Here is a 144,179-nt window from a genome sequence, read left to right as displayed (position 1 = left end):
GAGCATTGTTTTTGAAACCTTTACTGGAAAGGTATTAAACAAGTCTACAAAAACTGTGAGAGGCATGCACAAAGAAATTTTTACTATCCTAGTGGCAATATTGGGCCTCAGAGCTTTCTGTACTTCTGTAAAAAGCTTCGCCCTATATGCCTCTGTAACACTAGAATGTGGGTGAGGCCAATCCACCGAATTCCATGCCGGAAGGTCTTGTTTTATTAATATACCATGTGTGTTAGCTTTGTCCAGCAACTGATAAAAATGATCAGTAAAAAATATACCCGATTGAGCTAGCTCTGTTGCACATCGACCTTGGTATTGTTGTTCTCCTATCGATCCATGCAGAACATCTATAAATCCCAGAATACAATCGATGTTTTGCCATGTCTCATACGATGAAGGATATAAATCTGAAATAAAACAACACAAGAATGTCAATAAGTTAAGAGAGAAAGCTTCATCTTAAAAATCCATACACCTCATGAAGGAAAAAACCACAATAGAAAAATATACAATTAGGCCTGTGTTGCGGAAGATTTTTCGGATAGTCTCGCAAGACAAGTCCTTTATGCATGTACACGTGCTGAATCAAAACTTCTTTCACGGATATCTTCCCTTTGGTGATTTTAAAATCTCGTACTCTTCCCTTCCACGATGCCAAGAAAATGTTTTTTGTCTGGGGTCTTTTTCTTTTGCTAGGTTGCATGAGCACCCATGCTCCTTTCGAAACACTAAACCTTTCCCAAGTTCCTTCTGTTTTGACTGTACTTGAATTCTCTACCGACGAAATAGAAGAAGTAGGTCGACGGGGTAAGGATGTTTGGTATAATTCTGCCTTCGTAGCATTATCATCCACAGAGCGTCTTGCACAAGAACGGCCGTGGTTTTGGTTCACCATGGAGATTTTCTGAATCTGTAAGAATAGCAAAGTAATGTAACTAAGATAACAATTTGAAGTTTCAAGAAAGAGAAAGTGGGAAAACAGACAGTTGACGAGAAACATCTTACTCTACGCCAAACAGGATCAAAGGAGCAGTTTTGGAAAAGGAAGGCAGTTGCACAATGAGGCAATGGTGTAGAATGGTAGACCTTTTGCACGAAAGGCGGCACAATATTTGAAAATTCAAAGGAAGGTGGAAGCGGGAAGGATCTTGTCAGATAAAATGTCAGTTTAGATTCTATCTTCTTGTCCAAAGATCTTCTACGAATAAAAAACCAATCTCCTCATTAATGTAGCACGCTTGTACTTACATAAAGTATTGTTTCTTTTTTCTATTTTCTCTTATTTTCGTGAATTTTCAACGTTACGTTGGCCTTCTATTGATTGGTTGAGAGCTTATTTTTCCAAACCGTAAAAGGCCCCAAAATGAGCTCCCTTTTTTCCTAATGCCCCTCAGCAAAGTGTCTTTCCCATCCCTTGCAAATTTTAGCATCCAAGCGGGCCTTTTGTCGATTCTTTTGGATCTCTATTTGATGTAGTGCAAGGCGTCGGGTTTCATCTAACTTCTCAAGTTGTACCCAACCTGGCCTCTACATGTTCATCTTCTATCATCCTCTATTCTTGTGCCAATATCAAGGCCAAAATCTCTATCTCTAGGGGTAAAACTGCCTCAGTACCATACACCAACTCAAAAGGAGTGTGACATGTAGACATTTTATGAGTGATGTTGTAAGCCCACACAGCTTCAGTGACCTTCTAATCCCACTGGCTCGTGTTCCCTGTGGCCATTTTTCCCATGGATGCTAGATAATAGATGCTAGAAGTGTGATGATCAATACCCATGCGATCCATGAGCAACTCCACTGCTTCATTTAAGAATGGACTCCCATGGTCAGATACTATTTCCATGGGTGGCCCAAACCTTCTGCAGATATGTTCAAATATGAAATTTGAAACTACCTTACCATTTGCAGTGGGGAGGGCGATAGCTTCACTTAGTGACATACTGAGTGGCTACTAGAAGATACTTCTTTTTGTAGGCAGTCATGGGCAGGGGCCCAACAAAATCTATTCTCCACTTTTGAAACGGATGGATGGACATCACTGGGTGATGTTGCCCACGACGCAAATCCTTCCTACCAAAGAATTGGCATGGTTCACAAGTTTTGCAATACATAGTGACATCCTTGAACAAGGTCGGCCAGTAGTACCCAGCATGTAAAATCTTCTTAGTTGTATAGTCACCGGCATAATGGCCTCCACAAAATCCATCATGATAATGCTTCAATACGTTAGGTACATCTGCATCAATGGCCCATCTTAGTACCCCATTGAGGCCTTGACGGTATAACACCCCATCAAAGAGAGTGTAGCGCCTACTATCTCTATGGATTTTCTTTCTCTCATAGCTAGTACTTTCCAGAGGAAAGGAGAAAGCAGTCAGAAACCTGTAGATACCACCATACCATGGATCCCCAACTTCTATGGCCACTACAAGGGTTACATCGAGGCACTCCTCTAAATCAATCAAAGCATTCTTCAAGTTGGAACAACCCCCTTTTACAATTTTGAAAGAAAATTCATATTCTTGTAAAACTGCCAACCATTTGGCCAATCGGCCCATGGGATTTGGTGATTGAAGAACTTGCTTTGCAAGACCATTGCTACAAATTATAATGAAGGACTTTCTAGCAACATAATGCTTAAATTTCTCAATGCAGAACACCAAAGACAAAGCATGCTTGTTAGCCTCAGAGTAGTGTTGTTCAGTTTCGAGCAATTGTCGAGAAGCAAATTGAACGGGAGACATGAACCGATCCTCCCCTTGCTAGAGAAGAATACCCGCTAGGGTATGCTTACCAAACCGAGGATTGATATAGAAAGTCTTTGACCAATCAGGATTGCATAGAATGGGTTCTAAAGCCAGAGCACTCTTGATTTGTACAAACCCATGATCACAATCCTCATCCCAAGAGAAATCAACTCCATCTTTTAATAGCATAGTCATGGGTCACATCAAAGCAGCATATTGATCAATGAAGCAGTGATAGTATCCTGCTAGATTGACAAATGAGTGTACCTGACGTTTGGTTGTTGGTGGGGAGAGCTTGAGGATAGCTTCTACCTTCTTGGGGTCAGGCTTGATGCCCTCGGATGAGACAATATGTCCCAATAACCTCCCTTGAGTGGCTCCAATGGTGCATTTATCAGGGTTGAGGCTACCATTTGCATCATTGACCCTTTGGAAGGCCAACCTAAGCTTCATGATGTGCTCCTTACGTGCCGAGAATATACAAAAATCATCTAAAAACACCTCCAAGAAAACCCCCAAATATGGAGCAAACGCCATCTGCATAAATCTTTGAAAGGTAGCAGGAGCATTGGTGATGCCAAATGGCATTACTTTGAATGCAAACGTCCCCCAGGGTGTGGCAAAATGTCATTTTAAGCACATCCTCCTCAGCAATTCTGATTTGATAAAACCCAGAGTAACCATCACATAAAGTATACATCTCATGACCACTTACCTTCTCAAGAATGAGGTCTTGAAAGGGAAGAGGATGATGGTCCCTCTTGGTGGCCGCATTGAGTTTCTTATAGTCGATGTAGACCCGCCACTTGTTGGTTTTCTTTGGGGTGACTACCACTGGTGAAACCCATTCAGTATTGTGAACCGGAACAATAAACCCAGCTTCTATAAGTTTTTGCAACTTTGAATGCAAAGAATCAGTCTATAGGGGCCCTAATCTTTGATACTGGCTTCGCATTAGGCTTTAGCTCTATCTTGTGCTCTATGGCAGTCACATGGTGAAGGTGGCAGTAGCTAGTTGCGAAGAGGTCAGGGAAATCTTTGAACATTTCTAGGAACTCGTCTTTCTCACTTGGCGTGAGGTCTGGGGAAAGCATAGATTCAAGCTGTTGAGGACTAGCTGTTACCTTTTCTACAGGTGGCGGGGTCGGAGACACCCCCATCATGTAAACTTTCTCCTCTGAGAGCTCCTCTCCACTGTCTAATTCTTCCATTGATTCAGACATCGAGGATGAGAGAGTATCACTGTCTTGCTTCTCTTCTTCTTCTAGTTCAGCGGCACCTGGTTGCACTGGGATCTTCTCCTTAGCACCAAAAGATATGTGTCTTGTCTTCCAATAGCTGACTGCATCACTGTTTCTCAACCATGGTCTCCCAAGTATGGCTGGGTAACTCCTACCTATATCTTCAATGTCCACTACATAGAAATTGACGATGGTGGTTAACCCATTGACAGTGATGGGCAAATCCTCAATGACTCCTACGGTGGCGAGTCGTCGACCATCTGCTACCTTGATTCGAGTGGAGGAATGCCTTGTGCATTTCAAATTCAATTTCTTCATGATACAGGGCACCATGATATTACATGTAGCTCCCCCATCGACACGCACACTTTTGACACAGCAATTATTTATGATGACATCTACTATATGTGGGTGTCGATCAATTTCTTCAGAGATAGAAGAAACCTCTCATACCTTTCGTTTTTCTTGCTCTTCCTTGCTGAGAGCCCTTGTTGTAGCTCACGTCTCACCTTAGGGCTTAATGCTATTATTTGAGGAAGCGCACGATGCTCAAAGACCGATGAGCAAGGTCCTGAATGACTAAATAGTCCTCTTGCCCTGAGCCGATGGGAAAATCCGAGGGCGACCACTTACTCCTGCGAGATCTTTTAGTCTTCTCTGTTGGTGGGCCTGCCATCTCATCATCTGAGGGCTCTGAGAAGGACACCTTCCTGGGGCGGCCCGAGCCATGGTTTGGAGAGGGGTCCAAGGTGGTACAACTTCTTTTCCCAAGGTCAAGGATCTCCATGTTAGAATCCTCGGTGCTTGATTCACTTAGAAGATTCACCCTTGGAATATTGGGACATTCCGTGCAATAATGACCCTTTTGGTGGCACTCGTAGCACAAACATTGGCACGTTCTCTTGGAGGGTGATTGGCTTGATTTTTGATGCCCACCATCTCAAGCCGAAGATCACATTCAGGGCCTTGGCTAGGTCATTGACTCCGGGTTCTTTAGCAGGAGCGGCCGGGGAAGTAGGAAGGAGGGGGGCTCGTGGGCTAGGTTGGGGAAATCTTCCAGGCGGAGGTTGAGGATATACTCCTTGTTGAGGGTAAGCATCTAAGGGAGGACCATACATTTGAGGTGGAGGCGGTGGATACATCCCTGATGGGGGGTGGGGGTATGCCCCTAAGTTGGACCCTCTAGGTTGTTGTTGCAAGAATTGAGGGGGTTGCAGAGGGACAATCGTCTTCTTCGAAGAGGGGTCATACTGAACTTTATCAAACTTTTGAGCAATCTCATGTGCTAGCACCATAGTTTCTAGATTCTCCCATTTAATCTTGAGGCAGAATTCATCACTTGCTCCTGCTACAAGGTAGCCCAGCACATGCTGAGTCATTCCAACTCAAAATCTGGCATTGTCCTCCTGCATGGCAATTAAATGGTCCAAGAGCATGGCCGCTCGATCCACATATCGATGCGTCGTTTCACCTTTTGACCACTTCAAGTTTGCCACGTGTAGGTACACATTCTCCGGCTCCTCTTCTTTGCCGAAATACTCAATCATCATTGTTGTCAACCTTGGCCAGCATTGGCGAACGTCTTCGGCCTACTTCTCATACCACACTTGAGCCAAACCCTCTAGAAATGTGGGAAGAACCAATAGCCATCTATCTTTAGTAAGAAAGTTGAGAGAAACACAACGGCGCTTGAAGGCCACAAGATACTCATTTGGATTTTCTTCAACCCATCCACAGAACACGGGAATGTCAGCCATGCTTGGAAAATGGAAAAGAGAGAGACGAAATGAGGCTTATGTATTAGCAAACAATGGAAAGAGGTAGCTTGAATTGAAAATCAGGTGAAGATACATCCACAAAGCACACATAGGCAAGGTAGGGTATGACTGGTGTGTTGTGAAATACTACACGGGAAGAATCTTTAGCATAGAATAGCTCATAGACAATCTTAAAAGGACCAACCCTCATGATATTGCATCCATATTTACAAGCGAGGGTTAGAGACGCGGCGTTGCATGAGGTTGTTCATCAAGGCAAACAAGAATGCCATGACAAATGTCAAGAGTTGGAGAGCTTGCACATCACCCCTACTTAATACTTAAAGGTTTAAAACACAAAGCCATAGCTTATAGGCTAAACACTTTCTTTTTCCATGTCCTTCTCTATGGCACTCCACTTTAAGCTATCTTTCCATGTTTCAAGGGCAATTTTTTATAAGCCTCTTCTCAATCTAGGGCTAATGTTTACAAAGCTCAACAAGTTGTGTTCTTGGATGCTTGCCAAACTAATCAACAAAGTTTTATCAATTTACACTTGGCTTTTTTTTAGTAATAAGCCAACAATGTGTCCAATATCCTATAATGTTACTAGAAATGTGGTATGGATGTGCATGACTTCAAGTGTCCTAACAAACAGCTGTCTCCAATGGAAGAGCTCAAAAAATGGCATGAGCTAATTTGGCACAATGATTTGAATTTGGCTATTTTCATTACCTTGCAACAAGGAAGAGGTGAGCAAGAGGTTCTATGGCACAATTTAGAAGTCTAAACCATCACTTATTTTTTAATCTATCTATGCATGTATAAAAGAAAAGTTGTGAGATCTAGTTTACCATCATGGCACATGCTATTTTAGTATGGATGATGCATAGGTTAGCTAGTTGGAAAGATTAACGCCAGCTTGGAAATATCTTTCTCGATGCATCATCTTTTCAAGAGGGTTGCACATCATCCATTCTCACCTTCCGTACTCGTTTTAGAAGATTCATACACTTATGCTACTTACAAATGCTAAATATGTTAGATATCAATGCTCCACTCTCGTGTAACTACGCAAGAACCTGCTAACTCTACTTGTAAGCCCCCCATATGAGGAGAAGGCATCTGAGTAGCTCGGTTATCCGAGAGGTCCTCGTTTGGACACCAGATGGGGGCCATGTGTGGCCTAATGGCTGGACGGCTTCAGATAGAGTTGGCACACTGCCAACTAGGCTACATGCAAGTGCGGGAAGGCATGCCATGACTGACCGCACTGAGGGTAGACGGAGCATTTCCTGGGGTAGCCCACTCTTGAGTTGCAGGTCCCGTTTGGAGCCCTAGATGATCTCGGATGGCTCTATTCTGCACCACGATTCTAACATGTAGTCGGTGGCCCCGACCTCCAGTCGGCCATTTTGGGCCGACTGGTTTAGTCTCCCAATTGGGTCTAGCCGACTACAACTGGTGACTATATAAGAGCAAGCCCGTGAAGCCCATTATCATCACTGGCTATAGCAACGCTAATTCCTTAGCATCCAGCCTCCGTCCTCTACTGTTTCCAGCATGCCATCGAAGCTTCTCACATAGGAGCGCACAGCTAGGAGGTAGCGCCATCTATTGTATCAATTTTACAGTAATCAAATTTTTTATTCTCCATACTATCTGCTTTTCTCTCTCGCCTATGAGATCTTGTTATCTGTTGAGCACAAACGTTGTTTTGTTTTCTTACATGGTATCAGAGCTTGGGCTCTAGCAAGAAGATTTGGTAGTGTGTTTCTGTTTGCGAACAAATTGTGAGAGATGGCCCAGCCCGCAAGACTGCGAATCCCACCATTCAGCGAAAGCGGAAAGTTGGATGGCACTAACTATCCACTCTGGAAGTTCAAGATGAAGACTATCCTAATCGCATACGAGCTCTGGTATACTGCTATTGGGGTGGACATGAAGTGGTTGCGAGGCCGAATCCAGCCAATGCAGGGCAACAGATAGTACCAACTACGGATGAGATTCTTGCATGGATAAGAAGAAATGCAGATGCGCTCTGTTCTATTGTCTATAGTGTAAGTGATTCTGTCATGGCATTAATTCAACATGTCACCACAACGGAGGAGGCATGGACGGTCTTGAAAAATCACTATGAGACCACGAATTAGACACGGATTCAGAATCTGGAGACAACTTGCGAACAAGAAACTGTCTAAGTTTGAAATGGTAGAGAAGTTCATCACTAGGGTGATGAATCTACGCAATCAGATGACTACGATTGGCATCACCATCACCAACGAGAATCTAGCATGAAGGTGCATATGGATTCTCCCACCAAAGTACGACGATCTTGTTACAGTGCTAAATACACAGAATAGAAATCTGCCCCTCAACTTTGAGGATTTTAGCACAATGCTTCTAGAGGAGGACATGCGTCAAAAGACGAGGACCGGAGAAGATTCGTCTTTCTCGTCTAGATCAAAGAAAGGTAAGGGTAAGGACTCTGGTAACCCATCTTCTTCTGATGATAAAAAGAGAAAGAAGAAGATCAAGTGCTTCTATTGCAACAAGGCAGGGCACAAGCAGAATGAGTGCCAGAAGAAGATTGCAGATGAGAAGGACGAAGTAAAGAAAGAGTCCAACAACAACACGTAGGCAATACCAGTAGAGCTGTTCGTAGCAATTGAGGAGATTTGCACGGAGGCAGTTCATGTACCTGCGGATGAACCTTGGATTATTGATAGTGGTGCATCGCGCCACATGACCAGTCAGAAGGATTGGTATACCTCTCTACATCTGGTAGGGAATGACATCCTGGTAGCAGTCAGCAATCATGCAAAATGTCCAGCAAAAGGAAAAGGTACGATTGCTCTCAAGTCAGATGGAGTTGTAAAATAGTTGTCCGATGTTCTTTATGTGCCAGATATCAAGGGGAACTTGTTGTCCATTTTTGCGATCACGGATCGGGACCTCAAAGTTCACTTCGATAAGAAGGGCGCACAGATTTTGGATCTTCAAGGGAAGGCCATTGGTAAAGGTACACGGCACAACAACGTCTATGAACTCTCAGCTTTCAGTGCTCGAGCCGATGTGAGCAACACTAAGCTGTGGAATGAGAGGTTTGGTCATCTGAACCTTAGTTCTTTAAAGGAGATGCATAAAAGTGGAATGATTGCAGACCTACCAAAAATTATAGATATGCCCGATGTATGTGAAGCTTGCATGATGGGCAAGCAACATCGGCAGCCCTTTCCTAAAGAGGCCAGCAGGGCAAAGGCTCCTCTAGAGCTCGTTCACATGGACCTCTGCAGAAAGATGGAGACGGAAGCTTTGGGTGGTTCCTACTACTTCATGATGCTGATCGACGACTACAGTAGAACGATATGGATATACTTCCTGAAGACTAAAGATGAGGCTTTTAGTAAGTTCAAAGAATGGCATGTAATGGTCGAGAAAGAAACGGGGAGGAAGGTGAAGAAGTTGAGATCAGACAGAGGTGGTGAGTTCACATCAAGTGAATTCAAAAGTTACTGCAAAAGTCATGGGATCAAGAGGCAGAAACCCCCGCCACATACATCACAGCAAAATGGAGTAGCAGAGCACAAGATGCGCATCATCTGCGAAATGGGCAAGAGTATGATGAAAGGGAAAGATTTGCCAAAGACTTTCTGGGCTGAAGCCTGTAACACGGCAGTTTACATTCTGAATCGTAGCTACACAAAGGCTGTGAATGGGATGACTCCACTGCAGGCCCTTTTTGGTGAGAAACCTTCAACTGCACATTTCAGAGTTTTTGGGTGTGATTGTTTTGTGCATGTCCCTAATGCTAATAGGACCAAATGAGAACTAAAGAGCCGGAAGTGTATTTTCTTGGGCTACAGTGAAGAGGTGAAGGGTTACCATCTCTATAATCCTGTTACCAAGAAGGTACTAGTAAGTCGCGATATGGTCTTCTCAGAACAGCCACATCAATTGGAGGAGGATGCTTCCTTCCCAGACAACCAGGACCAGGATATCCATCGAGTACAACCACCAATAGCAGACCAAACTCCCCCAATGGTGCTTGGGAGGATTCAAGATAAAGAAGAGGAAGAAGAGCTGCAAAACCACAATGGCAATAGCCATTCCCGAAGTGGGTAAAGCAGCTTTCAGATGGCAGAGAACCTCTAGCCATTGAGGAGGAATCATCCAAACACCACCGGTCCAAGAGATTAGAGGAGCAAAGAAGGGCGCAAGAACACTTGGTCAACTATGCTTTGATGACAAAGGTGATCTGTGCTGAAGAACCCAAGTGTCTTGAAGAAGCACAGGGTGATGATAGTTGGATGGAGGCTATGCAGTCAGAGTATGGCTTCATAATGAAGAACAACACTTGGGACCTTGTGGATCGACCACCAAAACGCAAGGTATCGGCACCAAGTGGGTGTACAAGACCAAGTACAAGTCCGGCGGCACGTTGGATAAGTACAAGGCTCAGCTCGTGGCAAAAGGATTCGCATAGGTACATGGTTTTGATTATCAAGATACTTTTGCTCCCATAGCTTGACTAACCACAATTCGCAGTGTTTTGGCTTTAGCAGCACAGGAAAGTTGGCCCATGTTTCAGATGGATGTAAAATCTGCCTTTCTGAATGGAGATCTCAAGGAGGAGGTATACATGGAACAACCACCAGGTTTTGTGATCCCCAGTTCAAAAGGTAAAATCTGTAAACTGAAGAAGGCACTTTACGGGCTGAAATAGGCCCCACGAGCATGGTACCAGTGGATTGATTCCTACTTTCTACAAAACGGGTTCAGGAGGAGCCCATCTGATGCAAATTTGTATATCTACAGAGAAGGAGGCAGGTGTATGATCGTGGTTCTTTATGTGGACAACCTTTTCATAATAAGGAACCATGAAGAGAAGATCTTGCAAACAAAGCAGTTGCTAGAAGGAGAGTTTGAAATGACAGACCTCGGATTGATGCATTTCTGTTTGGGGATTGAAGTTTGGCAAGAGCCAAAACAGATCTTCAATTCTCAAAGCTGAAGTATGCTGGAGAGATACTGAAGGCATTTGGCATGGCTGAGTACAAGATAGTTGGCACCCCTATGGAGGTTGACGTGAAGCTCTCAAACGAGGATTCATCACCAGTGGGTGACGAAGAGAAGTACAGAAGGCTTGTGGGCAGTTTGATTTACTTGTGTAACACATGGCCGGACATCAGTTTTGTGACTGGTGTACTAAGCAGGTTTTCCAATAAGCCCTGGGAGAACCATTGGAGGGGAGGGATGTGGGTGTTGAAATACATCAAAGGCACACTTTTATGGCATCACCTATACCAAGGGCAACACCTTGATTGGATTCTGTGACTCGGATTGGGCAGGAGACGTAGACAGCAAGAGATCAGTGACAGGTTACTGTTTCTCACTGGGATCTAGAGCTGTGTCATGGGTCAGCAAGAAGCAACCCACAGTTGCTCTTTCTTCTACCGAGACTGAGTACAAATCGACATGTTTTGCTTCTTGTGAGGCAATGTGGTTGAGGAGGATTTTAGGGGACATGGGTGCAATGCAAAACAAGCCTACGCAATTATCAGGTGACAATCAGAGTTGCATGGCAATTGCAAAGAACCCTGTGTTCCACGCTCGCACAAAACACATTGAGATTCAATATCACTTTGTACGCGAGCTCATCATCGATGGAGAGGTTGACTTGGTGTACTGTCCAACTACAAAGAATGCTGCAAACATCTTTACGAAGGCTCTTGGAAGAGAGTTGTTGGCAAAAGAGTCTACAGCCTCAGCAATGAGACCCCCGCCAAACATCACAGCCGTCTCCTATATGCAAAAATATCAGACTTGCATACAATCTATCTACAAGCTCAATGATACGAGTGCAATCGCATCCAACATGTATGCAAGATAGCAAGAAATCCCAGCCTCAATAATGAGACCCCCGCCAAACCTCTTCCCAAAAAGAATCGATGGCAAAGTCCGCAACCTTAGCAACGAGATCCCGTCTGAAATTCACAGCCGTCTATCCCTCCTTAAGAGGAGATAAGCTTCTTGACTACAGACCACAAATTGTATGGTGCAAAAGCATTACAATAGGAACGACTCACATGCCACAAGCTCAATAGCCACTGGATTATGCACATGGAATCCCAACTCTAAAATCAAAATAAGCCATAACCCGAGGACGGGTAATAAAATGGATCCGAGAGTATGTTGACTTTGTGCCAACATCGACTTAGGTAGAACAAAATGTGTGTGTAGAGTAGCGGCAAAGCTCCGCTTGTACTTGCATAAGGCTAGAAATTAATCCCTCTTAGAAATCCAATTTGCATGTTCTACATGCAAGTTCTACATAGAACTCCTACATGCAAGTTCTACATACCACTTGTACATGCCAGTTCTACATGCAAGTTCTACATATGACTTCTACATGCAACTTCTATATGCGAGTTCTACATGTAGAAAGAGAATGTGTTACAACTTCTACATGTAGAAAGAGAATGTGTTACAACTTCTATATGCGAGTTCTACATGTAGAAAGAGAATGTGTTACAATGTCTACATACGAATTCTACATGTAGAGAGAGAATGAATTACAATTCCTACATGCAAAGAGAGAAGCTCTCCAACTTGTATAAATACCCCATAATGGAATGAAGCCCACACTCTTTGGGGCATTGTGTTGAGTTCTACTTTGGTATTCCAAGCAATTGTCTCAAGTGTCCATGCTTCCTTGCACTCCACGTCCAAAAGCATATCCTAACCTTGCAACTCCTCCTCCCCTCTCCTCTAACCTTGCAACCCATCCTCTCCCTCTCCTCCTCCCTCCTCCTCCTCCCTCCTCCTCCTCCCTTCTGCTCCTCCCTCTTCCTCCTCCTCCTTCCTCCTCCTCTCTCCTCCTCCCTTCTCCTCCTCCTCCTTCCTCCTCCTCCTCCTCCTCCTCCTCCTTCCTTCTCTCACTTCTTTCCCCCATGCTCTTACACCTTCTTCCTCCCCCACTCCTATGCTCCACCTAAACCCTTTGTTCCTCAACCCTTAAACTCCATGATCTACGAGGGAGATGAGTTCTCCACCATGTACTCTACCCTGAACCTTGGATCCTCCTTCTAACCCTGGAACCTCTCTAAACCTTGGAACCTCCTTCTAAACCTTGGAACTCCTAACCCTAGAACCTCCTTCTAAACCCTTAAACTCCTTCTAACCCTAGAACCTCCTTCTAAACCTTGGAACTCCTTATAAACCCTAGAACCTCCTTCTAAACCCTGGAACCTCCTTCTAACCTTGGAACCTCCTTCTAATCCTTAAACTCCTCCTAAACCCTGCAACCCCCAATGAAGGTGAAAGCCTTCATTACCTCAATCATGATGATACACGTTCCTTTTACACATGCATGCACTTTGTTTGCTTACCACACTTAAGCCTATGTCTCTCACTGGAACATGACTCGAGGTCCTAAGCTACACATATACTACAACCAACAACCCCGATATATTTGTAGGTGATAGAAAGCCTTGAAAGCATACATAGAATACCCAGCTCTTCCTATGAAAGCCATAGGAAAGAGCCAACACCTAGACTGAAAATCCTGACACATTTGTGAGGCCTATGTTTACTAGCTTTTCACATCCATTGAATGTCTTCTATCAATCTAGGCCCCTCACTGGCTCACCTTTATTGTGTAGCACAACGGCTATGTTGGATCACGCATTTGGTACACAATGTTGACTAAGGGAAAAGAGCTACTCCCCTCTTCAGCTTGCCCTTCACTTGTTGGGTCATGTATTTGGTACACAATATTGACTAAGAGAAAAGAGCTACTCCCCACTTTCCCTTCCCCTTCATTTGTTGGCTCTTTGGTTGGTTCTTCACTTCACTCACTTGGGGCATTCCTTTTGGGCCTTAGTTGAATCCCTTGTTGATGCCAACTTCAACAAAGGTATCCATAGCTCATGGATAATAAATCAATATATTATGGCAATGGTAAACTATATATATAATGGAGGCAGTAAGCTATATATACTGTGGCAGTAGTAAGCTATGAAAGTATACTAGCAATAGTAATATGATAAATCAATATACATGGTAGCAATAAGCTATGACATGGAAACTTTGGGAAAACTAGGCACGTGTCTTTGTAAATTCCAATCTAGTAGAGGATTCTCTTGAAAACCAACTTGAGGATCCACTTGATATTGTATGTGAACGACCTCTTTTTCGAGTTATAGGACTTGGAATTGTAGCTCGTGAAGTACTCACCTTTTGCATTTGATGTTGGGATTTATTTTTTAGGGGCTCTATGTGAACCACTTTAGATTGCCCTACTTCTTCTTCTATTGCCTCAACTTCAAGTATACTCAAGGGCTACACTTGTTCTGTTATCCCATCAACTTCATGAGTTACACCATCTAAGTGAGTAATACCATGAACGAGAGATGCATGTGCATGTCCTATCTTATCTGATGCATGTCGTGTCTCAGCCAATTCAATTCCTATTTGAGATGCATGTGCATGTCCTGTATCATCTAATCCATGTCGTGTCTTAGCCAAATCAATTCCTGTCTCAGATGTAGATCCCTTGTAAGCATCCATGTGTACAAGACCCTCATCCAACACTACAATGCGTTTTGTCTCATCCACTCCAATTCCTCTCTCATTTGTATTACCATGAACCAGGTCTACATGGCATGTCTCATCACTTCCTTTCTCATGAGTGGATTCTTGCACCTTATGTCCCTCCAATGAAGTTGAGAACCTTGTTCAATGACACCCTGAAAGTATTCAAGGATTATCTTTGAGTGCATTTTTCTTGCTTCCTCAATGGGAAATTCCTCCCACACATGTTGGAGGATCTCCAATGCAGGAACCAATTCAGGAAATCTAGGTGCTTTTGGCGGCGGCATCACAAAGTGCATTGCATCTTTCTTTGAAAGAAGAAACAATCTCTTGCTCATTCTTGACTTTGTGCAAATCATCATTGTATTGCTATCTTTTTCAATTTTTATTCCTAGTAAGGTGCCCCCTTGAATCAAATTGCTCTTTGAGAAAGATACATCTGATGCCCGCTCATCTTTCTCCAACTCTCTCTTTGTCATCACTAGAATGAGATTTCTTTTGCTCAATACCAAGAACCATGCTTTCTTTGTTGTGTCAACAATGGTCCAGTTTGTGAAGTCCTTTAGGGCATACTTTCTTCCATTATATTTCAGTGTCATACCATGTGAAGAGAGTGGAAGAGAAGTAAGGAGTCTCACTTGCAGCTTTCTCACATACACAATGGGGGAATACTTACAAAGGTAAAGGCTGAAAATAGTTTTCCTCTTCTTAGTTGTGAAAGCCAAAAGAACTCTCTCTAAGTACAAAAGGAATAGGTGAACCCTATATGTGGGTCTCAAACCAAACTCAGCTAACCTGGGTGGCATACTAACTGAGCCACTAACTAGAGTACATAAAGATAGCTGTCATCCAGCTATTATTCATGGGCGGTGTACCAACCGCATCTGCAGCTAACAAGTCGGTGACATAAATGCACAACAGTCACCTTGGCATATCACGAGTGGAGCTCAATATCTCAATACTCCCCCTCGAGCTCGATCCCAATTCTTGCACACCACAAGCAGGTCTCTTTAGGAACTTGCGTAGCTTCTCTGCACCCAATGCCTTCGTGAATATGTCAGCTACTTGATCCTCTGTGCTGACATAAACTAGATCAATAAAACCTACTAGAACCTTCTCCCACACATAGTGATAATGCACCTTAATGTCCTTTGTTCTAGCATGATAGACTGGGTTATTTACTCATGTATTTGCTAGCTCTATACTACTCATGTTGTCATAATAAATGACAACTGGCCCATCTGTAGACTGATGCATATCATAAAGTAGCTTACGCAACCAAGCTACCTCACATGCAGCCATTGCTGCACCCCGGTACTCAGCCTCTATGCTCAACAAGGAAATTGTAGGCTGTTTCTTACTACTCCAAGTGACTGCAACACTCCCAAAAGAGAACACATATCCACTAGTAGATTAGCTATAAAAAATACTACCAGCCCAATCAGTATTAGTGTATAAATGCAACTGTATTTGAACCCCAATCTCATACAATAGTCCATACTGCAATGTGGACTTCACATACCTCACTATGCGTCTAGCTGCATCCAAGTGCGGTTTCCTTGGAGCCTGCATAAACTGACTTATTAACCCAATAGCATAGCTCAAATCTGGCCTAGTAATAGTCATATAAATCAAACTTCCTACTATGCGTCTGTACATAGTAGGGTCTTCCAGAAGCTCACCTGCATCTGCGCTCAACTTCACATTCTGCTCCAAAGGAACTAAAATAGGCTTACAGCCTATCATCCCATATTTGGACAACATGTCCAATCCATACTGCCTCTGCAAGAGCCATATCCCACTTGTGGATCTAATCACCTCAATGCCCAAGAAGTAACGCAGCTCTCCCAAATCCTTCATCTCAAAGTTCTACTTCAATAGCATTTTCACATGAAGGATATCTTCATCACTATCACCTGTGATGATCAAATCATCAACATAAATGACAAATTCTATCACTCCCAATATCTCTGTGCACAAGCATACGATGCAATTTCTGCAGCAACTTTTCATTGACCTGTGGAACAATGGTCGCACAACAAAAATAAGGCACTTTTCTGAGTGCCTACGGAAAACTTTTGCCACCAAAACGGGCCCCGTAGCATATATTGCCTTCTTGCCACACCGCGAAGGTCGTCCCAATCTGAGACAGTGCACTCTTGCACTTTCTAGCTATGCTACCTACAGAGATTTGCTCCCAAACTCGAAAAAGGAAAGCAACATTGATCCTCTTACCAAGACACTACGAACTTGGTTTGCTTTCTTGAGCTCCTTACCATGAACCGAGCTCTGATACCATGTGAAGAGAGTGGAAGAGAAGTAAGGAGTCTCACCTACAGCTTTCTCACATACACAATGGGGGAATACACACAAAGGTGGAGGCTGAAAATAGTTTTCCTGTTCTTAGTTGTGAAAGCCAAAAAAACTCTCTCTAAGTACAAAAGGAATAGGTGAACCCTATATGTGGGTCTCAAACCAAACTCAGCTAACCTAGGTGGCATACTAGCTTAGCCACTAACTAGAGTACATAAAGTTAGTTGTCATCCAGCTATTATTCATGGACGGTGTACCAACCACATCTACAGCTAATAAACCGGTGACGTAAATGCACAACGGTCACCCTGGCATATCATGAGTGGAGCTCGATATCTCAACATACCATTGACAAATGCTGTAGCCTCAAGATCCATCCTATATTAAAGCACAATAAAAATTTTAGGTACAAAAACTATAATACTTTTACATGAAAACTACAATTACTTTGATAAATCAAAAGTACAATGAGTCCCATTGATACACCTCAAGTTTTCATTTTCCCAATCATATGAGAGAGAGAGAGAGAGAGAGAGAGAGAGAGAGAGAGAGAGGGAGAGAGGAGATGAGAGAGATAGACGAGAGATGAAAATTTAGAGAGGGAGGGAGCAAGAGAAAGTACGAGAGAGAGAGGGATAGAGAGAGTAAGAATGAAAGAGATAGAAAATCTTACCAATGAGGACGAGAAAGGAGTGGGCGACGATCAAGGAGAGATAAAGGAGAGATGTTTTGATGGAGGGATGTGGGAGCTATAATCAATGAGGGATATTAGAGGAGAGATAGTGAAGGAGAATGTAAACGTGTGGAAACTTGCAAACAAAACTATCTACCTTGGTGTGTGATTTAGTCAAAACTTAAACAAACAAACCTATAAACCTTGGTGTTTGAAAAGAGAAACGTGTGGAAACTTGAATTTCAAATTTCTCACCTTTTTTTAAACTATGAACCCTTGTGTTTGAAAAGTGTGAAAAGATAAACATGTGCGAAAAGGCAAACTTGTGGAAACTTGAATTTTAACATTTTCTTTTTTTTTAAATTTAAAATGAGTTTCACTTTCATTTTCAATTTACTAGTTTAATTTCTCAATTAAAATTTTTGGAATATGGTAGAAAAAAATGCATTTTGTGTTGGAATATAGAAAGTATAATTTTAAATTTATCACATTTTTAAAAATTTTAGAAGTTTAACTTACATTCGTATATTATTAGTTTAATTTATTTCTTTTTAGGGAGAATTAATATATTCTTCTACGTAAATATTGAATGTTTTATTTTAAGTATTATTTTCTTAATTTTATGTTTAAATTTTTATCTTTTTTCTTAAACTTTAAGTTAAATTAAATTTATTTGTATTTCAAATTTTGTGATTCAAACTAATAAGAATTTACTTTGTCAAAATTTAAACTTCTTATGAATGTGAATTTTAAATTCTTATTAGTTTTAAGTTAAATTAATTTGAATTAAAAAAGGGTTTGGGGGTTTGGGTTTAAGGTTTGGGGATTGGGGGTTTAGGGTTTAGGGTTTGGGAGTTAGGGCTTAGGGTTTGGGGTTAGGGGTTAGGGGTTTACGATTTAGGGTTTGGGTTTGGGGTTAGTGTTTAGGACGTTAGTATTTAGGTATTAGAGTATTAGGGTTTAGGGTTTAGGTTTTGGGGTTCAGGGTTTAGGGATTAGGGTTTAGGGTTTAGGGTTTGGGGGTTTGGGTTTGGGAGTTTGAGGGTTTAGGTTTAGGGTTTAGGGTTTAGGAATTTGGGTTTAGGGTTTAGGGTTTGGGGGTTTGGGTTTAGGGTTTGGAGGTTTGGGTTTAGGGTTTAGGGTTTAAAGGTTAGGTTTTAGGGTTTGGGTTTAAGGTTTGGGGGTTATGGTTTAGGGTTTGGGGGTTTGGGTTTAGGGTTTAGGGATGGGGGTTAAGTTTTAGGATTTGAGGGTTTGGGTTTGGGGTTTAGGGGTTAGGGGTTACGGTTTAAGGTTTAGGGTTTGGAGTCAATTTAAATTTTAAGTTTTTATGATTTTTCATAGAGTCAAATTTAAATTTATTAAGATTTTAGCTTCTTATTAATGTGAATGTTAAATTCTTATGAGCTGTAAGTAAATTAGTTTTTGTAAATACAAATTTTATCTTTTTTAAACTCGCAACCTGCGTATATTAAAAAGAACAATGGAAAATAGATTATTTCTTGCTTTAAACTTGCAACCTAAGCATATTAAAAAGAACAATGGAAAATAAATTATTTCTTGCTTTTCTTCGCTTCGACGATTGGTGTAGTCTACATTAGCATACATTAGTTTGTCCATAGAGGAGAGAACTCCAAAAAAACCAATCAAAGCCATGCTCAAAATTTCTTGACTAGTTCCTAATTGGAGTCAGTCCATTCGTTCACATTCGGTTTCACACTCACAATAACCCTACCATTTAAGCAACGATCAAGGTTTTAAAACTTTCAAGATAATTGGAAGTTGTATTAGTGGAGAGGATAGATTACAGTTGAATCGGTTATGGGACTAGACAGAGTAGATTATATTTGTACCAGTTGTGGGAGTTGACAGAGCATATTGCACTTATATTAGACAGACTTCAGATTTGTATTCGATTGTACTTTATTTCATTTTACACTATCCACGAGCTCATTGTAAATCCTTATCTTTTTTCACATTTATGCATGTATCTAAGCCTTGTAAAGCCTTTTAGGCTATTCCCAAGGCCCTCTTAATCCTAAGGGCTTAAGGCCCTTACATTGGGCCTGGCTGCTACGAGCGACAGCGCCCACAGCGACGCTTGCGACGACACTCGCAACGTTCGCCTGTGGTGGCGTGCCAATAGCGACGCTCGCCTACCCCCACCAACACCTCCCAGCCCCCACCAACTCAACCCTGTGCTCGTCCACCCCTGCCACCTTCTCCCTGCGCCACACACCCCTGCCACCTGCTCCACCCTCCCCTCCCCACCACCCTCCCCTCCCCTCTACCCACCCCCCGTCGTCACTCGAAACCCCCCCCCCCCCCCCCCCCCCGGGCCGCCGCACGATAAAATCCCCTCCTCCCCCTCACAAACTTCCATCAAAACCCCCCCCCCCCCGAAAATTTTTTTTTTTAATCTAACCTAACCTAACCATAGCACTAACTATAGTTAGGTTAGTATTAACCTAGGTTAGGTTAGTTATAACATAGGTTAGTTAGATTAACTTTAGGTTAGTTACTTGCAATTAGGTTAGTTTAAGTGTTAGTTAGTTACACTAACTAGACCATTAGGTTAGTTGATTGTACTAGGTTAGCTCAACTAATTGTGGTTAGTTAGCTACAATCAGTCTAACCATAACTAGGTTAGGTAAGACTAACTGTTAGGCATCTAACTAGACAATTAGGTTAGTTAAACAAATTAGGCCAGTTAGGTCAACTAAACTAGGTCAGTTACTACCCCTCAATTAGACTTAAAGCCCATTCACACCAAACCTTAAGACTAAGGCCCACCCCCAAGCCAATTTTACCCCTACTTCAACACATTGTATCGCGCCCATTTCGGACCCAAACTGGGCCCCGTTTGAACCAATATTTTACACACAGAAACCATGCTACGGGTCATTTTTCCAGCCCATTGCACACCATTTTGGCAACCCTAGCACTCACTCATTTGTGCCCCCGTGTGAGCCTTGTTTCACACAAATTTGCTCGTATCTTCACGTCGTGACCTCCAATTGACGATCCATCTGCACCGACACATTTCCCTACACACATAGGACAATATTAGGCACATTATTAACATGACGGTCCCTACACAAACTAACACCACTCTAACACTCCCAATAAAACTACATCCATACCCGCACTTGCGGCGGAAGAGACCCCCTTTGCAAATCTCACCCAATCTGCATGCAGCTACATTCCGGCCAATGCCTCTAACTCGAACGCTCACTAAATCTACATACAACTCTGCTACAACCACTGCCCCCAACAATCCTCTACCTCGAATCCCCCCCTGAGATTCAATCACTCCCTTTAACTCCTCCACACCACAACAGGTAGGGGAGATCCAATGTGATTCCTCCAACATTTTGATGCCACATGCCAAGCAGGTGGAGATCAATCCCATGAAACCAAGGTGGCTTGGTTTCCTATGGCCTTAACTGATGAAGCGGTTGAATGGTACCTAGACCTTCTAGTGGAAGAGCGCGCCACATGGGACCTACTTCAAAGAGAATTTAAACGATGCTTTCAAATGGAGAGGCTACAAGATGATCCCACTCTCCAACTAAGCAAGATCAATCAAGGCCATCGAGAAGATGTACGCACGTACCTAGGTAAGATGAAAAGATTAATCGCCAAATGTGACCCATACGCCAATGCAAAGTACCTCACAGCCTGGTTCATTGTAGGACTAAGAAAGAAAATCCGAAAGGAAATGAAAAAGATTAGCAGCTATAAAACGTTCTGTGCTGCTCATGAGACAGCCATTGACATCGAGGTTGGCATGACCGACTCAGACCAGACACTAGCAGTGATGAAGATCTAGTACACAAGATAAGCACTCGAAAAAGTGCAAATCAAAGTCCACTGTCGAAACATCAAATGAAGATCGCCTAGAGGCCATGACCATGAAGCTAAAAGAAGACATGATGCAGGCCATGGAACAAAAACTTCACTTGTCACAACTGCTAACTCAGACATATCCACGGTGTGAAAATGTCTGGTGTCCACATTGCATGGCCAATCATACAACAAATGAGTACCCCATCCTAAGAGCCAGGATCATTGCACAAGCAAATCCACCACCAAGGTTGTGGTGCCATATCTGGGTCATCGACGGCCATGATGAAAACAGTTGCATCTTCAACATGCGCAACAACCCGCCTCGACCTCAATAATACCTAGCGACACCCATGCCAATGTACAGGCAACCGGCACTTGCACAAGCGCCCCCAGCTCTGCGGCTAAATCCTGTTTCCATTTGGACACAAGTCCCACAACTACTCAGGAATCCGAATCCACAACCATATCCAAGAGCACCAAATCTAGCTCCTCAGGCAGTTCCAATACATCAATTACAAGCCAAGGAAGTAGACTCATCATTTGAGTATGAAACGGAGTACCTAGTGTATTATGTAGAAGGTGCAGAGGGTCTAATATCAGTTTATGCAAATCAAGTACGTCCCAACACATATCGAGCAACAATCAAGTGCTACAGTTGTGGCAAAAGAACCAATCGATCCTCCACTCACACATGAAGAACCAATCGATCTAGAGGTGCCATTTTTTATGGCTGACCTCGAGTGGGATAATGAACCTGAAGAAGGTACCCATACCAGTGATGACTCAAATTTTCCTTGGGACCTTGAAACAAAGGCTGAGAATGTTGAAATTAAAGATCAAATCTTTGATAATGACTTAGCCATTCTGCATGCCCTAATGGTAGTTGAGCTCCCAAAAGTTGGACCTCCAAAGTTGAATAACAATAGAAGATCCCGCAAGAAAGTTAGAGGAAATCATAGAAAAGCCAAGGCTGAACACTTCAATGAATTCGAACGAGTCCAAACAAGGATTGTCAAATTGTACCTTGAAAATCCCACTCCCTCAAAATCAGAATCACTGCCTCTTGAATGGTGCCCTGAGGGACTTGAAGGAGTATGCACAGCAAATGAACCCTTACTTGGAAACACCCTATCAGTGGAAAAGTTACCCCACAGTTCCCAACGTAAGAAGTTCAGAAATACAAGCCACATGTGCAGATGAAGCTCAATCAAGAGACTCCAGAAAAAGAAAGTCAAGAAGAGCCTAACAAATTGGTAAATACAACTATGCCACCCAGTGCACATGGCACATGTCAGGCTAGTTCAACACCATCAGAGGCCAATCTTTGAGAAGTACCGGAATACTTCAAGAATTACACAAGTGGCAGTGCGCCAATAGCAATGCCAAGACCACTAAGAGAATCTAAAGTTCAAGAAACTGATAGCATTGGAGAAACTCCAATCTATGAGGGAACAGCAAAAACACGCACAATAAACCTCGCCCTTAAAGGGGAGGAAGAAAAACTGGTTCCAAACTCAAAGCACTCCTAATGGAATACCGTGACTACCTAGCATGGTCATACAAAGAGATGAAAGGAATTTCACCAGACGTGGCAGTACACATGATACCTATAAGGGAAGGTGCTCACCCTAAGGTATGTGCACCTTATTGTACAAATCCCAAGTATGGCACCATGGCTTATGATGAGCTAGAAAAACTCCTAGATGTCGAATTCATCTACGAGATAGAGCACACTCATTGGGTTTCACCCATCGTCATTGTGCCTAAATGCAACAAGAAGCTTAGAATATGCATAAACTTAAAGAATGTGAATGCCGCCACAATTAGGGATCACTATCCCCTACCCTTAATAGAAATAGTGTTGGAAAAGGTGGTAGGCTTCAAAATATATAGCTTCTTGGATGGCTTCAGTGGCTATAACCAAGTGCAAATTGCTCCTAAAGACCAATCAAAAACAGCATTTGCTACAGAATGGGGTATTTTTGCATATAGAGTCATGCCATTCAGCCTTTGTAATGCCTCGGCCACATTCCAACGTCAGTACTAATCAAATACAGGGAGTAAGGCATCTCCCTAAATCCAACAAAACGCCAGTTCATGGTCACCCACGGAGTTGTTTTGGGACACATCGTCTCTCAACATGGGATTGCAAATGACATGGACAAAATCAAAATCATCATGGAATTGCCTCCTCCTATAAATTCCAAAGGTGTACAAGTCTTTATGGGACATGCTGACTATTATAGAAGATTTATATTGCGGTATGCCATGATAGCTAGACCACTTTACAAATTATAAGTGGAATTCTTATGGACCAAAGAGTGCGACCAAGCCTTTAAGCTTTAAAAGTGGTGCCTAATCATAGCACCCATCCTTATATCTCCCAATTGGGATATTGATTTTCATGTTCATACTGATGGATCCAAGTATGCAATTGGGAGTGTGCTTTGTCAACCTGGTGAACATCAGAAAGACTACCCATTCTACTTCGCTAGTCGAGAACTCAATGATGCAGAAATCAACTATACCACCACAGAAAGAGAGGCCCTAGCAATGGTGTATAGTGTAAAGAAATTTCAGGATGACCACCCCCTGAAATGAAAGCAGTAGATGCCAGAAAACTAATTCTAAAGGCTGCACCCTATCAACTCATTGCAAGACAGCTATACAAGATGGGCAAGGACTAGATATTAAGAAGATGTGTAATGCCTCACAAGATCATGCCAATCCTAAGTAAAGTCCATGAAGGCATTGCAGGAGGACACTTCCAAGGGAAAGCCACAACAAGAAAAGTTCTCCTCGCAGGCTACTGGTGGCCAACACTGTGGGCAGATGCCTATGAATATGTAAAAGGCTGTGATGTATGCCAACAGACTACTAAACCACAACACAAAGACTTCAATCCCCTAACAACAGTTGTTGCACAAAAACCATTTGAAAAATGGGGGATTGACTATGTGGGTCCCATCCATCCAGCAGCAAAAGGAACACAGGCACGCTACATCATTGTGGCCATTGATTACTTTACAAAATGGGCTGAAGCGAAAGCTAGTCAGAAAGGCAGATGCCAAAAGCATAGAAAGATCCTTATACAAAAATGTGATCACCCGATTCGGATGCCCCATTGAAATTGTGTCTGATAGAGGCACACATTTTGTCAATGAGGTCATTCAAGAACTCTTGTCTGGCTTCATGGTAATCCATAGAAAAAGCATACCCTACTACCCCCAAGGGAATGGACAGGCCGAATCCACCAACAAAATAATATGCATTATCCTCACTAAGGTAGTAGAACCACAACATTCTGATTGGGCAAAGAAACTGACTGCAGCCTTATGGGCATACAGAACCACACTCAAGGTCAGTACAGGAACACACCTTTTCAATTGGTGTACGGCCTTGAAGCTGTGGTCCCACTAGAATTTGTAATACCAAGCCTACGCATAGTAGTACAGGAACGTATGGGAGACCATGAATCCTTGAAAGAAAGACTCTATCAATTGGAGAAGCATATAGAGAAAAGACTAGTCACCTACCATGCCATGACAACAGAAAAACGCAAAAGAAAGGCATGGTTTGACAAAATCTTAAAGCTAAAGACATCAAGGAAGGTGACTTGGTGCTGTTATACAATGCCAAAGTACACAAGGGGAAACTGAAGTATCTAGATCAAGGACCCTACCGAGTACGAAAGATGAATCCCATCGGAGTTGTGCTGCTAGAAACATTGGATGGAGTCGAATTCAATACAACAATAAACGAGAGCCGACTGAAGCGCTACTACATCAACACGCAAGCCATCCCCGAGACAAAAATGAAGATTTGGAAAACCAAGTCTTCCTTAGTTAGGATTAGATTGTATCACGAGCACTCACTTGCATGAGTTGATTGTTGTAATCTTTGATCCTAAGTTCGTAAGCATGACTGGTTTCACTGCTGTTGTAGAAAACTCTGGTTGATTTGGTTTCTCAGTGTGAGAATCCTGGAAGTGTCTTGGACTCATAGAGAGCTGCGAACATATCCCATGCTTCTTTCGATGCCTTAACGGTGTTGAGCTGTCCTAGCATGACATCTTGCACATTCTACTTGATCAGATGATATGCATACTTATCTTTCTTGTCCCATTCTGCCTATGCTTGGGCAATGGCAGGATCTGCTACTACAAGTGGGGAAACTATTGGTGTAGCTGGAGATCCCGCTGTAGATCCCGTTGCTGATGCTGTGACAATAGGTGGAATAGAGCTACTATTGGGTGGATCATCCAATGGTCTAGGTGTAGATCCATCGACATACTCGCATTTGTCCTGAAGTACAAGAATGGTCTCCATTCGGTATTTCCATGTGCCGTAATTGGAGTTATCTAACTTAGCAGATGCCTCTAGATTGAGGTTGCTAGATGTAGACATGGTGCAAGAAATGTACTCAAACTATCTGTGAAATCGTTGTCTGAATCAACTACAAAACACTAACTGTGGCAAGTGAAATCTGAACTGTCGGTGAAGATAGAACTGCAATATATATAATTCAATCTGAATTACAAGGCTTGTGGCAAATGATGCCAAGAATAGACAAGAGGCTTTACAAGGCTGAAATAAAGTGCACAATGCCGTGAAATAGCCAAATAGGCTTTACAATGATGGCATATGTGTGTGAAATCAAATCATGTGCTATCTGCCCACTGATCAATCAGTAATGCCTCTGACCACTCTGAAGTCTACTCACTGGATTGATGAACGTCAGGTTTTAGGTAATGTGATGATGTGAAACTGTATGTGAGCATAGGGAGTAGGAACAAGTTGGGAATTTTGGGCATTGCTTAGATTGGCAACTTGGAGAAATTCAAATCGTCTCCTCTATGGCAATCTAGTCTGATCTGATCTAGATCTAGACCAACCATTGATCGAAGAAAAGAACATCAAATAATTTCTTTTTCTTTGGTTCTTTTTATGTGCTGGGTCAGATGCGTCCATGTAGAGGCTGATGTGCATATAAGAAGTGGATTTATCATCGACGAGGCTCAAAAGTGACTGATACTTGCACCAAAATGTGCATGTGATGTGATGAGCATGTAGAGCACAAAAAATCGAGCGATTTTCCTTTTTGGAGCACCCTCAAATTCTTCCTGGATCAAGAAATACAACTTGATCTAGGTGGAGGGGAAAAAAGAGTGCAAAGTGATGATGTGGCAGTCAGGGGGTCACATGCAGTGACTGTGCCTGTGAAGGGGTGTGCCTCTGAGGCACTATGTGAAGATATAGCAGGCAGGTGCACATGCAGTGTGCGTGGCAGGGGTACAGTGTGCCTATAGGAGATAGCTGAGGAGGCAGTTGACTGACCTAACCCAGGTCTAGGTTGATCCAACCATGGAATAGTTAACTAACCCATGGTCAAGTTCACTAACCTAGGGTCAGGTTGACTAACCTAGGGTCATGTTCACTAGGGTCTCAGTTGATGACATGGAAATGATAGGTGGCAGGTGACGTTGCAGATGAGGATGACATGGCAGGCAGCGACCACATGGATGATGATGTGGCAGATAGGATTGCTAAGGGGCTGACATATGTCGCCTTCAGGATGTGGCATCCAGAGCCTACATGGCACATATGCGGCCACTGCTGATGTGGTAGGCCTATCCAAGCTTATCCAATCTGCCACGTGGCAAATGCTAAGCCAAGCTTCTGGTGTGTGGTGACCCTAGGATAAGGTTCCAAGGGTTAAGGATATGCCACATGTCGACGACGAGCTAGCCATCGAAATCTTCTTAGATTCCACAGAATCTCTAGAAAGATTGTATTGTTACGAATTCCGTGAGGCGAGAAAATCCCGTCGATTTTGTCAAAGGAGTCCACCGCTAGAGCTTTGGCGTTGAAGGAGTCTTTTGGTGAGTCGTGGCAGAGGTCGTTGCTCTGGAAGGCGCAGTTGGCAGTGGAGCAACCGACGAGGAACACCACTACGCTAATGGGCTAGAGACGATATGTAGGCTGTTGTAGTTTTGTTCGTCGGCCGTTGGAGGGAGCCCGCCGTTATGGGCTTTGGCAGATGGAGTTGCCCATTACGGGCGACTGGAGAAGTGTTTGCAGACATTGCATATAGCCCCATTGATGGCATTGGGTAGAGAAGGGCTCGCCCGTGGTGGAGTCTCTCGTGGCTCACATTTGCTCATGCACATAGGGCTAAACGATGCGTGTCGCTCATCTATGAGGAGCCGTGATGGAGGAAGGCATAGATGCTTTTGTTGCGTGACTTGTCGACTGTCAATAGCGCACTATTGGGCATTGCAGAGCCGCAAAGGTGAAGGCTTTGAAGCCTTGGGCGGTTACAAAACCAGTCCGTCACAAAAGCTGGCTGTTGGAGCGTTTGCAAGAGAAGGAGATCAGCCGAGCACTCTAGTCATGGCTGTAGATCCCGCACTGTAGACTAGGAGCTGTGTGTTAGTCATCGCTCGTGGAGGCAGCTGTTGGCCGTTGCATGAGTTGCCTTTGCTTGTTCTGGTCACACCTTGGTTGCTAGCTATCTTGCTAAGCCTTAGTCGATGTGTAGAAGCTTAGGCTAGAATAGTCTCTCACAAAATAAGATGTCTCTGAAAGGTTCTCTTGCAAGACACTGAAATCACATGAAGAATAATCTCTCTTTTTCACACAATCTCTCAACAGAAGAGATGTCTCTCAGTTCTCTCTCTCTCTCTCGATGAACTCACACTCAAAGAACGCTCTCTTTCAATGGAAATCTCTCAATCTCTCATGTACGGAAATCTCTCTCACAGAAGAGAAGAAATGAACTCTCTCACAAGAACACTCGAGAAGCTCTCAATCTCTCAATCACTCTATCTCTCTCACAAGGATGGTGCCTCAGGCGGAAGGAAGAACCATGCTCTGATACCATGACAAAATATGAAGAGGGGAGAGGAGAAGAGTGGAGATGAGGAGAGAGGGCATAGCTAGGGAGCAAACCACAAATGACTAACTGTACACTAGATTTAGTTGAATATCTAGAATATATACAAACCCATTTAGGGTTAGGGTTAGGGCATGTAACCCTTTCCTTTATAGCACTCTATATGTGTTAGTGCTATGCACATGTAATCACATGATGTTGAGCATGCTCTCTTAACAAAGAGATGTTGGAATAAAGGATGGTGTGGCTCCATTTATCTCAAAGAACATTAATTTCAAGTTCCAAGGGAGGAGTATAGAGAGAACTTATCAGTACCTAAGTAAGCTAGAAATTCTTAAAGAGATCTATGAAAATCCTTGAACCTTTATCCTAGGTTGTTCAAGTTCAAGACTGCCTATATTGCTTGAAAGATAGAATGAAAATGTAGCTATGGTAAACATGCTTGATGATATGCATACAACCACATTTAAGAGCGGTCGCATGGCTAAGATGATTATTTTAGAACAAGATGCAAAAATGGAGGAGATTCGAGGGGCTGAGGACCTTCAGATTCACTAGCGAGATGCTCTATTATGTTACAAATTGCTTTCCTATGTGTTTCTATTTCTGTAAGACTTGAGAATGCACCTGATAATATCCTATCAAAACCCCCAACAATGGGATATTTTGGTTTTGCAAGAATGAAAAGATGAAAGGGCAAATTGTTGAGCGAAATTTCATCCAACTATTTGATTCGACGTCAACGCACAGTGTTATTCATTTCAAACTAGTAAAAAGACTCAAGTTAGAAAACAACCTATCTAACTATGCCTATATAGTTCGGATGACAAATGAGAGTCCAACTGGGGTGTGGGAACAAAGGGTTACACGGTTGGAGTTACACATCCAAGACTTAAGAAGCTAGATTTTGAAACTATGAGACTTGCTCATGCAGATATGGTGCTCCAAGGAAATCCCATTGTTGATTAGTAAAACCGTACCTACGGATTGGATAGTGCATTGCATATTTTTCAAGGCAAGAAGGTCCTTTGATCTTGACTGTGGATGTTTGAAAGATTCCATGTGAGTCATTAGGAAATTTCAGACTCAAAAAGGGCCTCACATTAGGCCCTTAAGAATGGTCTGATACTTGTTTAGGCTCTAAACCAATGAGGAGCCTCAAGCATTTAAAAAATGGCTCTAATCCTTGTTTAGGCTCTAGAGCAATGGGGAGGCTCAAGCTTTAAAGAATGGAGGATTCTTTCCTCCTACTAATTGGTGGAAAGAAATAACATCTTGGATGGTTGGATCATATATGACCGAGTGGTTGGCAACCCATGCCATCTTCCTAATCATTGCCATTAGATCATATGGTGAATATCTAGTAGCCCTTGGATAGAATTTTGATCCAATGACTATCACAGTGCGACAAACTGTCCATGGTGGTAGATGCACAGGGCAGGGTGTTAAAGACCGAGGTCGTAATTCAAGCATGGCATCTAGTCCAGATTTAGATCCAACAATCTAGAAGCGTGCCCTTGATGGATTTAGATCGAAGCTCTAGAAGACGCAATGTCGCGAGTTGTTGGATCAGAGTGTATGATCTAAGGGTGGCCACATGTACCTCCATCTCTTGTGAACTATTGGATCAAGAATTGATCCAATGGTCTAGAAAAGGAGGTGCGAGCCACGCATTAGGAAAAAAGAAAACCCATTTTGGGGCCTTTTAGCGTGGAAGGAAAATAGCCATCCACCAATCAAAGGAGAGCCAACGTAACGTTGAAAAAATACAAAAAAGGAAGAAAAAAGAAATATTGTCAAGTTTGCATTCAATGAGGATACTTGAGCTACTTTATTATATCTAACGCACGGTGCAAAATTCAGTACTTCTGACATAATCGGCGGGTCCGGAGCAGGTCAAAACTTCCTGAACGACTTTTGAAACACTGAAAACAAACACCCGAACGTTCGAAAAAGGCCGAAAAGGCCCCGCAAAAAAAGTATACTAAAGAAAGCGATTTGACAAGGTTGCTAGGGGCTTTCTTTAGTACACTTTTTTTGCGGGGCCTTTTTGGCCTTTTTCGGACCTCCAGATGTCCGTTTTCAGTGTTTCCAATGTCATTTCGAGGATTTTGTCCCGCTCCGGACGTGCTGGTGACGTCAAAAGTACCGAATTCTACACCATGCGTCAGTGGAGTTATGTCGTATTTTAGTGTTTTAGAGGGAAAAAAAATGAAGAAATTGAGAATTTCTCGCAAGGCCCCAAAATGAGCTCCCTTTTTTCCTAATGATATCATAATCGAGATTTACAATGGAGAAATTGAGTCAAATGTGAACCATTAGATGGAATCTACAACATCAAAATCCTTTACCTTGGAAATTAAGAAATTAATTTTTCTTATGAGGCATTTTTTAGTCCAAAACTTTCCTAATGTTTTGTGTCTTTGTTGCGCATTTGAAGTCATGCTTACACAAACAGATCATTTGGCTACCCAAAATTGGGAGATGGACTTGTTAGCCAATCAAATTCTAGATCAGCTCTCTTATTGATGAATTACCATTTGGCTTACATCTAGAAAGAAATGTTTTCACATAAGATGGAATCACCGAAAGTGAGGAAAGATTCAACCCCATTTCTCACGTTTTGCTTTACCAATGATATTAAAGAAACAACTTTGGTTGTGTATCAGTTATCGAGGGTTGAGCAACGTTACTATTAAGCACAGATATCCAATGGCAATAATTGTTGATACGTTAGATGCATTGCATGTTGCTATAAGTCTTAGTAAGAATGTCCATGCTCAAAATGTGCACAAAACTACTTTTAGCAAGAGATTCCGTCACTATGAGTTTTTGGTAATGCCATTTGGGCTTACCAATGCTCTAGCTATATCCGTCATGTCAATGAATGATTTACTCCACCCATATATCGAGAAGTTCTTAGTCCGTTTTATTGACAATATATTGGTTTACAACAAAAGTATTGCTGAGCATAGGGAACATTTGAAAAAATTGCTCAATAACTTGAGACAAGCTAACCGCAACATGAATAAGAAGAAAATTGTGCTATGCATGGTTAAGTTAGAATAACTAGGTTCATGATAAGTGGATTCAAGGAAGGTGCAATTGTAGAATGGCCGACGCCTAAGAATGTGACAATTTTACAATCCTCCTTATGAGTAGTGGGGATCATCCTAAAACAGATGGTCAGACAAAAGAGTCAACCAAGCTTTTGAAGCTATTTTGAGAGCACATGTGACAAAGTTCTTGAAACAAGTGGTTGCCATTGTTAGAATTTTCCTCTAATGATAGAAAGCATTCATCCATAAGGATGAGTCCTTTTAAGTTGAATTATGGACTTAGGCTAGCTAATCCAACTACAATTAGTGTTCCACCTAGTGCAACAAATTATATAATCTTCATACGAAATATGTTGGAACTTGCTATGTCGAACATCCGACAAGCCGTGGACAAGGCTAAGGCTCATGCAAGAGAATTTCAAGGGGAGGTTTCTCAAGATTACCTCACATTCCAAGTCCTTAGCTAGACAATGCGTTAAGCTATTGCCCTAATATTGTGGACCGTGGTTGAATTTAAAGAGAATAGACAAGGTTGCCTAACTCATTAATTGATGCAATCATTCTGTTACAACCAGAGAAAAATGTTGCACTGACGCCAACAAGAATCCTAGATTGGGGGAGAGCTGACTCTTCAAAACTAGACTATCTACAATGATGATTTCTTGTCATAGAGTTCCTGTATCTAAAGCTACCTTGGAACTTGTGTACCAGAGAGAAAAAGCATTTCCAAATTTTATCATGGGGACACTAATGCCTAAAGAGGGAAGGAATGTTACATTTCAATGAGAATGTAATAGGAGCTTGGATGAGTTAATGACATTTGTAATGTAAATAAATGTAAATACGTGTATTATGTCTATTGAAAAAGTTATGATCACGGATTTGTTTGTACACGTCTTTCACGATGGCTTCCGAGACAACTAGAAGGTTCAATGGACTTGTGTGAGAATTTGTTCGGTTTAATTTGTTAGTCATGTACGTAAGGGCATGTGCCAAGGAGCCAAGATGTGGCTAATAATTAATGGGAATACCCAAGAAGAGTGAAGGTTAATGCAAGTGGTTTAACATGTTTAGCATTGAAACTTCTAAGGGTTCGTATTCGTGGGGCAATCTAGTACCACACTGGACGACAACAAATAGTATGACTATGTACCCAAGTAGGTTATGCTTTTAATCATGGTGAGCAAATTGTTAATGGCTAGGTGGAAACTATCTCAATCACCTATGAACTTGAACAAGATACCATGGGTCTCATTGACAACATTAATGTCATATCTAACACACTCAATGGGATCTTAAAAGACCAATAGAAAAGCAAACAGCCTTTTTCACAAAAATACCAAGTGATTGTGAATCAATAATAATTGATTGTGTCCTATATGCTACCTTTGCACATTTAAAAAACCATACCTTATATACACAATAATACCACACTCACAAGAAGTTATTGTGCAACATGCAATTTGGCTCCATTAACATGAAAAACAAATGTAACCCCCTCACAAACACCATGCACAACATACATATTAAATTAATTTGACAGAAAAATACATCCATGAAATCAACACTCTCGTAATAGAGGTAACATCTTGCAAAACAATGTTCACTTTTTGTATTAAATTCCCTTAAATAAAAAGACAAATTGTATCATGAAATACCATGTGAGTATATTAACAACAAATACTGTAACCCTACAACAAATACCAAGCTCAAAATGCACTAAAATCCCTGTGCTACTTCACAACCTTCAAGAAACAACTGGAAGCATCCAGCCACCCTCAGCTAGCATCACCAAGTCTAAGCAAATTCATGAGACATCTTGACGTTCCGTCTTTCTTTGAAAAAAAAAAGCTACTGTCATATGTAAATATCTAAAAAGGGGAAGAAGGAAAGCCACCAATATCTTGACTGGAGAAAAGTGAACACAGAAAAGCGAGAGAGAAGGAAAGCATTCAAAGGTTTGCATAAAAAGGGAAAATGGAATGAGTCGCCGGAGAGCTGGCAAAATCGGGGACACATTTAGTTTCAAAGAAAAGTCGGGACTAAGGCTCATCAATGGAAACAGGCCACGGCAGGCCAAGGAAAGGAGAACACCATTTACAGAGAGCATAAAGCTGGAAAACGAACAAGCAATAAAGGACAAACTACAAAATGTTTTCAAAGGAACTAGGGTTTGTAAGGATATGTTGGGAAAAAGGGAGGCAGCATGCCCAGAAACAGAGAGAAGAGGGCTTGTTATGAGGAAAATGTAATGATGAGAGAACAAAAAGAGAGCTCGCAGTAGGCAAGTATGAACGAGGGGGAGGGGAAGAAAGAAATAAGGGGAATAAGAGGAAAGAAGGAAGAGAGAGGGAGGGTGGGGAGGCGGAGGAGCATACTGATACATGTTTCCTCCAGCTGGGAAACTCACCCTCTTAAATCATTCGCCTCTCTCAGAAGAAACTATTGTCTTCATGTACAGAGCACCACAGTAGTGAATCACTGAAATTAATTGCTTGCAATATCCAACTGCATTCAAGTTGTACTAAGACCCATGGTAGCCTTCTCATGGACAAAATAATGTCAGGGCATTTTGCCTTGCAGTATTGTAAATATGCCATGCATTTTCCCTCCAGATTAAGTTCCGACAAATAGAACTAGATAAGCAATAAAGAACTTTATTCCGTATAAATGACTGAATGCATTGTCTTCACATTAAAGCATATCGAGTGAAACCCCCAAGGCCTTCTGAAGATGGGGGATCACACCTCGGGGCCTAGCCCATACAACAATGCCGGAAAATTTGGACGGCCTCTCTTACCCTCTTCCTATACAAGGTTGTGCCTCTATACAAGATATATACTTTACAATTCCAAAAAGTTCCTACATCTATGTTACAAACACATCGACAGCATTGGTAGTGCTGAAGGTGAGTGAGGTTTCCAGGTGACCCCTTGCATATTTTTGTAAGAACTGCCCATCATGGTGTGAAAAAATAACCATGATTCTTTCCTTTCTGGCAGTAAAGCGTCCTGTGTATAATGGAAGATACACTGGCTACATAATAATTTAAGAACTAAATAGGTTGCGGGCATTTGCAAGTGTCCATTCCGCCGTGCTGGTTCTTTGAAGATGTCCATTTGACAAATCTTCATTGGAAATGGATGATGAATTTATAGAGCTAGGGGATCCATGGGAATGAAGTTCCTCTTGTAACCAATCTACCACCCGCTTCCAGTCCGTCCGCCTTCCATGCAACTGTACTCGTATTGCAGGGCAAGCATCAACCAGCTTGACCACGAACTTGAGCAGGGAGTACCGTTTTTGATTACTCATTACCTGCACCCACATAATTATTAAGCTGAGAGGTATATGGTCCCAAGGAAAACTTATTGCCCACATACAAAACGATGTCCGCCACTTACCCTAGTAACAATGAAGGCCATCACACCAGACCGAAAATTTTCATATCCAAGAAGTAATATTTCTTGCCTCAGCTGCAGTGTACAGCACCAAGTTAAATAGATACAAAATTCCTCAAGAAAAAAGGGAAACAAACCGTACATTTTGAAATATGTTAGGGCTTCTTTTGTGTGAACAGAACTGCAATGTAATCAACCTACCGTTTGCAAAGAATCTTCTAGAAGTAGAATTCGAAGCATCAGTGCTAGCAAGGGTTTAACTTCACTATTTGCCCTATGCAGGGCATCCAGCAGATCTTGAAGCACCCACTGCAGATCAAACAAGCACAAAGCTAAAGATCAGATCGTCTATCCCGAAACCTATGAGAGTGCATGTACAATAGCAACCAGTCATTAAATAAATAGAACTGTTCCAAAGCAACTTGCTCCTCCGGAAAAGCAGGCAAACCAGACCATCACGTTCTGAATAACTTTCTGTGAGGTTTTGTGAGTGTCTATCAGACAAAAGCAATTTGAACGAACAAAAAAAAGAACTTATCTACATACAGCCAACTAACATTCCAACCATCTCAAATGTTCAAAGCCTCTAAGCATGCGCTATCAATCCACAGTGAAGATCCAACAACTACAAGATAACAGAACCCATAAGGGTTGAGCTAGCAAGCTTTTACCTCCCAACCATAAATCAATACCTTGAACCACCACAGACCTGAGGTCTAAACCGCTAGTCTGCTTGATAGTCACCCATATCCCAATCCACTTAACTCCTACTCCCTAGCTATCAGGTCCTACATGCTTCGAAACTTCCTGTCCTGAATAATGGGCCAGTTGCTTGTATTTAAAATCCAACTCTAATTATAAGAATTACACCCTAAATAGCCCGCTTTTCCATAACGGCCTTGCCTTACCTGGAATCGCCCTTCCCAAACCTCACACCCTAAATAGCCCGCTTTTCCATAACGGCCTTGCCTTACCTGGAATCGCCCTTCCCAAACCTCATACATGCTAGCTTCACTTTCAACCTTTGGTTATTCCAACCCTCACCCTAACTTTAAAAAAATACAAATAAGATGTCCACACAATGAGCATGTGGATGGTACCTATAAGCCTGACTCCTCCCTTTCGCGTCCACCTCTAGTTATAAGAAATATGCCCTGCCTACTCTGCTTTTCCATAAATGCCTTACATTACCTAGAATAGCCTTTCGACCAGCACTAAACCCCATCCATGCCCTCAGCCTTTGGTTATCCCAACCCGTCGATTAGACTATGCCCTAACCCACGGTCCATACCAACACTAAATTAGTCTTGTCTCAACCATAGCCATTGCCCATTGCCCTCTCTCAATAGTATCTTGCATACCTAAGTTTTTCCACCTTACATCTCGTAAGTTAGGGTTTACAATCAAACATGAGATTTAATCATTCAATCTTTATTAAGGTTCTCTAACCATACTTCTCCACATGTACTGTGTTCTCAACAGATACCTGATTCCCAAAATAGCATCTATAAAATAATCAAATCCTTCAATTACCCTATTGGATTACGAGAAGTATTAAGTCTGGACCCTACTGTGCAGAAATTGAAATGATTTACCAATTTGTTACTCTACTAACTCGCTCACCTGAGAGTTCAGCCACACTAGTTCTTTACAGGATCAACTATGATCACCAAACTCTTTTGAATATTCTATGCATTTCATCACTCAATTAGATGACCATTTCTGACACATACTTACCTTTGAACAATTCCGCCGCACTTGCCATATTTACGTGTTATAAGAATATCGTCTTCTCCTCAAGACGAACAACCCATCTTGGTACTTCAGGTTACAACATGGAAAAATGACCCAGTATGTCATAGACAACTATAATGTCCAAAACATGTGCTAATAAACCCCAGGGATGACATCAGCTAAGCTTTCAACTACCCCTACCGTTTGTACCAGAAAGTTATTAATCTGGGGGAGTGGCATTTTGCTCCAATGGCTTTGCCAATGAAGCGAGATAATGGTTGAGGTGCTTGTACAATCTCCAACTGCTCAAAGCTCCTTTAAAGGGGAGACCAAAACGAGAAGACCCAGCTAGGAAAGCCCATACAATGCCATGGTGGTGGCTAGGCATCCTTGGTGGCTGAGACTCGCCGAGGAGGCCAAGAGAAAAAAACTGATCCGCAAAATCTGAAACAATTCTACGAGCGACACACCTGAGGAAACCCATTATTCCTTTGACAAATGAAGTAGCAGAATAAATGGCTAAACATGAGCTATTTACTTGTACATAGTATTTATGATGCTATCAGAATTCAACCATTCTAAAAGTTTCATTGAATTCTATTGAGCATGGACACATAAAAAATGGAACACTACTGATCGCTTTAAAATCAAAGGACTTACCATGGTAAATGCTTCATTCTGCCAGCAGCAAAACTCTAATAATTTTACAACCTCTTCATTCTCCGGACAAGTTTCTACCTGAAAGATCATATCACTAGGGCATTGTCAGTATCCAAAAGAATATCTACAGCAAGCATGCAGTCGTAGTCAAATATTTTGAAAAGCCCTAAGTGCGATATTATGTCACAACATATTCCAAATCCAAAACAAAAAAAACCACAAAAAGAGGGAAAACAAGCCAGATCGAAAAGATGCAGATCTTCTTACCAAGACAGTACTGTACATACGCTGTTTAAAGACAGCATCCACTGCTTCTCTCGAGATGGAAAAAAGTGGAGGTGGGAGTTGAAGAGGGTTCGATGCAGGTATCTTTCTAGCACTATCTACATAGTCTTCACCTTCAGATGACATATTCCCCAAATCTACCTCAGGTGTATCTGCAAATCAATTGCAAAACAAAGCATATTGGCTTATATATCTAGATGAATCCAGGAACATGCCCGAACTCATCCTCTAAAAACTCAAGATAGTGCAGTTTCAATCTCAAGATAGTCATAAGGTTGAAGACCATAAACTCCATCACACATAGCAAGGACTAGCTACTATGACATCCCCACTGATGTCATCAGCGTCCAACAGTGGGTGTAGACCATAGTATAAACATATGCTGTCACACATACAAATTCATACCCCCACACATACTTGAGCATCCAAGTATACAAAGTCTTCATACTGAGTTTCTGTCGGCACTCCGGAGGTGAAGACCAGACTCAGCCATGATGAAGGCTGGCACTTAAGACATGCAATAATGACAAATGAAAAGCATAAATTCATTAGAGATGAGTCCTGGCCTTTACTTTGTAGTTTTGACGTGTCACAACTGCGCAAAAGAAGAGATACTATAGAATGGAGGCAGGAGAAATCGAGCTTGGCCAGTTGAAGATTGACTTTGGTGGCAAATGTCACCTACAGATGCAGCAATAATCTGGGAGTAAGATATCCTTCCACAAACATCCCAAAAGACTTATCCTATTTTGGTCTACATGCATAAGAACCATAATTTATCTTGCAACTTAATCCAACGACATGCACCCTGCAACAAAATACTTTAGCAGGGCATTGCTTACCGCCGTTGTTACCAGCTGGCTGATAGCAGATTTTTGTAGTAAGTGAAAGCGTTGAGGAGGTCCAATGTTTGCATACTCTAAAATTACCTGAAAATACTGTTTCAAAAGCAAGTTTAGCATAGAGGTCGCAGTTATGGCGCCTAAAAGCTGCTACTCCAATGCACACCTTAACAGCCTTCTCGTGTCAGAAATATTCAATGCTAGCCCCATGGACTATAGAATGGGTATGTTTCTGGCTACATCAGATAGCAAACCTCTTGAAACAGAATATATTCTCTACTCACATAGCAAAATTATATCATCCTATCAAATGATCCCACACGAATTGCAAGCAACTCCTTAGACTTGACACTACAACTTTGTATGGGAGAACATGGAACCATAGAAAGGCTGTTGAGGAAAATCACACAATGAAGAAGATCTCTCGGGTAGCAATACTCTAACTAAAATCAGTGCAGACAGTAAACAGGCTGGAGGATGACCGTCCTTCACAAAAATAAATTATAACTGCCCGGAACTACAACCCATCCAGTCCCCAAAAAGTACGACAGATGAGAATAGGAGGCTAGACTGTAGAAAAAGGGGTGAAGCAGGCAAAGAGGATCAGTATGAGGAATCTCAGGCTCAATAAATTTGACTCGTGTGCTGTGCCTTGTAGTGTAATAACAAATTCCTTTGCATTTTGGCATGTGAAGAGAGCACTCTTTGCAATTTTTTACAAGAGGCTCAATATATTTGATTTGTATGCTCTCCCTTGTAGTGTGATATATTTTGACAATGTAAATTAACCAATTCTTCCCGTCTGCTTCAAGGGTGAATAACCTTTGAGCTGAATGAAAGAAGAAATGGCTGGCTTGAAAGACAGATAATTTCATGCCATTATTGTATATACGGAACAAAGTTGCTTTCAAGATGGAGCTTTCAATACACAATGTACAAAACAACGGTCAACTTCCATCAATTGAAACTGCAAAGAGGCAAGGCGGTGAAAAAGCCAGGACACAGTTGAGGACTAAGCACAAGATCAGGCCCCAAAGTTAATTGGCAGATACACCCTGTATATGTGAAGAAAATGAGTAATATGGCAATAGAGAGCTTTAGTTTGAAAAGTTTCTAGATGCTAAAATGTAGATCATAGTTAGATCTGCAAACTTATCTTATGTACATTGTGATATTGACATAGCACAGTAGATTCTTAGCTACTATGCTCTATGGATGCACCTCATTTTGAACAACTGGGACACGTATGCCATATCCTCAGCTGTGAGGAGGGATTAAAAGGGTGAAGCACAACAGTTTACTGATTATCTTGGAAATCAATGCAGCTTTGCTGAGACAAATTACAGTAGTATATGGCATCCTTGGTAAGAAACTTAATTGTCAAATACTTACCTGGTGACAAGAGTATTTTGGCAAAGTGGGATCCCTGAGGACTGACATAAGAACATCAACCAATGCATCAATCTGAAGGGCATCTGTAGGGCGCCCATTTCCATCTACATACAAAGAATTCCCACGCAAAAAGCAAACTGCACAACGCATAACCTGTACCAGCATTGAGGCAAAGACCTGCATGAAACAGTCTTTTTTTATTACATGTTCAAGAATTTTTAAGAAAATTTAGACTGCTAAGAGAAGTGATCAAACAAAGACAAAATTAGATAGATCTAGGAAAGGGAGGTGGAAAAAATCCCCCAGGAAGCTTACAACCACCTCGCAAAACACTGATTCAACGTAACAATAACAGACATCACAATAACACATCGCAACACAACCTTCTGACATCTAAGTTCTCTCTCTCTCTCTCTCTCTCTCTCTCTCTCTCTCTCTCTCTCTCTCTCTCTCTCTCTCTCTCAGAACAGAGAATGCAGCTCTCAAAAAAGAGACGGCGGCCATGCAGGCCATGATGATTGGGAAACATGCTGAGATCACACAACAGCTCAATAAAGGGAAAGAAGAAATGCTTGAATGGACAGCAATGGTTAAAAAGGGATCAGTTGCACCCAAGAAGGAGTTTATCTCTGAGACTCTAGAGCAAGAGAAAAGGAGATCCAGCAAGGTCTTGAATGTGCTTGTAAAGGGCTTGACGGTGGCAGATACCCCAATGGTAGATGCCCAAGTTTTGTTCACTAAAATGGGGGTTAATCTCACATGCGAGACAGCCTAGAGAGTAGGTAAAGCTGAACCACCAATGAGACCCTTAGTACTGAAATTCCAGAATGCCATGGATAGGTCCACCATTATGAGCATGAGAGCAGCCTCCAAAGGGACCAGGATTTATTTGGATGATGATCTAATCCTCCTACAGCAGGAGCACAAAAGGGAGGGAATGGTACGGGTAATGGCAGCAAGGGAGGCAGGAAAATGCGCTGTATATAGAGATGGTAAAGTCATTATCCGCGAGAGACCAGCCAGGGAAGAGATGGAACATGGGGAGTTATGACAGTGTCGGACCAATGGGATGAATGCACAGAATGAACTCAAGATGGCAGAGTGGAAATGCAATGGCACACTCTGGTCTGACCCAGGAGGATTCTCAGAGACATACACTGGGAGAGAGACAATTTTTTACCCTGAGACACATGAGAGTCCAGAGAGAGGACTGCCCACTGTGGCAGGCCGCAGGATATACATGGGAGTCAGCCCACCCGAAGGAAATGAGGGGGGACAGTGGAGTGCGTGGCTCCGGAGGAGTGGCCATCCTCTTCAGATCACATTTGAGACCCCTCATTTCAGTGGTTCAGAGAGAGGAGCACACGTAACATATGTGGCTCCCTGTCCAAATACCTGATGCCCGACCAATCTACATGGCAGTGTGCTACTTTCCCCCAGATACATCATCTTATGCACACCCAGTCACTACGAAGGGATACAGCCCATATGAGACGATACATGATGATCTCATTCAGTTCTCCAAACTAGGAGACAAACTCCTTCTTGGTGACTTCAATGCACGCACAGGTGACAGGCAAATAGGCCTACTTGACTTTACATCAGACTCTCTCATAGTACCAGAACTAGACACTGCAGAGCTTGGGATAGTGAGGCACTTAGCGGATGCACCACATGTGACGGGATACGGATGGCATCTACTTGACCTGGGGGCTATCCATGACCTAATCATATATAATGGCCTACAGAGATGGCCATTATCTGGTGGGCTCACTTGTTTCCCACATGGCGGAGGTACTAATACAGTGGATTACCTACTCGGTCCCCTATCCTTCACCTCACGGGTACACAACTTCGTAGTGCCTCCTCCCCCGCTAGGTGCTGACCACTCATACCTATCCTTCACTATCTCCACCACTACGCCAGTCACATGGAGAGCCCCCCCCCACTCCCACGTGTGTACAGGTCCACTTTGACCGAACCCTTGACCCCGTTTACGTGAGCCATTTGGCACAGGAGCTCCCAGGTTACTACTTGGGGACGAAGTAGACCTCACCCATGCATCAGACACCCTTGCCACAGTGGTCACGGACGCAGTTATCAGATCTTTCCCTACGACTGGGGGCCTGGGCGCGTTTCAGTGGGAAAGATGCCTCAAAACCGTTGGTATGATGATGAGTGCAGAGAGATGACAGCTCACCTCACACACGAGCAAGTGATTAGTTTGATCAGAGAAGGGGATCATACTATCGGATGGGGACTCCTATCGGAGAGAAAGCTGCCTATCCCCATCACAGACCCGAATGTTTGGCACACATACGCATGCTCTCTCTATGATGTTCCGATGTAGGCACCACCTGATATGTCCACTATGCCCAGACCCGCCACTTGTCACTTGTTCACTACACACAATGTGCGGGCGGCACTCCGTCGACTACATAACCGGAGAGCACAGCATCATGGGGGGCTACAAACAGAGAATTCACGGGCACAAGGTTTAGGCCCCGATCCTAGCACAGATGTTCAACCATGCCATATGCCACGGCTTTCCACCCTCTTGAAGCACTACCACCATCATTCCAATACAAAAGGCAAGTGACCCCATGGACACTGGGAACTACCACACTCTCATGATTGGCCACACTCTGACCAAGATCTATGGATCTGTACTCGAGAGAGAGAGAGATCAACATTCACACAGAGGCACATGGGCAGCGTGCTCTAGGACAAGCAAGATTTCGAAGACAGCATTCCACCCTAGACCACATCTTCACACTGAGGGCTATCATTGAGGAGGCGAGGTTGAAGCGTCAGAAAGTCTATGCTTGCTTTGTAGACTTTCGGAAGGCTTTCGATACTGTCCCACGATCCCGCATAATTAGGAGACTCCAAGAGATGCAAATCCCAGAGGTTCTGCTTGGGGGGGGGGGGGGGGGGATGAGCCTATATGAGTCCGTCAGGGGACGAGTTCACGCCCCACGAGGCCTATCAAGCTGGGTGGAGAGCACGATTGGGATGAAACAAGGATGCCCCCTCTCACCGACTCTCTTCGGCCTTCATAGTGGGAGGCAAGGGGTCACCTCTCTCTCTCTCTCTCTCTCTCTCTCTCTCACACACAGAGGCAGAGTTCGAGCCCCAGGTGGTCTACTGGATTGGATCGAGAGCACAATCGGAGTGAAGCAAGGCTGCCCCCTTTCACCGACCCTCTTTGGGCTTTACCTTGATGAGATCACTTCCTTCATAGACCGCCTGGGAGACGAAGGATCACTACTGGCCGATATTGCTATACGCCGATGACAATCCTTATCTCATCCTTAGCAGAGGGGCTGCAGAGACACTTGGAGGCCCTAGAGATGTCCTTTAGAGAGAGAGACCTAACATTCAACCTTGGGAAGACCAAGGTTATGATCTTCAACAGCTCACATAAAGTGCTCTGTCGACTCAGCTTCACTTATCGAGACTAGCCAGTGGAGATAGTGTAGTCCTATGTCACCGCAATGTAAATATCCTAAGTCAAAGTATAGTTGACCATTTATTTGATCATAATTAAAGAGTTTTCCATCTGGGTTAATTATGGTCAAAAGAGTTTTTCTATTGGTCAAAGAATTGACTACGGTCAAAGATACTTGACTTCGGTCAAGTAAGTCTGACTTCGATCAGGAAGACTTGGTTTATACCAAGAGGATTAACTACGGTTAACCAAAGAACCACAAAGCTAACTACGGTCAAAGAGTGTTGACTTCGATCAACGAGACTTGGCATACGCCAAGAGGATTAACTACGGTTAACCAAGATGTGCCAACTCCGGTTAGAGAGTTGTGCCAACTTCTGTTGGAGAAACTTGACTATAATTATGGCGTCTCGACCCTTGGTCAAAGCCTCTTAATTATGATCAAGAGCGTTGACTTCGATCAACCAGAGAATAAATATATTTTTTTATATTTGTTATGTGTGCACATGTGTTCAGTGGGGACGCCCACCGTGACTAGAATTAGTCCACAGTGTATTATTTGCATGCAAAGCGCTAACAATTCATGGGTGCCACGGTGGTGCGCTTTAATTCATTGTTGCAGGTACTAGGAAGAGTGATTTTCCTAAGCGCTACGGGAGCCTAACAAGAGTCTAGGAGGCGGTTCGCGTGACCAAGTGCTTCGAAGACTCCAAAGTTGCCCTTAGTGGCATGCAATTAGGAAAGTAATGTAGAAATTGACAAGTGGCTTGTTGCCAAGAAGGGGAGCCCTAGAGCTCATGTAATATTTATTCACGTTTGGATTTTTGTATGAACAGCTTTCACGCTGAACTCTTGTACTCAGTTTTCTCTCAAGTAAGGGGAGCCTTAGAGCTCATGTAATATTTTTTCACGTTTGGATTTTTGTATGAACAGCTTCCACACTGAACTCTTGTACTCAGTTTTCTCTCAAGTAATAAAAACCTTGGGGGGGTCCAGCCCGACGATTGTCCTGGGCCCTAGTGTCTCTGTTGAGAGAGGGGGAGAGAGAGAGAGAAAGAAAGTTTATTAAAGTCTTCGGGAGACCGTGAAGGTCTATGAGACTAAAGATAACTGATACAATGAGCATAACGGTGGTGGTCTCAAAACGAACCAACCAACCGTTTCTACAAAAAAGAGGTTATGAAGGACTATGTGTCTAGTCCTGATACAAAAAATATGTGTCTACCTCCAGATGATACAAAGAAGAAGAAGGGGGGGGCACCAAAAATGGGGCAGAGGGGGGAGATACAGTATACATGTGCAGGTGGTGATCGTCAGAGACCAATCATAGAGGGGCCGTCAAATGGGAAGTCGGAAAAAACCCCTGCGATAGATGATTGGCCTCTGACGTCACGCGGCCTAGTCGAGCTCGGTCGTCGGGGGTGGCGGGTGGCCCTGTGGATGAGGGCAACGGTAACCCCAGTTGGGCGGGCCGAGAGCAGAGACGAGATGTCATGGACCTGGATGTGAGAGAGAGAGAGAGAGAGAGAGAGAGAGAGAAATGAGAGTGTTTCTTTGCTGCTTTTACGAGGATGGTTTCATTGGTATCAGAGCTTGGCTCGCCTCCTTTTTGAAGGGGTGACGATCTAAAGCTTAAAGGCTCACAAGCAATCAACACAAGCACAAGCCACAGGATCACTGATTATCAAGCCAGTGACGATCCAAGTCATCAAGAAAGCGTGCCGCATCTGAAGTGTAGACTGCATACGCTTTTCTATCTATGGTATCCGCGTTAAGGTGGGAACAGATGTAAAACTCCAAGAGCTCCCTTGAGGTTGGCTATGCCTTTGATAGGTGGCCAATTGCGTTGGGCATTGGGGCGACGGAAGCGTTTCTGACGATTTGGTAAACGTGCAAGGCTACATAAGCTTGTACCTCTTGGCTACATCATTCCAGCGTTTGACAGAAGCCTGGGCGTATCGTGCATAAGTATCACACAGAGGCTTGGATTGGCGATTCGAAAAGGCAGCGCTTGCTTTCGAAGGGGTACCCGTGAAGTATTAATGTTCCACAGGTGTTCAGACCCGGTGACGCCTTTACGGGAAAAGCTTGTATGATACATGAATTCCTAGGAGAAATAGACCACACAGAATTTTTACGCCTGACGCGGGGCACAAAGCAAAAATCCTTGCAGTCATCAAAGGAGGCGATGTTGTTGGGAGCTTCGACTAGAAGGTTAGGGATGTCGTCGATGGTGTTGTAGAACAACAAAGCTATCGTCGTCATCAGCCGCACGCGGAGCAAACTGTTATGCAGGACGCTAGGAGCTAACGTGGCACTGACGTGTCATTTGCTGACATGGCGCTGGCACGTGTAGGAGGCTGATGTGGCAGCCCATGCAGACAGGTGGCTGACGTGGTGAATGAGATGACGTGGCAGCCAGACCAGATGCTGACGTGGCATTGATACGTGGCAATGGTTAAGTTAACTCTGGTTAGTTAACCCTGGTTGGAGGTTCAGTTAGTTGGTCTAACCAAACTAGACTGGTTAGTCAAACCAGGTCTGACCAACTAACCTTAGTTTAGTTAACCAGACCATAGCTGGTTAACTAGACAACAGATGGTTGAGGTCCAGTTGAGAGCCAACCAGACCAGAGCCAGTTAGTCTGGTTAGTGTAACCAGCCGGTTACTTCATCCAATCACTGTCACCAAAAAAAAAAAAAAGGGACAGTTGCAGAGACTGTTTCTGCTAGCAGTTTTTACCTATCTGAGAGAGTATTTACTGTCAGAAAAAGCAGAAATCAGAGATTTGCACAAGCAAAGGGATGCATGCCTTTGTGCTTAGAAAAAGGGGATCAGATGAATACTCAGTCTTTTTTTTGCAGCAGCCAGAAAAGGGGCAATATAGTTGTTGATGCCTTGGCAACCTTGTGGGTATATGCCTTGAGTTGACAGCCCGGTACTAGCATAGATTGTGAAAGCAAGACACCTCTTGTTGAGGTAATTTTTCTCTTCAAAAAGCAAAGGTTGCGTGCATCAGTTGCATACACAATGTGTGAGAAATTTGCAGATCTCAGACGTGTGTTGTAAGAAAACTGCTCAATCACCTATCTAGTGGGATTCACAAGATAGGAATGCACATCCAAGACAGAGAAGTGTGCAGCAAAATCAGCAAGAATTTGAGCAGATGGTATGCACTCGTATGCAGGAGATGGAAAATCTTAGAAGGGATCCAAGAGATCAGCATTTGTTTCAAGCAGAAACTATGCCTAACACAGCTTATGATGTGCCAATGCCAGAGGCACACTCTCGTGTACAGCCAGAGAAAGAGAGATCTCATAGGGGACGGTCTCATAGCAGGAAGAGATCGAGGTATCATCACCGATCTCCCAGTCCTTCACCATCTACCTCAAGCTCGACTTCTGTATCTTCTTCTTTATCAGATAAACCATCTAAGAAAAGAAGGAAACACAAGTCTAGGAAGAGCAAGTCTTCCAGAGAGACCAAGGAATTCAAAGAGGGAGGTAAATCTGTGAAGTCTATGACCTGTAATGGACAATATGGTCATACAGACAAAATATTGTAGTTCATCAGGCAGTTTGATGCTACATTCGGTATAGAAAAGTTTTCAGAATCCTCCAGGTTGAAAATGGTCAGTTTGCACTTGACAGCGACAGCTAGTGCATGGTGGAGTGCACAGACCACAGATGGGTCAGCCCCAAAGAGGTGGAAGGACTTCAAGAAAGCCTTCTACCAGCAGTTTATGCCTAAACAGTTTAGAGATCATGTTCTTCAAGATTGGGACAGTTTGCATATGGATGTAGGAAATACAGTGGATGTGTACAACCAAAAGTTTTGGGATGCTTATTTGCAGGTTGCACCTTTCAAAAAGATCTCCAAAGGAACCCAAATGAGAAAGTATAGAGCAGGTCTCAGTCCAAGAATCCACGCAGTAGTAAATGCTTTGGGGGCAAAGAACATTCAAGACCTTATGCATTCAGCTTCAGTAGCTAGTCTTGTGCCGTTACAAGATCCATCTACAGTACTATCCTTGCATGCAAGACGTGCTGAAAGGAAGAAAACTGATTTTTCAAAATCAGAAAAGAAAGAGTATCCCAAGGTTGAAAAGAAAGGGTTTCAACCTCAGAAGCCGAGGGTTATTCAAATTTTAAAGACATATAAAGGCAAATCCCCATTCACTCCTAAACAGATAGCTGAATTTCACAGAGATGGGAAATGCTTCAAGTGTGGGAAAGAGGGGCATGTGGCTGCCCAGTGGCCAAAAAAGCCTTCAACTTCGAAGGGAAAAGAGGCAAAGAAGCCACGGGGACCGCAAAAGCCGATGGCAGGAGCAATTCCTGACATACTGGGTCATGTTTCAAACCCAGAAGAACAAGAATTGCTGCTATCATGGGGCAAACTCAGGACCAGCAAGCGCTGATTTTATTTGATCCAGGGGCTACTGATAATTTCATATCAGAGGACCTAGCCCTGAGACTGGGAATAAAGACGAAGGAGTTGGGCAGGGCTTTGGATGCCAATCAGATGTCCTGTGGGAACCCTGTGCCAGTCACTCCCTTGATAGGGAAGCTCCGTCTTCATGTACAAAGTTATGTGGATCAGGAAGACTTCTTCATTTCTCCACTGAAACATCATGATGTAGTTTTGGGTATGCCTTGGTTTCATCGCAAGGAAGTGAAGTTGACTCTTCCTGAAAGAGTGCTGAAGTTTGTACATAGGGGCAGAGTATATCGTGTGGTTGCTAGGAATAGAGGGGAAACTATTCCCATTGTATCAAATAGTTCTGTTGGAAAAGAAATAAACTCTGCAGTTTCAGCTTACATGATTTTTGTAAAAGAGAGAGATGTGGAAATGCATGCTGAAACAAGTGAGGTAGATCAGAATAAATTTCAGTTCCTTGAAAAATTTTAAAGATTGCTTTTCTGACGCTTTGCCAGGGGAGCTACCCCCTGAGAGACCTGAGAATCATGGCATAGAGCTCATTCTTGGCAGTGAGCCACCCAATAGACCCCCATACAGAGTTAGTGCAACTCAGCGAGAAGAAATTATGACTCAGGTGCAGGACTTGTTGTCCAAGGGGTTGATTCAGCCCAGTTCTTCTCCTTTTTGTTCCCCTGTACTGCTAGTATAGAAGAAAGATGGTTCATTCCGTATGTGAGTTGATTACCAAGCGCTAAACAAAATGATCATCAAGAATAGATTGCCTATTCCGCGCATTGATGACGTGATGAATCAGTTAAATGGAGCTTCACTTTTCAGCAGGATAGACTTCAAGAGTGGCTATCACCAAGTGAGGATACAGCCTCAGGATGTGCACAAGACAACGTTCCGCACTACTTTTAGGTTGTATGAATATCTGGTGATGCCTTTTGGATTGACAAATGCCCCAGCTACTTTCAATAGGATGATGGATCGTATCTTCCAACCCTATGGTACCTTCTTCAATGACATAATTGTCTTTTCTAAATCCGAAGAAGAGCACAAGGAACGTCTTGCTATAGTGTTTCAAGAGCTAAGAAATCATAAGCTCTATGCAAACAGCATTTAGATAGCACATGATATGACATGACATGATAAGATACGACATGTTTTGTATTTGATTTTGCTTGAGATATTGAGCTCTTAACTTCAGCATAGTATAGGTAAAGCTGAAACACCAATGAGACCCTTAGTACTGAATTCCGGAATGCCATGGATAGGTCCACCATTATGAGCATGAGAGCAGCCTTCAAAGGGACCAGGATATATTTGGATGATGATCTAACCCTCCTACAGCAGGAGCACAAAAGGGAGGGAATGGTACGGGTAATGGCCCCGATCCTAGCACACATGTTCAACCATGCCATATGCCACGGCTTTCCACCCTCTTGGAGCACTACCACCATCATCCCAATACAAAAGGCAAGTGACCCCATGGACACTGGGAATTACCGCACTCTCATGATTGGCCACACTCTGGCCAAGATCTATGGATCTGTACTAGAGAGAGGGATCAACAGTCACACAGAGGCACAGGGGCAGCGTGCTCTAGGACAGGCAAGATCTCGGAGACAGCATTCCACCCGAGCACGATTGGGGTGAATCTCTCTCTCTCTCTCTCTCTCTCTCTCCCCCCCCTCCCTCCAGCCCGCGAGGCCTCTCGAAACGTTAATCTCTCTCTCTCTCTCTCTCTCTCTCTCTCTCTCTCTCTCTCTCTCTACTGAGACCGACTGCCATGTACACAGCACCTTTTTGGGGGAGTGATATTTCAGCAACGGAGTGGAAGAGATTTGAGAGATTACAGGTGACCATGGGATCCAGGATGATTCAGAGTAAACCCTCAGTCCCTCATCAAATTATACAAACAGAGTTTGCCATGACCCCCCTCCAGGTTGATGCCATCTTTCAAACGGTGACGTTCCTCCACAAAGTTTGGTCCTTTCGCCAATGGAGACTACCGAGGCCACCATTAGAGTCCTCCAGGCGACTAGCAGAGAGTGGTGTTGATACATGGTATGCACGGATATCCATATGGTTTGGTAGGGATGGCATTTAGTTGATGCCATCTTTCAGACGGTGACGTTCCTCCACAGAGTTTGGTCCTTACCCCAATGGAGACTACTGAGGCTAGCATTAGAGTCCTCCAGGCGACTAGCAGAGAGTGGTCTTGATACAGCATGATACGCACGGATATCCACATGGTTTGGTAGTGACGGCATTCAAAGGGACAAGACTTCCTCCCTTTCAGTACAGTCGACGCACCACCCGAGATGATCCCACGAGATGAGATCAACCATATCATACAACTAGACCTCCTCCAGCTCCACCATACATCTAGGGCTTGGGGGGGGAGAGGAGCTCTCCACCAAGATCCAGTTCTACCATGATCACTTCCTAAGGATCTCAGAGCACGGTCTTGTCATCATACCTCAGTATCTTGAGGACATGAGAGTTTCACATGCACCAAGGATCGCAGAGCAGGACTTGCACACTATGCCAGATGGGGGAGATCGAGACGGAGGAGCATTTTCTATGTGTCTGCCTAGTCTACTATGAGATCCAAGGACGATATCATTGCCTCTTTCAAGAGGGACATGGCTTTGGCCCACTCACACAGCTGATACATTTTCATGATCAGGTCTGTGTTGGGCTCTACCTGCTTGAGATGCGCTGACAAAGAGAGACACTAATGCGGCAAGCCAGAGAGCAGCATGGGCTGATGCCACAGGTCACCATCGACAAATCACAGACTTTTATGCATCTGAGTCCACTGCCAGCGTAGCCAAGGGAGAGGAGCTTGATGAGATGAGAGCATCATGGATCAGCGGTAGGAGTGCCCACCACGATGTGGCTAGACGGGGGACACACTCTCCACGTGCGACATGGAGAGAGCCCAGAGTACGCATGATCGAGGTCCGATCTATCTCATCCCTTCTCAGAGGCGACCACCAAAGACGAGGCATCACCCTTGACATAGCCCACCGGATCCAGAGATCAAGGAGACCACGCCCTCCCCCACGTCGCGAGACAGCTAGATAGACACAAATACGAGAGCTGCTCACATCTCATCAAAGTGCCACCAGGTTACCTGGATATATGGAGCCTGAGAATGTACTAGGAGTGCTAGCCATGAGCGCCTGACACGCTTCTGTTACTTTGCTATTCTAGTATTTTGTTCACTAGCTGAGCATGTTAGCATTTCAGCTTTTGCTTTCAGTTTTTCAGCTTTCAGTTCTCAGCAAGGGTCTTAGTGAACCATTTGCTTCAGCCCTAAGTGGCTTGTATGAGTTACTTCTTGGATTCGCACTTTGTCTCTAGGCCCGCAAGGCCTCTTGTAGACGTTAATATATCTATCTTTCTCTCTCTCTCTCTCAGAGAGCCACCATGGAGCCTAGATACGTGGAGCCGGTTCATGCACTTGGGACTCTAGCTCTGAGCACTTGATGCCACCCTCATGCTATTTTGCTACTTTTTTGCTATTTTGTACTAGTATATAGCATTTTGGTACTCAACAAGGGCCTTAGTGAGCCCTTTGCCCCGGCCCATAGTGGTCTGTATGAGTTACTTGATTCCGTACTTTGTCCCATAGGCCTGAGAGACCTCGTGCGGACGTTAAGATCTCTCTCTCTCTCTCTCTCTCTCTCTCTCTCTCTCTCTCTCACACACACACACACGCACGCGCGCACAAACTCACTCACTCTTTTGCTTCAACTAGAATACACACACACAAACACACACACACCTTTGTAAGACTAGAATTCATCCAAAAAACAAATTTAGATTTTTGTTGTTCTAAAATCCTAACCGGTTTTTAAAATCAAACAGCAACCAACTATAGCACCAGTCATTGCATCTCACCAAATTACAAGTACCTTGTGAAACTGTTAAAATAAAGGCCTACCTGTTGAATTTCATCGACAGGGCATTTTATGAGGTAGTCCTGTATCCAATGAGGCTGCTCCACAAGAGCTTGTATGAAGCTTCGACATGCAAGCATATTATGCTCAAATAGCTTCCATATTAGGGACTGTCGAGAAAAGGGATTGTATCATCATTTATTCTCAAAACAAACTAATACATTTTGGTCGATGCTTGCAAAAAAGCAGCAAACAATGTTACCTTCCAGAGTGGAAGATCCTCACGAAGGCTCAGATGTGAGCGCAAATACACTCTTAGCAAAAACTCAGTTGAAAGAGTTATCATAAGCTTTGCAAACTCATCCACAACAACATCTGTTACAGTTTCCACTTCAGTATTCCTGGGATTGCTCTCCCCCCACGCACTCTGACCTCCCTCCACTTGCTGTTCATTTGCACCAACATTCCGATACCTCCGAGAAGCCCTGTTAATTGTAGTCCAACAAGACAGAAGGCAAGTTGTACAGGAGAATTTTCCAAAAATTGTGACCTTCGAAACGTGTCTATATTACTTTTTAGAAAACACAATGATAGCTTAAATGGGGGTTGGGTGGGGGGGGGGGGGGGGCGTTGTGGGTGGGGGGGTGCGTGGGGGTGGGGGTGGGGGTGGGAGAGCTAGAACCTTTCAAGCAGGAATTCTTATATCAGCACCCTCATGCATGCTTATCACAAATGCAGCATTCATATGTACTCACAACCATGGAGCTTCCTATGGCACCCTTGGAGTCAACATAAATACTATCTGTATTTTTTAGCAAGCTAGCCATCAGTAATGTCCTATCTTTCAAGTCTTAACTTTCGTAAATTACCAAATGCCAAAAATGGAGTTATGCAAAATAAGCCAACAAAAAAATCCAACCCCTCCCAATCCAATGTGAAAGACTGGAATAAAGGAAAATCAGTCAGCTAAAAATGCAAGCCTTTTGCTATCTGAGATAAATTATATTGAACTTTCAGGCCCATTTCAGGATGACCAAGTGCTTCTTGAATGAAGATACAGCAAGCATGATGATACTGAGAATTAGGCTGCGACAAAGGCCATCTTAACTCTGCCTGCACAGACCTAATTCTGATCCTGCAAGTCGGGGCGGCGGCGACATGGCACAAAGTCCCAACAGATGCGACGAGCGATGCGAGGTGTAATGGCAGGTTCGACAGGCAACATTGGGCATGGCGTGGCTGAGCAATAGCAGCGATGCTCGTGAGGGTACAGTTGGGCGTGACGGGACTGGCGGCATGGCTGAGGCGGTGGCGACTTGGAGCATCCAGATAGCAGTCGGGCCTTCATCAAGTTAGGCGTGGGATTGTTGTAGTCGGACGACTCCATGCTCCCATTGTGGTCGCCAGCTCTAGACGGTAGCATTGCTCAGGCGTTTGTGTACCAGGCCCAAGAAAGGGCTCTGATACCAATGCAATGAAAGGGAAAGGGGTAGATTTGGTGAAGGACCAAATATGGCAGCAGGAGGGGGGGGGGAGAGAGAGAGAGAGAGAGAGAGAGAGAGAGAGAGGGGTAGAGGGAGAAAGAAAGAAAGAAAGAAAGTTTATTAAAGTCTTCGGAAGACCGATGGGTCTATGAGACTGTGAAAAACCTTATACAATGAGCTGTGGTAGTGGAGCTACTAAACGAGCATCCACACCAATGCAGAATGCAAAAAAAGCAAAATGATAGTACTAAATCCTAAGTACAACATAGTCATATCTCGACTGTATATATCAATCAATCTCAGCATCATCGTCAACATCATCATAACCATCATCATCATCAGCAGCAGCAGCAGGATATCATCCGGATGGATGAGGCTGTGGAGGTGGAGGCATGAGGTCAGCAATAGAGTGTTGTCGCCCCCCCAAGGGTGCAGTCCTGGTACCTCTCCTGGTCGTAGCTCTACATCTAACCACTACCACTATGACCCCCATCGGTCGGGCTCCGACCCTAAACAAGGAGGGGATGTCCCCAAGTATGATCTATGAGTCAACCCTCTGTCTGAGATGTCGGGTCACAGGCTCTGAGTCACGGTCATGTCGAGATCTCGCCTCGTGGGGGTCTATGTGACCTAGCTGAAAGAACTCCGTGATAGAGCTCTGAGAGGTATCAATCGCAGGAGAAGTCTGCTCATGTCTCCATGCTGGGAGTATCCTATCGCGGTGTCTGAGCATCTCATGAATGAAACCAGCCAAACATCGTTGGTCTGGGTAAGAGAGGAAACGGGCCAAAACCCCATAACTATCTCTGAAGAGGCAGTAGAAACGCCCTCGGATCTCATAGTAAACAGGACATCTGAATATGAAATGCTCCTCTGTCTCAACCTCCTACATGTCACACAGTGTGCATATGCGCCTCTCCCTGGGTAACCGAGCTGCTCTGCCGCTCTCGGTACGAAGTCTGTGAGAAGAGACCCGGAGCTGCCCAAGTGAGATCCTCAACGAGTGGGGTAGATGAATATGCATGCATCCTGGTGGATCAATGAAACCCTCCGCTGTGATATGTATGAAGTAATCTCTGTAGAAGCCCAGCTTCACTAAAAGATCACTCGGGCCCAACTAAGTCTGGAATGTGTGTAGCTGTAATAGATCCTCACAGATAACCTGGTTGACCTCGTGTGATAGTAGGGGAGAGAAGGGAGCATCCATGTTGTACTCGAAAGGGGGTACTCTGTCCATGTGGAGCCCTAGTCCTACAAACCATCTCTCTGTGCGTGCATACCAACACCTCTGCTCTCCCCTTGCTGCAAGTGCCATTGAAGAGGACAGTGCTAGCCATGGTATCCTGCTACGCCCGGATGTGTAATCCCCATACTCCACGATCCACGCACCAAGATAGAGTGAGAAAAGGGTGAGGGGAAGAGAAAGATAGAGTTTCCAGGATCCACGCACCAAGATTCTCCAAATTGACTCCTTGGTCCAAACTGCAGGCATGTATGGCAGCCCTTCCTGGGGGCCAGACCTATCTGATACAAAGATACAAGTTCTCTTCTTATCGTGGATGATCCACAATAAGCCATAAGTTCCCCATCAGATCATTCAAGCTGATTTCGGAGCATCTCCATTGCAGTTAGGTGCTGCGGCATTCCGAACTATCAATTATCTATACTGCGTGTGACATTATTGCTCCTTTACTGCAGGTCAACGCAAACTACCTTGGTTGGCGCTATCCTCTTCTATGGCATTAGCAGCTCAAGGTGATCAGAGATGCTGGCATGCACACACATCCAAATGGTTCGAAACACTGGGTTTCCATATAGACAGACTGCCACGTTCCAGTATAGCATTGACGCTCCGTTTGTCCCGTTTCGGGGCAACGAGTTCAACCTGATCATCCAAGAGGATATTTTACAGTTACACATATTCAGCACCTGGTTGCATAGACAGAGCTTTTTGTGAAACTCAGCTTCTATGAGGACCACTGCTTATGCATCTTCGAGGAAGGTTTCATTATCCCGCCAGGGTACACTCAGATCCACCTACCACACTCGCTTAGAATTGCCATTGGACAGTTCTATGTTTCATCAAACCAACTCTGTATCGAGAGTGAACGAGCAAAGGGGATCCCCAGAGAGAGTCCTATCTGCACACTGTGTGGGCGGTGAGGTCGAGTCAAACAAGCACTTCGCCTGGTCTACAGCAACATTGTAGACGACAGCACTACCATTTCAGAAACAGCTTTGGGTCCCTTTCCAGCCTTCTCTCATACCTCGACCAGAGGTGCCTCGCCACTTTCATTCATGAGGCGGTCTGACATAGAGAGTGTCTCATTAGATCACAGAGACAGGAGTGGGAGGCCTTATCTGACCCAACTCAGAGTGTGATCACAGAGTTCTTCCAGCCTAAGCATACAACCCCCCCAATCAAAGATAGCTGGCGAGGTAGAGACCCCGAGACGAGACACGGCACATTCAACAAAGGACTGAAAAACACATCCTCTACTGACATCTCATCTATGTTCAGACCCGAGATACAGCCAATAGGGGTTATTGTGGCGCTTGTCAAGCGTAGAGCAACTGCCAGGAGGTCATGATACAGTACACTTTCAGACAGTAGACAACGATCTAACACGTGCTTTTTGCATGCCTAGTCCCACGTTTCATGCCATGCATGTCTTGCATTGTATTGTATCGGAACGTAGAGCAGCTGCCAGGATGTCACAACACACAGTAGACAATGATCTATCACGTGCTTTTGGCATACACTGCCTAGTCCCACGTTTCATGCCATGTGTATTGTATTGGATTAGGCTGCATCTGTTATGATGATGATGATGCAAGTGACGCTGCATCTGTTATGATGATGATGATGCAAGTGAGAACTATGATCACCTCCCTCCATCCTTCCCCCCCCCCTCCCTCCTGCATCTATTATGATGACGATCATGCAAGTAAGGACTATAATCTCTCTCTCTCTCTCTCTCTCTCTCTCTCTCTCTCTCTCTCTCACACACACATATATATATAGCTAGATGAATCCAAGAACATTCCCAAACTCATCCTCTAAAAACACAACATAGTGCAGTTTCAATCTCACGAGAGTCACTCATAAGATTGAAAACCATAAACTCCATCACGCATAGCAGGGACTAGCTACTATGACATCCCCACTGATGTCATCAGCGCCCAACAGTGGGTGTAGACCATATATAAAAGTATGCTACAAATCCACACACCCACACATACTTGAGCATCCATTTATACAAAGTCTTCGTACTGAGTTTTTGTCGGCACTCCGGAGGTGAAGGGCAAACTCAGCCATGACGAAGGCTAGCACTAAAGGAGAAGGCTAATCAAAAAGTAGTCCAAATCTCTTCGTTCAAGCTACAACTGCTTGTGAAGTCTAAACGATTACATTTTAGTCTCTCCCAAACGAGCATCTAAATCTAAATCTAGCTGATAGGCCAACGCACCATTTAAGATAGAAAGAATTATCGCAATACCAGCAGGCCGCAACTTGGACGAAAACTTCACAAGGTGAAATTTGCATGTCCGCTAATACGGCACAAGCATATACCTAGATGAATCCAGGAACATTCCCAAACTCATCCTCTAAAAACACAACATAGTGCAGTTTCAATCTCACGAGAGTCACTCATAAGATGGAAAACCATAAACTCCATCACGCATAGCAAGGACTAGCTACTATCACACACACACACATATATATACACGAAGGCAGAGAGCTCTAGCTCGACCTGCTTTCAAGCACATTTTCTAAACCCCCTAACGAAGGGATGGCTATTTACCACACTCGTGAGGCCAAGAGCTAGGTAAGCAGCACCCTTCTGGAGGTGTGACCAAACGACGACTGAACAGTGATGCTTCGAGAGATTGCAGGTGACTATGGGATCCATTATGATTCGAAGTAAGCCTTTAGTCACCCACCACATCATACAAGCAGAGTTCGGTATGACACTGCTTGAGATCAATGCTACCTTCCAAACGGTTACCTATCTTTGGGCCCTACCTAGAGAGAGGCTATCGAGGGTGGTATTGGAGTCATCTATACGACTAGCTAAGAGTGAAACTCACATGACCTGGTATGCATGCATTTCTAGATGGTTTGATAGGCGTGACATTCGTATGGATCATCTCCCCCACTTCCACTACAACTTGGATGCTCCTAATCCCCTCATCCCGCGGGATGAGATCAACCATCGCGACCCCTGAGAGTGTCAAAGTATGGAGTGATCTTCAAACCCCAGTATATGGAGGACAATCGAGTTTCACATGCCCTTAGGATTGCCATTGGACAGATGCGAGTCTCATCCCATTAGTTGAGGTTCGAGGCTCTATAGATGCGAGTCAATTTGATGTTGTACTGTCTCATAGGCCCGCGAGGCCTCTCGAAGACATTAATACATATGCATCTCCATCTCTCTCTCTCTCTCTCTCTCTCTCTCTCTCTATGCGCTCATTAGGGAAGAGTTCAATCACATGGTAATGATATGCCCTCACTATGCACACATTAGGGAAGAGTTCAATCACCTCCTTGAGGGACATAACAAACTGGCTGATTTGCTGCATAAAGGGTCACCTTCAGCTTTAGGAACATTTGTGTATAAGCTCTTCAAGCATAGGAATCCACCTGAATCCTAGAAGGTGGTTTCTCTTTCCACCCTCCCATCTTCGGGAGGAGCTTTCATGTACTTGTGATATTGTATTGCTCAGGTCCCATAGGCCGGTTTTGGTCTTCAGAGGACGATAATATATTCTTCTTCTTCTTCTTCTTCTCTCTCTCTCTGTCTCTCCATTAACCACCAAGACCCGCATGGGTCTTGGTGGTTGAGGCTCTAGTTCATGTCGTTGTGTGTGTGTGTTCAATCCTTGTGGTTGACTTCGGATACGCCTACTGTGTGCGTCTTGGGATTGTTCCTATGAAGTAAAAAACTCTCTCTCTCTCTCTCTCTCTCTCTCTCTCTCTCTCTCTCTCTCTCTCTCTCTCTCTCTCTCTCTCTCTCTCTCAGGCTTGTATGAGTTCGCTTTTCTGTGTGCTTTGTCCCATAGGTCCGCAAGGCCTCCCGTGGACATTAATCCCTCTCTCTCTCTCTCTCTCTCTCTCTCTCTCTCTCTCCATATATATATATTTATTTATTTATTTATTTATTTATTTTATTATTTTTTCAGACCTGCGATGCAACCGACCGGGGTTACAGTGGTGCTCGTTAGACATCGGGTAGCGGCCAAGAGGGCACGACAAGTTACTCATCCAGATAGCAGACAGCGATCCATTACGGGCTTCTTGCCTACACTACCTAGTCCGTTGGGTGATGTATCTTGATGTTCTATATGCCTATTGTATTGTATTGTATCAGACTCTATCTCCACATGAGGATGATGTGCCAGGATGGCTGCATAGGCTTATGGTGGACATGTACTATGATATCACTGACTATGTCTACACAGTTTTCTAGGATGCTCGCTTAGTAGCTCCACCCTTTTGCTCATTGTATCAGGGCCCAGGCTTTTCTTCACTCTCATAGACCTTTAATACTCTCTCTCTCTCTCTCTCTCTCTCTCTCCCCATATTCCTCACCAGACCTCCCACATCTACCACGCCCCACTTCTTGTGCACTCTTCACCAACATGATATCAAGCATGCCACCCTGAAGCTACATAATAGCCGAGCAAAAGACTATGAAGGGATTTGTCCAGAGTACATTGCACATGGTATTAATACACTAGGCAAAGCTATTCAATGAAGTGCTTTGCACAGGTTTTCCCTGCACCTGGATACTCAACACTTCTATTCCACTTCACAAGCAAGGGATCCCATGAGTCTGAAAAACTACACGACCATCATGATTGGACATGTCATGTCGAAGATTTATGCAGCAGCGCTTGACACTCATGTTACTTGAGATGCAGAGTGTGCAAGACACAGAGCGATGTGACAAGCACGCTTTCAAGCAAATCATGCTACACTGGACCACCTCTTACACTGAGGACTTTCATAAGTGTAGAAGAAAACTCCTGCCTGAAATAACTTGCTGCTGCAATATACACATGCTTGCTTGCCTAATTTTGAAAATGAAAATTCAACGCTGCAGCATTTTCTAATTAGATCAGTCACAATAAGATTGCATCTATTACGATCTCTCTTCATACATTTCCAATGGGCTAGAACTAAGTATGGTAAGGAAATTGCAGAATGGTGAAATAATGCAAGAACAAGCATTGTGTTCTCATTGCATTGCAAATTCCATGCTTGGGTATGAATACTTTCTTCCTAAAGTCAATTGCAAAATAGCGACTTGCGAGAAGCCATAGCGCCTTGAGTTCATGAGCACTCTTGCCAAAGGACTGCCAGCCTGTACTACATACTTTCCTTTAGTGGGAAATGCTCACGCTTGACTGTTGTAGCGTACAACTCTGATGTGACATGTTTCTTTCATCTCTATGTTCTTCTTGCATCCTGCACCTTTGATTGTATTACCTAACAGACTTGCGGCCCCTTAAAAAAACAAGGGGACAAATGCGAGAAGCAAAAGCCTTTTATAAGCCTATTCTAGCATGCACCGTTGCTCAATAAACTGCCTTTCTGTTCACAAGATATAAAAGAGAGTACAAGTGAGACCTAATATCATAAATTATTACTAAATGCTCTCTTGTATCATCGACTTTAACAATGCTTTTTATATCAAAACATTTTCACTACAAAAAGAGCACAAAAAAGTTCATCACAAAGAAGCAGCTACACTAATTGCAAATGGCACAGAACAATTGTAATTTATCCCTTCATGACACATAGTGAAAAAGTTGATCTTACTGTAAATATCATCACATTCATGTTTTGCATCACTGAAGCAGTTGAATGCGTAAAGAAACGGTGGTAATCATGAATGGACACATTATCTGAGTTTCAACGCCTAACTCAGAGAACAGACATGTTTTTACCTTGCATCAATTATGTCGTAGTTCACCTCCACCAATCTGAGAAGGAATCTGAAATAATCTTTATCCATAAGATGATTCTCATGGACAAATCTGCACAAACAAAACAACAATCACAATATATACAAGCCAAAATGGAGGTCGGTTTATGAGATCTAGGCGTATTTATGCACCAACCTCAAGTTTTCTTCCCATACACTTCGATGTACTGAAGCAGGCATCTGTATGCTTCTGCTGTGAACATCAGCACAACATCAATCTATCTTTTGCCAGGACAAATACAAGCTTTGAATTCAATTTGCAAGATTTAAGTTTGCAGAGCACAACATTCAAGCTTTTTGTCGGGGAAAGAATCATACAGGTTTGGCAAGCGTTCAGATATTGGAATTTCCTTCATCATCTCATCTCCATCCTCATCTTCTGCTTTGTCATAACATAATAAGAATACATCTTCAATGAAGCAAAGACATAGCTTAGCACGATACGACACAGGACTTGGCACGTACCTTTTGTGAGTGACATTGCTGTCTGGGCTGGGGAGTATGCCGACGGCACCTGAGAACATGATTAGAGAGATTGTATCAGATAAATGAACTAAGGCGCCCAATCTCGTGTAAAAATACTAAAACCATATCATTGGAAGTTAAACATACATTATGTCCAATGTTCAAGAATTCTCAAGGAACAATAGACACTACCTCCTGTTGGGACCTCTCATAAAGTAGCATGTAAGCACTGTTGGGCCTATCAAACTCCTATGTTTGCACAGCCATCAGCAAAAGCTTAGGTTAACAAATCAAATAGTGCAAGAAACTTTTTCATATGAAAAGAGAGGTACTCAGTATCTGGTGGCCTGTCTATCTACCTGAGGGGTTGTCGTTTTTAGGAAATTATCATAAACGTCTACCGTATACTTTCCGCCGAAGCAATCTTTCTCCAAATCATTGGCATCATAAGGTTCAACATTCTTATCATCAAAAGCAATCCATCTGGTGCAAAGGGGGGCGGGGGAAACTCTTACGATTCAGAGGTACAAATACATGCCACATTACAAGACACATGCTAATATTCGAGCTCAAACAAAATCTGCAAAGTTGTTGGTTACAGTGTAAAAGCTTACACACCCGCCAGTCTGACCCCTTCCACAGTTGAGAGGGTGATCCCCCCCACGCTGCTTTATGTATGAATAATAATGCCCTGCAAAAGCAGTTCCAGAATGCACAACAACACCAACAAGATCATATTGATAGTACGGATCTGGCTTCAAGAAGTTGGACGGGGTCTCTTGTTTACTGTTGATATCTGAGGAATTATTGCTTAGTTCTCTGGGGCTATTGGTTGCATGATTCTGTGTCTCCCTTAAAGCCAAGCCTTCAACAGTAAAGGGCTTCATGTCTACATGTGTAGGAAACTCAAATCTGTCTTTGAGTTTCAGCCTTTGCATTGTCTCATAGTCAAAGTCAAACCTTTTCAAGTGAATGACAAGTGTATGAGGCAGTGATTTAACACACACTCGCTTCAAGGCATCTACTTTTAGGCCACATTCGTCACAATAGTAAGCATTGTCACCCTCAAGCAAGTCACCGCGCACAAATGCTTCCAAAGATTCTAGTAAGTCCCTTTTGTTCTTTACATCAACACTTATAGCAGCAAAAGGCTCCTCTCTCTCACTTCTATGTGGACAACCACGACAAATCACCTGCAATCAAAGAAATCAAGATCATATCAGAGGTATGATGTAATAACAGTGCTTTTATTTGGCTTGACTACATGATACTATCTTCTGATTGCATGGTTTTACAGTGCAGCTGAAACATAAGCCCCTAGTTTGCATTATTGAAGTATGGAAAAGGATAAATAAGCCACCCAACCTGCTGCGCAAATATTCCTCCAAAAATCCTTGTGAGGGTGGTTTCTTGATGGGTTGCCTTCAGTGTCTCGTCAATAGAATCATATAGCCGATTAAAAAACTCGAAAGCATCTTGATGCTCTCTAAGGTTGATTGGCATACCATCATAATCACGATATGCACACCAAAAACCCTGTGGAGTATAATGGTCAAGGCTACTGCCAAGAAGAGCACCAAACATGGCTTGCAGCTGAAAGAAAACAGAACCTGCCTTCTCCACATCCTCACACTCAGTACAAGCCAAAACACTCCTACGGACTTCGGGTTGCATAAACAACTGCTGAAAGACAGAATTCATATAACATGTTGCCCCAGCGTTTTTCAAGCCCACATAGCCACCCACTGCCTTCCTTCCATATGAAGGTAAGTGTTCCCAATCAAGAACCTGATCTGACAGATGAATCTTTATCACCAATTCAACCACCTCTCTAAAACTTTCCTTACAATGTGTAGCCAGACAAATCAAGAGCTGAAAAGCTTTCTCACGGCTCCCGCGAGTCCCACATTTTGGCTGCAACAAACCATCATCCTCAGGGGAGATACCAAAAACACCAAAGTGAACCCCATGTACTTGACCTCTTCCGGTGTTGTTGCTTTCATCCTCATGTAATAAGATTGCAGAGTCTGGGAAGAGGAATTGTTTAATAAGCTGCATTCAATACAAAGAATAGTTATGAGGAAGACGTTCACACAACACCAATCACTTGAATTTTCTCACAAAAAACTACCAAATCGAGAAGCTTACCATCTGCACCAAGCCTCGTCCTCGTGGACTCTTGCTTGCACCAATTATACGCTTGTCTAGTACCTCTACCAGGACTCTAATTAGATGCAAGTGACCCTCTAGAAGCTGCATCCAAAACCAATTGGAAAGCTAAACCATAAGAATCCAGACACTATTCTTGCACAACACATGGACACTTAGCTTAATTCAAACAACGATACTGTCAAAAGATACAATATCATGTGTACCCTATCATCGTCATCAACAGCTGCAGGAGCTGTCTTCAGCCACTGTAGCTCATCCTCCAGCTGCTGCTCTGCAATTTCCCGCTCCTCTGCACCTTCAATTGTGCAAAAAAGATGACCCAAAAGCTCCCAAAGCTGTTGAACAGATCACAGATGGTCACTATTACCTCAGAAAAAGCATAGTAAGAATAAACCATCAGGTAACCAATGTTTCTCCTTTGCACTCCAAATAAATCAAAATAGTGCAGTTATCACTGGCAACCACGCCAAACATTCTACTTTCCCAAACAGGCTGCAAAGTCTCTCCTTTCTTAATGTGAAACATAGAGTTCTCAAAGAGGAAGGTAAACTTACATGTACACATCGTTTTGGATGCTTGCTGGCTTCAACTTTTGCACCAATTAATGCCATCAAAATCTGCCGATGAGCAATTCGATCTTGTCCATTTTTTACGGCACTGGCCAGAGGGAACGAGCATTTAATGCAACAGGCTTCCAGCCAATGAAAACCAAAGTCTACATCAATCTGGATCAAACTTGGAAATAGAGCTTCTACGCTACAAGATTTTTAACTTTCAAAAATAATTACTAGTTCAAGATCCTTCACAAATTCTCACACTCACCCAATCTCCTGAAGGTGACTGTGATACCCTACCCTTAATCTTTCAGGTTGCATAAGTACTTTCCTTTTGCACTGTGCACTACCACTAACAGCTTGGGCAACTAAGTACTCGTCTTGGCATACAAGCAGACCTTTGCACTCACCCCAATTTCATGAAATGCAGGGCAGCACGGTATCGAACAGTCTTATCAGGTGAATGTAAGATCATCGCCTGTTAACCAGCCCAGTTTCAATTGTTATGGCCCACTTTTTGAGAGAGTAACATTTTCAGAAAATTCAAAAGAAAACAACATAATTCGTTTCAAGTATGCTGTGTTCCATACCACAATAAAATTCTCAGTATCTGCAGAGGTGAAATAGGATCTCCATACGTACTTATGCTTCAGTAAACATAACACCTACAGCAAACATAGAAATGTGAGCATAACTGCTTACTTTGTCTCCTGACTTTTACACAGTACAGTGTATGCTGCATGAGATCTCAATTAAATTGAATGAATTTACATCCCCACGATAATATGAAAGACCCTCCCATCTACTCCCACTTTCCAACCAGCTAAGCTGTAGATAACCGTCACTAAAACTCTCTTTTTTTTTTAACATGACACCAAGCTCATGCCACTGAGCAAGCTGGATTGTGCATTTCAACAAGACTGACAACAGAGACTGGCTTGCAAGATTATAGAAAAACAAGAGGACCCGGCTTAGAATGCAACGGAAGAACAAGAGCACGCAGTCTGAAAAAGAAAGAATGCATACAATAGGGATTCCAGGAAAACATCCTCTGAAAGCACAGCACATAGTAACAGTTTCAATCTCACGACAGTCAGAAGGTTCAAAACCATACTCGCATAGCAAGGACTGGCTACGATGGAATACACCCAACATCATGAACACCCACAAATGGTGGGTGTGGACCATAATGTAAACAAATGCTCTCACATATCCACACGGACTTGGGCATCCATTTATACAAAGATCTTTGTTCTGAGAATTGAAGGGCCAATTCAGCCCTGACAAAGGCAAGCACTGAAGAAGAAGGGTAATTAGAAAAAGTAAATACTATAGTAGTCGTTTTAGTCTCTCCCACACAATCATTTATAAACAGAGGATGATTTGAGAAGATATACCTTTATAAGACTAGAATATATCCAATCGTGCAAATTTAGATCTTTTGTTGTTCTAAAGTCCAAAAATCTACACAGAAAATAAAATAGAAAACGAAAGAGAAGAAAAAGAGGTAACAAATTTTTTTGAAAAACAAAAGTAAGGCATACTAAGCAAGCAAAGAAACACTTATGTCATCATTAGTGCCCAAGCATAAGCAGCTATACTAGGCTTCTAAAGACCCATGGAATCTCTTGGGATCCAGTGCTTGCTAAAATACATCAAATAAACAAAAGAGAAAAAAAAAAGGCATAAAGAAGAAAGGAAGAAGGTGACTAAGCAAAATAAACAAGCAAATCAATAAACAAAATCAACCAAAAAACATCTCTCTCTCTCTCTCTCTCTCTCTCTCTCTCTCTCTCTCTCTCATGAGGATCGCCATTGGTCGGTTACGAGTCTCATCACATTAGCTACGGATTGAGGCAGGGAGAGCTGCAAGCATACCTAGAGAGCAGAGGATTTGCACACTATGCCAAATGGGGGAGATCAAGACGGAGGAACATTTTCTATGTGTTTCCCCAGTCTACTATGAGATCTGAGGACGATATCATTGCCTCTTTCAGGAGGGACATGGCTTTGGCCCACTCACACGGCTGATACATTTTCACGATCAAGTTTGTGTTCGGCTCTACTTGCTTGAGATGCACCGACAGAGAGAGACACTGATGCGACGACAGGCCAGAGAGCAGCATGGGCTGATACCACAAGTCACCATCGACAAATCACAGACTTTTATACATCTGAGTCAGCTGTATTAGAAATCAAGAGAGTGAGAGAGCAGGAAGCAAGAGAGCTGAACGTAATGTTTGCAATAGAAGGAGTGTCTATTACAAGAAGTGGGATGGGTTTTGTCTAAGTGACAAAACCTTATCCTTCACTAACCGTAGTTAGTGAGCTAACTATGGTTAGGGAAAAAAACCTCTAAATGAGGGAAAAGTGCCCCCAACCTACTTGTTACATTACATGGTCACTGCTGAATTATAATAATAACTCTAACACCCCCCTGCAGTGCCAATGTCATGTACAAGGAAATGATCAATCACCAAAAGGATATAAGTTCAGGGCACTACCAAATGCCTCAAACTTTTCATGTGGAAGTGGTTTGGTGAAGATGTCTGCAACATTGTCATGTGTTGACACATAGATCATACTGATCTCTCCTGCATGCAACTTCTCTCTGACATAGTGATAGTGAACCTCAATGCGCTTCGTGCGAGCATGAAACACAGGATTCTTTGCCATTGCTATAGCACTCTGACTATCAGTGAGAATCGGGAAGGACCCTCCAATGAAAGATGAAGATCAGCAAATAAACGACGCAGCCAAACACATTCAACTGTCGCTGTGAAAGCTGCCCTGTACTCAGCTTCACATGAGGAGGTAGCCACTATAGACTGTTTCTTGCTCAACCAAGAAATGCAAGCATGTCCTAGAAAGAAACAATTCCCACTGGTGGACTGCCTAGTATCATAGTCTCCATCCCAATCTGAGTCACTGTAAGCATGCATATGCAAGTCACCCCCCGGGAAACATCAAGCCAAAAGACTTTGTACCTTGCAAGTAACAGAAGATGCGTTTTACACCTGCCAATGCATAATTTTTGGGCTGTGCATATACCTGCTCACCTGAGAAACTGAAAACTGAATATCAGGTCGTGTATTGCAGAGATAAATGAGGCATCCAACAGCCTGACTATAGAGTGTGACATCAATTGATTCACCCGCATCATGCATTGTAAGCTTCAGCCCCGGCTCCATGGGAGTGGACATAGGCTTGCAATCATGCATTTTGAATCTGTCCAAGAGCTTTTGAACATACTTGGACTGAGACATAACAATGCCACGTTTCTCTTGAATAAATTGGATCCCCAAAAAGAAATGTAACAAGCCCAAGTCTGACATATCAAATGTAGCTTTCAATTGGGTCTTGAAATCTGCAATTACTTCCTTATTTGATCCGGTGAGCAGCATGTCATCTACATAAAGAATGATGACCAGAATATCCCCCCCATCCTTCTTTATGTAGAGGGTGCTCTCAGTTGGACTATTGTGGAGCCCCTTACTGGTCAAAAAGGCATCAATTTTGGCATACCATACACATGGGGCTTGTTTCAGCCCATACAAAGCTTTATTCAGCTTGCATACCTGAAGTGCATTTTCTGAAATTTGAAAGCCCAGAGGTTGTTTGACATAAACCTCTTCCAACAAGTCTCCATTAAGGAAAGCTGTTTTAATGTCCAACTGATGAACATTCCATTCAAAATTTGCAGCCAATGCTATAACCGACCTGATGGTTGTCATCCTGGACGTAGGAGCAAAAGTCTCCTCATAATCTATGCCCTTTTTCTGAGCATATCCTTTTGCAACCAGCCTTGCCTTATACCGATCAATGGACCCATCTGGTTTTCTTTTGACTTTGAAAACCCACCGTGTACCTATGGCATTCTTACTTGGTGGCAAATCCACAACATCCCAAGTCTGATTTTTATGAATGGACTGCAACTCATCGTGCATGGCATTCATCCAATGCACATTATCTTTTGCTTCTTCAAATGTCTCAAGCTCCTCCTCATCAAGAAGAGTACCTGCATAAGCTGATTCAACTGAATGAGCTCCCTCCATGTGCCTTACTGCACTACGAGTTCTGCCAGGCAATGGAGCTTCAAGCCTACTCTCCCTGAGAGTCTAAAGCAACCAATGCGAGACTGTTTTGGCTGCGTGTATCTCTTGAATTTCTTGCTTGACAACTTCATCCACACCCTGAGGTTGTACCAATTCAGCTGGGGTCTGAATCTGTACTTGTGGAGCTGGCGGAGGTTGCTGTAAATTCTGAATTTCAGCGGGGGAACCAAATGCTATAGGAAGCATCCCCTCAAACACATCATCTGAAGAGGCCGGAATCTGAAATTCAGCACTTGTATGTGCAGAATTTTCAGAGAATACGACATCTCTACTGACAAAAATCTTCCGTGTAGCAGGATTGTAGAGACGATAGCCTTTGCTTTGTGAACTATATCCCACAAAAATGCATTTTAGTGCCTTATCTGACAACTTGTGTCTGAACTCCACAGGCACGTGGGCATATGCAACACAACCAAAAACTCTGAAGTGGTCCACTAAAGGCTTTCTCCCATGCCATGCCTCATAGGGAGTGATTGTCTTCAAAGCCTTTGTAGGAGCCTGATTTAAAATATAGTTGGCACACATGAGGCCTTCCAACCAAAACCTCTGAGGCAACTTCTTACTTGTGAGCATGCATCTATCCATTTCCATGGTGGTGCGATTCTTCCGCTCAGCTTTGCCATTCTGTTGAGGTGTAAGCCTCACTGTAAGCTGATGCATAATACCTTTTCCTTTCAGAAATGTCTCAAATTCATGAGACATGTACTCCCCCCCTCGATCTGTGCGAAGTGTCTGCAACTTGAGTCCTGTTTCATTTTCAACCATAGCCACAAAGTGTTTGAAATGCATAAACACTTCTGATTTTGCCTTGAGACCATAAACCCAAGTGTAGTTGGTAAAGTCATCTATGAATGTAACAAAATAGAGATAACCCCCAAAAGCAAGTGTCCTCATGGGACCGTAGACATCACTGTGAATAAGCTGCAATTTTCTTGTAGCTTTCACTGCACCATCCTTCTTGAAGGGAAGCCTATGCATTTTGCCAAGAATGCAACCTTCACATGCATGAGGAGGAGGGGACTCCAAAGGAGGTAATGCATCAACCATATCATGCCTCTGAAGTGTCATTAAGCTGCCATAGCTCATGTGCCCATACTTGGGATGCCACAACTCCGCATTGTGCATTGCAACAGTGGGAGTGCTAACTGATAGTGCAAGATGGGATCTTTTTTCATATAAATCAAGCTGAAAAAAGACCCCGATACAAAGTGCCAGACAATCTCAAAGCATATTCATTTTCTTTGTCTCTGACTGCACACTTGTCATCATCAACAACAACCTAAAATCCTCCTCGATTGAGTGAGGACACTGAAAGCAAATTCTTCTTTATACCTAGCACATAGAGTACATCTGATATTCTGAAATCTGTGCCATCAGTGGATGTGAGAATAATGTCTCCCACTCCACACATTGAATGAGAAGAATTATTTGCACAAGTTACCTTCTTCTTGGTGGGTGAAGAATGCAAATTTACAAACACATTTTCTTGGAAGTGATGTGCTTTGAAGCACCACTATCAAAATACCATGTATTTAGTGTCTCATCAACACTGAAAGAGCATTCATCCTTTGAAGGATCGTAACTGCAAGTCAAAAAAGCATATGGGTCATCATCATTAGTGGCTGTAGTATCTGAACTACCAAAAAACTGAAGTGCAAGTCAAAAAGGCATAGTGCTCTTCAACCAAGTTGGCTGCAACATCTCCTCTATCATGGCAATGTGGACCTGATGCATCTGATACAGCCATACTAGAATCCCTTTTCTTTTCTTTGGCTATGCGCTTCTTGCACTCTCCAATATAATGACCTGGCTTTTTGCAGTAATGACAGATGCCCTTTTTTTTCTGCTTGTTTGTATCACCCTGTGCCTTATAAGAAGGCTGTCCAAAATCAGCTTTATGCTGATGTGTGGGCTGATGGGCATGTGGCTTATGCTGCCCTTTACCGTTGGGCTTGAACTTAGAGAGCATAGTGTGCTCGCCAGCCCGGGTTGCCATATTTTTGTGTGTTTGTTCCTCCTGCAACAGAAGTCCTACCAACTCGTGAAAGGAGAGAGGATTGCTGCCCTCACAAATTCAGTGAGGTGTGGAAACCAAGATAGGACTCAGGAAGAGAGTTCAGAGTGGTGGAGATCATCTCTGAATCTGGATCATCAATGTTCAGCAATTGTTCCCTGAGATCCTGAAGCTTCGTGAGGTGAGAATTCATGGAATCTCCCTCCCCCATATGTCTATGGGAAAGTTCTCGCTTCAGAAAGGAAACTCTAGCGTCGTTTCTTGCTACAAACATACTCTCCAGTATTACCCAAGCTGCCATAGATGTCTTGCATGAACGAATATGAGGTATAATCAACCTCTTGACAAAAAGAGAGATTACTGAAAGAGCTTGTGCATCTCTACAGTCCCATCTTTTCTGCTCTGATGTGGGAGCTCCTGGAGCGGCTGCTCCAATTACCTGTGCTGTATTTGTACCTCCACCCCTGCCTCCAGCTGTAGTAGTGACAGGTATAGGCGTTGTATCTGGTCTTTCTTCATCTCCATTGATGATAATCCCAAAGATTTCTGCCAACTAAGATATTTCGAACCATGAAACTCCACAAGGAGTAGCTGGTGCCATCCAACTTATCCTCCTGTGTGAGAACCCCGAACACCTCATTTGAGTTGTTATGTGCCATTTTTGCCAGATAAACTCAGAAATACAGCAAACTGAACAAGTAAAATCCCTTCCTGGGATGAAAGATGCACAAGCAAATTCTGCAAAGAAAAATATGCCCACAGTGACAAATACTGTCACAACCTGTCAAAGGCTCAAAATGCACCACAATGCTCTGCTCAATGCCCAAAAATCTGCAAATAGAATCTGCAGGAGGTGGCAAAAGTCTGCAATTTGACTCGTATTGAGTCCAAAACTGTCTGCAAACTTCCAAAATGCTCTTATACCTGCAAAATTGCAACCCAAATGCAAAAGCCCCAATTTCTTGTGGGAAATTGCATACAAAAGAGGGCAAATGGTCTGAAAGCCCCAAATGTTGCACAAATTGCACTCTGCCTGCAAAAGCCCCAAATTTCACTGCAAAATTGCAGTGTGATTGCAAAAGCCCCAAATTTTTGCAAGAAATTGCAACTCAAAAAAGGGGCAAATCGACTGAAAGCCCCAATTTGCAATTTATCTACAAAAAGAACCAAATTCCACTACCAATGTGCGCAAATGAGCACACCCTCAATCCCAAAATGCACCTGCTTGAATCCACAGCCAAACAATGGCTCACTGCACAAATGCCTGACAAAGAAAATCTGCTCTGAAACAAAAACTGCTAGAACAAAACTGTAGGAATCAACAAAAACAAATGTATCCGGTACGGACAGCAACGACACTACTGACAGTCCGTACAATTGTACGGGCTGCTGTTGTACGGAGGTATGGCTCCCTGCTCTACGGGTGTACGGTTGCTGCTGCTGTTGTACGGAGGCACATGCTGGTTGTGTTGTACGGATGTACGGCTGGCTGACGCGGGGCTGTACGGCTCTGTACGACGGTCTGCTATCAGTTGTACGACGGTCGTACAGCAAAGGTACAATGCAAGTACTTGGTTGTCGGGGGTACAACGTCCGATGGTAGCTGTTTAGAAGACAGCACATGTACGGCGCCGTACTGCAGTGTACTGACTGCTCATGGGAGCAGTGTACAATATGGCGACAGCGCTACTCTGCAGTACAGACGATGGCGCTTGTACGGACGGGAGCTGAGAGCAGATTGGCACTGGTACGGCGGTGCAGGAGCTGTACGGGGTGTACGACAAGTGTACGGGCTGTACGGAATCAGCCCATACAGATTGTACGGATGGACTGTACGGACGACGAGCAGGAAGAGCAGGGAGCAGGGTAGCTTGCAGGCTAGGAAGCAAAGAGCAGGGAGCAGGGAGCTTGCAGGCTAGGAAGCAAAGAGCAGGATCTTGCTGCTCTGATACCAAATATTAGAAATCAAGAGAGTGAGAAAGCAGGAAGCAAGAGAGCTGAACGTAATGTTTGCAATAGAAGAAGTGTCTATTACAAGAAGTGGGATGGGTTTTGTCTAAGTGACAAAACCTTATCCTTCACTAACCGTAGTTAGTGAGCTAACTGTGGTTAGGGGAAAGAACCTCTAAATGAGGGAAAAGTGCCCCTAACCTACTTATTACATTACATTGGTCACTGCTGAATTATAACAATAATTCTAACAAGCTGCTGCCAGCGTAGCCGACGGAGAGGAGCTTGATGAGATGAGAGCATCATGGATCAGCAATAGGAGTGCCCACTACGATGTGGCTAGACGAGGGACACACACTCCACGTGCGACACAGAGAGAGCCTAGAGTACGCACGATCAAGGTCCGATCTATCTCATCCCTTCTCAAAGGCGACCGCCAGAGACGAGGCATCACCCTTGACGTAGCACACTGGATCCAGAGATTGAGGAGACCACGCCCTCCCCTACGTCATGAGACAGCTCGACAGACAGATATACGAGAGCTTCTCATATCTCATCAGAGTGCCACCAAGTTACCTGGATATATGGAACCTGAGCATGTACTAGGAGTGCTAGCCCTGAGCGCCTGACACGCTTCTATTACTTTGCTACTCTAGTATTTTGTTCACTAGCTGAGCATGTTAGCGTTTTTAGCTTTTGCTTTCAATTTTCAGCCTTTAGTTCTCAGCAAGGGTCTTAGTAAACCCTTTGCTTCAGCCCCCAGTGGCTTGTATGAGGTACTTCTTGGATTCACATTTTGTCTCATAGGCCCACGAGGCCTCTTGCAGAAGTTAATATATCTTTCTTTCTTCTCTCTCTCTCTCTCCCTCTTGCAGACGTTAATATATCTTTCTTTCTTCTCTCTCTCTCTCTCTCTCTCTCTCTCTCTCTCTCTCTCTCTCTCTCATGTAGGAATGAAAGAAAGAATTTACAGAATGAATGAATTATTTAAAACATAAAAACTAAATGAACCCCTTACACTTAAGTACCGCTTCCTACAAAGATGCAAAATTACATTCCTAACTTAGAAAGCACGTGCATACTCAATCAAACTCTCTTTTGAAACTAAGCGAAAAAAAGGGCTATTCAGCTCCCCGCTTTTTGTTCTCAACTTATGTTCACTCATTCTAAACATGCCTAAGGCCGATACATCATAGATAAAAGACTTCATATCTAAGATTGTGCATACTTTTCTCATTATTTTTCTTGGAGTACACGTCTTGTGTATTAGTAAAGTGATCAAATTACTACATTGAGTGATAAAAGACTCCTCCGTTGTACAAAGGCGGGAAAATCTATGGAATTGGGAAGTGAGCCATTACAAAGTGTAAACCACTATATTAAGGTTGTTCACGTTTATCATATACAACCTGTAATCCTAAGGTATATAGGGAAATTCTAAGATCTAAGAAAACACAAGAATCCCCTCTTGAAGTGCAGTTCAGTTCACAAGAGTCACGAGGATAGATTCCTTCTCCAAAAGCACAAGCGTTTTTGTACATAAATTATTGAAAGTCAGGAAATGCGTTGTACATAAATGCTTTGAAAAGATAGCTGATACACACCACACAAATTTATCGCAATATCAGCAGGTCGCAACAAGGACAAAAACTTCACAAGTTGAAATTTGTGTATCCACTAATACAGCAAGAACATGTATCTAGGTTAATATAGGAACATGCCCAAACTATCCTCTCAAAACACAACAAAAAGTGTGATTTCAATCTCATGGCAGTCACTCATAAGGTTCAAAACCATAACTCTATCACATTGCAACGACTAGCTACTACGACATCCCCACCAACGTAATCAACACCACCAACGGTGTGTGTACACCATAGTATAGACAAATGCTTTCAAAATTCACACATACCCACACCCATACAAACTCGAGCATCCATTTAACCGAAAGTATTCAAATTAAGTTTCAGTCAGCACTCCGAGGAGAACGGCTGCGACAAAGGCCAGAACTAAAGCAAAAGCTAATGTTCTCTTCAATGGCCAACCCTTGGAGACTAGATGAAGGTCCCCTACAAGGCAGGTGATTACCTATCCAAAAGCACGTTGAGAGCATCAAAGATTCCACAATAAGAAGAAATGATTTGGCACCATCTTGCAAATTGTTTACCAGATGTGGACCCTTTGGTTTGCTAGAGGTGACTTCAACAGCTTGGAGTTCAAGGAGGACAAGCTGGAAGGGTCTGTATTTCCTGTTGTGCCTTCTGTCGAAAGAGGCAGGTGGGAGCTGTTCATATTTGCCTTCAATGGGCAGATGCTTGGCGAGAGGTTAAATTCACTGGGACCTTGAGAGGCCTACGGTTTTCCTTTCATCAGAGCCGTCATGATGGGTTCTAGCATTTCCTAGCTCTGCTGGTGATGCTACAGGCTCCTTCTCTTCAGTTTAAATCCCCATAATATGCTCATGTATTGAAAGTTCAGACCTATATACACTTGTCCATCTCTTTAAGTTAGTATTTATTAAAGTGTTGAAATCCTTCAGCCCAATGAATCAGTTGCAAATGCTGTAACTCCACACACTTACAAGGTGATAGGAGTCTAGGGTTGATTTGTATCTCCCATCGTTTATACAAATTCCCTTTATGGATGGGGACCCCGTGTTGTCCCATCTACCCTATGTATAATTAAAATGTTGAAATCCTTCAGCCCAATGAATCAGTTGCAAATGCTATTACTCCACACACTTACAAAGTGATAGGAGTCTAGGGTTGCTTTGTATCTCCCATCGTTTATACAAATTCCCTTTATGGATGGGGACCCCGTGTTGTCCCATCAACCCTATGTATTGTGCGTTGAGTCCACTCTAAGGAAGATTGTACATGTGTTTCCAATTGTATGTTTTGAAGTTGTCAAGTATACACAAGCATGGTTATGGTTTAATGGATGGCTCATGCACAGTAATGGTATCGACATGGGATTTAGGACTTCAGGTACTTTAGATTGATCATTGATGTGGCCACTGCTGAGTGGATCACAACAGGACCATCTCATAACCCAGATTGATCTCTGGGAAACATTATATATCAAGTAAGAAAGTGCAAATTTGGGTTTTTAGTAGAATATAGGAAGTAGAACATGTCCAGCAAAAAGTGCAGAATTAATCTATAATATGCTTAAGATCATAAATGTGAAAGCCCACTCAATTGACACCCCAAAGTGCAGGAGGGTATTGACATAGAGAGTCTATGAGAACAAAAGATCCACATGAGTGACTCACACCAAACGGTTTTTTCTAAAAGGTGATAGCCCTTACCATAAACTCTAGTGCTTCGATGCATAAGTATTGATCTTCTGGATCTAGCCCTGATTCGTCATCATCTGGGAAAGACCGCTTCTGCAAGCATAAAATGGTATCATGTAATGAAGAAATCCATGAATTTACTCATTTCTTATTTTAAAAGAAATCAGTACACAGTTGCATACACAACAGAGCTGGTTGTTGACTTGCTGAACATAAATTTCAAAACAGCAAAAAAACCTGTACCTTTGCAGACCGTCCACCCGTCCTCCTTAGCACAGAAGCAACTGGAGATGGACTTCCCATTGCTGATAGCTGCCCAACAGCAGCAGCCCAAGTCATCCGTCGAAATGCACCAATGACTGATGCCATGTCGACAGACTCCAGTTCCTCCTTTATTATATATATGCACACAACATAAAACAAAACATGGGTGATTTTCCAAATGTGTAAGAGGGACATCAATCAACATACATTCCATAATACAGGATGAATGGAATGACAAAGGAAATCAATATTAAATTCTTCAAATCTTTCAGTTCAAAAGCGTCAACTTATTACGATCACACTTCCTCGTGGGATTATAGATGCAATGTCTGTGGGATGTATAAGCAGTAAGCCAAGAAAATTTGGGGGGATCATGATTAAAATCTTCCCAAAACAACAACAGAACACCCTGATCAACAATGCTTTACATTAAGGCCCAGTACTACAACCGCTTCAATACCTTTGTCCCATTTATTTGCAATGCTTTCTTACTATCCTGCATGGAGACCTCACTATCACCAGACACTCCATCACAAATTTCATCGGCTTCTATGTTTCCATCGTCTCTGTATTGATAAGACAAACATATGATACAATGCACAACATTGGGGAAATTTAGTCAGCCATCCTTATAGAGTATGGACCATATATTCACAGAAGGAGAATAATCAGGACAAGTTTTGCAATGTACCTCACAGTACATGTAACTTCACTAACAGCCACATTTACGTCTTCATATGCAATCTTCTCTGAGAGCTACACCACATGAAATAGCATTTGTCAGATATTGAAGGACCACATTCTGAAGAGAAGAACGACACACAAATAACCATATACTGTTCCCACAAAACCAATCAAAAACCATTGAAGCATCACAGCGAGCAATCATCTCTAATTACACATGCGTTTGGAGTTCCACAAAAGGTTTCATCCAGCTGCCACCCCTCCATGCACACCCCCCCCCCCAAAAAAAACATGAAAAGAAAAAAGGAAATCCCAAAAACAGCAAAGCAGCATGATAGCGAACCGTCTCAGCTAATACTGCCCCCAAAAGCGCACACAGGCGTGCGCTCACACACACACCCCTGTTACGTCACCAGCAAACAGGGCTAGCCACCGCTAACCCTGGGCTTCCGCTACGGTGCAGGTCAGAACCAAAATTTGGAATCCAGATATAGCTGTGGGTCAAGGATAGTGAGAGTTACATGCACCAAGACCTTGTTAGGACAAGGTGTCCATTTTGCACCTTTGGTAATCCTAATGTGTGAAATCAGCAGTATAGAACACGAGCTCAGTGGACAAGACACTCCACCCTGCTATCGGATGTCAATTCAAATTCCACTCTCATGCTTCGCAGTTAATGGGGCAGCTGGTGATCCCTAGTCAATGTCACATACTACTAGTGGTCATTTACAGGGATGCCTCCACTTAAAGCATGTGCTTGAGCTTGCAGGTTAGATTGTAGGATACCGATCCACTTTTATAGCCTGCAGCCAGCAGCTGCACTCACAACCAACCAGTCAGATCCAACGGAAGGCCAACTTAAAGATAACCTGTCCCATGTTCTTTTGCGAGGGAGCTGTCGTATATGAGCAATGTTCAAGCTGAGTTGGCCATTTTTGCAAGAGTGATGTGAAGAATTGATAGCGATGTAACGATATTTCCAGGGGTATTACAAAATAAGTAAACCTTTTCTATGGTTATAACTCTCGACACTAGAGGCAGATTCACACCACTCTTAGTTTATACTAGAAGACTTTGAAAGACCAAGCTAAAAGCTACAAACATGGTGATACTAGTGTGATAGCGCAACGATTCCATAGAGCAGAAGGTAAAGAAAAAAGAGCATAAACTAGGTGTTGCCTTACCAAAAATTTAAGGAGGCGTAGACTGCTAGCATAACATCCACGGCGTGTTTGATTGTCGACTCCCTCAGGCAGAGCCCCAGGCTCCAAAACTGCCAATAGATGCCTGAGAGAAAACAGCAATAATGTCGATAAGATTGTCCTTGTATGCCTGCCATTGTGCATTTTTCCTAAACAGGGTGGTGAAATCAAACTCGCATGAAAACTTACTGGAAGCCAGCAGCTTGCAGAAAGGATTTACGGAACTTCAATGTCTGGGCGTCAACTGGGCGATTAACTGGGACAACTAAGCCATCGAGAACCTACATCATGCCCTTAGTTTGTGATCAAATAACTCATAACATCAACCAATTCATAAGATTCGTCAATTCCAAAACAAAACAAAAAAAACAAAAAAGACATGGATCTCTAAATTCGATTTTTTCCCCCTAGACATTAGATCCAACAACATATCAAAAACACTCCCCCACAAGTAATCACCACTAAGAAATAAATTCTCCTTGAAAATGAACAAATCATGTAAACAACTTAACATCCATAAGACACAATGACAAGCCCCATATAATTTTTGGGTGCAATAACATCATATGACACTTGTTCTTCATAGATATATCATCCTCCAAGGAGCTCATGAAAATTCACAAACAAATTAAGCCACTTCCATTTCGACAAAGAGAAGGAATCTTTTGTCGTCCACACATTGAATGTAGTCCATGGTTATTTTTTCCCAAAACCTACATGATAAAGGCAGCCCCCAATGTCCACATCATTGGTAAAATTACAACACAATGGTGAGCGGCTCTTCTCTATGAGTAAGAGACTAATTGGCACTTGTAAGTGTCAATTAAGTACATAAACTGACCTAAAAAGATTGTATGATATAAATATGCTCATGCAAATAGCATGATGCCATTGCTCAGTAGCTCCATAAAAGCCAATGGAGGGAAGCCAATGCTAGATAAGAGAAAGACAATAGTCCCTTTGCTATAGACTGTATGGGACCATTGAATAAGTCACACAATCCCTCCCTTACGTTTAGCTTATGGTAACCTTGCTACACATGGGGTCGGACCTCTAGATAAGCCGAATCATCACCCCCTCCGTTCAACTTCATTGGCGAATCTTGAATCCCCAACAAAAACTAAAGAATGAGAAACATATGCATGCCCACTTTAAGTCTATGGAATCGATACATGCAATGAATTCGAAGGAGGAAAGTGGTCCTTCAAACCACTTGAATTCTAGGAAGTCAACATAAGCAATAATACACCATCCAAGGTTTCCTTGATGAATAACGTCTCTTTAAGCGCACAAAGTATGACCCCTTACACGTGTGCGACGGAGGGGCTTCAGTTGACAAATGGGAAATTCCAATACTCGACAATAGACCTCAGAGCGAAAGCTCAAAGCTCAACTCATATATACCTTTGTAAGACTAGAATAAGTCCAATCATACAAATTTAGATTTTTTGTTGTTCTAAAGACCAAAAATCTACACAAAAAATAAAAGAGAAGAAAATAGAGGTAAACAAAAACTTTTATGAAAAACAAAAGGAAGACATACTTAGCAAGCAAAGCAACACTTATGTCGTCATCAGTGCCCAATCAAAGCTCAACTCATAGTTTAAAATCACCCATCTTGATTATAAATTATCACAATTACACATAGAACCTTCAACATGTTGGGGTAAAGGCACATTGCCACCCCTTTATTAAAGATAAGACATCTATGACTGTCTTAAGACAGTCATAGGATAAAACCTAATCCTAATAAAACTAATGAGTTTGTGGTGTGGCTCATCACTTCACACCCGCACATTTGGAGTTCTCTCTCTTTCTCACTCTCTCCCTCTTGCTCTTCTTCCCCCCTCAGGCCCTTCAACTGGTATCAGAGCCACCTTTCCCTTCTACCCTTGCCTACCCACCCCCCTCGACCTCTACCTAGCCAGCAATCAGCAACGTCCGTACGGGCGCGGGCATCGAGCGTGGGCACGGATCAGATCAGGGCGCAGGGCGGCAGCGCATCGAGCAGGCAGGGCAACGGCGCATCGCGCAGGGCAGGGCGGCGCAGCAACGCGCCACTTAGCAGGGGGCAGCGCATCGCGCAGGAGCAACCGCAGGCTCCCTTCGCGCGCCGTACATCTGTACGGCCGTACATCCGTACATTGGTCGTACGTCCGTACATCCGTACGGACGGCCCTGTGCCGTACAGTACAGACTACCATACTGTACGCTGATAGGCCCTTCAACTGAGCAGGGAGCTGCTTCCGATTTTTGCAGCAGGGAGGTTTTTTTTTTTGGGATTTGTGTCAGAGGAAACTTTTCTCCTTGGATCTGGCTTTTGCACAGGTACAACAAGTACAAAAGTACAACAGGTACATTTTTGTTTGGGGAAGAAAGAGAGGAGAAAGAGCACTCTGCTCTTCATTCCTCTTGATTCAGGATCATCTTTCAGTTCACAGAACTGTGTTTTCTTGAAAGTACAGCAAGTACCTTCATTTACCTCGTGCTTGAGGAAAAGAGAACCACAGAGTGTGGTTGATTGCACAGTTATTTTGTTCTGGGAAGGTAATGCCTTGATTTTGCAAGAGGACATATGCTTTTACTGGGTTTAAATCTCAGTTTACAGGTGAGCAGATCATAGGGCTTTTGCCCGGCAGGTGATGCTTTGTATGCCTTGAGGCAGTGTGGTGCCAGAGAGCACATATTTGTCTTGATTTCCGCAGTGTCGAGGTGACATTTTCTTGCAGGTCACATTTCTTGTGCAACACTCAAAGAACCTCAGTTGAGCGACGCTTGGCCAGGGCGCATCGAGTTTACTCGGTCCCTAACTGTCCATCGTTGACAGTGCTCAAAAGGTTCCTCATTGAGTGTTTGTACGTTGGGATCTGTGTATGTCATTTTTACACAGGACAGTATATGCATTACACTGTTGGTTGATTTTGTCAGAGAGACCTTCATATTGCATACTACCTCAGTGTTGAGGTGTTTTTCACTTGGTTCAGGTGTCAGATCAAGGGGCTTTTGCCCAGATTTTGTTTGATAGCACTTGGGTCACCGACAGAGATCTTCAGATGCATTTTATCCCCTTGGCAGAAGGGTGATTGCTTGGGATTTATCCCATTTTCTGTTGCAGGTTTTGTAACAGGCTGGAGTATAATTTTTTTTTGGGTGTTTGCCAAGTGGTTTATGCATATTAACTCAGTGCAATACCTCATCTGAGGTGGGAGAAGTGATCAGTACAGCCAGTACAGCAGTGTTTACAGCAGTGTTTGTGCTTTGTCAGCTGATTATGCACTGTTAAGCACTTGTTGAGCAGCTGCAGCAGTCTGAAATTACTGTTTTTATGCCTCTTTGAGCACGGTACAGTTTATGTCTGAAATTACTGTTTTTATGCCTCTTTGCAGGGTCATTTACTGTTTTTGCTGCAGATTTTCCTGACAGTAAAAAACAGCACTATTGTGAGTGCTCCTGGCTCTTGATAGAGCAGGTTTTTTTTTCTGAGAAATCAGAATTTTTATTCAGTCTTTTTACTTCCAGTGAGTCAGATACTTTCCTTATCTGATATGGCATCAGGGGGAAGTGATTCTTCAATTCTGAACATAAAGAAACTGAAAGGAGCACACAATTATGCATTATGGGCAGAACAGTGCTTGAATGTACTTCTATTAAAGAAGATTTCTAAGCCCATAAGGGTGAAGGGTGTCAAGCCATCTGACATGGCAGCTGATGACTGGGAAGAGCTTGATTTGTCCGCAAGGGCAGCTATCATGCTCACTATTTCTGACACTCTTGTGTTCAATGTTCAGGCTGAAAAGACCTCTTATGGTCTATGGCAAAGGCTAGAAGAATTGTATGCCCAAAAGAGCTCAGCCAGTAAGGTTTATTGGTTGAAGAAGTTGGTTGATCTTCGCATGAAGGAAGGTACAGCTATGACCTCACACTTGAGTGAGTTCAATGCCATCTTTACACAGCTGATTGCACAGGGATTGAATCTTGATGAGGAGTTCAAGGCTACTTTCTTGCTGTGTACCCTCCTTGAGAGTTGGGACACTTTCAAGACCACCCTGTCAAATTCGAATGTCACTCTTATTTATGCTGATGTAGAGAGCTCTCTCCTTATGGAGGAAATGAGCAGGAAGAATAATGCGAGCAGCAAGTCTTCAAATGCCTTGCAGGTACAGGATAGAGGCAGGACTCGGCAGAAGGGGAGATCTGCTAGTAAGTCCAAATCCCGAAGTCAGTCCCATGGCAAAAAGGATATTGAATGCTTTTATTGTGGCAAGAAGGGACATGTGAAGTCTAAGTGCTTCAAGTTCATACGGGATCAGAAAGCCAAGAAGGCTGAAACAAAAGATGTAGGAAATGCAAGCAAAGGCAAAGGCAAGGCCAAGGCAGATGACTTGGATGCAGTGAATGTTGCAACAGAGGACAGTGACAGTGACATACATGATGTTTTATGCTCTTCTGCTGTAATAGCACATGCTTTGGTTATTGATGGCCATGACATGCACACCTGGCTCTTGGATTCAGGTGCTTCTTTTCATGTTACTCCTCATAGGGAGTGGTTTACTTCCTACACAGGTACTCATGGAGGTGTTCATCTTGGGATCAACTATGCATGTCAGATTGCAGGGATTGGCAGTATACAGATAGTATTTCCTGATGGACGCATATTCATGCTTGATGGTGTCCGCCATGTGCCGCAAATCAAGAAAAATCTGATTAGCACTGGCTTATTGGATGACAGTGGTTACCACACCACATTTGGGGATTCCAAATGGGTGATTACTGATGGCCAGGCTGTAGTGGCTGAGGGTTTTAAGAGTGATACCTTGTACCCTCTTTATGTTTCCAGTGTAGGTAATCATGTTGTTGCCATAACCGAGCTACCAAAGGTTTCATTGTGGCATAGCCGGTTAGGACACATGTCTGTTAAAGGAATGCAAGAACTGTCACGTTTGGGTTATCTGCTGTCTCTTTCTTTTTCAGATTTGCCTACTTGTGATCATTGCATATTTGGCAAGCATTCTGTGACTCCTCATAAGAGGAGAACTCCCCAGAATAGAGCACCACTTAATCTAGTGCACACTGATTTGTGTGAGATGCCACAGTTATCACTAGGGGGTGCAAAATATTTTATTACTTTCATTGAAGATGCCACACGCAAAGTGTGGGTCTATTTCTTGAAGCATAAGGGCGATGCCTTAGATGCTTTCAAGAAGTTTGTCGCTCAGGTTGAGAATCGGACAGGTCGCAGGCTGAAATGCCTCAAATCCGATAATGGGGGTGAGTATGTGTCACATGCTTTTGTGCAGTTTTGCCAAGCTAAGGGCATCAAACAGGAACTCACAGCTCCTCATAATGCATCTCAAAATGGTGCAAGTGAGCGGATGAATCGAACTATTCAGGAGAAGGTTCGATGTATGTTGTCTTATGCTGCATTACCCCATGGCTTTTGGGCAGAAGCCGTGCAAACAGCAGTTCACATTATTAACAGGTCGCCAAACAAGGCTTTGGAGTTGAAAGTGCCAGAGGAGGTGTGGTCTGGCAAGCCACCTTCATATAAGCACTTACGTGTATTTGGCTGCGAGTACTTTGCTCATGTACGCAAAGAACTGCGCACCAAACTGGATCCAAAGTCTATTAGATGCATCTTTATGGGTTACGGTGACGAAGGTGAAATGGGGTACAGGTTATGGGATCCCGTTAAACGGAAGATTATACGCAGCAATGATGTCATCTTTAAAGAGGATAGTGTACACAAGGAACCCGTGCAACCTGTGGAATACAGGAGGGTTATTTATGATGATGTTGGACAGCAAAGAATGCCCATTTACATGCAGCAGCAGGCTGCTGCAGATAACCCTGTTCAAGAGGGTATACAGGCTGAAAATCAGCCAGATAATTTTGCCAATGATGCACCACTGGATATGCCAGCAGATGGAGCTGTAGCACAGCCAGATATGGTGGTACAGCCACCTGTCATGCATGAAGAACAGGCTGGACAGCAGCCTAATCCGGAACATTTTGTTAGGAGGAGCACCCGTGTACAACGGCCTCCTGCCAGGTTTGTTCCAGGAGCCAATAATGTGGCTGATTTTATCATGCTGACAGATTGTGGTGAGCCTTCCAGCTTCAAGGAAGCTATGGGAAGAACAGAGAAAAAGAAGTGGGAGAAAGCCATGCAGTCAGAAATGGACTCCCTACTTCAGAATGATACATGGGACTTGGTGCAGTTACCTGCAGGCACAAAGGTTTTGCCATGCAAGTGGGTTTACAAAGTCAAAGTGGATTCAAATGCTTTACCTAGGTATAAGGCCAGATTGGTTGCCAAGGGATTTAAGCAGGAGAAGGGCATTGACTTTGATGAGATTTTTTCCCCTGTAGTCAAGATGACTACTTTGAGAGCAGTGTTAGCTCTTGTTGCTCATGACGACATGGATTTATGTCAGATGGATGTGAAGACAGCCTTTCTTCACGGAGATCTCCATGATGAGATCTATATGAGTCAGCCAGAGGGATATGCTGTTAAAGGGAAAGAGCAGCTTGTGTGTAAGCTCAAGAGGAGCTTGTATGGACTCAAGCAGGCGCCAAGAGAATGGTACAAAAAGTTTGATGCCTTCATGCAGTCCCAAGGGTATCATAGGTGTGAGACCGATCATTGCTTGTACACCAAACGGGCAAAGGATGGCAGTTTGATGCTACTCATTCTATATGTGGATGACATGCTTATTGCCAGTAAATCTCAGCATGAGATTAGTGCTTTGAAGAAACAACTGCATAAGTCTTTTGACATGAAAGACTTGGGTGATGCAAATCATATTCTTGGCATGCGGATTACTCGTGACAGGTCCAAGGGACTTTTGTTTCTGTCACAGAAAGAGTACATTGACAAAGTACTGCAGCGCTTTAAAATGGAGGCGGGGAAGTCTATTAGTACCCCGTTGCCTCCACATTTAAAACTCAGCAGTAAGGACAGCCCCAGATCAGATGATGATAAGGCTGAAATGGCCAAGGTTCCGTATGCATCTGCAGTTGGATCTTTGATGTATGCCATGGTTGCCACTCGTCCGGATATTGCTTTTGCGGTGGGAGTCATCAGCAGGTATATGGCAAATCCAGGCAAGAGGCACTGGGAAGCAGTGAAAGGTGTCTTGAGGTATCTCAAGGGTACCAAAGACTTGTGCATATGCTATGGTAGGCAGGATGCATTGGTGCACGGTTTTACAGATTCAGACTATGCAGGGAATGCAGATAACCGGAAGTCTACTACCGGTTATATTTTCACATTTGCAGGAGGTGCTATATCATGGGTGTCTCGGTTGCAGAAATGCATTGCACTGTCAACTACTGAAGCTGAATATGTTGCAGCCACTGAGGCTTGCAAGGAAGCAATATGGCTTACTCGGCTGGTGGGAGACTTGGGCATTACAGGAGTTATGCCAGTTTTGCATTGTGATAGTCAGAGTGCTATCATGTTGGCAAAGAATCCGGTCTTTCATCAGAAGACCAAGCACATAGATGTGAAATATCATTTCATAAGGGAGGTACTGGAAGACAAGTGACTTGAGCTTGTGAAGGTGCATATTGATGATAATCCTGCAGATTTGCTCACTAAGAGCTTGCCTACTGAGCGGTTTGCACATTGCCGCCACATCATGGGATTAGGATGAGACCATTCTTATTTTATGGTCTTGTATACAGTAACTGTATATTGCTGTAATTTTTATTCTTTTCTCCCCTTTAGGCACATTGGCCTTTAGGTGGGAGGTTGTTGGGGTAAAGGCACATTGCCACCCCTTTATTAAAGATAAGACATCTATGACTGTCTTAAGACAGTCATAGGATAAAACCTAATCCTAATAAAACTAATGAGTTTGTGGTGTGGCTCATCACTTCACACCCGCACATTTGGAGTTCTCTCTCTTTCTCACTCTCTCCCTCTTGCTCTTCTTCCCCCCTCAGGCCCTTCACAACACTACTTGCAAGGAAAGAAGAGAAATGGAACTTCCTTGTTTCAGTTCTCATAAGAGAAATATGCATGCTCAAGTGTATTGCTAGTTGCAAGATCTTCGCAAACTTCGAGATCACACATGACCTACCAATATCCAAAGTTTGTTGCCCCATGCAGTTGAAATGCTTAAGCTTATTAGTTTTAAAACAAGTATATATCGACCATTTCACAAGGAATTTTCAAAGTTGGCTTAATAATTGAAATCCCCAAAAAAAATTGTAGCCTGGGCAACTAAGATTAAACACACTAAAGAGTAAAGTTTCGAGGTTAAACTGCCCTCTTAATGACAAAAGTAAAAAGTGTAAAAGCATTCAAGCAAAGATTCAAAAAAAAAAAGAATAACAAAATTGCATGGCTCTATGAAAAAAAAAACAAAAACAAATCTGCATGGCACAAGTATGACCTAGGAGAGTTAACACGTATGCAAAAACACCAAGATGTTCAGAATGTGTTCCTAAACCAGTCAGAAGAATGGGAACTTGTAGGCCAAACTTAACCAAATACACAATCATATAGACTTTTAACAATTCTTGTGAGCCCAGTAAGGATGGTGAGACAATGCCTCTCTTAATAGATACCCCTTCACAAGGCTTAGTACAAAGACAAGAACCAACACTTGGCATTTCTTGAAGGCCATGGAAGTCTTGTTTGGATTCAAAAGTAAAAACCTTTTTCCGTCTCCAGCAAACAAATTCATAGGCACTAACAAAAGAAAGCATGCATGCAATTAAAAACATCCATTATACAACATTTAATAATATCCACCCATGTGTACCGCACTACATGCACATGCAAGTGCTTCAAGGGTGCATGCATGCCTAAAATACAAGTGCAAGCATGAGCACGGGCGTGAGTGCGACCACGGAGTTAACAGTGCATGCATGCTTGTGAAAGAGAGAGACAAAGAGGGAGGAGCCCAAGGGGAGGGAGAGAGAGAAGGAGAAGGGGAGGAAGGGGAGAGGGAAGGGGAGGAAGACAGAATGCAAAAAATGCAAAATGGTAGTACTACTAAGTATAACATAGTCATGTCTGTGGTCGACTACATATCAATCTCATCATCATCATCATCAGGACATCAGGGTGGATGAGGCAATGGAGGCATGAAATCGGCGATAGAGTGATGTTAGCTGCTTACAAGTGTGGCCTTGTGACATCTCCTGGTCATAGCTTTGTACCTAACAAAGGCTCCAGTAACCCCTGTCGGCCAAGCACCAACTCTGAACATAGAGGAGATATCCCCAAGTGTAATATGTGTGTTAACCCTCTGTCTAAGCTGTGGCTCTGGGTCACGATCATGTCGAGGCCTTGTATCGTGAGGGTCCATGTGATCTCGCAAGAAGAACTCTGTGATAGAGCTCTGAGAGGGATCTGCCAAATAAGAAATCTGCTCATGTCTTCATGATCGAAGTAATCTCTCGCGGTGCCTGACTGCCTCATGAATGAAAGCCGCCAAGCATCTCCGGCTTGGATAGGAGAGGAATCAGGACAAAACCCCAAAGCTATTTCTGAAGAGGCAATAGAAACGAGCTCGGATCTCATAGTAAACAGAACACCTGAAGATGAAGTGATCCTCCATCTCAACCTCATGAATGTCACATAATGTGCATATGCGCCTCTCCCTGGGCAAGCCCTCTGCTCTGCCGCTCTAGATACCAAGTCTATGTGAAGAGACCCGAAACAGCCCTATAGAGATCCTTAGTGAGTGGGATAAGTGGATCTATGTGTACCCTGGTGGGTCAATGAAACCCTCCTCTGTGATGCAAGCAGTGATCCCTATAAAAGCTGAGCTTCACTGGAAGATCGCACGGTCCCAATCAGGTACGGAATGTGTGTAGCTGTAAGAGATCCTCACGGATGACCTGGTTGACCTCGTGTGACAGGAGGGGAGAAAACGGAGCGTCCGTACTGCACTGGAAGGAAGGGAGTGTATCCATGTGGAGCCACAATCGCTCAAACCATCTCTCTATGCTTGCATACCAGCATCTCTGGTAACCTCCTGCTGAAAGTGCCATAGAGGAGGACAATGCTAGCCATGGTAGTCTGCTACGTCCAGAAGTGAGATCCCCGTACTCCCTAACTCGATACAAATACGTGATGACCTGAAATGCTGCATCTAGCTATAATGGGGATGACCCAAACTCAGCCTGAATGATTTGGTGAGGAATGGATGGCTTACAGCAAATCATCCACGATAGCATGAGAGAGAGAGAGAGAGAGAGAGAGAGAGAGAGAGAGAGATGATGATGATGAAGACGACGACAATGATGATTGTGATGATGAGCAGTTTTAACGTCATGGCACAAAGCAAGGACCTTAAGAAAACCATCTCTGCATGAAAGAGAGAGAGAGAGAGAGATGTATTAATGTCTTCGGGAGGCCTCACGGGCCTATGAGACACAATACAATCGCTGAAAAACTCATACAAGCCAATGTGGGCTGAAGCAAGGGGTTCGCTAAGACCCCTACAGAGTGCTAAGAAAACACAAAGACAATCATAACTTAAAACTAATACGGATAGGAAACGCAGAAACTCAAAAGGCATATCCAGATGCCATGGTGACTCTCCTATGAGATCGAAGGACGTCTTGGAGAGCTATGTATGTCGCGCCGTCTCTCACAATGGGGAGGGCTATCTCCTAGACTTCTGTATTTGGCATGCCATGTCAAGAGTGACCCCTCGACTCTAACGCTCACATCGAAGAAAGGCTATGATAGGCTAGACCTCTATGGTGCGTGGTCTAACAACTCTTTGCCCCTCCGCTCTATGCCGTCTCCTCCTCTCGGTCCACTCTGCCCTCATATCATCTATCTCCTCCTCCTCCACTCCGCTGCGCCCCGGAGCTAGACCCAAAGGTTAAAAAAAATGTGACATGTCGTTGGGCTGCAGCATATCTCTAGCTCAGGTAACACTATCGGCACATGCTCTCTAATCTATCTCAGAAGAGTCTCTCTACATCAAATAAAGACCGAAGCATACCTGGTCCTGTAATTGGATCAGGCGAGATCATGATCCAAACCCAAGTCCCTCCTGATATAAGTGGTACCGCCCTTGAATCTCATAATATACTGAGCATACCTCTGTCTCCACCTCCCCCAGTGTGCAAAGTCTACATATCTGCTGCTCTCGGTACGCCGCTAGCTCTACCTACATCTATCTCCAACGGATGGGACGAGACTCTCATCAGTCCAATGGCAATTCTCAGTGCATGTAAGATGCGTCTATCCTCCAGGTACGAGATGATCAATCCATGACGCTCTGGAAATTGTCGCGATAGAGCTAGATCTTGGTGGTTAACTCCTGGTCCCCCAACACTGTGCCGTGTAAATCTAACCGTATGATACAATTGCTCATCTCGTAGAATCAGGGAGGATGGGACATCCAGACTGTACTGCAAGGGTGAGAGTCAATCCATCTAGACACCCTGGCTATCAAACCATACTGCTTCATCGACATAGTTTCACCTACCGAGGTGAGTCCGTAGAGATTGTACAATCGTACACATACCTCAAAGCAGTTTTCTTGGGTTCAGGCTTTAGGATGGTGCACATAGCCAGAGCATGACTCACATGTGGCCAGGGAGCTGTAGCTCGACTAGAGCGACAAGTTCTTTCAGGCACATTTCAGGACCCCCACATGAAGGGATGGCTCTTTGATACACTCGTGAGACTGATAGCCATGTATGCAACCCCTTTCTGACCTTTTGGCGACAAACTGAAAGACCTCCAAAAGTCGACGAGACAAGTATACTTTCTGCTTCCTTGACCTCACCTCCTCAATGATGGCTCGTAGAGTGAAGTTGTAATCTAGAGCAGAGTGTTGTCCTCTGAATCCATCTTGCCCATGTGTCTTTGTGAAGTTACTCATCTCTCTCTCCAACACTGATCCATATATGTTGGCCAGTGTGTGGCCAATCATGAGTGCGGTAATTCTTGATATCCATGGGATCTCCTAACTTGTGTACTAGGACAATAGTGGTAATGCTCCAAATGGAGGGAAATCCGAGACAAAAGACCTGGTTGAACAATTGTGCTAGGGACTGGAGCCATGACTTCCATCCCATGTGCAAAGTGCTAAATCTGTAGTCCTTCATGATACTGAGCTCGTTTGTTATGAAGCCAACGTAGTGCAGCCTACACATAAAGAGTGCAAGTGGTAGACCTGGGGATGGAAGACATATCAGGTGGGTCTAATCTGGGGCATGATACAATAATGTCACGTATGTGTGCCATATGCATAGATCTGTGATAGGAATCGGTGGTTTCCCCTCAGTCAAAAACCCCCATGCACTCATAGGGTCGCCTCCTCAAAAAGAGTGAATTACCTCGATCTACCTGCGTGAAAGAAAGAAAGAAAGAAAGAAAGTTTATTAAAGTCTTCGGAAGACCGATGGCTCTATGAGACTGAAAATCCTGATACAACGAGCTGTGGTAGTGGAGCTACTAAACAAGCATCCATACCAATGCAAAATGCAAAATGCAAAAAATACAAAAATGCAGAATGGCAGTACTAAGTCCTAAGTACAACATAGTCATGTCGATGGTCGACTATATATCAATCTCAGCATCATCATCAATATCATCATCATCCCCAGCAACAGCAAGATATCAGGATGGATGAGGCAGTGGAGGCATGAAGTCGGCAATAGAGTGTTGTCAGCCACTCAGAGGTGCGGTCCTGGCACGTCTCCTGGTCGTAGCTCTACGTCTAACCAGGGCTACTGTGACCCCCGTCGGTCGGGCTCCGACTCTAAACAAGGAGGGGATGTCTCCAAGTGTGATCTGTGTGTCGACCCTCTGTCTGAGCTGTCGGGTCACGGGCTCCGGGTCATGGTCATGTCGAGGCCTCGTCTCGTTGGGGTCCATGTGATCTAGCTAAAACAACTCCGTGATAGAGCTCTCAGAGGGATCAACCGAGGAAGAAGTATGCTCATGTCTCCATGCTCGGAGTATCCTCTCGCAGTGTCTAAGTGCCTCATGAATGAAACCTGCCAAAAACCGTTGGTCTGGGTAGGAGAGGAAATGGGCTAAAATCCCATAACTATCTCTGAAGAGACAGTGGAAACGTCCTCGGATCTCATAGTACACAGGACACCTGAAGATGAAATGCTCCTCTGTCTCAACCTCTTGTTTGTCACATAGTGTGCATATGCGTCGCTCCCTGGGTAGTTGCTCTGCTCTGCTGCTCTCGATGCGAAGTCTATGTGAAGAGACCCGAAACTGCCCAAGAGAGATTCTCATCGAGTGGGGTAGGTGAATCTATGTGTATCCAGGTGGGTCAATGAAACCCTCCGCTGTGATATGTAAGAAGTGATCTCTGTAGAAGCTAAGCTTCATTGGGAGTTCACTCGGTTCCAACCAGGTCCGAAAAGTGTGTAGCTGTAGTAGATCCTCACGGATAACCTGGTTGACCTCGTGTGATAAGAGGGGAAAGAACGGAGCATCCATGCTATATTGGAAGGGAGGTAGTCTATCCATGTGGAGCCCAGTCGCTCAAACCATCTCTCTGTACGTGCATACCAGCACTTCTGATCTCCTCCTGCTGCAAGTGCCATAGAAGAGGATAGAGCTATCCATGGTAGCCTGCTACGCCCCAAGGTATAATCCCCATATTCCCTAACTCAGTACAGATATGTGATGACCTGAAATGCAGCATCTAGCTGTAAAGGGGGTGACCCAAACTCAGCCTGAATGATCTGGTGAGGAACGGATGACTTACCACGAATCATCCGTGATAGCATGAGAACCTGTAGCCGCTCCACACGAGCCCACTCTGTATCCGACAAGTCCGACTCCCAACAAGGGCTTCCGTACATCCCCGTTGGGGCGAGCCAAGGAGTCAAAAAGCAACCCCTTGATGCGTGGATCCTGAAAGTGTGAGCGGAAGCACTGCCTCTCTAGCCTGGCCAATGAGGCATACCCTCTACTCAAGCGTGCCTGCGTCGCGGGTCTCATAGTGAAGCTCGGTCCAGAGAAGATAACCCCAAGATAAGTGTATGATAAACTATCTCAACAGATGACCCCGCAAATGTGAACTGCTCCTGACGCATGATGGCTCGAGATGTATTGAAGATCATGACCTTGGTTTTATCCAAGTTGACCTTTAAATCATGAGACTCACAAAAGGACTGTAGTGCGTCTAGGTGTCTCTGAAGCCCCTCTGCTGAGAAAAACAAGAGAGCCACGTCATCTGCAAGAGCAAAATTTGAATCAACGTGCCCGCAAGAGAGCAACCTACACCCCCTATGTCTGCATCGCTGTCTCAAGCTCGTCAATGTAGAGACCAAACAAGATAGGCGACAAAGAACACCCTTGTTTACCCCGATGGTACTCATGATCTCGTCTGTCCACCCGGATCCTGCCCGAAACTCTCTCGTAAAGTGCCATGACAGCCCAAATGATCTCCTGGTCATAACCCAAGTCCTGTAGGCGCCGTATGAGGCAGACTCTCGGGACCGTGTCAAATGCCTTGCGAAAATCCACAAAGCAACAATAAACCCTCTGTTTACGTAACCTCGCCTCCTCGATGATACATCTAAGCGTCAGAATGTGGTCCATGGTTCCATGATCACACCGGAATCCGGCCTGTCCTGCTGCTTTGAGTCCTCGACACTCTGCAAATCTACTAACCTCGGAGTCAAGTATTGATGCATAAATCTTGGACATGACATGTCCAATCATAATGGTCCTGTAGTTCTCGGGCTCATGGGATCCCCTACCTTGTGGATGGGTGAGATAGTGTTAATGGTCCAAGTGTGTGGAAATCCCAAACAAACCGCTTCATTAAAAAGCTTTGCTAAGATCGAGGCTAGGAGGTTAATCCCATATGCAATGAGCAATGAACTCAGTGCATAGTCCCTCATGATCCTTCGCTCGGCCATTATGAAGTTTCATTACAGCATCCTTTACCCCTCCTCTAGTGAAGAGGGTGCAAGATGTGGGACGAGGCACATGTGAGAGGCTAGGGACTGGCTGATTTGGGATGTCATAAAGTGTGCATGCATAATCAAACCAGATCTGGGTGTCAGTGAGTGGCGGAGGGGACCATCCTTCTAGAAATCTCCGCCAAAAGTCCTTAGAGTTGTTACTAAACAAAATGTTCAGTAGCTCCTCGTTTTGACGAACGAAGTCTAGTTTCTTCCTCCGTACCAGTCTACGGTATTCACATAGCGTATTTGGTGCGCTCGAAAGACTGTTTTTGGTTTCGAATCTGAGTAGAGAGATGCCCATCTCTTACGTCATGTCAAGCGCCTTGAGATCCGTTGTGTCTCCGAGATCTCATCAAGTGGTGTCCCAAGGCCTGCTCCTGTACGAGGTGGGATCTCAACTCTCAACACTCATCATCATACCATGGGTTTTGTGCATCTTCTCGTGCTATAGAGCGGGTCGTGGGAAATGATCATCAGTGATGGCCACATCCTGAACTAGTAAGGCAAGTGTATCTGAGGCATGAGTGAGGTATGTATCATCTCCAAAGGGGGCGCTAGCTCGTAGGACAGGTGGCTCATGTTACATGTATACCGCAGGAAGAGCATGGTCAAAGTGTACTCAGATCTGGATGGGGACAGAGGGATCGCGTCCTATGTCTGGCAGTGCAGTCAAGATACTGAAAAAAATAATGTATGGTCGATGCCACGTGGAACTATGAAATCATGTACCCACATCACAAAAAAGGTAGTCCACTGTCCTACTGCCTCCCACATGTAGAAAGCACATAAGCCCTCTAGATAACGGCAATCTGTTAAGGCCATTACATATAATCAAGTCAAGTATGGCTCCCATCTCGAGTAGAAGTCTCCAATATCCTATCGCATGTGCATCCTCTGAAGATCTCGCTATCCTGAGATCAGTTGGGTCCATCTCTGGTACTCTGAGAGGGTCCGACTCTAGTGGCCTAGTGCTCAATGCCAAGCGGGGGGGCTGGAAGAGCCCTTCCGTCCTGCTTCATGTGGCGTAGGGGGCTGAGAGCCACACGACCTATTGGTGCCCTGCTCAGTACCCAGGGGCCGCTCGATGATCTGAGGGGGGGCTGAGAGAGCCCCTCGATGATCTGAGAGAGCATATACCCCATGAATTTGTGTGCACTGTTTGTAGGCATAGAGCTTTCTATCATACTTCATTATGGTAAAGGTTCAAGTTGGAGTTCTTCCGAGTGAACAAACACCGCTGCGGTTCATAAGCTCTAATATATTGCAATTAAAAGAATGAAATTAACCTGCAGAGTGTACAAAAGGCGGGAGCGCACTCCAAAATGAGAAGCAAGAAGCAAACGAGCCTCCTCTGAATCCTTTTTGTTCAAATTCTGATCAGACAGAAAACACTTATTAGTGCATGTATACCATATTATTAATCAATCCAATCCTCATCATTGATTGTATGGATAAACAATATAACTGCCACTTCCCCAGGGACTTACTTGAAAGTCAGCCAAAATAGCTGGATGTGTTGGAAGCAAAGCAAGCAAGCTGTTTGCACCCTGAAAAAGGCAGTTGTTAGAGCTATGCAATGCATCACAAACAAGCCCAAAAAGCAGAGAGAGCAAAGGTTTACATAGAATTGTGTTTTTGAAGGAACAGGCCAGGTACAAGAGCATAGCAGTCTCATAACAATAGTGAAAACAATTGGATTACAGACCTCTCGTACGTTGCTGTCGCTTGCACTGGCCAACTTGAATAGGGTATCATAAAACTGGAAGGAAAAACAAACTTAGTTCAGCCAGTTAATGAGCTGTCAGTTAGGCAAATCCCTACCACTTTAACCAAAAGAATCATCCACAACATGGCAGCAAATCTCCCTCCATAACATACACCACAAGCTGAACCGCCCACACAATTTGGATCCAGACTACCAAAGGTGATACAAGATCACGCACGCAAACTCTCAGCAGGGGATCATGCCGTCACTCCTAGATAAGTATGTCTTCTAGTGTTTCAGCTACGCATAATACCTAGGCTATCATGACAAACTGAATCTAATTTAGCTATGATTGCCACGAGATTAAAAGGGCTGTCTTATAAAGGCATAATCTTCAAGGTTCCACAAAATATCATGTAAGGTGTAGGCTATGTATCTAAAGATTAAGGCTCTCTAAAAAGGAATAACGGGATTTCCTTTGCATTTACATGCTCCCTACTCCATGTGAGATACCTTCCCAGCTATATACTATCTCTGCATCTGCAAGTTGCATAGGACTATCTATGAAATGACAACTAGGGGTGTCTAACAAAGGCACATCTTCAAGCTCGACTAAATATCAAACTAAGAGCACACCATATAGCAAAGCTCCATGTCAAACCAACCTACCTCAAAAAAGAAGTTTCCTTTTCTAAGAGTTTGGGAAACCTGTATATAGATGAACTTATCATATTAAATCACTCCCTCCACCTCACTCTAAATCACCCCCCCTCTCTCTCTCTCTCTCTCTCTCTCTCCCCCTACCTCCAAAAAGAAGATTCCATTTCTAAGAGCTCGCTCTCAAAAAAGAAGATTCCATTTCTAAGAGCTCTTCCGTACATAGCCTCCCGTAGCTCTCCCGTCGTACTGTCCGTACCTTCCCGTACAGCCTCTCCAGTACCATCCCTTCCGTACAGCCTCCCCGTATCTTCCGTACAGCCTCTCCCTGTACAACCTCCCCCCTGTACACCTCCGTACCGTTTGTACCATACCACTCGTACAGACTCTCCCTTACATTCCGTACAGCCATACCTCCCGTACAGCCTCTTCCGTACATCCGTACAACCGTAACTCCGTACCTCCATACAACCGTACCTCCCATACATCCTCTCCTCTGTACAGCCTTACCTCTACCTGTCAACACCTCTCCATCCTCAATATCTCCCGTCCGTACCTAGTCTAGTTCTAGTCCTCCCTAACCCCGAGTTGGGCTAAACCCCCAACCCAACCCGGGGGTTAGGTTAAGCCAAGGGGTTCATCATACAACCAACTATGGATTGGCCTACCCTCTCCTCCAAGTCCCCCTCAACTCCTTCAACATCCATCAGGACTTGGTACTCTACAGTTGCAGCCATGACACCCTCTCCATACGCACGGAATTACCAACAAGAAGGCTCAAAATGGCCCATCCTTGGGCAACAAGATCAGATTTTTTATCTGCAGCAGGCAGTGAGAGAGCTACGATTGGAGCTGGCAGAAGTAAAGGCCCGACTTCACATCTTGGAAGGGCCTCGTAAGCAGGCAGTAATTGATGAGGCTGTAAAATCTTGTAAGGATTCCCCCCCTACCCCACAGCTAGTCTCTACAGTCAAAGATCTTGTTCACACTGAAGTACAAACTGCTAGGAAGGAAGTGTGTGCGGAAGTGCACAGCAAAGCAAGTAAGTCTGATATCCAAGCAGAGATTAAAGAACACGAAGCTAAATGTGATAATGCGCTAGATTAGAATAGGGGGGCTCCCAAAATATTGGTACAAAGAGGAGGATACATATAGTGAAATATTGACAAAGATCAAATCAAGTTTGCCCAACATCGAATGGGTGAATGATGATGAGCAGGATGATGACGACTCCAGGCCAGCTTCTATTTTGCACTATAGAGGTCATGCAATCCTTACACTGAAGTCAAAAGATATGCGGATCAAGCTTCTTCGACAATCTTACAAGCTGAAGGGCGCCAAAGTATGGATAGCAGAGAAGCTTACACAAACTCAACTCAAGATTAAGGCAACTGAATTAGCTAAAGTCAGGGCTGCCAGAAAGGATGGGAAATGGGCAGTTTACCGTGAAGGGGTAGCACTAATCAGAGAGTTTAAATCAAAACCAAAAGACTCTCAGTCTTAAACTGATGTATGGCTGTTTACTCTTCCAGAATATCATGTAGGTACTCTAAATACTTGGGGTTGCTTTTTGCACTCCTTGGGAGCTGCCATGTGCCCTCCCTAAAACAAGATGTACTAGAGGGTTTCTTGCTGTCTCATAGACCTTTTGGTCTCCAGTGGACGTTAATAGACTCTCTCTCTCTCTCTCTCTCTCTCTCTCTCTCTCTCTCTCTCTCTACCTCAAAAAAGAAGATTCCTTTTCTACGAGCTTGTATATAGATGAACTTATCATGTTAAATTACTCCCTCCCACCTAACTCTAAATCACCTCTCTCTCTCTCTCTCTCTCTCTCTCTCTCTCTCTCTCTCTGTGCCAGGTTTCGGATTCTGAGTTCCAGCTCTAGTCTCTCAGCCTACTTCAAATAGCACATGATATGTTTTTTACTTGATTTTGCTTGAGCTATTGGGCTTCTTTCTTTTTTCATCATAGTACGCAACGAGGGTCTTAGCGCGCCCTTTAGTCCAGCCCTTTGTGGCTTGTATGAGTTCTTTTCCCTTTTGGTGTGTTTTGCACTTTGTCCCATAGGCCCGCGAGGCCTTCCGGACACATCTCTCTCTCTCTCCCTCCCTCCCCCCCCCCCTCTCTCTCTCTCTCTCTCTCTCTCTCTCTCTCTCTACAACAGGACTCACGGAGGCAATGGCTGCAAGGACCCAAGCAAGAGTCAGAGACACGCCAAACTCGTTAGTGTACTGAGGCACTAATCACGCTAGGGGACCTTCTTTCCATGCTCACTAGACCAAATGCACACAAACAAGATCTTGGCTAGCTAATGGCAAGATCGGAATTGTTAATTCAAGAACTCTCCATAGAACCCATAGTTCTCGTTAAGAGGGGAGGAAAATTGTTCTTGATTCTGCCACAATCCTCCCCTTGGTTTTAACTATCCATTAAGCCGTATAAAAATTAGGACTATTTCTTAATTAGCCTAATCAAAATATCTATTAATTAGTGGAAGAAGGGATTGAGAGGGGCATAAACGAAGGCGATCATTGGGATGGTTACCTCACCCCCTTGGAACACAGGTTGTGAATTCAAATCCCTTTGGTACACATGAAAGAATACTTACCTTCCATGGGAGTGATTGTGGTACTTGTTCGCCGTAGGGCTACAGCCAAGAGACTACAGCAGGCTGTATATGTCAACAGCCGTCAGTACCCTATCACACAGTTTATGCAACCCCACCGGTCTCACACCGCCACTGCCCTCCTAGGGTTAACACTCTCATTGGCTTCTACACGGAGAGTTTACTCATATGTACCGATGCCATTATGGGCAGGATTATGGATTTTCTTTTGTATTCATTGTGGGTATCGATGCCCGCTTAGTGGCTCCACCCATCAGCAGCTTCTTTTAGTCTCATAAACCCCCCCCCCCTCTCTCTCTCTCTCTCTCTCTCTCTCTCTCTCTCTCTCTCTCTCTCTCTCTCTCTCTCTCTCTCTCTCTCTCGCTCGCTCGCTCGCTCGCTCGCTCAAAGGGACTCAGATATGATAATCTCACAAGCTGAAAGGGACTAAGATATGGATAGCCGAAGAACTCACGAGAGCTCAACTGAAGGATAAGGCCAAGGAATTAGCATAGGTTTGGGCTGCCACGAAGGATGATAAATGGGCAGTCTATCGTCTAGGAGTATCACTTATTAAAGAGTTTAACTCAAAACCAAAAGACTCTCAGTCTTAAACTGATGTATATATATGTATGTTTTATCTAGGTTATCACGTAGGTACTTTAAATAAAATGGAGCTGCCTTTGCACTCCTTGGGAGCTGCCCTGTGCCCTCCCTAAGCTGATGTACTAGTTGGTTTTCACGTTGTCCCATAGACCTCTTGGTCTCCCGTGGACATTAATAGACTCTCTCTCTCTCTCTCTCTCTCTCTCTCTCTCTCTCTCTGTGTGCATTGGTTAGTGAACAATGTGGGTACACCCACAAGGGAATTGGATAGTCCAAGAATTAGAATGTATGCATTTACCTCTAATGGCTTAAAGTGTTTGGATATTGTTTATGCAAGGTGCAAGACTTTGAAGAGTGCTAAATTTCCCAATTTTAAAGGGGAGAGCACAAGACAAGTGGCACCCCGATTGGGCCAAAGGCATTGAAGGCGCCCCACTTCTAGAACGTTTTTGAAGAAAAGCTCTGAATTCCGCTTTTGGGAAAGTCAAGAAAGCTCCAGCTTTGGGGAAGCAGGGAGGGGAGCTTTTAAAAAGCAAGTGCTTTCTGGCTACCCACCCCAGTCTATAAATTAAGGGCCTCTAGACTCTCAGTTGTATTGAGAACTGTACCTAGACTCTCCTCCCTTCTGAGCCGCCTTGCACAAAGAGATTTCTATTGCAATACAGACCTTCGCCGAGGGCTTGGGGAGCAGTCCCTAGTGCTGTGTTCTCTCTCTCACTCCTCCCGCTTTCTCTCTACACAGCCATCTACTTTACAGCCCCTTCATTGAGATTCTATCCCGCTGCTCGGAGTTTCCAGATTCTAGGTGAAGTCTTTCCCCATATGCAATTAGCCCCAGCATGAAGCGATTGAACACCCTCGCTGTGATTTGCATTCCACATGCTTCTAAGGCACGTTTCCCCAATGCAAACTGACGACAGCACTGCGATCGGACTACAAAAGGTGAGTTCGTGGTTTGGTTAAGGTTTCAGGATCGCACTAAAGGAGAAGGCTAATCAAAAAGTAGTCCACATTATCTTCAAATGACATCCCCACCAACCCCAACGATGGGTGTAGACCACAGTATAAACATATACATATCCACACAACCACACATACTTTATACAGAGGTCTTCGTACTGAGTTTCTGTAAGCATCCAGAGGGGAAGAGCACACTCAGCCACGACAAAGGCTAGCACTAAAGGAGATGGCTAATCAAAAAGCAGTCCATATTCTCTTCATTCCAGCTGCAACTGCTTGTGAAGACACTATGGTTTCATTTCAGTGTCTCCCAAACAAACATTTCTAAGCAAAAAATGCTTCCAAATATGATAGAAAAAATTTATCCCAGTTTTAATAATCCCCAACACTTCTGAGGAGGAATACAGCGTTGAAACGCATGATAGTCATACCAGAGATCAAGAACCATCAAATGCACTGTGGGGAATCAGTAAAAACAGTGAGCTGCAACAATTGTAAACATCCCCTCACACTGAGCATACCTTTATAAACAACAGCATTGTCTACAGCCTCATGGCAGAGAAAGTATGTGTCTCAACAAGGAAACCCCCAAATTAAACTACAATAGTCAAGTATTTGTCCTCAATTTCTATCATGGCTCTTAAGATGTACATGTTGAGTATTTATCAAGCACTTAAGAATAATGTCCATAACTTATTGCAGTCTCTCCTCCTATACAAACACTCTATGAACAAAGGCTGCTAGCACCACTAAACAAAGGCTGCTAATGCCATTAAAGATCAGCTAGATTAAACTTCAAAAACAATAATGCATGTTAAAATTTGCATGTCCACTCTGATAAGTACATATTTAAACCATCAAGACATGTTAAAACTTGGATACCACTTAGAAAAACCAAAACAAAACATACTCCTCGAAAATTATGACAACCGATTTCTTCAACAAAAAAACAACAAAACAAAACAGTAGGTTTAGTATGGGCATTTAGATAAACTAGATGGAAGATGGATGCTAGCATCTAAAAGCAAGAAAGCCGTATTAACATCTCACAATGCATTTTTCCATCGATTTAGAATGCTCACAGTCAAAAACCTCACTGGAGGACAAAGCTGACTACAAAAGCACTGCAAAGCATACCTTTACATTCTTAGATATCAAAATTCCAGGCATATGCTGCTCATCCATTGGTTTGACCATACGATCAACTATATTTATCTAAACCAACAAAACCCTTAGTTTAGAGCAATTGCAGGACAGCGGATGTTTCCAAATTTCAATACAGGAAAATCAGACAGTAGACCTAGTTCAAAACTACAGAGGTATTCGCCCATATAATTTCAGATAAAGAGGCAAACAAGTCTTACAGAAGCAGAGATAGTTTGCCCACCAATCAAGCCACATTGCCAAAGAACCTATAGCGCATATAACAAGTATCAACAGATCAGAAGACTTGCAAGCATCACTATAAATAACTTCATTAATCCAAAACTTCGACATCAGCCATGGTCAGCAGAACAATTGCAATTAGGGATTGTACAGAATGCATAGACATAACACGATATACTATTTCACATTAGCAAATCTGAACCTGTGAGTCTTGGACAAGTTCCCGATTTAAGTAAGTTAACCTAATCCTTGAGGCTGAATGCTCGAGCAGCTTTGCTACCTGTCAGAAAAAAACCACCTGAAGCCTGTGCATTGATGTATGTCTTCAGCGCACTGACGCTGCCTTAGTAAAAGTGTAAATAAACAGACTTTGCAGCACTCAACTCAGGTAGACAGAACACTCCAATTTAACTTGAAAGCTACAGGAAAGAAAGCCACTGCACCTTTGCACGAAGTGAAGATAAATACTCATTCGTATGGACTGCGACATCAAAACGTGTGGACTGCTTGTTGGCAGTACTCACCTGCAACTGACAAAAATAAGCTGAGTGACAGTTTTTTACTTCTTCTTTTTAAAACACACTGTGACAGTTTTTTACTTCTTTTTACAACACACTTACATTCTATCACGGACACATAAATCACTGAGATCAAGAAAGGAGAGAGAGAGAGAGAGAGAGAGAGAGAGAGAGAGAGAGAGAGAGAGAAGGGGGGGGGGGGGGGGGGGGGGGACTGTTTTGGGACTGGCTTGGACATATACCCCCAAAATAAAAGGCCTTCCTTGGAAGAAAGCAGTATGAGGCGGAACCGACCGAGAACATCTTCCTTCACATTTCAGTATGTACATCTGTGCAAAGCACGGAAACAAATTGATTTTTGAGACACACAAACTTGTTCTGAATTGCCAGTAGGTATAGTGGTTAGCTGCATAATGTGATTTTCCCCTTTGATGATCCATTTACAGGGATCATAGACTCGCACTACTTCCATACATCAGAGATCCCTGAAAGGCTCAAATCAATAATGCTGCAATATATCTAGATGAATCCAGGAACATGCCCAAACTCATCCTCTACAAGCACAACACAGTATGCATTTTCAATTTCATGATAGTCAGTCATAAGGTTGAAAACCATAAATTCCATCATGCATAGCAGGGACTAGCTCAAACCAATAATGCTGCAATGCATAAAGGACACAGAACAACTAAATTCATGGAGATTTCAATGATGTGCCAACCAACATTCCCAACGGGTTTGAGAAGTTTCCATAAAGAGGAGAAGGCCGCTCACATTCACTTATTACAAGCAAGTAGCAAAGCAAACACAGTTTGAACACTATAAACTTTGGTTAAGATAGATGTCCCAGAAAAACAAAAAGCGATGCTGAAAGAGTATTTTCAGCGCTTCCTGTCTCCATGCAAAAACCCCCTCAAATTGATCATATTCCAAAAATATAAACAAATTGGAATGTCTCCCACACCCAAACCCAAATAGTTTTTACCCTGAGAATTCTGAGGCAGCGGTCCACTTGATGAGCTTCCCCCATGTCTAATGAAGTACACCCAGCCATGTCGAAGTCAGAAAATCTGTTTTCAAAAGTTTTATTTCCATCCCCAACTTTTGAGCACACCACCTCCTTATCCTCCATCTTTTCAAAACTTTCACTGTTCCCCTCTCCCATGCTGCAGCTAGCTATGCTACTGCTTTCTGAGGTCTCACTGGATTTTATTCCTCCGAGATCAAGCGCTCTCATCAAATAGTTCATACATTCATCAATAAATCTTTGGCGTATAGCAGCAACATCGTCTTGCAAATCGTCAGAAAGAGAAGTGTGAATATCCCTGATCAGGTTGATACTTTGGTCAATGATGAGTTCTACTGGTGAGCACAGAGCTATTTGCCAAAGGTAAGGCAAGCCAACAAGTTCCAAATCTTGTGTCACTGTGACATCGTCAGTTCTTGTTCGTTTAAGCTTCTCTTCATTCTGATTCACCCACAAAAATAACCGCAAAAAACACCTAAACAGCCAGAACAAAGAGCAAGTTCAGTTTTACCAATTTCATTTAGAATCAAAAGGCCAATCAGACGACTTATAATGCAACAAATACCTCCACGCAGCCTGGGATAGGGATGCAGGATCCAGCTTAGTGATTTTGTTTGTAAGAATGTTTGCTTGTGCCTCAAAAGACAGTGCAGTCCACTTGTCAAGAACTTGACAAAACCAGATAAAACCCCTCTCTCCGTCCGTTACAGAGGCAGGAGCTTCAATCATGCAGTTCCAAAGCCTCTCTGCTGCTTCCAAAGAAAGACTTCCACCACCTGACTGCAATGTTCTCGCATTTAGAGAACCCAACGTGGACTATATGAGGATTAATAATCACTTAACATGAAGGAGTTGTTTGCATGGACTCATCAGTTGAAACACACATGTACCATGTTTAAAACAGTACCAGCATATTTATAACAACAAACAGAAAGACATTGTTAATCTCAAAAACTTCCTTACCTGCAAGGCAAAAAGTAAAAAATCGAGCCTCTCCTTCACTTGCTCATCATGAGTGTAATATGGGCTCACAATCTCACATGCCTTGGCGTCAGTCCCATTCCCAGAACAAGACAAGCGTGTTGCTGTCATATACTCTTCAAGACTGCTAACAACCTACCAGCACCTTGCCCAACTTAAAAGAGCTAAAAATGAAACAGGGAAAATTACAGATACAGCTATGCAAAAGGGTGCAAAATACAGTATTCAAAAAGTAACGTGACGCACCATATTAAGTAAGTCATGATCCTTAATTAACTGTTGCAGACGCATCTGCCGGGAAATTTCATCCTACAAATTCATCATAATCAATCAAAAATTGCCAAAGACCAAAAATGTATGGTTACCAATAAAATCCATATCACGTTGCTATAAAACAGATTAGAAGAAGCAGCTCAGTAACCAACAAGCACAGTGAGAACCCTTAAGAGAGAACAAATAACCACATACATCATAGCTAGTCATCTGCACCAAACTAAGAGAGTGATTGCCAAGGAGTTCAGCTCTCTATCACACACCGACCATTACCGACCATGCTCTATCACAAGGTTTATGCCACCGCAGCCTCGTACACCACCTGGCTCCCCTTTGAGCTTGACTCCTCTAAAGGATCATCGCAGTGATGCCACACCACAGCTTCCATCCTCTCCATGGGCTCAGACAATTTTATTATCCGTGTTTCTATGTTTATGTTGTATTCATCTAGGGTGTTGTTGCCTGCTAGGAGGCTCCACCCATTCAGCTCATTGTAGCTGGTTCTTTCATTCTCATGGACCCTTCGGTCTACCGAAAACTTCTGATAATTTTTCTTTCTTTCTTTTTTTCTGAAACCTTCAACATTGCGATCAAGTAACAGTAACCTATACATGCACAAACCCCTCGAGAGTTGAGGAAACCCTCAAAATATGGTACAATCATGGAACCATCCTCAAAACTCAAATTACTAGCTAGCAAAAACCAATTGACTCCACCACCTCTGTTAACAGGATAGATGCTACGCTAACTCAACATATCGAGATGAGCCAAGATCCCAATGCTCATAGATGGGAATCTACACTTTTTCAAGCACAACAATCGCCCATAGGCAAGCTTATGAAAAGCTGTTGACATCAAGTTTAGGAGGCTCTGCATGGAGTTTGTTAGCTACAGCCTGCCATAAGCCCCACTTGAACTTGGCATGAAATCAGCTTATGATGCCATGCTAGCACAAATATGGCATCTTCATGCTCGTGATGCTTTGGGCTGCATACCAATCGCCTAGATATCAATTTGGCTTAGATCTACCGTCTACCATAGGATTGACAAAGAGTAGTAAAGAAGAATTCTCCACCACCAAAAGTAATGGGAAAAAGGGTTGGAAAACCTTAGAATAGGCTCATAACACGTGGGACTTGACCCCAATTACCACTTGGCGAAGGTATTTGTAACAACCCTCACCAGGTTCGATCAACCCTAGACCCTGGTGGGGTATCCACGTCAACTCCATACCAAAAACCCTAGGAGAACATAGGCCAAGCCTACAAACACAACCCATCCAAGCCTGGGCATCCACCCTAGACTCAATCCATAAGGGTTGGCGCTAGCAGCTCACCTCCCAACCGTAGGCTCATCCAAGCCCACCCCCAGTTAGAGGTCCAAACCATCTGGAGAGAACCAGCCAGCCTTAGAGTCCAAACTTGCGTCCCATACCACAAGCCCTTTCCCCTAGCTACTACTCTATGGCCAATAGGTCCTAGTCACTGAGGATCGCATCCTCAGGACCCCATCAACTGAGCCCCTAGCCTACACTTATAGGCTAGGCCTCCTGCTTTATGTGGCTGTAGCCATCTAAAGCCAGCAACTCCTACTTTAGGGCTACCTAGGCTATATCTGGCTCCGCCCTAGCTTGGGGAACACTCCACCCAAGTTTAGCCACTCCTGAAGCTAGGCACCTCTTCTAGACCTCTTCGGCTACTTAGGTCTTAGCCCTAGGTTAGTCCTAACCCTTAGCTAGACCCCACGCTGACTCTACCGGTCTAGTCCAAGACCATGTCAGTCCTAGTTTAGGGTTTGCGAACCCATGGCTGGTTACATCTAGTGGGAATGTAACAATATTAATCACATGATGTGTGGCAACCTCCGCCCCATGGTTGCCCTATGACAATTGACCATGCACTACCAAACCTCCTGACATCTATCCATCCTCACATGTGTCATCACACATGTCACATAGGCATCATTGTTGGAAAAAGTGATGAACTATGGAGATAGTTCCTAGATTATCCTTGGGGTAATTTTGGGTTAGGATTACTTAAAGGTCAAAAACAGTGGTAGGTAGACCTTAGGCCCTAGGTTAGGACATCAATGATGTTATATCATGCATACCGGTTAGAGATTTTAAAGGAGGCACATGATGTGTCAAGCCCCCACATACAAGGAGATGGTTGCCAATGGCACCAATCCATTGGTCAATCTCATGTGGCCTCGCCATGTGTCACACATCATGTAGTCACCATGTCACTCACTTTAGAGCATCTATAGCATGTGTTTGATGCACTTTTAAAGGGCACTCTATGCCAATGTGCCACATAGGATGGGGTTGAGGCCCGGTCTTTTGTGAGAAGTCAGTAGGTAAGCTTCTCCTCACCTCATTGTGTGTTTGTAATCAGTTGCTGCATTCCCAACTGTATGCTTTTATTCTAGCCAATGTTGCCATTTCCATTGCAATTCACGTGTGTGTGTGCACATGTGAATTGCAATAAGTGTGTGTGCACATGTGCATTGCATCTATTCCTACTTGTATGGAGGGCACCACACGTCTAGCAAGCATCCCATGTTTCTTTCATCATGCATGTTGGGCTAAATCTTCATTTAAGGCATTGTTTAACCCTACGCATACCTTGCCCTAAGGGATTCAAGGGGTGAGTGGAGAGCCGACATGGAGACTCTTCAACTCCATGATATATCACGTGAATCTCCTTGGCTACATCGTGGTGAAAGGACTCTAGCGCTAGCCAATCATTTATAGAGGTTTTGGTTTCATTGGAGAGAAGGCTGCAGTGCCAACCCTTTTTCACTCACAGAACTCATTTGAATCGCATGCAAGCTGCAATAAAGCAATAGATATCTGGAATCGAAGGTGGAGGAACAAGGCAGAAAGATGAGCATTGAAATCCAATGGAAGAAATTTTTCATCGTGGCAACTGTCAACTTGATCATGCAGACAGACCTATGGGGGGTTGTCTCTGATACTCAGAAAAAGCCAAAGAACAACCAAGAATCTGAGCAAAAAAATGAGTGGATTCTCACAGGACTTTGTTGCAAGTGTTTTCAGCTCTTGGAGAATGTGTTTTTTTGTTCACAAACAGTTTCGTAACAGCTTTGTGGTTTTTGGTTTTCTTACCTGTGCGCCCATGCGGCCATGCGGATTTGGGGGGAATGTCGGGGTAAATCTTCACTTGGGACATTGTTTGGCCCTATGCATACCTTGCTCTCTAAGGGATTGAAGGGGTGATTAGGCCAGCCGACATGGTGTCTCTTCACTGCATGAAATATCACGTGAATCTGCATGGCTACAAAGTGGCTAAAGGACTCTAGCGCTGCTAGCCAATCAGGTTGCAGAGGTGTCAGTTTTATTGGACGGAAGGTGGTGATTGCAACCCTTTTTCACCTAGCACGCAGTCTGGAATTATCAGCATAGCTGGTTCGATGTCAGTCGTCTTTTTATCTTGCACTAGTATATGTAGCAGGCTTGCTGGTTTTGTAGGTCCTTAGTTTCTGAGTCCTGGTCGAAATCTTTTAAGGCAGGAAACGGTGAGCTGCTTCAGTCCAGTTTGATTCGAACAGTATTTTGTTAATTTGCTGTGTCAACTATCTCTTTCACATATTCCATTTCATATGACAATTGAAAGCGAGAAAGCTGTGCATTACGTAGTGTTTTGCACGTCATACTTTTAACTCTGAAAATCTATAAATGCATATTACCCTCGCCTGAATCAGTCTTCACTCGCCTAAAAGGCGGAGGGGACCTGGCACTCCACCATCGTACTTTTAACTCTGAAAATCTATAAATGCATATTACCCTCGCCTGAATCAGTCTCCACTCTCCTAAAAGGAGGGGGGACCTGGCACTCCACCAGCAAGGGCTGCCCTTCACTTCACATCTTCCCCTCTCACTACATGAGCTCCCAGACAACTGCCTAGAGCTGACCTTCCCCTTACTGCTGCCACAACAACTGTACATAAAGATAGGAACTGATTTTAAACATCCATGTTCACAAAAAGGGATTCAAATAACATAGAATATAATCTCTTTGTAGATTTTATGACAAGTCATTGCCAAAAACAACGTACCATGACCATAATATTCCTGTTTATCTATTTGGCCACCCGTCTAGAATGAAATTTTCATTTGAGATATGGTATCCTATCCTAGGTTAAGTTCTTGGCTTGACTTTCAAGCTTCGATAGCCTTAGCTTGGGTTTCACATAGAAAAGTTCACTTTTGATTGTAGTTTGAGTCTGCTACCCTTGCCAATCCCTAACCCTAGTGCTAAAGCTGCATCTCTCATGGACGAGATAGCGTTGCCTTATTTAATCAATGAAAATAACAAGTATTGCCTAATCACGACCCATTAAAAACTACATACAAAAGGCTGCTTGAGCAACCTCAATGCTTCAAATTGTTCACATCCATTAACCAGAGACCTTGATCCACACTGCTAAGTGGAGAGTCATGCAGTGTCACAAGACATTCAAATCATATGCTTAAAAACAAAAAGTGTTGACATAATGATTCCCATATCCAACAGGGCCACCAAATATGCAAATATATATCTAGATGAATCCAGGAACATGCTCAAACTCATCCTCTAAAAACATAACACAGTATGCAGTTTCATCTCATGATAGTCACTCATAAGGTTGAAAACCATAAACTCCATCACGCATAGCAGGGACTAGCTACTATAACATCCCCACATCAGCGCCCAACAATGGGTGTAGACCATAGTATAAAACATATGCTCTCACACATACAAATCCACACACCCACATACATGAGCATCCATTTATATAAAGATCTTCAGCACTCTGGAGGTGAAGGGCAGACTCACCCATGACAAAGGCTAGCACTAAAGGAGAAGGCTAATCAAAAAGTATATACCTTTGTAAGACTAGAGAATATCTAATCATACAGATTTAGATTTTTTGTTCTTCTAAAGTCCAAAAATCTACACAAAAATTAAAAGAGAAAACATTGCTTTGCTTGCTAGTATGTCTTCCTTTTGTTTTTCAAAATTTTTTTGTTACTCTCGTCTTCTCTTTCGTCATCAGTGCCCAAGCATAAGCAGCTATACTGAGTTTCTAAAGCCCCGCAGGCTATACTAGGCTAATCAAAGACTAGTCCGAATTCTCTTCATTCAAGCTACAACTCCTTGTGAAGACTACACGATTTCATTTGAGTCTCTCCCAAACGAGCGTCTAAGCAAACCCCCCCCCAACCCCCACAAAAAGGGCCCACCAAATATGCAAAGCGCAAACTCATGTCCTACCTTCTACTTAGGTAAATTGAATGGTGGATATTTATCTATATATAAAAAATCTATTAGGACAGAATCATCCCTCCAGTGTTCCTTTTCGACTTGAAAAGCACTTCTTCCCACTTATAAGACATGCAGGCTTGAACAAAATGGCACAACGGTTGACAGCTATTAAGTCCCAGATTTTTATATGCTCTTGAAATGGTTGTTTTGTAGCTTATTTTATTCGCATGGGATCCGAGAGAGCATAAGGATCTACAAGCGCTCCACCCGTGTCCAGTCTATATTTGACATGCAAGCCCCCAACAAGGGATGCCGATCCACGGGAAACCATCTGTACCACATCATATCATTCAGGCCGAGTTTGGTGCTTCTCCACTCCAGCTAGATGCAGCCTTTCAGACCATCACATATCTACACCGGGTTAGATCATATGGGGACTGCACATCAAGAAGACAGAGGTTGCCATGGTTGGCTCTCGATTCCTCCATGACGTTGGCAGCAAAGGGAGACGAGCGAGGTTGGTATGCACGAACTCACAGATGGTTTGTGAGACGGGGGTTTCACATCGATAGGATACCTCCTTCTCAATACAGTTTGGATGCCCCTCCAGTACTCCCACCCACCATCGCGATTGGGCCACACACCAACCAGGTCATTCGAGAGAATCTCCTGCAGCTACACACCTTTAGGACCTGGTTGGAGCCGAGGGAGCTTCCAGTGAAGCTGAGCTTCTACAAAGATCACTATCTTCGTATTTTGGAGACGGGATTCATCACACCACCAGGATACACTGAGCTACACATGACTCACTCACTATAGATCTCCATTGGACAGTTTCGGATATCATCACACCGCCTCCGCATAAAGAGCGGCAAAGCAGAGGGGATCCCTAGGGAACATCACATATGCACATTGTGCGACTGTCAAGAGGTTGAGTCGGAGGAGCATTTTATTTTCAGGTGCCCAGTGTACTACGAGATCCGAGGTCGCTACCACTGTCTCTTCAGAGACGGCTTCGGGCCCCTTTCCAGATTCCTCGCCTACCCAGATCAAAGATGCCTCATGGCCTTCATTCACGAGGGGGTCCGACACAGAGAGTACTTACTCAGGCGACGAGGCTTGGCCACACCACCAGACACCTCTCAGAGCAAGATCACAGAGTTCTTCCCATCAAGTGATATTGATCGTCCAGTCTCTAGCTGTAGACATGACAGAGACCCCGACCTGACGACCGCAGCACAACACGAGGCATCGAGGGGACACACAGATCACTCTGGGGGACCTCCCGTCACTGTTTAGACCCGGGACACGTCTCACAGGAGTCACGGTGGCTCTGGTCTTGAGTCGAGCCTCCTCCAAGAGACCGAGACGCATGGCACCCCTTGACAGATGCCAGCGTCCCATCACCGGCTACGCACCAGCCAAGGCGACATGACATACGGAGGATTCAGCTCCGCTCCACAGTCTTTTTCCTTTTCCTTTTCATTGTCACACCCAGATGTATTTGACTATGTATGATCAGATTTAGGACTCAGCACGGGTGATGATGCTCGTTTAGTAGCTCCACCCTTACTGTGGTTTGTATCAGGTTTTCTTTCAGTCTCATAGACCCATCGGTCTTCCGAAGACTCTAATAAAATTCTTTTCTTTCTTTCTTTCTTTCCTCTACCTATATAAAGCAAAGCAAATCATCCAAAAGTGAAACACTTAATACAGCTGTCATACATAACTTAGCATCTTTCCTAAAACATTTGGAAAACTCCGCAGTCAACGTCCAGAACAACTCTGCTTGCCTGGTAAAATGGTTTCTCGTTGTCCAGCCAGATAAAATCGCGGAGAAGTCTCAAAGATGGAATTACAGATTTGCCTTCCTTTATGTTTGCTAGACATCGAGATATGTAGACCTGCACTACGGGAGAAAAAAAAAAGGGACAAGTCAATGACATCAAAAATATCTTATTTTCCAGAAGCTTCCTGGTACGTAAAGTTACATCGACATAAGCAGTAGCACATTAGCTCAGGAACAATCTTACCATCTTTTAATTGTTTCATATCATCTCTGGCATTTGCAGACAAGAAAACAGTTGCTACAAACCCATCAAAAGCTTACAATAAATTGGAAAGTAGACCCAGCCTCCTAGGAAACACCAGAGCTCAAAGTCTAACATCACCCATTGGCGGAACTTATAGCAGAGCAGGTTCTCAGAGACAATTAGAAAATGCCTCCAAAAAATCCAACTACTGTCTACAATCAGAGGCAGTAGTATGCAACCTTATAGTCATGGGCTAAAGTACCCTGAAAATAGTATGCAACCTTATAATCATAGGCTAAAGTACCCTGACAATAGTTACCCTAAGCACCGGCAAACCAAAGCTTCTTAACCGATGCACACTATCCAACCTTGCCAATACTCAATTACTTGATATTACCAAGGAATACAAAAGCTGCTCCCAATAGTCAAACCTGGCTAAGGAACCAAGCCAGCAGAAAGAAGACACTCTCACAACTCAATATTAAGTTTCCTAAAACCTACCGACGAGCATGAGCAAGGACAGATCAGAAAGAAGTAGAGAGATTAACCCTCACACTCATTTCAATAAATGGAACATGGACTATACTGAAGGAATACATTTGTGCAGAGGTCAATACTCAAACCACTTGATATTACCAAGGAATACAAAAGCTGCTCCCAAAAGTCAAACCAGGCTATGAGAAACCTGGCTAAGGAACAAAGCCAGCAGAAAGAAACTCACCCTCAACACTGTCACAACTCAATATTAAGTTTTCTAAAACCTACCGACGAGCATGAGCAAGGACAGATCAGAAAGAAGTAGAGGAGATTAACCCTCACACTCGTTTCAATAAATGGAAAGTGGACTATACTGAAGGAATACATTTGTGCACAGGTCAATATCCTTTTTTTTTTAGCATTGTGAAGTTTTCATACAACATAAAAGACCTTCCCCAGACCCACTACTCTACCAGAGATGTTCTGACAAATTAAACAGGTAATTAGATACCCAGATATGGGGATACAAACATTCAAGAAATGAAAACGTCAACAAAGTAAGGTCCATTCATAAAAGCAAATAAACAATTGATGTACATGCAGAAAACAAAAACGAAAGAAAACTTGCAACATGTAGCAGACACAAACCAACATGACACCTTAAATTTTCCAAGTAGCCATCACAATCACAATCCTTCAGCATCCGACATCTATGATTGCCTAATCAAGAAAAGAAACTTATGATGCACTGATATAAACTTTGCTGTTGCCCAAATAGCAATCGTTGAGGCATGGCATCTAACAAACATACACCACTTCAGTGCACAAAACATCTTACAGCTATTGGAAAAGCTTCTCTGACCCACATCTTTGCTTGCACAATTTATTGAATCATAATGACCAAGAATCTCTGTGAAAGCTCCAGACTCCAAGATCTCTCCAGGTGCCTCACCCGATAGCATCATCTTCCACAAGAGCTCCAGCAATCTATATAACACACAAGTTTTACATGTAAGAAGATGCAAATTATGTGTCAAAAAGGGCATGCCCGTGAAAATAGTGTGAACAAAAAAACATATGCTTATGTCACATGCACAATTACATGAAACAACAAGGCCACCATTTCATCGACAACAGTCAAAACTATTAGCTATCTTATGAGATCCACATCATTAACATTCAGAAAACATCTCCATATGAATATGGTGTGAGGACGTCTATGGGTGAACAGAAATTTCAAATGGGGTATAAGCCTTCTCAACCAGCCTCAGCTTATGGTGTACCAGGTAGAACAATTCAGGGCAAAGATAATGTGGTAGCTGATGCTTTGTCTAGGCTTTGGTCTTGTCAATGTTATGCAGTCACTACTCTCTACAAGGATTGGATCCATGACATCCAAGAGGAATATATGGAGCATTCAGAATCTGCTGATATTTCCATGGCACTTCAAGACCCTCAATGTTTGGACTACCACAATATGCCTAAAGGAATGGATTGCTATAGTACTTGGATAGAGTTTATTTGGTCCCTCATTCCTCATTCAAAAATCACGTCTTGGCTGAGTTTCATAGCTCACCTATGGCAGGACATATTGGGCTAGGCAAGACCTATGAAAGGGCTAAACAAAGCTTCTATTGGAAGGGTCTGTGGAATGATGTAATGCAGTAAGTAAAGAGCTGTGAGCAATGCCAGCAAAATAGAACTGAGAACATTCATCCTGCTGGCCTATTAAATCTACCCATTCCTGAGGGTAAGTGGACACACATCAGCATGGATTTTATCATAGGATTGCCCACAACAGCAAAGGGATGGAATAGTATTTTGGTGGTGGTGGATAGAATGACCAAGACAGCTCACTTTATTCCTACCAAGACCACTTATTCTTCACAAGTGGCCAATCAGTTTGTGGAGTATATCTTCAAGTTGCATGGCCTTCCACAAGAGATTGTGAGTGATAGGGATGTAAAATTCATGAGTGGTTTTTGGAAAGAATTATTCTCTCAAATTGGAACAAAGTTGACCCCTAGTACAGCATATCATCCCCAAACAGATGGCCAATCAGAGAGAGTAAATAAGTGCGTAGAGGAATACTTGAGACACTTTTGCTTTAAGACACAAAAGTCTTGGGATACATGATTGTGTTTAGCAGAATTTTGCTACAACTCCACCCAGCACACCTCTATTGGCATGTCACCTTTTGAAGCATTATATGGATGCCAAGTTCAGTTACCCTCCACCATCAAAGATCAGATTTTGTTAAATCAGCATGCAAAAGATGAGGTGGATAGAATGCAAGCCATCCTACAGCTGGCCAAGGATAACCTTCTCAAAGCACAAGCTAGCATGAAGGAAAATGCAACAAATCTGCTCAGATAGCGCAGTCCATGAGAACCGTGCGACTGTCCTAATACACAACCTCTATTGGCAAACACCTGCAACTAGCCATCACCCTTGAAACCCTCACGTGAGAGACATTGTCTTGAACAACACATCTAGTACAAGGTTCTCATGAGACGACTCTAAATCTCTTTCATCTTCTGATTGATGGCACGTGGTGGCAAGAGATCAAAAGATGATCTCACGTTGCTTGTGGAATTGCCTTTGATGTAAGGGACTTGGCAGTGCTCACTTACAACCATCTACTTAAAGGGACACATCAATGCGTGTGGCTCCTGTAAGAAATCCTAGATTTACTATATTTAGAAATGTGCTAAGGAACAGAAAGGAGACTGAGATAGCAGAGAACAAGGAATAATTGTATTGCTTGAATGTCTGTAGGGTATCTGTTGTGTGTCATCCATACAATTGGACCTCTCTTATAAAGAGAGTCAAGAGTCACACATGAAAAGGTGTGTACTCCAAAGTGTATGTGCATGAAGAGGTGTGTACCCCTTGTGAAGGGTGTGACCCTTGATGAGAGGGTACATTACAATAGAAATGTCTCTTCAATAGAGTGTCTCTTGTGAAGGGTTGTGCCTCATAGGAAGTGTCCGTCGAAAGGGCAAGGGTTGTGCCTCATAGGAAGTGTCCCGTCGAAAGGGCATACCCTTCCACAAGTGTCCATTCATCAAACCATCCATAAGTCTAGAAATAGAGAAAGGAATACGTCACAGATCGTGACATCCCCTCCCACTCAAAATAAGACCCTGGTGGAGATAATGAACTGATGTAGAAAATATCACTGTAAATTCTCAAAATACTGTTGTAAAATGTCAGGGTACCGCTGTAAGTCTTCATCAGATTGCCAAGTAGCGTCGGAGTCGTCCATGACTAGCTGAGTAAAGATATGCTTTAGAGAGTGATGGTCTGTCTTGACCACAGAGTCGGCTCCCATGAGATAATGTTTCCAAGAGCGATAAGCATGTACAACGGCAAGAAACTCCTTATCATAAACCGAGTGTCGGGTTTGGATATCAGAATGTTTATGGCTGTCAAAAGCAATAACTCTGTCTTCTTGCATCAAGACTGCTCCTGTGGCGATGTTGGAAGCGTCGGTCATGACCTCAAATGGAAGGTTTGGGTAAGCAATAGCCATAACTGGTGTGGTAGTGAGTGCTTGCTTGAGTTATTGGAAACTATACTCTGTTTCGGGAAGCCACTGAAAAATTGTTGTGCTTTTTAATAATTCGGACATAGGAGCTGCGATTTCGGAAAACTAATAGACCTTTGTATGGTAGAAGTTTGCCAATCCAAGAAAAGAGCAGACATCATGAACATTCTTAGGAGTAACACAGTTTCTGATTACCTCGACCTTCTTGGGATCCACAGAGATGCCTTGAGCGGAAATAACATGTCCCAAATATTCGAGTTGGGTCTTGAAGAATTCACTCTTCTCAATGTTGATGAAGAGAGAATTTGCGCGGAGAACTTCAAAAACTTGGTGAAGATGTTGTTTGTGCTTATGTAGGGATCTGCTGAAAACGAGGATGTCATCGAGGTAAACGATGACGAACTTATCAAGGAAAGGCCTAAAGATGTCGTTCATTAGTGTCATGAATGTGGCCGGGGCATTGTTTAACCCAAAAGGCATGACCAAACATTCATAGTGTCCATACTTTGTTCGAAAAGCTGTCTTGTACTCATCGCCTTCTCGTATGCGAATTTGATGATAACTTGAACGAAGATCAATCTTTGAGAATTGTGTTGCATGTAGAAGTTGATCGAAAAGGTCATCAATGCGAGGCGATGGATACTTGTTTTTGATAGTGAGCTTGTTGAGGACTCGGTAGTCGATGCAGAGGCGCATTGACTTATTCTTTTTTTCCACAAGTAGTACAGGAGATCCGAAAGGGCTGCGACTGGGCCGAATGTAACCTTTGTCGAGTAGTTCGGTGACCTGTCGTTGGATTTCGTCATTTTGAGTGTAAGAAACCCGATAAGGAGGTTTCGACGGTGGATTACCGCCGGAAATAAGTTCGATTGGGTGATCCATTGGTCGTCGAGGTGGTAACTGCTTTAGCAATTCCTGTGGAAAAATATCCAGGTAGGGCTGGAAAAAAGGTTGGTTGAGGTATTTAGGAGGATCCTTTGTTGATGTCTCCTCTACTACCGTAACCAACAAAAGTAAAGTCTTTACTTGACGTTTACGAACCCACTTCTTTACTTGTAGGACAGAGGCAACTGGGGTTGAAGGAGAGTCCCTAGAACCAGTTAGCTCAATAAGTTTTCCCTAGTGGACAAACTGGATAGTATGGCTGCGAAAATCGATTGATGGATCATAGTCGTAGAGCCACTGTTGTCCAAGTATGACATCGTACCGAGAAAGAGGCATGATGTCGAAGTTCAACTTGTCCGTATAAAGTTAGATGCGAAAAGACAAGTTTTTGATCCTGGTGTTGCACAAGAAAGTAGTTCCATTTGCGAATTCAATCTGATAGTCCATGAGACCAGGACTTGTGGTCAACCGAAGTTTGTCGACCATAGAACTAGCTAGGAAGTTATGAGAACAGCCACTGTCGATGAGGATAGTGACCGTTGTTCCACGAATCGATCCTTGAACACAAAGTACTTGAGTGGCCAGGGAAGGTTCGGGGTTGCTGGCAAGGCTCAGGTGGATGGTATTTGCCATTCGAACAGCTTTGCCTTTCTTGTCTTGTGCTGGGGTAGCATCTTCTCTTTGGGAAGTGCTAGGTTCCATATTGGAATTTTGCTTTGGTCGCTTGGGATAATCGAACCATCTATGGTCGCCTGTACAGATGGTACAAAATCCTTTTGTGTTGGAGTTGTTCTTCTTGTCACTGGCCGCACCTTTATGTTAGGGATGTCGGTAATGACTTTGTGAAGAAGAAGAGACGTGATCCTTGAAGAAGTGCTTCTGTTGGAATCCAGCATATGATTTCTGAGTCTTCTGGGGATCTTGAGACTATCGCTGACCTTGATTACCGGAGTTTTTTCGAAACCTGGTGTTATCTTGAGGACGAGCACCTTTGGCCATAGTAGAGTTCTGTGTGCGATTAGCACTCCGCATACCTGTGTTTTGGAAATCTGTAATGCGCTCTGCGTAAGCAATAGTGCCAACTGTGGTGGTGATGTTTGCTTTAAGGACATCAATGCGTAACGAGGGATTTAGGCTTGAGATGAAAGCATGAAGGCGATCATCCTCAATTAAACCATCAATCTCCAGCACCAATGTGGTGAACTGAGAGATGTAGGAAGACAGGGAGCCCGTTTGCTCCAATTGTCGGAGTTTTGAACGTGCTTGGAAGTCCGCATTCGCACGTGTTCAAAACGTTCCCATGTAAACAGACTTTTGCCGTCCTTTAAGCGTCTTTGCCACCATAGAAAAGCTGTATCCTTGAGGAGGGAGGCCGCCAAGGCGATCTTTTTGCCTTCAGTGAGGTCAACAGTATCAAGATACTTGCGCATTTTTGTGAGCCATTGGTCAACTGTTCGACGATTGCGTTGACCAGTGTAGGCTTCCGGAAGTTTGATGTCAAGTCTTTTAGTTTTGGAAGCTTGAAGTAAATGGTAGAGGGCACGTAGTTCAGTGTTTTCTACCTCTAGTGGAAATGAATCCGCATAGTCGTCTGGTTGCGTCACGTCATCCTTTGTATGTGTGGTACTGCGAGAATCTTGAAGTTGTTGAACTTTCTGGACCAAGTCGGAGATGCTGTCCTGACGCTGGAAAATTTGAAGTTGCAGTAGTGATTCGCCTTGTATGTTGACTTCAGGGGTCTTTTTTGGACTTGAGTCTTTAATCTCTGGAGAGGCTTCATGCGAGCGTTGCGACATATCGAAGATCCCTGTGAGAAAAGCGCGAACTTGCGCTCTAGTTTGTACCATTCCTGGAAGAAGATTCGGGCTGCTCCCTGAGGTTGCTCACGTTGGAGGGGGCAGGCGAGGCAGGATGGAACCACCCGTGGAAGTCTGGTAAAGGAGGTCCTGTCTGAGGTAACACTGGTGATGCCGAAAGTGGTGTTACTGCTCGTGAGAGGACAGGAGTAGGTTGCAGAGTCCACGGATCTGAGAAGGGATAAGGAGATGCTATCGGAAGTGGAGGATATCCAGGAGGAGTGCCTTCAGAGTGTAAATATTGTCTTGGAGAAGGTACAACCTGTATAGGAGGATATCTGGGAGCTGAAGGAGGTGGAGAGTACCCTGGAGATGCCGAAGATGAGGGGTAAAATTCTCTCCAAAGATGGACAGCAAACTCTTGAGGAATATCGGGTTCTGGGTATCTTCGTGTCTCGTGGAACACAACCTGTACTGTGCTGAGGAAGTAATGTAACTGAGGTACCTCACGCAGAAGGTATAGGATGTGGTCCAAATCACTAGGAGGGCACCTGACACAGAAGACCCACGATGCAAAAGCTCTGAAATGGGCTGGTTTTGCAATCTGAACACGATATTGTGTGGTAGATGATGCCTGAGGTGTCCTTGAAATGCCGGGTGAATTACCAGGGGTTTCCATGCTTTAAGGGAGCGTCTTTCATTTGCTGTAATTTGATAATGACAAGAGAATCCTTAAAAGCAAAATGGAAATACTCCACCTGGCAATGATTTAATCTGCCAAATTGTTGCGTACAAGATCGCAGATCTGGGCCTGGTATTTAACAAGCTGTCTTCATTGCGATAGGAGGCTGAAACTGCTGCTGATCTGGCAGGAAAATGTAGCGAACCAAGGAGAGCAGGCTATCAATGGTGCAACAAGCTACAGGTACCCGATTCTGGATCGCAATAGGGGCTGGCGCACCAGGCTGCTGCTGTCATTGGAGACTGGCCAAACAGAAAAGGGCTGGCGAGGCTGGTGTTGCACACGTTGCAGGCTGGAAAGAAGCAGGGCTGCAAGGGCAAGGAAACTGGCAGCGAAAAAGGCGAGGGGCTGGCAGCGAAAATGGCACGGCTGGCAGCGAGATGGTGCGTGAAAACTGGCAGCAAGTTGGCGTGGGCTGGCAGCGAGATGACGAGGCCAAGGCGGGCAGCGAACCTCTGCGGGCTGGCAGCCATATGGCGAGGGCTGAGGCGGGCAGCGAACCTGCGCGGCTGGCAGCGAGATGGCGAGGGCTGAGGCGGGCAGACCCTGCGTGGGCTGCCAGCGAAATGGCGATGGCTGAGGCGGGCTGCTACTGCGTGGAAATCCATACGGTGCATGCAAATCCGTACGGAACGTCAAAGAGGTGCGCCCCTTTTTCGTTGGGGGCTGCCTAAGGTTGGGTGGTTGCCCAAAAATTAAATGGTGGGTTTAATTAACCCTAGGGTAACTAGGGTAAACCTAAGGTTTGGGGCTGGGTTTTCCATTTTAACCCCTCTAGGTACCCTTTTATAGGTGCTTGGTGCCTAAAAGGTGTGCCTATTCGAAGGGGTGTGACCCTTGGAATAGGTGCACCTTTTCATGAAGGGGTGTGTCCCTGTTTTTAATAGGGGTGTCCCTACATGAATAGGTGTGTCCTTTTGTCCACGATGGGGTGTGTCCCTTGAATGAGGAGTCGAGGCTCTTCATCAAAAGGTGTGTCCGATGGTGGAAAAGGTGCGTCCCTTGGTTTTGGGACAGCCCAAGCACCTGAAAAGACACGATTTTTGTGGTGTCCATTCACATCAACTCGTGATGTGTGGGAGATGGAGAGGCCATAGATGACTTTAGGCAGGGTTGGCGCTAAAAATTTTTACGCTCATCCTCTCTATCTCTTCCATGCACAATGTGCACGGATATCCTTCTAGCGGAAAAGATGTATCAGATCGGTGCTAGAAGGTGGGGGGCATTTCCTACAGGCAGGAGCGAGATTTGCTCTGATACCACTGTAAGAAATCCTAGATTTACTATATTTAGAAATGTGCTAAGGAACAGAAAGGAGACTGAGATAGCAGAGAACAAGGAATAATTGTATTGCTTGAATGTCTGTAGAGTATCTGTTGTGTGTCATCCATACAATTGGGCCTCTCTTATATAGAGAGTGAAGAGTCACACATGAAAAGGTGTGTACTCCAAAGTGTATGTGCATGAAGAGGTGTGTACCCCTTGTGAAGGGTGTGACCCTTGATGAGAGGGTACATGACAATAGGAATGTCTCTTCAACAGAGTGTCTCTTGTGAAGGGTTGTGCCTCATAGGAAGTGTCCCGTCGAAAGGGCAAGGGTTGTGCCTCATAGGAAGTGTCCCGTCGAAAGGGCATACCCTTCCACAAGTGTCCATTCATCAAACCATCCATAAGTCTAGAAATAGAGAAAGGAATACGTCACAGATCGTGACAGCTCCTAGGGGATGGTAGACTAGCAATTGCAGGGGAGACGCACTTTTAACAAAGACGGTATTGTAGACGCTAATTCTCTCACTAGCTATGCACATGCTATCTGAGAGCAATATACTATGGACATGCATAAGATTCATCATACCACACTCATATACTGTCACACGGCAGAAGACTGAGGGTACGGGTACACTATAGACTATCTTTCCTCAACCGTTGGCCTTGGCAATCACCAATGAACCAATGAATACAACTCTAGACTTCCTTGGCAGAAGGATCAGCTTGTTGTCGACTGACTTAAGGTAAAGGAGCGAAGAGATCCCATGTAAGCGTAAGATATAGAGGGGGCTGAGGGGCTGCAGAGGATGCTGAGAGGAGATAGCTGCTGGTTGAGGTTGCATGCTGACTGTGGACTGCTGCTGCTGAGGGCTGAAGGGGCTGGAGCCTCTGATAATGGGCTAGGAACTGCTGGAGCTGTTGATGAATAGAATCAAGGCTTGAATGCCCTTTTACAGTCTGAAACCCATCAATGATCAACCTTTCACAGTCTGAAACCCATCAATGGTCGGCATACACCAGGTCAAGCAAAAGTCAATATGCTGCTTTTTTCAATTCTGTGTTTTTCTACCTCTTTTGTCATCAGCTGCTTCTGATGCTGGTGCTGCCCAAATCTGCATGATTATTCTTTACGTATAACCTAGATCTACACATGGCTGAGGTTGACATACTTTTGAAATGTATGGAAAAACCCTCATAGCTGCCCTGGCATACCTTGACTGAGCTGAAGTATACACCGATGTCCATGGTTATGCAGCCCACAACTCCTTCTAATGAAAATGAAAAAATGACAAGTCTACAGAAACCTGCTCCAACTCTGCATGATTATTCTTTACATAATCTAGATCTACACAAGGCTGAGGTTGATGCCGTGACATGCCTTAACTCAGCTGAAGTATACGCAGATATCCATGGTCCTGCAGAATGCTCCTGACATCCAATTCTGCTGGAAAAAGGTCAAAAGTCTACAAAACCCTGCTCCAACACATGCTGTACCTATTGAGTTCCCAAATGCATTGTGAAGCTTGAGCACCTTTGCTGACCACTGTGGGGAGATGAAGCTTGGCAACTTACACGGTCATCGAGTTCATCCTCGGAACTGCCACCATCAGATAAAATGGTAACCTTGTGAGCTCTTTAACTAGTTCTCCCTTTTATGCTGAGTCTCTGAGGTGCTTGTAGCATTACTCCAGCTGGATCTGAGATCGCACTGCCCTCAGTACTGACACAGCCCTGTTGGGTTTTAGTAGATAGTGCACTGTTTTGCTGCAATCTTTTGCCATTTGGTGAGCACAGCCCATGCCCTCTCTCCGTCTGGTGATTGCTAATACCATGGCTTCTTTGGAAACTAGATCACCTCTGCTTGGCCCTGCCCTCATAGTCTCACTCCTTGTGCAGGTGACAGCAAAGCCTGAGAAAGTGAAGTCAAGATGGGATCTTCAGAAATTCTGTTTGCATGGGAGTGGCCATGCAAATCAACACCAGCGTCAAACTGGACACAGCCATGCAACTCAACTCAAGCGTCAAACTGGACTCCTACGCAACCTTGCCTCCCTTGTTTCATTTTTGTATATAGGATGACAAAAATTTAGCAATGTGATAATATATGGCAAGGTAGCGAGAATCTATAAGAAGTCATCAATGAAAAACTGAGTCCCTGGTTGCTCCAATATTTGCATCCATGTCTACATCATCTAAGAGCCTAACACATCCCTAGTCAAACCTAAATCATATCCATAATAAGGTTACCCACAGGATATAATGTGGCAAAGTAACAAGATGCTATACAATTAAATTATTTAGAGACTTAAGAGTCTTTAGTTGCTCCTGTATTTGTCTATATGTCCGTACCAGTATACTAGAACAACACACCCTCAGATGCATCTCCTTGAGAATTAACCACTCTGTTCAAGGCACTGGTGAAGTTATTGTATTAGTTGGAAAATAAGCCTTGTATTGGTTTGATAATATTACATTCGCTTAACACCTCCTGCATCATTTCCCTATTGGCCATCAGTTCTTGCTTCAAGAGTCTAATTTTCAGATCTGGCACAGAAACACTTTGAAAAGCATTGGAGGACTGGAAGTGAACCTATAGATGTGTATGACCAGGAGTCGGAGCTCATTGATCAGTTGGCTGCTGCAGTAGAGGACATCATATTTTAAGCAAGTTTCCGTACGTTCGCCTTGCTGCCTACCTGATGGCTCACTTTCTCGTTGAGGAAGGGGGAAACGCCCAACCCCAAAAATGGCTCACAAACTAATACCAGTTTCTAGGCTACTATGCTCCTTCCACGCGGAGCCAACAAAGGGTAGCTGCTTCGAGTGGAAGGACGGGAGTGGAGAGTAGGTCAAGGAGGAACAGAGGAGAGAGAATCAAGGAGCCATGGGAATATAGTGAACTGGAGCTGGAGGGGACACACACACACACAGATGGCAGTCCACCTCCACATAATGTCCATCTGCATTCAACTTTCACCCCCTCCTTCCCATGTATGCAGGCATCATAACACAAGCCAGTTCCCTCACCTGGAGAGAGAGAGAGAGAGAGAGAGAGAGAGAGAGAGAGAGAATCCACCTCCACATAACATCTGCGATCATCCTCCTTGGAACCCTCAATAAAATATTATACCTTTACCAGGGCAATCAAGCACAAGCTGCTATCTGGGTTGTCAGAAATTACTCAATGTCTACACAGATTCATCTTGAGTCAATCATTGTACCGAAAACCTAAGTCACACGTAAGGCGTTTACAGCCCACCAAAAAGTACCTTGATGCCATTACTCCCTTGTTGTCACTACGAGCCAGCTTCTTCACCAACGTTAGGATTTTGACGATATCAGATGCAGACTGGCCCTGCCATAGAAGCAATTGGCTTCATTATAAACTGGTATAATCAATATTCTCATTACAAATTACAATCTGTGGAAGCAAGAGTAATTGATCCACAAAGATCATAAGCTAACAAACCTGACTGCGTTCAAACCGTCCAAACAAGCTGTCCAACTGCTCAGGAGAAAAAGACCATGCCAAGTCCGCAATGAGATCAAATATGTTGGCCTTCACCTGCATGTAAAGCAACACACAATTCGTCACAAACAATGGGGCACTAACCCAAAATGACCTCAATTAATGTCTTTCAAAGGTTGTCAAATCTACCGCTTCAAATTGATCAGGCTTCTCTGTGGCAGCCCAGATTGCATCTAGGTGTTCTTCAGAAAGCCGCTTCTCTTGAAGAAGGAATCTCATTATTTTCTGGACCTACTTGCAGTAACAACCAGATCAAAGGTTAACTGACAAAATGGCCACCATCAAGCCATGTGATGCAGCAAACAATAAGCCCTACTCAGAGCTTAAATGACATCACAAGACAACAAGCAGCAGCCCACCTAAAAAGGTGGCGCAAAATTTGTGTCCTAGGAAATAAATGACGCACGAGTTCTCCGTTTCAAATAAGCTTTTAGAAGCATAACACGTATATTTGACTTACATCCACACCCTGGAGGGAATAGGAATAATGCGTGTGTCAAATACTTGCCTGATCCACGTACTGCTTGTGGTGAAGATGGGAGCGAAGAACCTGCCTAAGAATGTCGTTCTTCTCTAGCCACTGAATAGTCGTGCATACAGCAAGAGAATTATCCCTACAGAAACAGCCCTCAAATCATGTCATTTCTTACAGAACTCCGTGCCCTCTAATAAAGCCTGACTTTTTGTTGTGAAGCTTAATTTTTCAAACACAATTCTGTAGAACCCACATTGCACTGCAAAGTTCTTCGCACGATTTTCCATAACGTACCGTGATGCAATAGCTCGTGCATTTTCCAAGAGTTTATTGATCTCTCTCACTGCACTGAGCTGCTTATTGAAAGAGTGAAACCCAAGCATTCTTTCAACCATTCTTCGCTGCACTACGCTCACCACATTCTCAGCCCTCTCTATAGATGAATTCCGAGCAATGATAACCTGCAGATGCTTAAGGATTGACGAAAGAGCACCGAAAGAGCCATCCTTTGTCTTGTCGCTCAGAGCATCCACATCTGTTTCTAACCTGTCTGCAACATACTTAAGTACCCGAGAACAGGGCTCCGCAAATGCCTCGGCAACCTCGTCAGTCAAAAATTCAATTGCTTTGGAGATAGGTAGAAGTACCGCCTCGAGGATAGCTGGTAGCAGCTTCTGCGGTTGAGAGAGAACTCTGAGAAGCAACTGATATCCGTTCCCGTATGGTGTCTGTCCGAAATAGTTCAGCAGGTAGGAAAGCCAGCAATACACATCTGGGGGCCTGCATCGACTGCATTCACAGCCTTCGGCCTCCTTCACCGAAACTTTCCTTGTAGAGCAGTACCAATCCCCATTCTTCTTAGTTGTGGGAGTGCCCGGAATAGGCCTTGCAAACTTTGAAAGCTGCGATAAAGAAGCGGTTGGTCTGCTTTGATCCTTGTGTTTGATGTGGTATTGACTCTGCTTATCGAAACCCAAAGAAAGAGACCGCAGAAGCGGAAGCAGATCTTCCACAGCCGACGCATCTTCATGCTGCAACTGGCGCAACTTTGCCACTGCTAAGTCAATCAGTCGGCAAAGAGCATCAAAAATGTTGTTGTGTATCTCGTCATTCCACTTCCAAATTGCTTTGTCGTCTAAACACTTTTCGAAGGCGCTAGGAACAGCCTCCCTGTACAACGTTTGCAATCTTCTGAGTTCCGAGCTAGCCTCCTCCATCCCCAAGCTCGCAATTTTCCCGGCAGAAATGAGACAATTGGTGAGCTGGAGGGGGTACACAGTCCATGGCCACTTATTCAGACCATCCAGCAGCACGGCGAGGTCGTCGCGGGGGAATTCGAAGGCCAAATCGTCGTCGATGTCAACTTCGGGTTGATGATGCATCATTATGTCCGCACCGTCATAATCCCCAACGGAGGAATCGTCGTCGCTGGAATTGCTCTCCCAGGCGTCGTTCTCCTCCTGCTGCTGCTGCTGGTGAAGAAGGAGCTGCTGCTGCTGCTGGTGATGCTGCTGCTGCGGATGGAGATGCTGCTGCTGGTGCTGCGGGATGGTTTCAGGTCGATCCCAGCGCCGATCCATGGGCGAGCCAGAGGCCGGGTCCCCTCATACAGGATCGCGGGGGGGGGGGGGGCGGAGGGGAGGTAGGGCAAAAGCAATCAATGCGATAGAAGGGGGAAGGAAAGGGGGCGAATGGGGGCAAAAAGGGGCTTGATCGGGCGGGGAAGCGGAGGGGGAAGCGAAGGGAAGAGGAATTAAAACAGGAAAACTCGAAAAGAAGCACAGATTGACGGAAAAACAGAGCTGAAAAAGCAAATCTGCAAACCTCGAAGAAGCAACGAAGAAGACGACGACGAAGAAAATGAAGACGATGAAGAAGATGAAGAAGAAGAACCCCCCCCTTTTCTTTTTGTTCCCTAACCCTTGATTTTGCCCCTAACCCTCCCTTTAATCCCGCCTTTAACCCCGCCCTAACCCCTTTTTTAGCCCTCACCGGCCCCCCCGGTCACCCCCCCCTCAACCGACTGAGTACCTTGGCCGAAATATCGCCCTCACCGCCTCCTGCCGGTCACCCCAAGTCCCTTCACACCTGGCCCCCCGGAGGACATCCCGAAGCTTCAATGACCAATGTGGAGGACCTTCCCCTTATGGTGGTGAAATTCTCAACACACGAGACGGTGCATTGAAAGCGTGCCCTTGCAATCGCGCACTGACAGCGTGCCCTTGTAACTGCACCAAGCAGCTCACATAGCACCTCGAGCGGGGAAGATTGAAAGTCTTCTTCTTTTCGGATCTCCAACTATGTAAGTGCAGTAGCCTTCAAGCCGATCCTCAACCGGCTCACTCTCTTCTCCCCCCCCCCCAGGCAGAAATATTGCCCTCATCAATCACCGTAAGGTCTTTTCACACTTAGTCCCCCAAGGACCTCACGAAGCTTCAATGACCCCCCCCCCAACACACACTTTTTTCTTAGGGGGTGACATGCCCCTAACACACACTACCTAGGTAGTTTCTCCCTTTTCCATTCAGCACATGGTGCTTGTATTCCTTCCCCGCCCACACCGGTAAATTGAGAGGAAGGAGGTTGTGCATTGAACCCTTGCAAACTGCACAAAGGACCTCACACAGGGCCAAGAGGGCAAAGAGTGAAGTCCTTTTTTTGAAGATGTAGCAACTATGCAAGTGTGGTAGTCTTCAAGGCTACTTTATGGGATGCATACATGCCAATCGGCCTTGCACAAGGCCATGAATAGGGACGAGTGAAAGCCTTTTTTTCAAAGGTGTAGAATCTACAACTATGGAAGTGATGACTACGCAAGTGTGGTAGTCATCAAATATGCAAGTGTGGTAGTCTTCAACTATGCAAGTGTGGGTAGCCTTTTAAGGTGTAGAATCAACAACTATGCAAGTGTGAAAGTCTTTTCTTCAAAGGTGTAGAATCTGCAACTATGCAATTGTGGTAGTCTTTAAGGCTACTTCATGTGTATGCATATGCTTCCATATCAATCAACCCAAAAAATAAGAGTGCATGTAGATCAAATCGAGAGGTTTTCAACAATGAGAGGATGCTCATTATGACCCTTACCGATTTGGGGGCTGATTTGTAAGACTCTTCCTAAGAGTATCTAGAGTTCTTATTCCTTTAAGAGGGTGGACATTGTGCATTGTACTACAAATTTCACTTAGTCAATTGTTTGTTAACCATAGATATCAAGACAACAAAACCATTGGTAACGTTCATATCTATGTATCCTCCATCTAGTCACGCATAGATTATTTATAGATTTGCATGTTTCTTTTAATAATGAATTTCATTCGGTGGTTTTGAATGTGCCCTCTAACTTGCACAATACTACTACTTTCTCCCTTTTTTTCAAGAGGCAATTGTGTCAAGTCTCCTATAGTCTCATTCCTCTAGCGGTCATAAGCCATGTACCTCCATCGGTGCTCATTGGCATGGTACCATTCAAGTCCCCTCTTGGAACGTAATACCCACTCTCAACGAGAAAGGATAAAACTCTTAGTGATGTAATCTTCTTTTGTAGAAATGTCAATACAAAAACTACAACTTTTGTCCCAAAAAATATTTTGAAAATAAGGAGTGGGATAAGTGGGAATAATACTATGACAATCAAAGAAAACAAAGAATAAGATTACACTTTAGATTTGTCCTTGCACCTGCAAATTATGATGTATAAAAACAAAGAATAAGATTACATGGTGTGACTTCTTCGCAAATACTTGATCCATAGTTCACATGCATATGCTTTGATTAAGCACATTCAAGTTCATTATCGTATGGCTTGCATATAGTCATAGATTCTTATGTGCATGAACATGTGCGCCAGTGAAGAGGCTTATTAACATTGTCAGCCACAAATATTTTGCAATGCATCACACATGCATGTCTTCTATAAGCTACACACAAAAGCTATAGACAAACTATAAAACAACCCTAAAACTCCAAGGCAAAGAACCTTGTATTCTTCTTACAAACTATGGGTTTGTGATACAACTCAAAGTCATGCTTCATTTTCTGTATAGGTAATCAAGCAATATAAATAATATCACTTAAAAAGCTTGTAATTCTCATCATACAAACTTTGAGTTTGTGATATGACTCAATATCATGATTCATATAATGGGTCTCCTAAATTCAAAAATTCGTTATCTACACATTCTACCTTCAGATTTCCATGCGATTTATTCCACTAGGTTTGTAATTTTGTGCTCTAATTGCTTCTACATTCAAAAGTTGCATTTGTATGCAAAATTCCAAGAATTTGCAAGATTCAGTGGAAAATTTTAAGTGCTCATAGTTCATCAACCTACTTAATTAATTTAATCAAGCCCTAAGCTAATCTATTCAATTTAATTAATCCTCCCCTCTGCCTCGACCTCGCCTGCCCTCCACTCTGCCTCGTCATTGCATCTCTCCCATCACGCTGCTGCCTTGTGTGTGCATCTTCTCCCATCCTCGTCAATGCATCTTCTCCCTTCCTCGCCGGTGCCTCGACCTCCTCCCCCTTTTCCCTTGCGCTCATCTTCATCCTGGTGCCTTCGACCTCCTCCCCTAGCGTATCATCGAATACTACACTCCTTGAATTCTACAAAATAGTTAGCGCAAATTGGTTGAGTGCAAAATGGCAGGCAATGAATCGACATACCTTGCACAGTTCCCTCATGCCCTCAACCTCCTCCCCTTCATCCCTCACTTGCTACCTTGCTACCTTCGGCCTCCTCCCCTTCATCCCTCGTTGCCTACCTCAGCTTCAAACTCTAGCTTCATCTCTGTCATTTTGCTACCTCCTAGTCACTGCAGACCTATGTGGAAGTCCTTGCGGCATCGAAATTCCTCCCACCGCCTCGTGCAATAGCCCTCAGGAAGCTCGAGTGCTTCTCCTAGAGTTCCTCTACTAAGATTAAGGTGAGGCTTCCAAAGGATACATAGAGGACAGAGCTGGTGAGGACAGGGGAAGCGAAGCGCAATGCAGACACATGTTATGATGATGGGGATTGCAGATCTTATACCCTATAGGAAGGCAATGAAGAAATGTCCTTAAAGGACATGTGCCAAATTATCCCTCCCCCCCATTTATCCCTCCCCTTCCCCCCCTTCCCCCCTTTCATGCTAATGGATTTTTTTCTCTCATAGCCCCCATCTCCAAAACAACACCTCAGGTTTGGAAACTTACACATACTGCCTTTGCAACACAAGCCCTTCATATCGCATGTGACAAGTTTATCACTCCTAATAAAGGATAGTTGCATTCATTATAGTCAGATCTACAAGTCCGATTCGATATATGAATAATGTTATAACCATGTTAACATTTATTGTTGCTTACAATTGCTTTAACAATTCATGCCAATTGATTAGTATAAAAGGAAGCTTCGAAAAGGTCTTTTGGGTGCACATCTATAGATCCTACGTCTTGTACCAATTGTTATCGCATTATTGTATCCTAGATTGCATCTAGTGGGGTTTTAATTCAAGCTAAAATCTTCAAATCAAGAGTCTGCAAATCTCATAAACAAGCATCTTTCTCCAGTCTCCTTGGAATTATGCCCCTACATTCAAGAAAGTCTTTGAAAAAAGTAATGAGAAAAGAAGTTTAAATGGTTTATTAAAAATACTAGGCTCCTCATGAATGAGGAGCTTGCAATCCACTTACTTTCTAGACACCAATGTTAATACATAGGATTTGTGTACATAGTTGGTCTTGAGTGTGCATATGAAATCCATAAGCAAATTTTAATTCATGTCCACCTGAAAAGGCACTTGGTCTAGAGTTCATGCGCATACAATCTTATGGCAAGGCACTTCTAGAGTTCATGTGCATACACATTCATGCATAAACATACACTCTTAGGGGAATGGTATATGCAAGCAATTAAGAAACCACCCAAATTTGTTCAATGTGGTTGTTTGCATGTACTCTAGTGACAATCACATGCCTTTAAACATGTTTCTACAAGATGCATATGTCACTCCTATGTCACTACAACATTGTGAGTGATAAAAGCCATATAATAGCTTGGAAAGTAAATATAGTATGCATCAGCTCACGATTGACTTGAGATCTAAGAGAAGGCATCTTATGAAAGAGCATGGGATGTACAAAGAGTAGCGGTCTTTTTCAAAAGACAATGATCATTCATCAATTTGAACAAATATGTAGTGCTAAGAGAATGGACATCATTAAAGCTTGTGATTCCAATTTGCCATTGCTTGAAAAAATGAATGATCTACCTAAAATTCCAAAATGGAATTGGCCTTCATTGCACGAGAACATATGAGTTGTAAAAAAGCATGGAAGCATATGAGTTGTAAAGAAGCATGAAAGCACTGTCTTTGACCTTGTAGTCACATTATATCTTGAGTATAAAGATTTTGTAACTTTTAAGCATGATCAACAAGATTATGCTTTTGATATCAATTGACTTATGTCCATTGTACATCCAAGGGAAGGCGTATGTGGCCTATGATGAACACTTTGAGATATTGAAGCAATATGTCATGATGATTCGTGAAGAGCTAATGTCTTTTCATATTAATAGAACACAACTTATGAATTTTGCTTGAAGCCTAAAGCTTTGACATCTTACCATTGAATTATTGTACCATATCCTCACATGATGATTGAGCAATTGTTGATGTTTTCTACACAACTTTCAACACTACGTCTTGTATAAATTGGTCTTGGTACTAGTTGTTGCATGAGTGGTATTGTGGTTGAGTAAACATTCCTCCAAAGGTATGATATTGTTTGATAATAGCGGCTGACACAATTGTGAACTTTAGACAAGTATGTGAGATGAGATGACTATGAGTCTCCTAACATTATGTCAAGAATGTCATGACACATGATAGTGTCAACTAACTCGTAGTTTTGGTGGTAGTTAACATAATTATGAACCTTAGATCAAGTGAAACAAGTTGTATCTCCTAACACTATGTGAAGAATGTTATGACACATGATAGTGTCAACATAATAACATAACTTGTAGTGTTGATGCAGATGTCAACTATGAACTGTTCTGAAATGATACATTATCATCGTCGAGCTATGAAGATGAAACACTTTTGAAAAAGAGCTCGTGTTGTGGTCGCTTCAAGAAATGTGGCTAAATTCTAAAAAGCACATTGGATTTTGGCTTGTATTGAGTGAGCATCAATCTTGATGCTTGACTTGTTGTGAGCATGGAAAATATTTGAACAAATGTTATCTTGATATTGCACTACATTGCTTTTTAATAAATGACTACTATATGTATTGATGGTTTGAGAAACACATAAGTCTGTAGGGACTTTGCTAAATGAGTGAGGGACAATATGGACCTACTTGCAAAGGAAACAATATTAGAGTCTCTAGAACATTGTGAGTCATAAAAGCCATATAGCTTGGAAAGTTAAAATGTTATGTATCAGGTCCGATTGATGTGAGCTTTATGAGCAAGCATCTTATGAAAGAGCCTGGCATGTACAAGAGCAACAATATTTTCCAAAAGACAATGATCATGCATCAATTTGAACAAGCTATAGAAGCATATTATGGAAAGTGTTATGGCTTGTGATTCATATTTGCCATTGCTTGAAAAAGTCAATGAGCTCGATAAAAGTCAATATGGATTTGTTCTTTATTGAAAAAGGTAGAGGAGTTGTAAAGAAGCATGAAAGCGTTATCTTTAGCCTTGTAGGCACATTGTATCTTGAGGGTAAAAGTTTTGCAACATTTAAGCCTGATAAACAAGATTGTGCTTTTGTTTTTTATTGAAATACGTCCATCATAAATCTAGTAGAAGATAGATGTGGGGGCCATTACAAATGATCATGCAAAGCTAATGTCTCTTGAGCTAACATAACACATCTTGTGAACTTTTCTTGAAACTGAAAGATTTGGCATCTTGACATAAAACTTAATGTCATCCCTAAAAATGCTCTATAGCATTGAGTAGTGTTGAATTGAAGGCTAGCTAATTCCTCTATGGCATATATGTTTGACTTTAGCCCAAATATTCATCATTACAATAAATGTTGATGTCCATGTCCATGTCCATGAATAGAAGAGAATTAAACTTTGTGCAAGTGTTGACGGACTTTTCTCCTCACCCCTCAATTAACGAGTAGTGAATCCAATGCTCGATGAGTTCAAGGTGCTCAATTGTGAACATGGCACTTGGGGAAGGAAGTTGCTCTCATTTGCACCCCATGGTATGCGTGGTATGCATGACCTACTCGATGCTTAGTTGTAGGAGTTATATGTTGTTGTGTCATGGGGTTTGTGCTAGCATGAGCAAAACCATTTGAAGATGAACAAATAAGCAAAATTTACATGTGCGAGCATTGCAACCAACGTAGATAGCAAGCTTACATAGAAATAAACTGGTACTTATATTGTGAAAAAGGCCTTGGCCTAATACAAACAACCGTTAGTTGCATATGTGCTCATGCAATAATAGAAGAAGTGTCTCGCATTCCCTCACCTCCACTTGAGGCACAATACTCACTAGAGTAACAAGGCTCAACCCTGTCTAGCCTACTCAACTCAAACTCAAACAATTGATAGAACCAGTTCTAACTCATGTTCTAGACTTAAATATTACAAAGACTCTTGGACTAGTCGATTCTAAAGAACCACTTTCTAAACCTTTTTTTTTTTTGGGCAAAGAAAGGAAACTTCTATCAATGCTTTAAAAAAACCATACAAATCAACCAAAATAGGGCTGGTGATGCTAAGTACAAAGAGAAAAGCCTTGCTATCCAAAACTAGCCTGTCGTGGCAATCCTGGCTCGCTTCATGGATTGTCCAGGATAGGGGCTAACAACCAAGATGGTGGCCTATACATCCAACGGATATCTCCCGTTGAGAATGCATAAAATATGCCTATAGGTCAAGCCTTACAGAAACGTTCTTGCCGCTTAGTGGTTCCTCGTGAGCCCAGAACACCATGCTCCCAACTGGCACGCAAAGTGAAGATGATGTACTGCCCAATGGCTACTAGTGTAGCCACCAATGGAACCTATTGCCCTCCCATCACCTAACTACAACAGGTGACCTAGATGTTCCAGGTGATGTATGCAGAGCCATACATTCGTCAAGCTAGTGGTTTGGGGTCTCACACCTGGCATAGAGCCCTAGAAGCTCTTCCTTCAGAGATGACTTCGCAAGAACACCCTCAGGACAAGTGGTCAGTGGCAACAGTCTTACAAGTGGATCTTCTTGGAGGCACCGCTCATAGGGAGAGGATCCCCATTCACGAGGAGCTTGATCAAGGTATGACGCATGGTCTCAGGGGGACTCATTTGGGCCAATCCTTCCTGTAGGGAAGAGTTCGAGAGACAACCAATTCTTTGGCACCCGAAGGTCAAAGATATAGATGGACGGATGCTAGGGCAGAGGATGCACAGTGGGATAGTGGCCTAGTGAGATCCTTTGGGTCCTGGAGACCGCCGCTCCCTGTGGGGGTTAAAGGTCACTGTGCCTTAACCCCAGTTATGTACAATACTCAAACACATATATAAATGAATGAAAAAGAAGATTAGGGTGGTTCTGCACCCACCAAACTTGTGTGGCTCTCTCTCTCTCTCTCTCCTTCTTCCATTCTTGCTTCCGTTGAGAGCTCTCTCAACTGGTATCAGAGCCCGGGTGATCTAGCTGAGCGTGCGTGAATGCTTGTAGCTCAGCAGCTCTGTGGGAGGAAGGAGAAGCTCTGTGGGAAGCTTTGTGGGTGACTTTACTTGCATCCAAGTGTGCAGAGACCTTGGAGGAACCTTTGGAAAAGTCACTTTGGCTTTACGAAGTGGTTTTGAGAGCCTGTTAAGAGCTTTCAAAGAAAAAGTCGTTTTTTGAGCTTTTCCCTGTTCCGTTCGATGACAGAGACTCCGTATTGACTTGTAGAGGCAACTATTGCTTGCTTTTGGTGTCCACATTACTTCAGGAGCTTGGAAACACCTTCATTCTTGAATCTGGGATCATTTCAGTGGATTTCTGACTCACTGTATCAGTTCCTGCGTTTTTTGCTCGGGTGTTGGAACTCAAGTTTGGAGCAACCATTTGTAGATCTGTCAGTTCCGGTGGACTCAGGAGGTCCTAAAACTTCTATGTTGCTCATCATTCGCACTCCGGTGGAGTTTACAGATAGCTCTGTTTCAAAAAACGTTTTTCAGTCTGTGTGTTGGACCCAGTGATTGAGACCATGATTTCCAAAACCGTCTGTCCCATTGCATTCCGGACGCCCAAAAACCCCTACCTATCAGTTCTTGCGTGATTCGGTGGAGGATTTTCAGAGTTATAAATCTCTGTGTATTCGATTTCGTCTCTCTGTTATGCATTTTTCATACTAAGTTTTTGAAACCTTAGATTTATGCCACATGGCAGTGGATAAGTGTTGACTCCCTTTTCTCACTCATCGGTTGGGATTTTGGAGTTCTAGCAGAAGAGAGATATTTGCAGATTTTCTTGCTGAGTCCGATTATGCAATGGCGCCCATGTTTTGAGGCATCTCAGGTTCTATTTTCAGTAGCGGTCATTACCGTGGGACTATGATTTCTTGAGCATACCTTATGCAGATCACTCTGGTTGCAGTTTGAGCAGTGTGCGCTCATTCGTGGTATGCATTGGGTTGCAGTGGATGATTTATAGGTTATTTGGATGCATTGCGGTCCTTGTTGGATGCGCTGATAGGCCCAAATTGCCTTGTGGGATGCTATTTTTTTATGGACGCTTTGCACGTGGATGCTATTTTATGCTGAGGGACAGCTTTGACACATTGTTGGTGATGCACTGATAGTGCTATGCTCTCTTGGATGAGATATAATTGATGCATATGCTAGTGGATGGTGTTTATGCTTGAGTCATTTGGCACTTATTGGCATTTTCTTTTGGGCCAGATTTGCTCATATGGATGCATAGTATATGCACATGAGTCAGATGCATCTTTTGATGCTTTGAGCTTTGAATTTTGGTGATATTTCACTCTATTGTGGCATACACATTTGGGTGCACCTGGTATTTGGTGTGATTCTCTCTTGCAGGCACTAGCATTTGGGATTTTGCTTTATTTGCATCATGGCATCCTCTTCCATGCCTGAAAAGGAGTTTTTCAGCATTAAAAAGTTTGATGGGACAAACTTTTCTTTGTGGAAAGAACAGATAAGGGATGATTCAAAAGAAGCAGATTAAACCCTTGGCAGGGATTGAAGCTAAGCCTGCAAATATGTCTGAGGATGATTGGAATGAGTTGGATGCATTAGCAAAGTCTACTATTAGACTTCATCTTGCAGAGTCAGTTTATTTCACAGTAGTAAATGAGCAGACTACGGAAGATTTGTGGAAGAAACTGTGTGCCACTTATGAGAAGGAAACTGCCTCTAATAAAGTTTAGCTCATGAAGAGGTTGTTTGAGCTGCAGATGAAGGAAGGGGTCTCCATTGCTTCTCACTTGAATGAATTCAATATTATTTTCAGCCAGCTTCAGGCTCAGAAAATGAATTTTGATGCGGAGACTAAGGCAATATTTCTCTTATGTTCATTGCCATCCTCATGGGATACCTTCCGTACAACTGTCAGTAACTCTGCACCTGGTGGAGTACTGAAATTTGATGATGTTGTGGGTAGCTTGTTGGCCGAGGAGATTAGACGGAAGTCTATGGATGGCAACAAGCAGGATGCAGCCTTAAATGTGCAAAGGGGCAGATCACAGTTCAGGGGGAAGTCCCAAGAAAGAGGGAAGTCACGTAGCAAATCCAGGGCACAGAACATTGAGTATTACCATTGTGGCAAGAAGGGCCATATGAAAAAGGATTGCTACAAGCTGAAAAGAGAGCAAAAGGATAAGAAAAAGAATGCAAATTGGGGTGCAAATCAAAAGGAAGAGAGTCCAAGGGAGGACAAAGGAAAAGTGAAGATCGAGGAGATCAATGCAGTCACACATGATAGTGACAATGATGTTCTCTTCATGTCTAGTTTATCTGCAGAGTTGCTTACCACTTCAGATGATGCATATTCCCAGGATTGGATTTTGGATTCTAGTGCTTCATTCCATGTTACTCCCCATAGGGAATGGTTCTCCACTTATGATAGTGGAAAGACAGGTTGTGTGCATCTTGGAAATGACTATGCATGTGACATAGTGGGAGCAGGTGACATAAAGTTTTCTTTTGCAAATGGGTCTGCATTTGTTTTGAAACATGTGAGACATGTGCCTAAGCTGACCAAGAGTCTTATTTCAGTGGGTCAGCTAGATGATGCTGGTTTTCACACCACTTTTGGCTTTCAAAGTTGGAAAATTCAAAAGGGCTCTATGCTTTTGGCCAGGGGTGCCAAGTGTGGGACTTTGTATCCCTTACATGTATCAGGGGTATTTGATCATGTTGTTGCAATAACCGAGCAGCCAAGCACTTCTTTGTGGCATTGCAGGTTGGGGCACATGAGCCAGAATGGAATGAAACTCTTATGCCGTTTGGGTTATGTACCGCATTTGAGTTTCTCTGATTTTGAATTTTGTGAGCACTGTCTCTATGGGAAGCAGACTAAATCAGCCCATAAAAGAAGGGGAAAGAAAGAGTTTGAAATGCTTGATTTGGTGCATTCAGACGTATGTGGTCCCATGCCTACACGGTCATTAGGTGGGGTTGAATACTATGTGACATTCATTGATGATGCAACTAGGAAAGTGTGGGCTTATGCTATAGCTCGGAAGAGTGATGTGTTCCAAGTATTTCAGAAATGGCTGGCCTTGGTTGAGAATCAGTCAGGTAGAACGCTTAAATGCCTACGGACTGACAATGGTGGAGAGTATCTCTCTCATGACTTTCAGCATTTCTGTGATACACGTGGGATTAAGAGGGAGCTCACATCCCCTCGTACTCCAGAGCAAAATCCAGTTGCAGAAAAGATGAATCGTACCATTCAAGAAAGGTTGCAATGCATGCTTTCCAATGCAAGTCTTTTTGGTGGTTTTTGGGCTGAGGCAATGAAGATTGCAGTGCATGTGATCAATAGATCACCTAGTAAGAGTTTGGATGGTGGTATTCCTGAAGAGGCATGGAGTGGAAAGAAGCCCTCTTACTCTCATTTGCGTATATTTGGGTGTGAGGCATATGCACATGTGCCAAAAGAGCTTCGAAAGAAGCTAGATCCTAAGTCTAGGAAATGCATCTTTCTAGGTTATGGTGAAAGTGGAGAGATGGGCTATCGTCTCTGGGATCCAGAAGCAAAGAAGATCATACACAGCCATGATGTGGTCTTCAATGAGAAGAAGATGCATAAGGCACCCATGAGGGATGTGGAAATGAGGAGAATCACTTTCCAGGATGTGAATCCACCTGCATATGTTGATAGACAGCAAGCTGTCCATGCACCAAATGTGCAAGAAATGGTACCACCAAGTACTCCCACAGGTATACAATCAAGGGTAGATGATGGATCATCTATTGGTGGAAATGATGAGCCAAATGTGGCTGATATGCAAGTGGGACAGCAAGTTGAAATGCCATTGAGAAGATCATCTAGAGTGTCTAGACCGCCTGAAAGGTTTGTTCCAAGGGTAGACTATGTGATGCTTACTGATTGCGGGGAGCCTTCTTGCTACAAAGAGGCTATGATGCGTGAGGATCAACGCAAGTGGGAGTATGCTATATGCAATCAGAGATGAGTTCACTTATGAAGAATAAGACTTGGGACTTGGTTTCTTTGCCACATGGAAAGAAAGCATTGCCATGTAAATGGGTCTACAAAATGAAGGTCACAGGTGATGATGTGCCTAGGTACAAGGCCCGATTGGTTGCTAAAGGGTTCAAGCAAGAGAAGGGTGTGGACTTTGATGAGATATTCTCTCCGGTTGTGAAGATGACCACACTTAGATGCATGCTTGGACTAGTGGCAGTAGAAGATATGGAGCTTATGCAAATGGATGTCAAGACAGCTTTCTTGCATGGGGATTTGCATGAGGAAATTTACATGGTGCAACCGGAAGGCTTTGAAGAAAAGGGCAAAGAGCATTTAGTTTGCAAGCTGAAAAAGAGTCTCTATGGTCTTAAGCAAGCACCTAGAGAATGGTATCAGAAGTTTGATGCTTTCATTCGGTCCCAAGGTTTTAGAAGGAGTGAAATTGATCACTGCCTCTACACTAAAAGGGCTAAGGATAGTAGCCTGATAATCCTGGCACTATATGTGGATGATATGCTATTGGCTAGCAAGAATACTTATGAGCTAGATGCATTAAAGGCCAAGTTGCATGAGGCCTTTGATATGAAGGATTTGGGACTTGCAGGTCATATTCTTGGTATGCGCATCACGCGTGATCGGAGTAGGAAACTCCTTTGGCTTTCACAAAAAGAGTATGTTACAAAAGTATTGCAGCGTTTCAATATGGAGGGGGGGAAGGCAGTGAGTACTCCATTGCCTCCATATGTGAAACTGAGTCATACAGATAGTCCCAAATCAGATGAGGAAAGGGCCATGATGGCCAAGGTTCCTTATGCATCAGCAGTTGGGAGTCTTATGTATGCTATGATAGCTACTAGACCAGACATTGCATTTGCAGTGGGAGTTGTTAGCCGGTATATGGCTAATCCAAGAAAGAGGCATTGGGAGGCAGTTAAGTGCATCATGAGGTACATGAAGGGTACCAAGGAGATGTGCATTTGCTTTGGTAAAGGAGACATGCGTGTACTTGGGTACACAGATTCAGACTATGCAGGGCATGTGGATAGTAGGAGATCCACTTCTGGTTATGTGTTCACCTTTGCAGGTGGTGCAGTGTCGTGGATGTCTCGTGCACAGAAGTGCGTTGCTTTGTCTACCACAGAGGCTGAGTATGTTGCAGCCACAGAGGGTTGCAAGGAGGCTATATGGCTTGATCGGCTAGTGGGAGATTTGGGGATTCATACAGGTGTACCGACATTGCATAGCGATTCCATGAGTGCTATTCAGCTAGCACGGAATCCGGTCTTTCATGCAAAGACCAAACACATTGAGGTCAGGTATCATTTCATCAGGGAGGTACTTGAGGACAAGCGCATAGAGCTTGTCAAGGTTCATACAGATGATAACCCTGCAGATATGCTGACGAAGAGTCTACCTAGTCAGCGGTTTGAGTATTGTCGTGTATTGATGGGCATTGGATAGTATGCTCACTGGTTGTTCTCCCTTAAAGGCACATTGTCCTTTAAGTGGGAGGTTGTGGGGGTTAAAGGTCACTGTGCCTTAACCCCAGTTATGTACAATACTCAAACACATATATAAATGAATGAAAAAGAAGATTAGGGTGGTTCTCCACCCACCAAACTTGTGTGGCTCTCTCTCTCTCTCTCTCCTTCTTCCGTTCTTGCTTCCGTTGAGAGCTCTCTCACTCCCTAGGGATCCAGAGGCACGAGCATGGCACTCTCTCACTTGCAAGGAGCAAATATACAAATGGCCAAGATTGATCCTGAGTCATGGTGGGAAGGGTTTCGCAACCTCTAGACCCCACACTGTTGGGACTTTCAGTTCTCACAAACGAGGGTGCCTCTCAGGGTTTGTTTCTTTAGAGAGCGTCTAGGATTCATCGGATGCATGTTTTACAGAGTGGGACTAGTTGGGCTCCTACGAGGTGAGCCAGAGATGGAGTCGGAGGGGCTTGCTACCTTGGAGGATTTAGAGCGACTGAGGATCTAGGCTATTGGTTGTTTGGGCAAGTGTGGCATATTGATCCGCCGACCATAGTCCTATTTAGTCCAAAGGGAGTGGTTTGGCGTCTCTGGCTATGGGAAGCTATGCCTCTTAGAGATGTCCAATGGGACTAAGGGGAGTGGTTCTAGCTAGTACGACAAGGGCACTCATATAGGATGGAGGAGGTGCCTTTCTTTTTGTACACAATATGCATCGGCATACACATTCAGTTAGAGGCAGCAGTATGGACCCCCTCGAGGTAGTGACACTAGATGGAGCAAGAGGTTCCCAGGGAGGTGGTAAGCTACTTGTGGCCATGATTATGGTCCAACTTGAGACCATGGAAGTTATCATACTTCTTCTAGATGGTGGCTCATGGGGGTTTGCCTATCAGTTCTTCATTGTAGCAGATGTGCTCGATGCATGGAGGGGGTGTTAGAGACGATCCCACATTGCTTATGGAGCTTCCCGACAGCACATACGATTTGGATTGCAGCTTTTTGGATTGTGGCCAAGACATAGAGGATGCGGATAGGTTTCACGTGGGGGATGGTGGCGTGGCTCACAGAGGGACACCATGCTTTCTCTATTAATCACGTCTCACCAGTGTATAGGATTTATGGTGAGCAGGTCTTCCAGATTGAGTTTCTCATGGTTGTCTGCCATTTCGCACTTGCCTACAACCTTTGCCGGAGGATAGTGTTTGGGAGACAGGTGCCATGCCATCCGAACCCACCTAGAGAAAATTTTGTACCAGTCTTCTAAGCTGGCCCATGCAACCCTTATGGAAACACGAGCATGATGCAATGTACTAGGATGTGGCGAGTAAGACATGATTAACAACTAGAGTTACTCTCTAGGACCGGAGCAATCTATTGCTCTGTTGTGATATACAGTCCCACCTGGCACCCTAGGCATCTCGTTGTCTGTCCTCTGGAATCCACCTGAAGCCAAGGGCTATCCCCCACACACGGGTTTCCTGAATCTGCTCCATGTCCATGAAGAAACTTACGGATTTGGTCTAGTTAATCCGTGCTCTAGAGGCCTCACAATAAATGGCCCCCCTTGGCCGTCTCAAGGCTCACAATTGATCCCTCTACAAACAAAGATGTGTCATCTGTAAACTGTGTGTCCAGTAGCTCATCTTTTTGTCAAAGACATAAAATATCCCATGGCCTCCACCACAAAGAGGAAAAGGAAGAGGAAAGAAGGCAGCCCTACCGAACTGAGAGCGATACTAATTGGAAGTCCATGCATAGAGGGCTAAAACCCCTCAGATCCCATCTCTTCATCGTTCCCTCTAAGAAATACCACTTCACCCTTTCATTCACCTTCTTGAAGTCCAAGAGAAGGATAACAAGAGGGTAAGCCCCCTCTTGGGCCCAATCCACTTCCTTCCAAAAGGGAAAAATGTTGTCTAGGATACTACATTCCTGAACAAAACTTGTATGTGTGTCATGGATGATATCTAGAAGGTAGGGCCTCAATCTCAAACTCAAGACCTTAGCTAAGATCTTGTAAGGAGTGTCTAGAAGGGTAATCGGCCTCCACTATTGAATGTCCAACCTATCCCCCCCTTTTGGGAGTAAGCAAATCTAGATTCATGGAGTCAGAGTAGAGTGCATATATGCTCCTAGAAGAAACAAGGAAAGTCGAGATCATCCCATCCTCCCCGAGGCAACTTTGGGAGGGGAAGGGCCTTGAGAGCTCCTCCTCCATGAAGGGGGCCTCTAGGCATCTTCTCAGGCTCTGAGAGACCACCACTTGAACCCACTCCCACACTACCTCTCTAGCCACAAGAGAAGTTGATGACTCCTCCTTTGTCTAAAAATGACTGCTTACAGAAGTGCGTGGTCATCTCTAGAATCTCCTGGGCTCTGTATGTAATTGTCCATGTGCATCCCTCAATTGCTACAGCTATGTCCCTGCTACGCATGGCCCAATGTTACATAAGCCATAATCATGGAAGCCTAAGGCTTGGTTATGGTGAGGTAACTTGACAGCACTTGCATTTAATAGGGCTTCGAGGGTTTGGGTCTAGGTTTATTCCTAGGCCTAGGCATTAATGAAGAAAAATAAAAAGGGAGCCCATGAGAGGGGTAGAATGGTAAGGTCCCTTGTTGGACACATGTGGCACTTATGAGGAAGCCATTTGGCAAGCGCTTGGCTTGGCGAAGACTTCTAGAAAGAGGCTCCACAAAGGAAGGTGTAGGATGAGAGGGAACTCAAGGCGAGTTCATGTACACGAAAGAAAGGAGCACTCCAGGAAGTAATGGCTGGGTGGTAAATTGAAGAAAAAAAACCTCGATAATGAGTTTTGACATTGGTATCAGAGCACAGAGTTGCGATGAAGAAGACTGTAACTAAGCGAGGATCTGCAAATAGGAATAGAGTGAGGGACAGCATAGGATTTAGAGCAATATGATTTATGAGTTCCTGGAATCAGAAGTTGACGAGCTTAAATGCTCCCACGACTACTCCTTGGTTGCAGCTTGGTCATAGGTTAGTGCGGAATTGCCTAGAAGATGTTGAAGACAAAACATTGCGGGCGCAGTGGGACTAGACGTCAACAACTAAACCCATAGGATGAATGCCAATTTTTTGAGCCTCTAGGTTGTCTACAAAAAGCCACTATAAAATCGTGCCTTATCTGCAAGAATAGCCAACTGAGTCATCTTGCAGCCACATGAAGAATTACAAGTCAGTTGATTCAACTTGAACTGCTCACTCGCCTATCAAGAAGACAATAGTTGCAAGAAGTTGTAATCGATTTGTCGACTACGCAGAAACGAAGAAAAAGCTGCGTGCACATAAATGAAGAGAAGGAATTCACCGCAGATTCCATGTCATCAGAGGGTATTTAGACCTTGGGAAAATCCACCTCATCATTTCTTTGATACCCTCTTTCCCCTTGTTTAAAGTTTAAAGCCCCTTTACTGTCTCAAGGTTCTAGGGTTCTTTGCACCCCTCTCCCTCTCAAAGTTCATTACCAATAAGCTCCAAACTCAGCCTTGCCTTAACTAAGGAAAGGAAACTAAAAGTAGGAATGCAAAGTTTGAGATTGAAGGAAGCGGGATCAAAAGGATCTTGAATTAAAGAAAGCAAAAAGATAAATCCAAGGCTATCGCACAAATCCCAGGAAGGTGGCGATCATATTTCTCTCTTGATAAAGCTTTTTGCTTGATAAAATTTGGGAAATTTTCATTTTTAAAATGACAAGTCCGGAAAGAGATGAATTGATTAGGGAGAGAGAGGAAAGAGCTAGAAAGGAAAAGACAGTTATGGCAGAGGAAATACATGAGAAAGTGCATAACGAAACTCAAGAGGATAACATGGAAATGGAGGACATAGATTACGGTGATTACAGAATTTTGTATTCAGAATTTATTAAACTTGGAACTTGAATGTGAAACATAGAAACACAGGTAGGAACTATTAATGACACATCAAAGTCCCTAATTGAAGCCATAACTAAGCTATTCGATTCTAAATCGGTAACTCCTATGGCACAATCACTAACTCCTCCTAATCAAGTCGAGGGTCCACCTCTTGACTTAAAGAAATCTCTAATATTCTTAAGGACCTGAAACCACCAATTTTCAATGGGGAAGAAAAAGGAGGTAACAAAGACGCGATTAATACGTTCTTGACGAAATGGCAAGACTTTCTTCGACTTAGGAATACTCCTACTGAAAATCAAGTTGTGGAAGCAAGTCTTTCTCTTGGAAATAAGGCCTATAAATGGTGGATGAGCCTCATAGAAAATGATAGAATTCCTAGGTATTGGGCTAAGTTTGAACAAGCCTTCTTAAAAGATTTTTTACCAAAAAATGAACTAGAAATAGCATGGGAGGCTTGGGACAATTGCACTATGGGTAAAAACACTCTGGTCTAGTATATAGCAAATTATAGGGAGGCAGTGCTTTAGTTGAAGGGAATTAATGAATTCCAAGGTCTCAAAGATGCTTATAAGGTTGAGGTGAGAAGAAATTCTCCCAAAACCTTTGAAGAAGCAATTGAGTATTCCCAAATATACAATGATATGACGGGGAAATCCAAAATGGTAACTTCGGAACAAACAGGTTTTGTTCCTAAGTTCAACAAGTTTCCCAATTTGAAAAGGAAGGGGCACTTTAAGAAGGAGGCTTCTCACATGCCACCTAAGAAACCTCAAACACAAAATTAGCCTCTCTTGAAGAAAGAGGATTATGAAAGGGCCAAGCAAGAAAATCTTTGCTTAAAATTGTTTGGGCAAAGACCATGCTGCTTGGAACTGCCCTAAAAACAAACAAACGAGAGCTAAAGCCCCAAATAGACCTCCAAAAAAACAAGTAAATGTAGTGCAGGTGTTGCCGCTTAATGGTATCGAAAAGTACATTGAGGTAGAGGTCTATCATGAGGATAGCACCCACATGTACTATCTACCATCGACAATGTAGAAGGGCACCTTTGGTCCTCATAATTTAATGAGTATGCATGGAAAAGTTAAGGGGCAAAGGGTAAGAGTGATGGTCGATGATAGTGCAACACATAATTTGTTGAACTACTTGCTAGTTAAGAAACTAAAGATGCTTGAGAGTCCCAGTGCCCATAGATATGTGGTCTCTCTAGCAAAGGGCAGTGATAAAAAGGTTTAGGATGCCATGATACATGGTGTTGAGGTGGATATTCAAGGCTGTCAGGACGTTTTGGATTTCCAAATTATGCATCTCAATCGAATAGATGTTGTGCTTGGTCAAGAGTGGTTGTATAGTCTTGGGCATAGCTTATAGCAAAGTTATCTAAATAACTCCATTATGTTTGAAAAAGATGGTAGAGTCTTCCAGATTTAGGGAGAACATGATATGCCTAACTCTCCTCTTATTTGTTCGATGGAATTGAAATGACTACGACACTAAGAAAAATGTGAGGTATATCTCTATGGACTTACTTTTGTTGGCGATTTTATTCCTTCTGCATAAAAAATAAGTAAATTTTTTCTTGATAATATTAAAAAGTATCAATCTTCTTTTAATGATTTAATAGTTGAATTTAAAGATGTTTTTTCGGATGATTTACTAGATGGTTTACCTCTTGAGAGAGAAGTAGATCATAAAATAGACTTAAATCCTGGATCTACCCCTGTTTGTAAACCTCCATATAGGCTTAGTCAAATGGAGGAACTTGAGGTCAAGAGATAATTAATTGAATACCTTAAGAAGGGCCAAATTCAACCTAGTAGCTCACCTTGGTCTGCACCAATTTTACTGGTAAAGAAAAACACTAGTACTATGCATTTATGCATAGATTATTGAGCATTAAATAAAATCACCATAAAAAATAAGTATCCTATGCTCGCATTGATGAGCTCTTTGATCAATTGCAAGGGGAAAAATATTTTACTAAAATTGATTCAAGGTCAGGATATCACCAAGAGGATGTCCCTAAAACATTAGGATATCACCAAGAGGATATCCCTAAAACTCATTTTGTACTAGGTATGGGCATTATCAGTTTAAAGTAATGCCATTTGGGTTAACAAATGCTCCAACAACTTCATGACACTTATGAATAGTGTCTTACTTAGGGAAATTTTCTATAGTATTTTTAGATGATATCCTTATCTATAGTAAAACTAAAGAAAAGCATTTTAAACATTTGCGAAAAGTGTTTGAGCTGCTTAGAGATAACTCACTTTTTTCTAAAGAATCCAAATGTGAATTATTTGCAAAAGAAGTAAAGTACTTGGGACATATAATATCCCAAGAAGGGGTTTGTATGGATCCTGGAAAAGTAAGGGCCATATTGGAATGGCCACATCCTACAAATCTAGAAGAGTTACATATATTCTTGGGTTTGTCTGGATTCTATAGGAGATTCATCCAAAATAATGCTAAGATTGTTGTTTCGATGATGAAGCCAGCTTTGAAGAAAAGCATCTTCATATGGGATGAACCTCAAAAGAGGAGTTTTGAAAAATCACAAGTAGCTATAGCAATAGCTCATGTCTTAAAGGTAGTGGATCCCAACAAACCATTCATGGTTGAGACAGACTCCAGTGATTTTGGTCTTGGGGTAGTACTTTTACAAGAAGGTCGACCAGTGGTTTTTGAAAGCAAAAACTTAGACCGTGCCCAACGGAATTACTCGGATATGAGAAGGAACTATATACTATAGTCTGTGCTTTGCAGAAGTGGAGGCACTATTTGGATGGTGCCAAATTCGAGATTATCTTTGATCAAGAAAGTATTAAGTGGATTTGCAATCAGCCAGAGCTTAAAGGTGGAAAAGCTAGATGGGTTAAATTAATGCAAGAGTTTGATATACAACTGACATATTGGAAGGGGAAGTTCAATGTGGTAGCAGATTTTAAAATGATTTCCTAGAGTCCTTGAAAGGAAAATGTGAGTTTGATTCTCACTTTGCTAAAATATGGAAAGCAATTGTGAAGAG

General features: G+C 43.5%; 1 protein-coding gene across 5 annotated transcripts; it reads right to left on the bottom strand.

Annotated features, from left to right (window-relative positions):
- Positions 1 to 33,772: 33,772 nt before the first annotated feature.
- On the bottom strand, positions 33,773 to 123,939 carry LOC147879714 (uncharacterized). Of its 5 annotated transcripts, none has more exons than XM_087371852.1 (48): positions 122,387 to 123,939; positions 122,126 to 122,231; positions 121,747 to 121,848; positions 121,558 to 121,653; positions 121,358 to 121,443; positions 110,685 to 110,833; positions 109,130 to 109,245; positions 102,043 to 102,105; positions 101,779 to 101,931; positions 101,381 to 101,595; positions 100,774 to 101,290; positions 100,031 to 100,117; positions 99,714 to 99,800; positions 99,473 to 99,550; positions 99,249 to 99,296; positions 99,022 to 99,099; positions 93,057 to 93,110; positions 92,839 to 92,898; positions 92,638 to 92,724; positions 76,619 to 76,710; positions 76,412 to 76,514; positions 75,235 to 75,299; positions 75,004 to 75,109; positions 74,523 to 74,669; positions 74,292 to 74,372; positions 63,493 to 63,567; positions 63,313 to 63,380; positions 62,903 to 63,005; positions 62,552 to 62,683; positions 62,325 to 62,429; positions 61,542 to 62,228; positions 60,795 to 61,369; positions 60,536 to 60,659; positions 60,369 to 60,425; positions 60,177 to 60,225; positions 60,030 to 60,090; positions 59,848 to 59,904; positions 59,674 to 59,763; positions 51,495 to 51,717; positions 51,277 to 51,402; positions 39,446 to 39,622; positions 38,054 to 38,149; positions 37,784 to 37,892; positions 37,194 to 37,363; positions 36,927 to 37,004; positions 34,734 to 34,841; positions 34,536 to 34,607; positions 33,773 to 34,449 (listed from the first exon to the last, which is right to left on the bottom strand). In XM_087371852.1, the coding sequence occupies exons 1-48, from the start codon at positions 123,670 to 123,672 to the stop codon at positions 34,180 to 34,182; spliced, it is 7,674 nt and encodes a 2,557-aa protein (XP_087227978.1). In that variant the 5' UTR covers positions 123,673 to 123,939; the 3' UTR covers positions 33,773 to 34,179. The 5 variants fall into 5 exon arrangements, with proteins under 5 accessions (XP_087227978.1, XP_087227979.1, XP_087227980.1 ...); XM_087371853.1 differs by having other exon boundaries at positions 59,848 to 59,901; XM_087371854.1 differs by having other exon boundaries at positions 99,714 to 99,794.
- Between the last annotated feature and the right edge of the window lie 20,240 nt (positions 123,940 to 144,179).

This window comes from Dipteris shenzhenensis, chromosome 33 (genome assembly GCF_047967505.1).
Source record: "Dipteris shenzhenensis isolate YYH24624 ecotype China chromosome 33, Dip_SZ_1.0, whole genome shotgun sequence".
NCBI classification, from domain to species: domain Eukaryota; kingdom Viridiplantae; phylum Streptophyta; class Polypodiopsida; order Gleicheniales; family Dipteridaceae; genus Dipteris; species Dipteris shenzhenensis.
Note: the sequence above shows the minus strand (reverse complement) of the source record. Positions and strands in the feature narration are given on the sequence as shown.

What these genes read in the sequence shown, in the direction of transcription:
- LOC147879714 (XM_087371852.1), bottom strand. Translation starts at nt 123,672, where the DNA reads ATGGATCGGCGCTGGGATCGACCTGAAACCATCCCGCAGCACCAGCAG. An exon ending in CTGCAAGCTGCTGGCTTCCA is followed by an intron (nt 76,515 to 76,618) that starts GTAAGTTTTCAT and finishes GTTTTCTCTCAG; the next exon opens with GCATCTATTGGCAGTTTTGG. An exon ending in ATACTGAGAATTTTATTGTG is followed by an intron (nt 63,381 to 63,492) that starts GTATGGAACACA and finishes GCTGGTTAACAG; the next exon opens with GCGATGATCTTACATTCACC.